This window comes from Delphinapterus leucas, chromosome 2 (assembly GCF_059928025.1).
Source record: "Delphinapterus leucas isolate spDelLeu-1000000601 "Yukka" chromosome 2, BTC_Dleu_Yukka2, whole genome shotgun sequence".
Classification (NCBI taxonomy): domain Eukaryota; kingdom Metazoa; phylum Chordata; class Mammalia; order Artiodactyla; family Monodontidae; genus Delphinapterus; species Delphinapterus leucas.
This window is the reverse complement of record NC_143130.1, coordinates 117,710,455-117,832,350: the sequence shown is the minus strand read 5'-3', so window position 1 is coordinate 117,832,350 and position 121,896 is coordinate 117,710,455. Positions and strand designations below refer to the sequence as shown.

Genomic DNA, 121,896 nt, shown 5'->3' with positions numbered 1-121,896 from the left:
CCGTGTGCCCTGCATTGGCAGGCGGATTCTTAACCTCTGCACCACTAGGGAGGGAAGTCCCAGAATCTCTAATTCTTAATTTTAAGTTTATGGGAGTAAATAAGTAATGACTCAATTTTTGTGGATCAGAATGAATATGGATATAAGGGCACATCCTTGAGGAGGGCCACCATTCTCAGAAAAGGAAAAATGGGTTCCCCAACAAGTGTCTCCTTCACATCACTGTGACTCATGGGAGAGTATTGTACCTCGAAAAAGAGTTGGGTGGAACAATAGTTGAAAACCAGGGAAGGGAGTTCCCTGGCGGTCCAGTGGTTAGGACTCCGCGCTTTCACTGCTATGGGCCTGGGTTCAATCCCTGGTCAGGGAACTAAGATTCCACTAGCCAAAGGGCATGGCCAAAACTCTCTCTCTCTCTCTCTATATATATGCATACATATATATACACTCATACATATATATATATATATATACGCATACATATATATATAAAACTTACTGATCGCCCCGCCACCTCCCCCTCCTCCGCCCCTCCCCTACGCCCCTCCCCCTACGCCCCTCCCCCTACGCCCCTCCTCCTCCCCTCCCCGCCCCTTCTCGCGGCCCCTCCCCCGCTTCCTCCTCCAGCCCCTCGCTTGGAAGATCTGCGCAGGCGCGCAGTGAGGGCGAGAACGTGCGGGCGGAAGTGGTGCTGGAGCGCTTTAGGAAAGTGACTTGCGGAGAAAGCAGGTACTCTGTTGACGCCTGTGGACGGTATCGGAGGGGGCAGGCAGCCATGAACCGCCTCCAAGATGACTATGACCCCTACGCAGTTGAAGAGCCTAGTGACGAGGAGCCGGCTTTGAGCAGGTAGGCCCCTACCCCGCCCCGGTCCCCGAGGCTTCGGGCCGAGGCCAGGCCGAGGCCTCCCCCTCTCGCTGCGCTTGCCGGACCCGTGCGGATCCTCTGTCCAACGGTTCGGACCCCTGTCGCGCCTCGCTGTCGCCTGTGGGAGGCCGAGGGGGGTCTGGTGAGGTCGCGTAGCCACGGGGGAGGCGGGACCGACACTGGCGCGGGTAAGGGGCACATTCTGGAATTAGGCGTAAGATTCAAAAGCCGTGAAATCGAATCCTGCTTCTGCAGCTACTAGCACTGTGACCGAAGGCAAGTCCTTTATCGTCGGTTTCTCATCTATAAAATGGAGGTATAATAAGTATATCACGAGTATGTTGTGAGGCACATGGGAGTTACTGTGAAGTGACCATCATGAGACTAAACTGCAATAAACAGAAATAAGGGGGTATTTAACTTTTTTTTTTTTGAGCACCTATTGTATGCTTGCTGTGGGCTACAAAGGTCAGTCATAAGATTTTTGTCTTTGACAGGTTTAACGGTAAAGTAGGGGACATAAGATAAATATATCTCGGAAGATATATGTCTCGGAAGTAAACGTGTATCTCAGAAGACCACTGTAGAAGAAGATGACCTGGGATAGTCACAGATGAAGTTCTATGGGAATTTCCAGAAGGGAGGGATTAATCCCATCTGGAGGAAAATTGCAGTTATGTTGACAAGAGATTTCCAGGAAAATTTAGCCATTTTTTAAGCTGTCAGCAGATCCTGTTCATAAACTTTAAAACATTCTGTACAGCTAAGCTTTCAGTGGAACTGTCCTTCTTTCAGCCACAATGTTTCCTTATATTATCCTGAGGAGGGATTATAGGCATGGGAGATCACACTGCTCTGAAGATTTCTGTTGTGGGGAATGAGGATGGATTCCAAGATTCCCTTATGAAGAATTTCAATTAATGGGTACAGTTTGTGAAACTGGACCTAGGCCTCAATTAGTAATTCAGTTTGATTGGATTCAGTGTTTCCTGAACTTGAGCTATTCTGCCATTACCATCCCCGTATTCACCCCTCTTATTATTTAGTTAATCTTTTTCTTTAAGTTAATTTACATTTTTGTAGTTAAATGTCTTTTTTTTGGCCTCACGGTTTGCAGGATTTTAGTTCCCCGTCCAGGGATTGAACCTGGGCCCCCAGCAGTGGAAGCACGGAGTCCTAACTACTGGACCACCAGGGAATTCCCATGTAGTTAAATGTCTTTAAAGAGGCTTTATATTCCTGTGACAGTTGCTACTGGTAAGGTAACGGTAAAAATAAATACTTTGAAAACAAAACAGTGTTATTAGGCAGTATTGCCCGCTCAAGGCTCTGAATCGAATGCTCATTTTAAAAAGGGAGATTGTGTTAGAGAGGTGTTTAAGAGGTGTCTCTCAGGATTTGATTTTACCATACCTAGAAGTGAATCTTTTATAGCGTAGTACTGTTTCATGGAAGCTGGCAGAACACATGAGTCTTCTGAGTTGGAGACACCTGACAGCAGAGCATACAGCATGAGCATCATGTTTGTGTTGGTTGCTCTTACTTCCCAACTCCTGTAGGGATTACATGGAGAGGCCCAGATGGGTGCTACACATTCATTGGGTTGGTACCATGGCTGAGGACCACTTGAGCTTGGAGAATCCACCTCTTTTACAGCAGGCAGTAAATATGCCACTAGATGCCAGTACCCCTCCTCCCACCTCCCAGTTGTGATAATCAAAAATATGTCTAGCTATGCCAAATGTTCCCTGGGGGGCAAAATTGCCCCCCAGTTGAAGAGTACTGGGGTAGTTCAAGGGTAGTAGTGAGAGGTAAGGCTGGAAAGATAGGTTGAAACCAGATTGTGGAAGGTTCTTTTGAATGCTGTACTTAGAGTTTTGGTCATGGATGATTTTCTTTTGGATTTGGGTAGTGATGTGATGAGAGTTCTTTAGGAATAACATTCTGGCAGCAGGGTTAAGGGTGGAAAGAAGCAGAAGAGTTTTGAGACCTGGAGATCCTTAGGCCATGGTGGTACAGGCAGAGTTAAGAGGACCTGAGTGAGGGAGGGAGACGCAAGAGGGAAGAGATATGGGAACATATGTATATGTATAACTGATTCACTTTGTTATAAAGCAGAAACTAACACACCATTGTAAAGCAATTATACTCTAATAAAGATGTAAAAAAAAAAAAAAAAGAGGACCTGAGTGAATATAGTGGTAATGGAGAAAGGGAGCATGCTGGTCAGGATGAGGAATGTCAGATGGGGAATTTTCTTGGAAGTAGAATCTGGATAAGTCCTCTATCATTAGCAAAATTGATTGGTGTGAATTGTATTTTTCTTATTTACCTTCTGCTTGAGGCTCACAAGCATTGTTGTAGAAGAGAAAAATAGAGAAGCAAAACCCAGGAATAGTCTGTAACCGCTCATCAGATCATGAATAATTGAACATTATGTGTGTACTATTGATTATAGTAGAAAAGTCTTAGGCATTTCATCTTGATAACATTTCATTCCTTCTGATATCTCATTTAATTCTGTCATACTGCTATTGATGGGGAAACCCAGGCACAAAAGGCCAAGGAAATTGGCAGAAATGCTCAGGAGAATTTGGAATATAACTTAGCCCTCTCTCTCTTTTTAGTTCTCCGTAGCACTATGCCTTTTAAACTGTAATATTTACTTACTGTCTGTTACATTTTGTGTGGATGTATTAGCTATCTATTTGTTACATATATTAAGTTTTATTTAAGTATCCAGAGTTTAAAACAAACTCCCAGTTCTGTGAGGTAAATTTTTCATTGCTGATGGAATTATGAGTTGGTGCAGTACTCTTGGAAAGTAGTGTGATAATTCTAGAAGTCAGGAAGACGTTTGCATCTAATTTTAGACATTTAACCTAAGGAAATCAACAGAAACAAAATTATATATACGGAGATATTCATTGTAGTGTTTAATAGCGAAGAGAAATAACTGTACAGCATCTGCAAGGGGAAATGTTATGCAGACGTTAAAAAATATATTTGGAAATATGCAGAAATGGTTGAACTATCAAGTGAGAAGAGCTGTATGTAATGATAGCTGAATCAAATGTAACCTTATAAAATTTAAATTTGTTGGGCAGTGAGATGATAGGCATTTGAAGTTATTTTAATTCTTTAATATTTATATTCTTTATGATTTAAATGTGTTCTAGTTCTGAAGATGAGGTGGATGTGCTTTTACATGGAACTCCCGAGCAAAAACGAAAACTTATCAGAGAATGTCTTACTGGAGAAAGTGAATCCTCTAGTGAAGATGAATTTGAAAAAGAAATGGAAGCTGAATTAAATTCCACCATAAAAACAATGGAGGACAAGTTATCCTCTCTAGAAACAGGTAAACTTTTAGTTAGATTTTCATATAGATATTTTTCTAAGTTCCATAATGGCAGGGACCCTTATTTGTGCTCTGTTATGGCCCCAGCACTTTCAGTAGGTGCTCAGTAAATACTTATTGAATGAATGAATAAATGTGCTTGGCAACCTGAGCGTAGTTTTCTTTCATTGCTAGTAAAGAAGTTTCCTGTGTTGCTGGAAAGAGACTGTTTAGCATTGTTTACTTGTATGATTTCCTTTTGTAATTTTTACCTCAGGATAAAAGAAAAAAAGACACACTAGCTTATAGAAGTATATTTAAGGTTATATGGCACTGATATAGCAGGTTGAATGATGTGTCACCACAAATTCCTGTCTCATTTTAGTAAGTAATGAAACATACTTCATTTTGATACTTGGTTTCTATGTAAAATATATCTGACTCGAAAACTTGTTTGTGAAGGTAGGACTCCTCAGAATTGGTTTCCATGTTGTTATGCTATATATAACTGTTTAGAATTGAAAGCATATGTAATAATGATAAAAGCAAAAGCAGATGTTAATTAAGACGAAGAATTAGGGATGCAGGCATATGATGGCATAAGTATAGGTGATGTCATGGCACTAGGCACAGCTGAGGAGAGGAAGAATGTGTCCTTGACTCATTCTGCCTGACTCTTTGTAGAGCTCTTATCCTCTTTCTTCTAAAGTTCCTTGAAACAAGATGTTTATTCTGTTCTCCACAGTATACTGCATGGCTGAAAGGTAGAGAGATATATGCCGGCAATGTGAAAATATGGCTATTTTATTTAATTAGATGTGCTTTTATCATTATTTATATATGCTTTCAGTCTCTTTGTGGGAAGGGAGAGAGAATAACTTTCTCATGATTTGGAACAGTTATTCAAGGAGGGGAAGTTCTCTGTAATTGCATAGGGCACAGAAATCCAGTAAGTCATTGATGTGAAAGTATTCTTCCACCCAAATGAAATTGGGAATGAGTTGATATCACTTTGAAGTGATGGAAGAATATATGGAGTTTTTTTCCTTGCCAATCCAGTATGATTCAGTTTTTAAACTTCCCTTATGGCTTGACTAGGGTCTTCCTCAGGAAATGGGAAAGTTGGAACAGCTCCGACAAAGTACTATGATGATATATATTTTGATTCTGATTCTGAGGATGAAGACAAAGCAGGTAAGTAACATGTTTACCAGGTTTAACAGTTATATTTTATGAAGGAAGGTTTACCTAGCAATTATTTGATATTAGGTTTTCCCTTTGAGTTTCATCTTTTAAGAAATTGCAGGCAGTTGATGTGAAAACAAAAGCAGGATTGCGCATAAGAACAGATGGGAACACACCTGAGGACAGGGACTGAGGGTGGTGCTGCAGCGGCATGTCTGGGGAGAGGAAGAGTGTGTCCTGACTCAGTACCTCTTTCCTCAGGGCTCTTGGCCCCCTCTTCCTTCAGGTTCTTTAGCACAGCAACATTTGCTTTCACAACTGCAGATAGTTTCTAGATTTTACTCTCTTGCAGAATTTTCCCTAACTTGTTGCTTTTTTTAAATCAATCAATCTCTCTGTTCTTTGGAATTGATTTTGTATAAATTTGAGCAAAGTTGAACACAATGACAAGAGCTAAAGCTAAATTATATCAGTAATTATGATGGAATACACAAATAACAAATTTATATGGTAAACAATTTTATATTTTTATATGTTGTTACATTAACGTTGACCTGCCCAAGTAGGTCTAGTGTATGTGGATGACCATAGTTTTTTTTTTCCATTCATTTTTGTTCTGATTTCAGTAGCATTTTATGTATGAGAACTTATGGAGAATTTAAGACATCAAAAATAGTTTCTAGGGACTCCCCTGGTGGTCCAGTGGTTGGGACTCTGCACTTCCACTGCCAGGGCCCAGGTTTGATCCCTGGTCACGGAACTAAGATCCCACAAGCCGTGCAGCATGGCCGAAAAAAAAAAGTTTCTATTCTTGACTTACTTTGAGTGGCCTTTTTGAGACTCTGACGTCTCATTATTTGAACTCATTTCTGAACTTTATTTGGAGGAATAGTTTAAAATATTTTTTTAGAAAAATATAACTAGAAAAAATATGTACCTTAGGAAACAGGTTTCTTCATTTTGTATAAAAGAGGTGTGGATTTTAGACATGATACTTAGCCATATCGTTAACATTTTCAAAACTAGCACAGGTGACCAAGAAAAAGAAGAAGAAACAACACAGAATTCCAACAAATGATGAATTACTATATGATCCTGAAAAAGATGACAGAGATCAGGCCTGGGTTGATGCACAGAGAAGAGGGTAAGAACTTAAATTTAAAATTAGAATCTTTAGGAAAAATGATTAAAAGATGATTTTCGCTATATTCACATTTTGAGTGTATGTGTATATGTTTATACAGACATGCGTTAAGTTTGTGAAAAAACTGCTGAATAGTTTATTTTAAAAATGAAAAGCAAATTTCAGTCAGACCATTGGTTTTTTATTTATTTTAAAAATTTATTTACTTATTTATAATTGAAATATAGGTGATTTACAGTGTTGTGCTAATTTCTGCTGTATAGCATAGTGACTCAGTTATACACACACATATTCTTTAGGCCATTGGTTTTTTAAAAATTGTTGTCGCATTCAGACTGTTATAGCTAGTCAGTCTCTCCCTTTAAGAAACAAAACTGACTTTTTTCAAATCAACAATTTAAAATTACTTGGAGATTAAGAGTTTATGTGGGGAATTCCCTGGCGGTCCAGTGGTTAGGACTCCGTGCTTCCATTGCAGGGGGCACGGGTTCAATTCCTGGTTGGGGAACTAAGATCTTGCATGCCGTGGTACTGCCAAAAAAGAGTTTATGTGGATAAACAATGGATGTTATGTTTTCTACTTGAATGCTTGAATTGTTGTTTTTAATTATTTACAAATTTGATTTTTTAAAAAATTTTTTTATAGATCTTTATTAGAGTATAATTGCTTTACAATGTTGTGTTAGGTTCTGCTGTATAACAAAGTGAATCAGCTATATGTATACACATATCCCCATATCCCCTCCCTCTTGCATCTCCCTCCCACCCTCCCTATCCCACCCCTCTAGGTGGTCACAAAGCACCGAGCTGATCTCCCTGTGCTATGCAGCAGCTTCCCACTAGCTATTTTACATTTGGTAGTGTATACATGTCAATGATACTCTCACTTTGCCCCAGCTTCCTCCCGCCATGTCCTCAAGTTCATTCTCTATGTCTACGTCTTTATTCCTGCCCTGCCACTAGGTTCATCAGTACCTTTTTTAAAAATAATTAATTAATTTATGGCTGCGTTGGTTCTTCGTTGCTGCACGCAGGCTTCCTCTAGTTGCGGCGAGCAGGGGCTACTCTTCGTGTGGTGCGCAGGCTTCTCATTGCAGTGGCTTCTCTTGTTGCAGAGCACGGGCTCTAGGTGCATGGGCTTCAGTAGTTGTGGCACGTGGGCTCAGTAGTTGTGACTTGCGGGCTCTAGAGTGCAGGCTCAGTAGTTGTGGCGCATGCGCTTAGCTGCTCTGTGGCATGTGGGATCTTCCCGGACCAGGGCTCGAACCCATGTCCCGTGCATTGGCAGGTGGATTCTTAACCACTGTGCCATCAGGGAAGTCCCCATTTTATTTTTTTTTAGATTCCATATATATGCGTTAGTATACGGTATACAAATTTGATTTTTTAAAGTGGAGGTAAAATTCACATGACATAATGTTAACCATTTTAAAGAAAACAATTTAGTGGTATTTAGTATATTCACAGTGTTGTGCAACCACTGCCTATATTTATTTCAAACCATTTTCATCATCCTAAGAGGAAACTCCGTACTCATTTTCAAATTTGATTTGATAAAGGCTGATTTATCATAAAAGTGAAAGCTGGGCAACTTACAGCTATTTTCCCCTAACCTAGCTGTGCTTCAGAATCACCTGGTTAGAATGAAATGCAAACCCTTGAGTCCTACTCGAGGAGGTTTTGATTCCGCTAGGGTGGGGCCCAGGAATCTGTACATGTCAAGCCCAGAGGGCTTGTGATGTTATGTGGGTCTTTGTGTACCACCCTTTAGCTTCCACCCTCCCACTTTGTCCCTTTTTCCTCTCCTAGTTTCACCCGTGCACCACTTCCTCCAACTGCCCCTTGCATTTATGTGATGAATATTTTTCACACTCACAGTGTGAAATGAACGTTTTAAGTGCTATGAGTGCTATTGAAATAATTAAGGAGCTTACGGTCTAGCTCCTTATTCTGGTAACAGAATTTGTCACGGAAGTAAGATGGAATGTATTTTCATTCTTACATAATCTTGAGAAGAAATAACGTCTTATTGACTTATTCACATTCCTGTGTCAAGCAGTAGTTGCCTTTTAAGACCACAGAAACCAGCTTCAAATAATGAATTCACTACATTTTAAGCACCACAAGGACAGTGATCATACCTGTCTTGTTCAATGTTGTATGCCAAGCATCTTGCACACTGCTGTATGGGCACTTAGCACCTATTGAATGAATGATTAAGTTATTTTCTTGGGGTTTGGGTTTTGAAATTTGCTAAGCATTGGAGGTATTTAACAACAATTATGAAATATATACCACATGGTCTCAGTATTTTTCCTCACAAATATTTAAAGAGTTTAGGAAGTAATGCCAAATGATTTGCATTTTGCTGTTCAATTTTTAGGTGTTTTCCATAAGCCCCTTTTAAGAATATATACTTTTATACTTTAGTGTCTTCATAAGCAGATTCATGCTTTATTCTTTAAATCAGCAAATATCTGTTGAGAATTTACTATATGCCAGACACTGTTCTAGATTCTTGAAATACAACAGGGAACAAAACAGACCAAAATCCTTAGGCACTTAGAGCTTACAACCCTTGCTTTTTTTTTTTAAATAACTTTTATTGAAATATAGTTGATTTACAATGTTGTGGGTTTTTCTTGTTTTTTTGGCTGCATTGGGTCTTTCTGGTGCGCAGGGCCTTCTCATTGTGGTGGCTTCTCTTGTTGCGGAGCACGGGCTCTAGGACCGGCTTCAGTAGTTGTGGCACGCAGGCTCAGTAGTTCTGGCTCGCGGGCTGTAGAGCACAGGCTCAGTAGTGGCTCACGGGCTTAGTTGCTCCGTGGCATGTGGGATCTTGCCCAGCCAGTGCTCGAACACGTGTCCCCAGCTTTGGCAGGCGGATTCTTAACCACTGCACCACCAGGGGAGTCCACAACCCTTTTTATTTTTTTAAATTTTTTTAAATTTTTATTTATTTATTTATTTTGGCTGCGTTGGGTCTTCGTTGCTGCGCACGGGCTTTCTCTAGTTGCGACGAGTGGGGGTTACTCTTCATTGCGGTGCGTGGGCTTCTTACTGCGGTGGCTTCTCTTGTTGCAGAGCACGGGCTCCAGGCAGGCAGGCTTCAGTAGTTGTGGCACATGGGCTCAGTAGTTATGGCTCACGGGCTGTAGAGTGCAGGCTGAGTAGTTGTGGCACACGGGCTTAGTTGTTCCGTGGCATGTGGGATCCTCCTGGACCAGGGCTCGAACCTGTGTCCCCTGCATTGGCAGGTGGATTCTCAACCACTGAGCCACCAGGGAAGCCCAACCCTTGCTTTTTTTTTTTTTTTTTTTTAATATACTTATTTATTTATTTATTGGCTGCATTGGGTCTTCATTGCAGTCTGCGGGCTTCTCATTGCAGTGGCTTCTCTTGTTGTGGAGCACGGGCTCTAGGCGCGCGGGCTTCAGTAGTTGTGGCACACGGGCTCAGTAGTTGTGGCTCACGGGCTTAGTTGCTCCACGGCATGTGGGATCCTCCCTCACCAGGGCTCGAACCCACGTCCCCTGCATCGGCAGGTGGATTCCCAACCGCTGTGCCACCAGGGAAGCCCCAACCCTTGCTTTTTAAACGTAGCTTTATTGGGTTTTTTTTGTTTTTAATTAGTAGACTATTTTTTAGAATAGTGGGTTTTTTTTAGGTTTTTTTTTTTTTTTTTGAGAAAAGCCAGCATAAGGCACTTTCATTGCAATAATGAAACTCATATGTAGTGCTGGGGGTAGCGGTAGGGCTGCGGGAGTAGGCAGCAATTTCTCTCACCAGATCACTACACAGGACAGCAAAGGGGTGAGAGGGGATGAAGGAGAAGCCAGCAAACTGAGATCAGCACGGGGAGCTGAGCATCAAAAAACAGGAGGTGCTGAAGCTGTGATGACCAGCTTCATTTTCTTAAGACAGTACTCAGGGATTTGTTATGATGGCTGGGCTTTCATGGGTGTTGTGTCTACAAACGGCACCTTCAATTTAACTTTCGATTGAAATTCTTAAAATTTAGGAAGTGGAGCTTGGATAGCTATGAGATTACAAAAGTCCTAAATATCCATTAGAAAAACCAGAGGATGGAAAAAGAAAAAAAAAATCCAGGCCATGAATTAGGCTTCAGAGGTCCCTGGCTGGCCCAGGGATAGACACCTGTAGTGTCCAACATCTCAGTGAAAACGATCTGCTTTCAAAAGGCAGAGGGTTAAGGGGAGGGTGGAGGTGGGACAGTGGAGGCAAAGGCTCTCCCCTTCCCACTTTAGTTTTGGGTAGGGCTTTTAATTCAGCCCGAGGACGTCACTTAACTTGGAGAATAATTTGGCCCTCAAAAGCACCTCAAATCTGCTATGGCTTTGCAGTTGCAACAGCAAGAATGTTTAATATATAAAACTTTCATCCAAAAAAAAATATATATAGATTATTGCCCCCCCCACAACAATTCCTATTCTAAAGTTAACCCATTACTTGTGCTGTTAATACTTGAATAATACGTAACTGGAAACCTAGATCCAAAGGACTGAAACCCAGCGTTCACCCCCAAATGAAAACAAACTAAAATGGGTAACTTGAGGTTTATGGCATATAGTTCAGGTCAACACACATACAAGGAGAAAGGGGAAGAGCAAAGCCGGTGACAACACATTCAGTCTGGGAAGATATTTATACAGAGTGTAGTGGAACATCAGGGAAAGCTCCGTATGGACTCGCTGTGCTCATCTGGAGGCACCAGATCCTTCCATGGCACATCCAAGAATGGGGAGCTCAGGGAGGAGGCCATTCCTGACATTCCAGTTTTAGAAGCTCCACGTCAAAGATGAGAGTGGCATTAGGTGGGATGATGCCTAGGTGCCCAGTGGCACCGTAGGCATAGTCTGGGGAGATAGCTTGGCTCTCTGACCCAAGCTCATCTGGTCAGCCCCTTCTTCCCAGCCTCGGATCACTTCCTGCTTGCCCAGCACAAACTTAAAGGGCTTGTTTCTGTCCCAGGAGGAATCCAGCTTCTTTCCATCTTCAGGCATCCCCGTGTAGCGCACCGCGCAGGTCTGGCCGCGCTTTGGGAAGGTGCGCCCCTCTCCGGGGGAGATGGTCTCCGCCTGCACTCCCATGGCGGTGGCAGTGGCAGTGGACGCCGGGCGGGCAGGCGGCGCGACAGGCGGCGTGGACTGGCAGTGGATCTGGCGGCAGTTCCGCTGCTGTGCCAGAATAGTTTTAGGTGCACAGAAAAATTGAGCCGATGATGCAGAGAATTGCCATGGTACTGCCCACACCCCCCGCAACAACAGCAACGCACGAGTCTCCCCTGTTGTTAACGCCATGCGCTAATATGGTATATTTGTCACAGTTAATAATCGATGCATTATTGTTAACTAAAGTTCATACTTGATTCAGATTTCCTTAGGTTTTTTTTCTCTTTTTAAAAAATATCCTGTTTTACCTTTGGGTAGCAGTTGTATTTAAAGCTCAGTCATCTCTGTCACATTATTGATCCTGCACCATCCCAGTGAAGCCCAGTGGGCTTCAAATGACACCCTTTATTTATTTATTTCTCCACCACGTGGCTTGTGGGATCTTAGTTCCCTGACCAGGGATTGAACCCACACCCTCAGCAATGCAAGTGTGGAGTCCTAACCACTGGACCTCTAGGGAATTCCCCCATATTTCCTCAGTTTTTACCTAATACCCATTTCTGTTTCAAGAGCCCATCCGGGATACCATGTTACATTTAGTTGTTATGTCTCCTTAGGCTTTGCTTGGCTGTGACAGTTTCTCAGACTTTCCTTGGTTTTGATGACCTTAACAGTTTTGAGGAGCACTGGTCAGGTATATTGTGGGAGGCTCCTCTATTGGAATTTTTCTTTTTCAGCAGCAGAACTCAAGTTTATTAAAACAGCTATGACAAGTATAACAAAATCTACATCTGCCTGTGCTAGGCCAGCGTAGCTCTGTACAAACAACAAGATAACGCTAGATAATGACAGTTAGCACTTTGAAAGCATAGTATACAAAACAACATATCTTCATCCAAAAAAAAAAAAAAAAAACACTTCATAAAAGTGGGGAAAAAAATTCTCCCCGCACCCGCCAAAGGAGGTCTTCACAGGCTGGCCAGCTCCATCCCAACTCTGAGGTATCAAAGGAGTTCCAAGTGCAAACTGAAGGGATGAACAAGCAACTCCCCCACTCCCACATCCGTTAAACACACAATCCAGCTGATCTTTTGGTAGAGTGCCTTTTCATGGAATGATTCAACAATCATAGATAAAAAAATATGGAATGCTTCGTGAATTTGCGTGTCATCCTTGCACGGGGGCCATGCTAATCTCCTCTGTATCGTTCTAATTTTAGTATATGTGCTGCTGAAGCGAGCACTGGAATTTATCTAATGTTTTTCTCATGATTAGACTGGAATTAGAGGTTTTGGGGAGGAAGACCACAGAGGTAAAGTGCCGTTTTCATCACTTTGTATCAAGGGCACATACTATCAGTGTGATTTATGACTGTTAATGTCGATCTTGTTCACTATAGTGAAGTAGTATTTGTCAGGTTTCTCTACTGTAAAGTTACTCTTTCCACCCCTTTCTGTACCATACTCTTTGGAAGAATGTCACATGTTTAGCCTAGACTTAAGGAGTCTGGAGTTATGCTCCTCCTCCTTGAGGGGAGAGTATCTTCATAAATTATTTGTAATTGTTATGTATGGGAGATGTGTCTATTCTCCCCCATTTATTTATTTATTAAGTCATTTATGTCAGCATGGACTCATGGGTATTTATTTATATTTTGGTTATAATTCAATACTACTTTATTTTGATGCTCTAATTGTTTTGGCTTCAGTCATTGGGAACTCTTTCAGTTGGCTCCTGTGCCCCTTTAACATTCCTGTCTCATTGTGGGTTTTTTGTTTTTTCTTTCTGAGCACTTCCTTTACTTTCTGGCCCTACAGGATGTTCCAGGTCCATCTTGTATGCCCCATTCCTGGAATCAACCATTTCTCTAAGGGGTACTGGTTTCTTTTATTGGGAGAGTGGCATTTGAAAGCAAGATCTGGCTTTAATGTGTTTCCCCTCTTCACCTTCTTTTTCTGTTCTAGCTACCATGGTTTTGGAATACAGCGGCCACGTCAACAACAACAGCCTTTTCCAAATAGTGATGCTGTCTTGAATTGCCCTGCCTGCATGACCACACTGTGTCTTGATTGCCAAAGGTAACGGATAAAGGATAACAACACACACACACACACACACACACACACGAAAAAAAACACTTGGTAGTCCTTGTTTAAATCAGAAATAGACTTTTGAGGTACTTAGGAATTCTGATAAAGTTCTTTCCTCATATATCCCTGGTGCTGCATGACTAATCTTTATACAAATAATTTTTGTTACACATAGTCTGTTATAAATAGGTTTTCTAATAAAGTACTTGCCAGTGCTGACAAGGGTTCAGTAAAACTGCATATTTGTTGTGGAATGACAAAATCTCTCAAATACACTCTTATTTCTTTTTCTGTTGTGATAAAATACATGTAACATAAAATTTACTATTTTAACTGTCTTAAAAATTTTGCTGTAAAAGAGTACTTCATTTGAATATTCAATTTATTGTCAACTAGACCATTTAAAATTTTTTAAAAATTTAATTTAAAAATTAATTTAGTTTTTAATTTTTTAAAAAAATTAAAATTAATTTTTACTTTATTTATTTATTTATTTGATTGTGCGAGGTCTTAGTTGCGGGAGGCTCCTTAGTTGCGACTCTCAGGCTCCTTAGTTGCGGCATGTGAACTCTTAGTTGCGGCATGCATGTGGGACCTAGTTCCCTGAGCAGGGATCGAACTTGGGCCCCCTGAATTGGGAGCATGGAGTCTTAGCCATGTCGCCACCAGGGAAGTTCCTATTTTTAATTTTAAATAAAGCTGTTTTCCCAGCTTTATTGAGATGTAATTGACATACAACATAGTATAAGCTTTAGGTATACAGTGTAATGATTAGATATTCAAATATATTGCAGAATGTTTACCACAATAGGGTTAGTTAACACAGCTGTCACCTCACATAGTTACCTTTTTTTGTGTGTGTGTGGTGAAAACTTCTAAGATTTACTCTCAGCAGTTTTCACGTATGCAGTACATTGAGTATGCAGTATTGAGTACAGTATTGTTAACTGTAGTCATCATGCTGTACCTTACATCTGCTGAACTTATTCATTACAAGTACCTTTTGACCGCCTTCATCCATCTGCCCTTCCCCACCAACCACCAGTTACTTTGTTTCTATGAGTTCAGTTTTTTTTTTAGATTCCACATATAAGTGAGATCATACACTATTTGTCTTTCTCTGTCTGACTTTTTTTACTTAGCATAATGCCTTCAAGGTTCATCCATGTTCTTACAAGTGGCAGGATTTTTTTCTTTTTTTATGGCTGAATAATATTCCATTGTATATACATACCATATTTTCTTTATTCATTCATCTGTTGATGGACATGTCTTGGCTATTGTAAGTAAGGCTGCAGTAGGTTTCTGGGAGGAAGACCACAGCAATAAAGTGCTATTTTCATCACATTATGTCATGGGCACAAACTATCAACATGATTTATGACTTTTTTTTTTGTGGTATGCGGGCCTCTCACTGCTGTGGCCTCTCCCGTTGCGGAGCACAGGCTCCGGATGCACAGGCTCAGCGGCCATGGCTCACGGGCCCAGCTGCTCTACGGCATGTGGGATCCTCCCGGACCAGGGCACGAACCCATGTCCCCTGCATTGGCAGGCGGACTCTCAACCACTGCGCCACCAGGGAAGCCCGATTTATGACTATTAATGTTGACCTTGATCACCTGGCTGAGGCGGGGGCCCAGATATCTCTTTGAGATAGTGATTTCATTTCCTTTGTATACATACCCAGAAGTGGGATTGCTGGATCATATGATTGTTCTATTTTTAACTTTTTGAGGCTCCTCCATACTGTTTTCCATAGTGGCTGTACCAATTTACATTCTCACTGGTAGGGCACAAGGGTTCACTTTTGTTATTTCTTGTCTCTTTGATAATACCTTTTCTAACAGGTATGAGGTGATACCTTATTGTAGTTCGGATATGTGGTTCCCTGATGATTTGTGATATTGAGTACCTTTTTGTGTGCCTGTTGGCCATTTGTATATCTTTTTTGGAGAAATGTCTATTCAAGTCCTTTGCCATTTTTTAATCGGATTTTGCTTGTTTTTTCCTACTGAGTTGTATGAGTTCCTTATATATTTTGGATATTAACCCCTTATCAGATATATGATTTGCAAATATTTTTTACCATTCCATAGGTTGCCTTTTTATTTTGTTGATTGTTTCTTTGCCATGAGAAGCTTTTTAGTTTGATGTAGTCCTACGTGTTTATTTTTGCTTTTGTTTCTTGTGCTTTAGGTGTCAGCTCCAAAACATCATTGCCAAGACCAATGTCAAGGAGCTTTTTCCCTATGTTTTCTTCTATGAGTTTTATAGTTTCAGATCTTACATTTTAGTCTTTAATCTGTTTCAAGTTAATTTTTGTCAGTGGTGTAAGTTAAGGGTCCAGTTTCAGTTTTTTGCGTATGAATATCCAGTTTTCCCAGTACCATTTATTGAAGAGACTGTCTTTTCCCCATTGAATATTCTTGACTCCCTTGTCAAATATTAGTTTATGGTGTATGCATGGGTTTATTTCTGGGCTCTTGATTCTGTTCTGCTGATCAATGACTTTGTTTTTATGCCAATCCCATACTGTTTTGATTACTATAGCTTTGTAGTATAGTTAGAAATCAGGACGTGTGATGCCTCCAGCTTTCTTCTTCTTTCTCAAGATTGCTTTGGCTATTTAGAGTCTTTTGTGGTTCCGTAACAAATTTTAGGATTTTTTTTCTATTTCTATGAAAAATGCCATTGGAATTTTGATAGGGATGACATTGAATCTATGAATGGCTTTGGGTACCATGGACATTGTAGCAATATTAATTATTCCAATCTATGAAAACAGGATATCTTTACACTTATTTGTGTTTTCTTCAATTTCTTTCATCAGTGTTTCATAGTTTTCAGTGTATAGATCTTTCACCTCCTTGGTTATATTTATTCCTAAGTATTTTATTATTTTTGATGAGATTGAATGAGATTGTTTTCTTAATTTCTCAGTTTCTTAGTGAAAATGCAAGAGATTTTTGTTTATTGCTTTTGTATCCTGAATCTTTACTGAATTTGTTTATTTAACATTTTTTTGTGGAGTCTTCAGAGTTTTATATATATAAGATTATGTCATCTGCAAACAGACAATTTTACTTCTTCCTTTTCTATTTGGACACCTTTTCTTTCTTTCTTTCTTTCTTCCTTTCTCCCTCCCTCCCTCCCTCCCTCCCTCCACCCCCCTTCCTTCCTTCCTTCCTTTTTTTTTTTTTTTTTTTACCTGATTGCTTTGGCTAAGATTTCCAGAAATACATTGACTAGGAGTGCTGAGAATGGGCACTCTTATCTTGTTCCCTATTTTAACCATTTTAAGTGTACAATTCAGTGACATGAACTACAGTCACAATTGTACAGCCATCATGACTATCCATTTCCAGAACTTTTTCGTCACACCAGACAGAAACTCTGTACCCATTAGACAATAATTCCCTATTCTCCACCCCTATTCACCCCAGCCTCTGGTAATCTCTATTCTACTTTCCTGTTTGGATTGTTCATTGCTAGTGTATAGAAACACAACAGATTTCCATGTGTTCATTTTGTACTCTGCAACTTTGCTGCATTAGTTTATTAGCTCTAATAGTTTATTTGTGTAATCTTCAGAGTTTTCTACATATAATATGTCATCTGTGAACAAAGTAAATTTTATTTCTTCCTTTCCAATTTGGATGCCTTTTATTTCTTTTTCTTTTTTTTTAAATGAATTTATTTATTTATTTTTGGCTGTGTTGGGTCTTCGTTTCTGTGTGAGGGTTTTCTCTAGTTGTGGTGAGTGGGGGCCACTCTTCATCACGGTGCATGGGCCTCTCACTGTCGCAGCCTTCTCTTGTTGTGGAGCACAGGCTCCAGACGCGCAGGCTCAGTAGCTGTGGTGCGCAGGCTTAGTTGCTCCGTGGCATGTGGGATTTTCCCAGACCAGGGCTCGAACCCGTGTCTCCTGCATTGGCAGGCAGATTCTCAACCACTGTGCCACCAGGGAAGCCCTTATTTCTTTTTCTTACGTAATTGCTCTGATTAGAACTTCCAGTACTTTGTTGAATAGAGGTGGTGAAAGCAGGCGTTTTTGTCTTGTTCCTTGTCTTACAGGAAAAGTTTTCAGTCTTTCATCATTAAGTATGATGTTAGCTATGAATTTTTCATATGTGGTCTTTATTATATTGAGGAGGTTTCCTTCTATTCTTAGTTTATTGGGTGTTTTTATCACGAAAGAGTGTTGAATTTTTCAGATTTTCTTTATGCATCAATTGAGATGATCATGTGTTTTTTTCCCTTATATTCTATTAATCCAAATATACTTTTGCCCTTTTCCTCTCCTTTTCTTTATTTTCTTTTCTCTTTTTCTGGTAGCCTTATAAATGTCTGGCTTAGTCCATGTTCTGAATCAGGTTAACTGAAATTAAATGATGATGTTAGGTGGTGGATTTGTTCTAGTTACTAATGGGAAGCCAGATATAATTTACTCTTACTAGCTAGCTTGAGGTTTCTGATCATCTGCAACAATTAATTTTTGTACTCTCCATATGAGCTGTTAAGCTTTTTTTTTTTTGGTGGTAAGCGGGCCTCTCACTGTTGTGGCCTCTCCCGTTGCGGAGCACAGGCTCCGGACGCGCAGGCTCAGCGGCCATGGCTTACGGGCCCAGCTGCTCTGCGGCATGTGGGATCTTCCCAGACCGGGGCACGAATCCGTGTCCCCTGCATCGGCAGGCGGACTCTCAACCACTGCGCCACCAGGGAAGCCCTGTTAAGCTTTTTGTATATAAATTGACACCTAGAATATGAAATAAAGAAAAAGTAAAATATCTTTGTACTTAAGTTGCTTCTCTTTTAAATTAAACCATGTTACCATGTTACAGGGTTCCTATACCCAAACAAAGTTGCTTCATGATCTAACAGTAGAAATTGGGCTTGGTAAAAATTGTGTTCCATATTAAGATAGGATTCCAGTACGGTGGAGTATAAATGAAATTTTTATGGTTTCGTCTTGAGAAACACCAGCCTGGTAGTGGTGGTGGTGGAAGAGGAGATGAGAAGGCATAACTTGACTTCACTGTTTCTAACCAGATAGATATTTTTGTTGCATGATGTTTAAGGGGGAAAAAAAGGAAAATAATTTACTAAGTCAAGAAAGAAGTAGGAAAATATTAAGTGTATGAGGAGAACAAAGAAAACATTATCTATTCTTTAGACTGTTGGAGTAAAGCTAAGAGTGGACGTTATAAATCAGATGCTCTTTAAGCTTCTAAAACTGTAGATTTTACTAAAATAGTGACCAGAATGGCACTACCTAGTAATGAGAGGAGGGCAGAGTCTCAGGTCACAACAGAAAAAAGACACAGTCAAAGATTTTTTAAACATTACCTCTCAGGTTTCCAATAGCTTTTCCTTGTCTAAGGTGGAAGAGCAAATCAAAACATATTTTTCTGAGATAAAAATTACTTATAGAGCAGTAGAAAAGAGGATATATTCATCAGTATCTGTTAACAGTTCTCTTCCTGTTCTTAAAATAACTCTTAAAAACTCTTTAATTTCCCATTTTGTTCTCATGTTTTTACTTTGGTTGGTATTTCAGTAAGTTTTTGGTATTCTCACATTTTATCTAAATGTGTAACTATTAAAATAGAATGTAAATCCAAATTCTCCATTTCATTTTCCTCTTAGGCATGAATCATACAAAACTCAGTATAGAGCAATGTTTGTAATGAATTGTTCTATCAACAAAGAAGAGATTCTAAGATACAAAACCCCAGAGAACAGGAAGAAAAGGCGAGGCCATAAGAAGATGAGGTCTAACCAAGAAGATGCTGCGGAGCAGGCACAGACAGATGTGGAAGAAATCTATCACCCAGTTATGTGCACTGAATGTTCCACCGAAGTGGCAGTCTATGACAAGGATGAAGTCTTTCATTTTTTCAACGTTTTAGCAAGCCATTCCTAAATAGCTAAGTTGGCATTTAGTTGCCCAGTACTGTATACAAGGCAAATATGGACAGTTATACTCCTCCTGCCTACTCATCTCAAGTGACATTCTGAGTGGTTATTTGAGGAAGCAGTGTTTTGTCTTTATCTTTTTGAAAAAAAATGGTTATCTACCTTCATCCCTCCCCTTCCTTTTAAAAAAAAATGTTTCCCCAGCTCTGATGGGACTTGTTATTCATTCTCTTTTTGATAGATATTTGGAAATGGGCTTTTTATTTATTAAAGCTCTTTAGAATTAAAATGTTCTGGAGTTACAGGTAACTTTTGTTTCAGAGTGTTATTTTTATTTTTTATTTTGCATATACCCTTGGTGTGCTTAATCTAGAAACTGTTTCCTCACTTCTGTCTATATATATTTTTTTTTTCTTTTTTTAAATTGCGGTATAGATGCTTTACAACGTTGTGTTAGTTTCTGTTGTACAACAAACTGAACCAGCTGTATGTATACATATATCCCCTCCCTCTTGGACCTCCCTCCCACCCTTTCTGTCTATATTGTTTTTGCTAAGAAGTATCTTTATTTCCCTTCTAACCCATAGGATGGAGTGAATAGTATTAATAACTGTTACAATTACATGAAGTTAGTATTGGGGTGCCTTGAGTAATTAACATAGGTCTTTCCTTAAAAGGGTGGTACTTAATCAGTATTCTAAACTTAATGAATTAACACAGTAAAATAGAAATTTGTGGTAAGGAAGAGCAAACTCACCCTCCAGCCTTAGACTTAAAAATTTTGTTGCTGTCGCTTGTACTACCATTTATTCCAGAATTTCTCTTGCCAGCAATGAAGGTGTGTTTGTTTTTGCTCTTAATAATAGAAAAATTATTAGTGGCAGCTTGGAGGAAATTGCATTGTAGGCATCTGTACATTTTAGCTTTTTAAAAGAATATGATTGGGGCTTCCCTGGTGGTGCAGTGGTTGAGAGTCCACCTGCCGATGCAGGGGACATGGCTTTGTGCCCCGGTCCGGGAAGATCCCACATGCCGCGGAGCGGCTGGGCCCGTGAGCCACGGCCGCTGAGCCTGCGCGTCCGGAGCCTGTGCTCCGCAACGGGAGAGGCCACAGCAGTGAGAGGCCCGCGTACTGCAAAAAAAAAAAAAAAAAAAAGAATATGATTGGACTGTTTCTAAAAACAACATTAGGAAACTAACAGTCCTCTTGTTATTTTAATAGAGATGTGATAGAGTGGAAAGAAATCAGGAAATAGGTTTTTTTTTTTTTAACATCTTTATTGGAGTATAATTGCTTTACAATGGTGTGTTAGTTTGTGCTTGACAACAAAATGAATCAGTTATATATATACACATGTTCCCATATCTCTTCCCGCTTGCGTCTTCCTCCCTCCCACCCTCCCTATCCCACCCCTCTAGGTGGTTACAAAGCACCGAGCCGATCTCCCTGTGCTATGCGGCTGCTTCCCACTAGCTATCTACCTTACATTTGGTAGTGTATATATGTCCATGCCTCTCTCTCGCTTTGTCACAGCTTGCCCTTCCCCCTCCCCATATCCTCAAGTCCATTCTCTAGTAGGTCTGTGTCTTTATTCCTGTTTTACCCCTAGGTTCTTCATGACATTTTTTTTTTTCTTAAATTCCAAGGAAATAGGTTTTAATTCAGGCTCAGCAACGCTAATCTTTGGCAGGTCTGTTCCTTTGAGTCCCAGTTTTCCACTTATAAAATGAAAAGGTTGGAGGAGAGCAGTGATTCCCCACAGAGGTCAGGGCTCAACAGAGCTTGATGGGGACCTCTGCATACTCCCTCAGAGAATGATACACCTCCAGAAGGGAAAACATATCCTTTCCACCTCCTTGTATTTTGCACTTTCTAAAAGCTACACATAAGGTGAACTGGAACCAGTAATGGTGTGGTGTTGGTAAGAATTAGATGGAGGTAAAAAAAATGATAAAGAATTTGCTTTTAGGAATTTCCAATGTCTTAATAGCATACTTGATAATTTTTATGATATGCTGATACCTGTCCAGTTGGAAGCAATATATATACTTTTAAACATTTCAACATGTTGCCAGATGATAACGTTACAGAATAACACTATTAGTCTGTTTATTTTTTTTATTTTTTATTTTTTTTGCGGTATGCGGGCCTCTCACTGTTGTGGCCTCTCCCGTTGCGGAGCACAGGCTCTGGACGTGCAGGTTCAGTGGCCATGGCTCATGGGCCCAGCCACTCCACGGCATGTGGGATCTTCCCGGACCGGGGCACGAACCCGTGTCCCCTGCATCGGCAGGCGGACTTTCAACTACTGCGCCACCAGGGAAGCCCTAGTCTGTTTATTTTAACCTTGTGTTTGCCTTATTGTAACTTTGCAAGATGTCTTTCTGTCTTACTATCATTGCAAACCCTACTTTCTTCCTAGATTGCTCCACCACCCTCATTGTACCCTTATTTCCACTTGAGTAGGAGTATCTCAGTGGTCTTACACGTAAAGATCACCTGGAGCAGATATTAAAAAGACACATTGTTGGAGGCCCTACTCAGAATGTGACTAAATAATAAACATGAGGCAGGAAATCACAATGTCCAAAGATATAGTTTGTAACAGTAACAACATAAAGGGGAAGGACAGAACTGTATAGAATCAGTTTTGTATACTACTAAAGCTGAATTCAAGCTAGTTTCTTAGAAATGTAAGATGACAGTTGTAATCCAAAGGGTAACCATGAAGATGTTGCAACAAAAAAATATAAAGTGATCCATGAATAGACTATAATACATTTAAGTATTACAAAATATAAAACTATGTACAATTATTCTTTATGTCCCTTTAACTTAAAAAAAATCCTTGAAATATTACTTAAAGGAGATTGGTGGTCAACACTGTTTTGACTTCAAGCAGAGAGGGCTGCAACAATTTTTCTGCCTTTTTTTTTTTTTTTTTTTTTGTCTGTGCCCCTTGGCATGCAGAATCTCAGTTCTTCGACTAGGGATCAAACGCGTGCCCCCTGCAGTGGAAGCATGGAGTCTCTCTTTTTTTTTTAAAAATTAATTATTTTTGGCTGTGTTGGGTCCTTGTTGCTGCATGCAGGCTTTCTCTAGTTGCAGTGAGCGGGGGTTACTCTTCATTGCAGTGTACGGGCTTCTCATTGCGGTGGCTTCTCTTGTTGCGGAGCATGGGCTCTAGGCACGCGGGCTTCAGTAGGCATGAGGGTTCAGTAGTTGTAGCTCATGGGCTTAGTAGTTGTGGCTCGCGGGCTCTAGAGTGCAGGCTCAGTAGTTGCGGCACACAGGCTTAGTTGCTCCGCGGCATCTGGGATCTTCTCAGACCAGGGATCGAACCCGTGTCCCCTGCATTGGCAGGTGGATTCTTAACCACTGCGCCACCAGGGAAGTCCCAGAAGCACAGTCTTAACCACTGGACTGCCAGGGAAGTCCCTAACTCAGTTTTAATGCATACCTTTGAGTATTTTTTCTTTTGTTTTCTTAGGATGCTGTTATTTACAATTTGATTACATTCAGATCATTCAACAATCATAGTGCTTTTCACCATAACCTTCTCACATTTTGTAATTTTAATTGTTTTCCTCTAGTCTGTGTGTTAAACAGCTACACATGAACCTTAAAGGATCACTTGTAGCCTTAATCTGCCCCAATTCCTTTTCTAAGTGAAGCATAAATTATTTAATATTTAAATGAGGCTTAAATAAACATGTGGGCCTAGCTTGGCTCACTGTATTAGTTTTTATTGCTGTGGAACAGATGACCACAAACCTAGTGGCATAAAGTGACATATATTTGTCATCCCATAGTTTTTGTGAGTCAGGAGTCTGGGCATGGTTTAGCAGTGTCCTCTACTGAGGGTCCGAGAAGGTTGTAATCAAGTTATTGGCCAGGTTGGAGTCTTATCTGGAGACTTGACTGGGGAAGATTCCACTAGCTACTCCACTTCCAAGCTACTGCAAGTTGTTGCAATGTTGTAGGACTGAAGTTGCTGTTTTCTTGTTGGATGTAAGCCAGGGGCTGCTCTCTAGAGGTGGCCTCCCGCCTCTAGATGTGGAAATACAGCATTAGATACACTACTTGTTAAATCTGTCACTTATGTTTTAAAGGGTCCAGGATGTATTTAGGCTTATATGTTTTGCATTTCCATGTATATCATACACGACCTGTTTGTGCTTGCTTCTTTTTTTTTTTTTTTGACTGCACCTCACAGCATGCAGGATCTTAGTTCCCCAGCCAGGGATGGAACCTGTGCCCCCTGCAGCGGAAGCACAGTTTCTTAACCACTGGACTGCCAGGGAAGTCCCTGTGTTTGCTTCTTTCCTGAGCTCCTCATCCTCCTAGCCCCCGGAAGTTTTGCCCTCACAACCCCCCAGCCCTCCCTTGCAGGAATCACTGCCCCCGCCTCTCTGAACTATGATTAGTGATTTGGAGCTGAAGGAGACAGGCAGTTAGGGAATGGAGGGAGAAAAGGGAGACCCTACCCCATGTCATCAAATATTAAGATGCACCCATATCCAATGTTGAAAATTTTTCTCAAAAATTTTTTGAATGGATTATTCTTGTTTTTGAAATTATTTGAGTGTGTTGACTCATGATTTGATGTGAGTTTTAGGCAATCGTTGTGCATATGTGAGAATTCCTGAGAAATGCAAAAAGCTAAAGTCCTCATTATTTTCAAATGTAGGGAAATTTGTATGTGTTTTAAAATGAAAAATTAATGAAGTTTATATATAAATTTAATGAAGCATCTCTTAATTTTGTAGTTTTGTTTTCTTATTTAGAACTGGTACCTGCCCTTTTCATGCCCAGATCTCAGACATTTTCTTGTACATTTTCTTTTCTGGAAAAGCTTGTGGGCCCTGGGCACTCTGCCTGCAGTGCCAAATGGATAAATTGGATTTGTTTGAGTCTTCCTATGGATCAGTAAGGGGACAAAAAATTGGCAGTAGTTTATCAACATCCCATATTCAGATAATTAAGCAATTTCAATAATTCTTAATAGCATGACAGATTTTACTATCTCTTAATAGATGTTGGCTTATGAGACCTAGGGAAGCACAGGAAAGTTTCTTTGGCATGAAAGCAACTCTAGGCAGAGTACTTTTTGTTTAGATTGATGTGTTGCTAGGACTGCCATAACAAAATACCACAGACTCGGTGGCTTAAACAACAGAAATTTATTTTCTGCCAGTTCTGGAGGCTGAGACCCCAAGATCAAGGTCAGCAGGTTTGGTTTCTTTTGGGTCTTCTTTCCTTGGCTAGCAGAAGGCTGCCTTCTTGCTGTGTCTTCACATGATCTTTCTCTGTGTGTATGCATGTCTGTCCTCATCTCCTCTTAATAAGGATAGCAGTCATAGTGGATTAGGGCCTACCTATATGACCTCATTTGACCTTAATTACCTCATTACAGATCCTGTCTCCAAGCGCAGTCACATTATGATGCACTGGGGGTTAGGATTTCAACATATGAATTATGAGAGGATACAATTAAGCCCATAACAATTGTCATCCTTTATTTTATGCAATAGCAAAGTTGATGATAAAGCACATTTCAATTAAGGTGAATCTTATTTCCTACCATCTTCCAATGGGAATATACTGCCCTCCCACCCCTCAAAGAAACATATCAATAGGAGAGTAAGACCTTAAGCTAGAAAGTGGAAACAATTTTGAATTCCTCAGTACCCTCCAGAGCCTCTCCCCAAATCTTTTTTTTTTCTTCTTCCAGTTTTACCAAGTCTTTTCTTTATGTTGTCTTTCTTTAGTCCTTCCTCAGGTGATGAGCATACCTTCCAGATACAGAGTTGCTCCATTCCATGTGGTAGATTCTATACCTTGGCTCCCTTTTCCCCTGTTGTCTGAGATCTCAATGAACTTTTTTTAAAAATAATTTTATTTATTTATTTTTGGCTGCGTTGTGTCTGTTGCGGTGCGTGGGCTTCTCATTGCGGTGGCTTCTGTTGTTGCAGAGCACAGGCTCTAGGCACGCGGGCTTCAGTAGTTGCGGCTCGTGGGCTCAGTAGTTGTGGCTCACGGGCTCTAGAGCGCAGGCTCAGTAGTTGTGGTGCAGGGGCTTAGTTGCTCTGTGGCATGTGGGATCTTCCTGGACCAGGGCTCAAACCAATGTCCCCTGCATTGGCAGGCGGATTCTTAACCACTGTGCCACCAGGGAAACCCCCTCAATGAACTTTAAAAAAAAATTAATTTTATTGAAGTATAGTTGTTTTACAATGTATTAATTTCTGCTCTATAGCAAAGTGATTCAGTTATGCATATATAGATATACATTCTTTTCCATTATGGTTTATTACAGGATATCGAATATAGTTCCCTGAGCTATGCAGTAGGACCTTGTTGTTTATCCATTCTCTATATAATAGTTGCATCTGCTCACCCCAACCTCCCAATCCATCCCTCCCCCCTCTCCCCGCCCCCGGCAAACACAAGGCTGTTCTCTATGTCTGTGAGTCTGTCTCGTAGATAAGTTCTCAATGAACTCTTCTTCATCCACCTCACCCATCCCCCTCTTTTTTTTTTTTTTTTTGCGGTACGCGGGCCTCTCACTGTTGTGGCCTCTCCCGTTGCGGGGCACAGGCTCCGGACGCGCAGGCTCGGCGGCCATGGCTCACTGGCCCAGCCGCTCCGCGGCATATGGGATCTTCCCAGACCGGGGCACGAACCCATGTCCCCTGCACCGGCAGGCGGACTCTCAACCACTGCGCCACCAGGGAAGCCCTGGTATATTATTGATTTAATACAAAGTGATTGTTTAAACAGACAGACACATGCACACATAGGCATTCACATAGCTTTCCTCCATGCCTTAAACAGAAGTGCTGATCTCTCAATTTCACTGTATTTCTGTTTCAGCAGACGTTGTGTTCTATAGGAATATGCTTGGAATTTTAAAACATTGTACCAGTTATCAAGACTTAATACAAACATTCACAAGTAGTCTGCTGCTCTTGCCACTACTTCCTGATGCTGCTGGTGGAATCTTTTGACCTCTTGCTTTTAGCTGCGGGGCTGAATATTTGTAATCATTTCCTTATAGGCTCTAAAGTGAGAGAAGCACTTTTTGGTGTGAGTTGATTATTTTAGCTGCTACAGCAGCCCCATCTACTGGTGTCCTCAAAGTATTACATTTTAATTTAGATGGGTTCTTTTTTTTTTTGCGGTACGCGCGGGCCTCTCCCGTTGCGGAGCACAGGCACCGGACGCGCAGGCTCGGCGGCCATGGCTCACTGGCCCAGCCACTCCGCGGCATGTGGGATCTTTTAGGACCGGGGCACGAACCCGCGTCCCCTGCATCGGCAGGCGGACTCCCAACCACTGAGCCACCAGGGAAGCCCTAGGTGGATTCTTTTTTACTGGGGCTTTTCCTTCACTTAAAACAAACTTTCCTTCATTTTTACTTATAGTGAGTTCTTCATTTTCCTCACTCTCACTGAAGTCGGATCACTAATACTGGGTCTAGTGCTTCCTCTCAAAAGAATGTTCCTCCGTTTTACTCAAGCATTAACCATCATGCAAATCATCTTCCGTAATTTCATCCAAATTCAAATAATCACTAATTGTGCTACAATTAGAGAAATGGGAAAGCTTATTCATTGTTTTTGTTTTAGTACTGCCACATTTTTCAATTCCTTTACCCTGAAACCCCTGCACACCAGTGGAGTCTGTTGATGGTTCCTTCACTGGTAGTACGGATGTAACTTCTAAATCTCTCTGGTAGAGCTTGTTGTTTAAGGATGGAGTTTTCACTTGAAGTGGAGCATCTTCAGATTTAAAATTTTGAACTTAGTTTTTGTTTCTAACTCCAGATTATGTTTGGATTTTTTAAGGTACAATTAAACAATATCATTATCATGGTCTCTGTTAGAGCGCCCAAACTTTAGTAAGTGTCTGGCCCAGGTTGCTTTTTCTGGTGCTCCTTGCCAGTGGAGTAAGATAAGAAAAATAAATTAGGGAATTCCCTGGCGGTCCAGTGGTTAGGACTTGGCACTTTCACTGCTGGGGCCCGGGTTCCATCCCTGGTTGGGGAACTAAGATCCCATAAGCCACGAGGCTCGGCCAAAAAAAAAAAAAAAAGAAGTATAAGGATTGGAAAGGAAAAAAGAAATGTCATTGTTCATAGATGATAGAGTTCTCTACCTAAAGAAGCCCAGACAGGTTTTCAGGAGTATGGGAATTTAGCAAGATGACTGAATATAAGATTGATATATAAAAAAACAGGTTGTCTTTAAATGGGTGAGTTGTACGGTATGTAGATTATATCTCTCTACATCTGCTATATTTTAAAAAATCTGGTATTTTCCTTTAGATGGGAAGTGGAGCCATCCCTGCTGTCAGTACAAGCCTGGGAACTGCAGATGCTCAGTTGCAGTGTCCCCACTCACCAAAGCTCACCAACCCTAACTGATTTAAAAAAATACAAGAGCTGTGTTGAGATATAATTCACACAGTATACAATTTTCCCATTTAAAGCCAATTAATTTTTATTATTTATTTATTTATTTGGCTGTGCCTTGTCTTAGTTGCGGCACTCGGATCTTCGTTGTGGTATGCAGGATCTTTAGTTGCAGCATGTGGGCCTCTTAGTTGTGGCATGTGAACTCTTAGTTGCGGACTTCTTAGTTGCAGCGTGCATGTGGGATCTAGTTCCCTGACAAGGGATCGAACCTGGGCCTCCTGCATTGGGGGTGTGGAGTCTTACCCACTGGACCACTAGGGAAGTCCCCCTGACTGCTATCCTTTGAAAAGCCTGCTTACAAGGTTGGCCCTGGCTGGCATCTGCAAACTAAGAATCTGGGGAGGATTTCAACCACCCTAACTGATAGAAATAGCTCACTGTGCCTAAACTGTTTGTATAAACAATGTGGTTTATGCTAAACACCGGCTTTCCTCCTGGGAGTCTAGAATTTTGGTACTGCTAGACCAAGGGTGCCTACGTGACCAGGCCCAAATAAAAACCTTGGGAGCAGGGTCTTTAATGAGCTTCTCTGGTAGAGAACATGTGTTGTCACAACTGGGGGAATTAAGTGTGTCCTGGTGACTCCACTGGGAGAGGACTCTTGGCAGCTTGTGTCTGGTTTTCTGTGGACTTTGCCCATTTGCCTTTTTCCTTTGCTGATTTTGCTTTGTACCCTTTCACTGTAATAAATCATAGCCATGAATGTGACTACACGCTGAGTCCTGTGAGTCCTCCTAATGAATCATTGAAACTGGGGGTGGTCTTGGGAACTTCTCCCCTGACCAAATTATAGGTTTTTTTTTTTTATAGACTGAATTTTTAAAGAGAAGTTTTAGGTTCAAATTATAGTTTTTATATGTCGCTGGAGTTGTTTTGCATATTTTAATGTTTTTATAGCTTTATTAAAGTATAAACATATACAATAAAATGCATATAAAAATGTACAGTTTTATTACTTTTGACATATGTATATACCCATGAAACCATCACCACAGTCAAGATATTGAGCATATCTATCACCCTGATAGTTATCTCATGCCCCTTGGTAATCTATCTCTTCCTCTGCACCCCCTCACCCCAGATAACCACTGATCTATCACTATAATTTGCATTTCCCATAATCTTATATAAATAGCATCATGCAGTATATACTCTTTGCATGACCTCAGTCACTCAGACTACTTATTTGGAGATTCATCCATGTTGTTGCATATTATAGATAGTTGTTCCTTTTTAATGCTGAGTAGTATTCTATTGTATGAACTTCATATGGATTATACTACAATTTATTTATCACCTGTTTATAGACATTTGGGTTGTTTCCAATTATTGGCCATTACGAATAAATGTTCATATACATGTCTTTGTAGGGGCACATGCCTTCATTTCTCTTTGGTAAACATTTTGGAGTAGGATGGTTAGGTTGTGTGGTCGGTATATGTATCACTTTTTGAGAAACTTCCAAACTATTTTCAAAAGTGATGGCAACACTTTGCATTCCTACCAGCAGTGTATTAGAGTTCCAACTGGTGCACATCAGCAACATTTGGTATAGTCTGTCTTTTTATTTTTTAAGTCTGTCTTTTTTTTGGCTGCAGCTCATGGCTTGTGGGATCTTAGTTCCCCCACCAGGACCAGGGATTGAAACTGGGGCCATAGCAGGCAGTGAAAGTGCCGTATCCTAACCACTGGGTCACCAGGGAAGTCCCTAGTCTGTCTTTTTAATTGTAGCCATTCAATTGGGTGTGTAGAGATTTCTCATTATGGTTTCAATTTGCATTTCCCTATTAACTAATTGATGTTGATCACATTTTCTTATGCTTATTTGCCATCTTTGGTGAACTGTCTATTTTAAAATTGGGTCTACTTTGTTGGGTATGTATTTTGCAAATATTTTGTCTCAGTCTGTGGCTTGCCTTTTCATTTTAGTTAACAGAGCAAAAGTTTTACATTTTGATGAGGTCCAACTTATCAATGTTTTCTTTTTGTGCCATATTTAAGAAATCTTTGCAAAACCCAAGGTCACTAAGATTTTCTCCTATTTTCCTCTACAAGTTTTTTTTTTTTTGGCTGCGCTGGGTCTTCGTTGTGGGCTTCTCTCTAGTTGTGCCGTGTGGGCTTCTCTAGTTGTGGTGCACGGGCTCTAGAGTGCACGAACTCAGTAGTTGTGGCTCCAGGCGTGGGTTTAGTTGCGCTACGGCATGTGGGATCTTAGTTCCCCAACCAGGGATCGAGCGGCGTCCCCCGCATTGGAAGGCGAATTCTTAACCACTGGACCACCAGGGAAGTCCCTTTATGTACAAGTTTTATACTTTAGGGACTTCCCTGGTGGTCCAGGGATTAAGACTCTGCTCCTCTACTGCGGGGGGCACAGGTTCGATACCTGGTTGGGAAACTAAGAACCCACGTGCTGTGTGGCATGGCCAAAAATAATAAAAGTACAAGTTTTACACTTTAAGTTCCTACATTCAGGTCTGTGATCCATCTTAAGTCAGTTTTTGTATGTGATGTGGGATAAAGGTTGAGTGTTTTTTTTTTTTTTTTTTTGTATATAGCTACCCAATAGTGTTCCTGCACCTTTTGTTGAAAAGATTATCCTTCCCATTGAATTGCCTTGGGACCTTTGTTGAAAATGAAATAATCATATATGTGTAGGTCTGTTTCTTGACTCTATTCTGTTTCATTGAAATACAGGTCTACATTTATGCTAATACCACATTGTCTTAATTACTATAGCTTTATAATAAGCTTTGAAATCAGGTAGTATAATCCCTCTAGTTTTGTTATTTTTGAAGTTGTTTCGGCTATCCTAGGCCCTTTGTATTTCTATATAAATTTTAGAATCAGATTGTCAATTTTAATTTTTCTACCTAGTTCTCAAGTGATGTTGTCCAGTACTTGTCCTTTCTTAGCTGTTCTTATCTGTTTCTAGGATCAAGGTTATATCCTGTCATAGAACAAGGTGGGGAGAACTCTATTTTTCTGTGCTCTGAAAGATTTTATATAAGATTGTGATGATTTTTTCTTTCAAAATTTGGTTTAACTCACCTGTAGACATGCAAACCTTCAGGTCCCACTCCAGGCCATGGGGGGTGGGACCCAGCCATCTTTTTTTTTTTTCTAAATAATTAATTAACTTATTTTTGGCTGTGTTGGGTCTTTGTTGCTGTGCGTGGTCTTTCTCTAGTTGTGGCGAGCAGGGGCTACTCTTTGTTGCGGTGTGCGGGCTTCTCATTGCAGTGGCCTGTCCTGTTGCAGAGCATGGGCTCCAGGCATGCAGACTTCAGTAGTTGTGGCATGCGGGCTCAGTAGTTGTGGCTCGAGGGCATACTTGCTCCACAGCACATGGGATCCCCCCTGACCAGGGATCAAACCCGTGTCCCCTGCACTGGCAGCTGGACTCCCAGCCAATGTGCCACCAGGGAAGCCCCCAGCCATCTTTTTAACAAACCTTCCAGGTGATTCTGATGTGCTCTGAAGTTTGAGAACCACTATGAAGGACTGTTAATTAATTAATTAATTAATTAATTTATTTATTTGCAGTTCGTGGGCCTCTCACTGCTGTGGCCTCTTCCGTTGCGGGGCACAGGCTCCGGACGCGCAGGCTCAGCGGCCACGGCTCACAGGCCCAGCCGCTCCGCGGCACATGGGATCTTCCCGGACTGGGGCACGAACCCGAGTCCCCTACATTGGCAAGCGGACTCTCAACCACTGCGCCACCAGGGAAGCCCTGTTTATTTATTTTTTAAAATTTAAGTCTTTAAGCCATTTTGAGTTTATTTTTGTGTATGGTGTGAGGCTGTGTAATAACTTCTCTTTTTAAAAAAAATTTATTTATTTGGTTGCACCAGGTCTTACTTGCAGCATGTGGGCTCCTTAGTTGCGGCCAGTGGGCTCCTTATTGTGGCATGCGAACTCTTAGTCGCGGCTTGCACATGGGATCTAGTTCCCTGACCAGGGATTGAACCCGGGTCCCCTGCATTGGGAATGTGGACTCCTCTCCACTGTGCTACCAGGGAAGTCCCTGTTTTTTTTTAAGACAAGGAAAAAACAAGCCAGAGAACATTTGAACATTTATCCTAATAGGTACTTGCTACTATCTTTCCCCTGCTTTTGGTCCCTGTTTTTGGTCAGGTGGGGTGTGTTGCTGTTACTTCTAGGACTGGAACAACCCCAGCCCAAACACACTCATGGTATGGAATTTTGGCTTTGGGCTTATCAGTGCCAGGCATGGCCTGGTTGTGTTTTTCTCTTGATCCTATTTCTCAGCCAGGGCTGAGGGCTAGCTGTATCACAAGGCTGTGGGAGTGGTTTCGGAATTTGAGAATCTGTAGTGTTGCTTCACCTACAGTGGGATTGTGAAGGTCATTGGCAAATACTTACAGATGATTCATCTGTACAGGGGATGGAAATACCTTGAGCTAAGGCCAGGGTTGGTGTTGGGGGCTGGTGGGGGGCAGATTGTAAGGATCACAGATCCAAGGACTGGGGAGGACATTTTAAAGGCCTGAGCTGGGGTGCTTGGGGTCTAGGATCAGGTTCGTTCACAATCATATCTATCAATTTTTATTTTTATTTTTTTACTAGTCCTGCTTTTGGGATTATGCCTAGGACACATTCTCCCTTTTCTCCCCATTTATACATCTTTTATCTGTTTTTTATTTTTCAAGTATCTCATTGGTCCACTTGGAATTTATTTTGGCTTTAAATTGTATTTAATGTGTAAATTTGGAGGACACTAACATTTCATAATACAGTGTTTCCCATCTACTACATCTCTTCATTGTTAAAAATCTTTCGGTTTTGGGGACTTCCCTGGTGGTCCAGTGGCTAAGACTCCACGCTCCCAATGCAGGGGAACCGGGTTCCATCTAGATCCCACATGCCACAACCAAGAGATCACATGCTGCAACTAAGAGATCACATGCCGCGACTAAAGCTCCCACACGCTGCAACTAAGACTTGGCTCAGCCAGATAAATAAATAAATAAATAAATAAATATTAAAAAAAAATCTTTCGGTTTTTGTAACTTTGTAAAATTTACCACACATTTTCAAAGTTTACTCCTAGGTATTTTTGTTTTTACTATTGAAAATTGTATCTTTTGTCCATTATATTTTCTAACAGGTAATAGTTGGAGGAAAGCCATTGTTTGTTGTAAGCAATTGCTGTATTTTATAACTCACTACCGTGCTGAACTTGGAGTTCTGATAGTTTTTCAGGTGACTTTCTTGGGTTTTCCTCCTCTCACCTGCAGGTGGTCCTTCTCCATTGCTGTGCAGGATATTGTACTGCCCTGTTCCTCTGTGAACACGCTCTTTCTTTGTTGCCTTTTTACTTCTTTTCCTCTAGACCTTCTCATTCCCCAAGTTTCAGTCCCTCAACCATTCAGTGCATAGTCTCTTCCTTAGAATGTTCATCCACTTTTTCAAAAGTTTCAGTCTCAGTGTTAATGATTCCCAAGTCTATTTTGAGCCTTGACTCTAATTCTGAATGTCTAGAAGCACACTGGATTTTCCTAGTACCTTGCAAAATCTGCTTATCTAAAACTGAACAGGGACTTCCTTGGCGGTCCAATGGTTAAGACCCCAAGCTTCCACTGCAAGGGGCTCAGGTTTGATCCCTAGTTGGGGTACTAAGATCCTGTATGCCACACAGGACATGGCCAAAGAAAAAAAAAAACCCGAAAACCCCAAAACTGAAAAAATTGTCTACTCTAGGATTCCTTTATGCCTGTTGTGGTATCCACTTCCTAGCTGTGTAGGCTTAAAATTGAAAATTGTTCTTTGTTTCCCACTTCCACTTAGTTATCGAGTCTTTTTTGTTTTTTTTCCATCTTCCTTTCAAATGTCCCCTACTTATCTATCATTTTCCTCTAGTCACACTGAGTCCAGGTCATTTCCATCCCTTTTGGACCATTACAACCACCTGCCAACTGGTTTTCTTGCTGCCAGTCTCCCCTTCATTCATTAGTTCATCAACATTAACTGAGCTCCTCTCTGCCTGGGATTGTGTCAGGTGTTAGGAATTTACAGACAGGGGCCTGCTCTCAACGAATTGAAATGAGTGGCGAAAACAGGTAAACAATCACAATGTTGTGTGGTGTCGGCCATGGCACAAATGTAACACCAGGTGCCACCAGAGTATAGAAAAGGAAGGACTCGGGACAGCTCTGGAGAGGAGGAAATTTTTGAGCTGAGTCTTACACGATTGGTATGAATTGGCCGGGAGTTCAGCCCTCTGAGGTTTTAACTCTTTGTGAGATCAAACTCTTCTTTGGGAAAGTTTTTTCTCTGAATGCAAATTTTCCATATATCTTATTTATTTATTTATTTATTTATTTGTAGTAGACTTTAAGACTCTTTAAGTGCAGTTATCACATTTCAATCTTTGTAATTCAAGCGTGGAATCAAATTTCAAGCTAACAAATGGGTAGATGTACTAAGAAACTAAACCTCAGGTACAAATCCTTCCCTCTGCCACAGCTGTATAGTCATATCCCAAATACTATCTAGATTGTTACTATAGGATTCTGGAAATCAAAAAGACTCTCATAGATTATGATGCTGTCTTGGCCCATCCACAGACCGGTCATGTGACAAAGTCAGGTTTATTAACCCATTACAATGAGGGAGGCTACTCACCAGAGGACCAAACAAAGTATAGAGTTAATACAGGACCTGAGGGACCTCCCTGGTTGTCCAGTGGTTAAGACTCCACGCTCCAAATGCAGGGGGCCGGGGTTCGATCCCTGGTCAGGGAACTAGATTCCGCATATCACAACCAAGACCCCTCGTGCCACAACTAAGACCTGGAGCAGATAAATAAATAAAAAAAATTTAAAAAATACAAGATTTGAGGGAATGGTGGAGATAAAATTTCAAAGAAGCAGTGACAGGCTGAAAGCAAAGCAGGGCTCATGTGGTCAGTGTCAGGCTTAAACTGTTGAACTGAGCTCAGAGTGATGTTTCCTTGGAAAGTAAAAGTTTAGGTGTGGAATGTTGTGTCCACAACTCCTTTTCTGAAGCTTTACACCTGGGTTGTAAATCAAGGCTGCTGCTCTATGTCAAAGTGGCTTGGATTCTCAATCAGGAATGGAATGTTTCATTTTTATGGATATAATTTCAAATAGGAAAGTTTCTGATAATCTATGATTTTAGAGAACAGATGCTTTCAGTGAGTTAGGAAAGCAGGAGTCATGCAAAGAAGGGTGTGATTTTGATACTTTACAGCTGTAATGTGTCACGGGGAGAGAGGTTTTTCTTGTTATTTTGCAGCTGCCTTTAACTGTGTCTGTTATCCTAGCCTGGGTAATGCCAAGGCAGATTTTAAATTTTCTCAGTCCTACCAAATTTTGACTTTTTCAGTGCTCACATCACAGTAAGGCAGGATCTGTCGACAAAAGGCAGAGAGGGGTCTGATAAAGACGGGTGCTCCTCTGTGAAGCCTGTGATTAATAGGCCTCCATGCTCCCGGCCTCAGCTGCTTACCTCTGTAAAAGACTGGTATGTAATCATGTGTTATGAATCTGGGCTGTGAGCTTCTTGAGTACCGGGCCTTTCAAAGATTCCCTTTGTCCTCCCAGTTCTGGCACACAATGTTGAATGGACTCACAGATGAGTCATCAGGGTTGCTCACCCCTAAGTTTTTACTGATCTGCCACTCTTTCAACACATCCAAGGTGGAGGTAGTAAGCACCAGCAGTCACCTAAGCGGTGTGTCCTTAGAGTCCCAAGGACTGTAAAAGTGCTTTTGACTCCCAGTGTTGCTTGATCAGTGAAGGATGGCAGGGGAAGTTATTTGCATATGTGTCAAAATCCGATGACTTCACACAGATGCTTAAGTCATGTTCTGAGCTTCTTGCAGAATCCCTGGCCCAGCCTTTACGAACAAGGCCTCTTCTTTAGCTGTGCAGGTGTAGTACCTAACCTCTCTCCAGGCATAGGCTGTCATGGGAAAGTGAGATGATCCTCTTCTGGAAGATCCTTAAAAAAAAAAATGCAAACAGGTACGCAACAGTCATGGATTTTTCAACTCACAGAGTTTAAAAGGAGCCGTCTCATATTTAAATGAACTCTTAGCCTCAAACTAACTTCATTGGTGTGTAATCCATCTGTGTTGTCATAGGAGTAGCTCACATGAATTTCTTTAAAGGCGTTCAAGTTAAATCACTTTTTCTTGGGTTTTCAGTTGCCCGGTGTTTGACCTGGGATTCCTATGCATGCGCAGAAATGTCAGCTTTTACAGGGTCTCTAGGTGCTAGGGCCACAGTGATTTCCTTTCTCCTTTTACTGTAGTAAGCTGCTTTCTAAAGTAACTTCAGCTTCTGGTTTAGAATTATTTTATTGAGTCAAATATAGCAGTCCCTGCTTATTAACCATCTGTATCCACAATGTAACCATGATATACCAGTTGCCAGGTAGTTTTCCACTATATAAAAATATGATAAATAATTCATAGGGAGAATCATTATCAAAATATAGCTTGTGCCTTCGGTAGCTTTTACCTGGAGATCTCAAGAGAACTCTACACAGATGATCCAGACTAGCACAGAAGGTACCTTTTGCCATGTGTCTTGAATAAAAGAATGGTCTTCGGGGTTCCCTGGTGGCACAGTGGTTGAGAGTCCTCCTGCCGATGTAGGGGACACGGGTTCGTGCCCCGGTCCGGGAGGATCCCACATGCCGCGGACCGGCTAGGCCCGTAGGCCATGGCCGACTGGGCCTGCGCGACCGGAGCCTGTGCTCTGCAACGGGAGAGGCCACAACAGTGAGAGGCCCACTTACCGCAAAAAAAAAAAAAAGAATGGTCTTCATCTTTAGGTAATGCATAAAGCTTTGCTCTTTATCACTGCAAATCTTGGAATTTTTAAATTTTAATCAAGTTATTTTTATATAACTTTTTTTTTTTTTGCGGTACGCGGCATGCCGCGGCATGTCTTGGAATTTTTTAATTTTAATTTTTATCAAGTTATTTTTGTATAACTTTTTTTTTTTTTTTTGCGGTATGCGGCATGCCGCGGCATGTGGGATCTTTCTGAACCGGGGCACGAACCCGTGTCCCCTGCATCGGCAGGCAGACTCTCAACCACTGCGCCACCAGGGAAGCCCTCTACATTGTATTTTTACTGGAGGTATAATTTGCCTTTACTTCCTGTTTCCTGCAGGGTTGGGAGAAAGGGAAAGTCGCTTGGCTTTCTGGGGTGGTGATGACACCTGGTGTCAAACAGCTTCTTTTTTTTTTTTTTTTTTTATAAATTTATTTATTTATTTTTGGCTTCGCGGGGTCTTTATTGCTGTGCGTGGGCTTTCTCTAGTTGCGGCGAGCGGGGGCTACTCTTCCTGGCGGTCCGCAGGCTTCTCACTGTGGTGGCTTCTCTTGTTGTGGAGCATGAGCTCTAGGCGCATGGCTTCAGTCGTTGTGGCACGTGGGCTTCAGTAGTTGTGGCTCGCGGGCTCTAGAGCGCAGGCTCAGTAGTTGCGGCATGTGGGCTCAGTAGTTGTGGCTCGCGGGCTCTAGAGCGCAGGCTCAGTATTTGTGGCACATGGGCTTAGTTGCTCCGCGGCATGTGGGATCTTCCTGGACCAGAGATAGAACCCATGTCCCCTGCACTGGCAGGCGGATTCTTAACCACTGCGCCACCAGGGAAGCCCCCCCAACAGCTTCTTAACCAGCCTTTTAACCAATTCTTTTGTCCCCAGCCTCTCCTGTCACTCCCTCAGCCCTCCAGCAGAACCCAAGATTCCCAGTTCCTGACGTGGCCCCAAATTCTCATCTTTGGCTTTTCCTGTGTACAGGATTCAAAGAGAAATGACTGAACTGAGGAAATCATTGTATTAGAAATATTTCAAGATTTTAAATACTGAATACAGGACTGATTGCTATATCTTATATTGCTATATCCTAGTTCAGAACCTCATCATCTACTACCTGAACTACATTTCACAAGCTATACCCTGTTTAACCCTAGGGTCTTACTGAGTATTAATAGATGTTCTACAACCACCATCACAACAAAGATGCTTTGGTCAGATGAGTTTGGGATACACTGCGTTGTGCAAAGTTAGGTTTTTGCTGCAGGACATCTAAGAGCACCTAATATGCTAATATGCATTATGACTCCCCAGGAAGACTGTCCTCCCCCGCCTTTCTTTTGAGAATACCAGTGTTCCTTGGAACATGTTGGGCAACCCTGAACTTGGTCATTTCAATAACTGCCTAAGGGGTTTTTCCCTGTCTCCAGTCTCTTTCATCCTAAACCCGTGACTTACATTGTTGCCACACTTTTCTTTCTAACTCACAAAGCCAATCTTGGCACTTCAGTTCTCAGAAAGCTTCCCCATTTTCATGAAAAATACAGTCCATCCTCAAGATCCTTCATGTTTCAGCCCCAACAGATTTTCCTACCCACTCTTCCAACCCTTCCTCACGCACCTGCACGTTTCAGCCAAATCAATCAAGAGTTTTACCTCAGGCTCACAGAGTAACTGCAAAGTCCTGTTCCTGCTCTTCCTTCACCCAGAATGTTCTGTCGTTACTTTTTTTTTTTTTTTACTTCTTTATTAGAGTATAATTGCTTTACAATGGTGTGTTAGTTTCTGCTTTATAAAAAAGTGAATCAGTTATACATATACATATGTTCCCATATCTCTTCCCTCTTGCATCTCCCTCCCTCCCACCCTCCCTATCCCACCCCTCCAGGCGGTCACAAAGCACCGAGCTGATCTCCCTGTGCTATGCGGCTGCTTCCCACTAGCTATCTATTTTATGTTTGGTAGTGTATATATGTCCATGCCACTCTCTCACTTCGTCCCAGCTTACCCTTCCCCCTCCCCGTGTCCTCAAGTCCATTCTCTAGTAGGTCTGTGTCTTTATTCCTGTCTTACCTGTCGTTACTTCTCATCGTCCTCCACGAAGGCCTCCCTGATCCACTTCCTTCCCTGGGTGCCACACACATTGGAATGTAAGTCATTCCCTCCCCTGTGCTCCACCGTTTTGTCAGTGATTCTGTTAGACTTAGTGCATTCAGCCTTGTAGCTTGTTGTCTCACTGATGGAATCTAAGACCCCTCAGGACAAGACAATGTCTTTTTCATTTCATAATTCTAGCATGTGTCTTGTACTGGGTAAATATTCAATGAAAGCTTGTTAAAAAAAATAAGAAACAGAAGCACTCTTTGGAGATCTAACCTGAAGCAGCCAGAGATGGCTATATTAATATTATTGAGGAGCTGATTTCTCAATTTCTAGGTTATCTGGCACGTTATCAATTCCCCCCCCCATCTTTTCAGTAGCTTCATCTCTTGAAGATCAGGGTAAAAGGAAACTGACAGTGAGATTACTGCAAGATTTTCTGTATTTATTTAGTAATTAAAAAAATAAATATTTAATTGGAAAAAAGGTTGAACTTGGGGTTTTAGGTTCCATTAATTTTATTCATGTATTCCTACCCCTCACTGGCAAAAGTAATCAAGATCTAATTTCATGTTACTAGATCTTTTGTTTATTAAGCCACTGAAATCCTAGCTCCAGACTCTTTCCCTATGATACTCTAAACTGGGAGAGCATTGTGACACTGAGGCCTAAAATGAAACTGAGATTAGGTAGAGTTTATCTTTTAAAATCTGAGTGTCATAAATGAAAACACCCACAAAATCAAACACTAATTGCTACTCAGATCAACATGGTTAACTCTGAAGTAGAAAATTCGTTAGGAAGAAAGGTTTTATACTAATTCAAAATGAAAAAAACAGTAGTTTGTTTGTCCTATAGGAAGCTTGTGTAGTCAGTCCAGGCTGCTCACTTCCCAGCACTGAGGAGATGTGGGCGGCAAGAGGATGGGCCTCCTGGTCAGTCTTGGAAACTGACTGGCTTCTTCTTGAAAAGCTTTCTTCTGTGACATATCCTTTCCTCATTTTCTGCCTGTGTCTCTGGCCTCCCCTTATTAGTCTTTCAATGGTTTTTCCTCCTCTTCCTGACTTACGTGTTGGAGTTGGAGGCCCCCTGGCTGTGGTCCCAGCCTTTCTTTCTGGGCTCCAGACACATACATTCAATGCACCACCTGGTTTCTCTATCTTGATGTCTCATTGGCACCTCAAACCCACCATGGCCACTCAGCTCCCCTGCTGTCCCCCTCTCACCTCTGCCTACTTTACCTGGATAACTTCTATTATTTTTTTTTGGCTGCACTGCTCAGCATGAGGGATTTTAGTTCCTTGACCAGGGGTCGAAACTGTGCCCCTTGCAGTGGAAGCATGGAGTCTTAACCACTGGAACGCCAGGCAAGTCCCTGAATAACTTCTATTTATCTTTCATGCTTCACTTCTATTTATTCAACAAATACTGACTGAATGTCTGATAGGTGCTTAAATGTCCCATCCTCAGGGAAGCCCTGTCTGATGTCACAGATCAGGTTGAGGAGCTCCTGTTATCAGGTAAACCATGTTCTTCCCATTAGAGCACTTATCACCATGGAAGTTACATAATTAAAAAATATGTCTATCCCACTAAAATTAATATCCATAAGAGCAGAGATAATGTCTAATTATCACTGTGTCCCCAGTGCCTAGAATAGTGCTTGGTATATAGTAGGTGCTCAATAAATGTTTGCAGAGTGCACAGACATAAAAGGATTTAATGGAATTGCTTATAATCTAGTTGAAGAAAGACAACATTTTCACATGCAACAGATGTTTACAAAGCAATGTTAACAAGGAAGTGGTTAGAATATAAGAGTTTTGAAGTCCTGTTCTGTCTGGATACTCTATGATTCTTTTTTTTTTTATTTAAAAATTGATAAAAGTTTACTAAGTCTTTGCGTTACAAAAGATTTCATTGGTATTACAAAAGAATTCATTGAAGCATTTTTTTTTTTTTGAGTATAATTGCTTTAAAATGGTGTGTTAGTTTCTGTTTTACTCTATGATTCTTAACCTCACATTCAAGTTACCATAGAGCACTCTGTACATTTTGGGGTAATGCAAAGCAAGGGCATGTTCAGAGTCGGGTATGGTTAATTTCAGGAATATTTCCTAATCCAAATTTAGTATATGTGCTGCCGAACATTTCCCTAATCCAAATAGATGAATTTAAAGCTCAACTTAAAGCAGAGTTTCTCAGTCTGGGTATACTGTTGACCTTTTGGGGCCAGGTAATTCTTTGTGTTGGGGGCTGTCCTATGCATTATAGGATATTTAGCAGCGTCCCTGGACTCTACCCATTAGATGCCAGTAGCAACTCTTAGGTTTTTTTTGTTTGTTCTTTTGTATTTTAATTAATTTATTTTTTTATACAGCAGGTTCTTATTAGTTATCTATTTTATACATATTATATACATATACATGTATATATGTCAATCCCAATCTCCCAGTTCATCCCTCCCCACACCCCGTTTTCCCCACTTTGTGTTCATATGTTTGTTCTCTACATCTGTGTCTCTATTTCTGCCTTGCAAACCGGTTCATCTGTACCATTTTTCTAGATTCCACATATAGCAACCCTTGGTTCTGAAAACGAAAATGTATCCAGATATTGCCAAATATTCCCTGGGTGGCAAAATCACCCCTAGAGGAGAACCACTGACTGATAGGAAGAGAATACATTGGATTGCCTGAGGGAAAAGATTTCTAGAGGATGGCATTCATGGAGGCTCTAAGTTGGGAATGAACAAATCATGCCTAGGAAAATGCCAAGATTCTCTTGGTTGGAATGGGAAGTACCAGGATAGAAAGTTGGTCAAGTTGAGGAAGAGAGCTGAATTCTGTTCATGAAGGGTTGTTTGGGGGCATCGATGTAAGTTTGAAAAGTGCAAGTTCTGTGGAAGTAATAAGTAATGAAAGTCAAGGGCAGCCTGAGCTCCTTGGGGAATGGGTGGTGTTCCTCACTGGGCTGGGTGCCTCCTGCCTGGGCCTTTTATCAGAGCAGTTACAGTTACATCCAGGGGATGTCTCTCAGACTGGAGTGAGTACTCCTCAGGGTCAGGGCATGGGGTGGGGGTAGCACTCACAGGGCCTGTGCAGCACATTGACGATGTTCATCGAATGAACTTTTTTTTTGTTTTGTTTTTTAATAAATTTATTTATTTATTATTTATTTTTGGCTGTGTTGGGTCTTCATGGCTGCACGCCGGCTTTCTCTAGTTGTGGCGAGCAGGGGCTACTCTTCGTTGCAGTGTGCAGCTTCTCATTGCTGTGGCTTCTCTTGCTGTGGAGCACGGGCTCTAGGCGCTCGGGCTTCAGTAGTTGTGGCACTCGGGCTCAGTAGTTGTGGTGCACGGGCTTAGTTGCTCCGTGGCATGTGGGATCTTCCCAGACCAGGGCTCGAACCCGTGTCCCCTGCATTGGCAGGCGGATTCTTAACCACTGCACCACCAGGGAAGTCCCTCGAATGAACTCTTAGCTGGGCTGACCTGAGAAGGAGGAAGGAAAAAGCCGACAGAGAAGGCAAAAGTCTTCTAGTTTGTTGGTTTGATGTATCTCTTATTAAGTACTTAGAATGATATCAGTACGTCAGACATTTGCTTTTTTTTGCTAGTCATCAAATTTTTATACCTTCTGATTTCTATCTTTACTTCAGGCTGGAACAAGAAGAGGAAGGTGATCATTTCTGTCTTAGTTAGTCATGGCTATTAGGTGTTTAAGTATGACACATTTTAAATATCTTTCAACATCAGGAGATGATATCACTGAAACCTTTGTATTAAAAATAAAATCAAAACATGACTTTCCTCCTGCAACATCCAATGTAATTATAACATGCCACTATATTTTTTAAAATAAATTAATTTATTTTATTTACTTATTTTTGGCTGTGTTGGGTCTTTGTTGCTGTGCACGGGCTTTCTCTAGTTGCAGTGAGCGGGGGCTACTCTTCGTTGGGTGTGTGGGCTTCTCATTGCAGCGGCTTCTCTTGCTGTGGAGCACGGGGTCTAGGCATGCGGGCTTCAGTAGTTGCGGCACATGGGCTCAGTAGTTGTGGCTCATGGGCTCTAGAGCACAGGCTCAGTAGTTGTGGCACATGGGCTTATTTGCTCCACGGCATGTGGGATCCTCCTGGACGAGAGATCGAACCCGTGTCCCCTGCACTGGCAGGCGGATTCTCAACCACTGCGCCACCAGGGAAGCCCCGCCTCTATTTTTTAAAATAATTTTTTTAAACTTTTTTTTTTGGCCATGCCACACCATGCAGCTTGCAGGACCTTAGTTCCCCGACCAGGGATTGAACCCGGGCCCTCGGCAGTGAAAGTGCAGAGTCCAAACCACTGGACCACCAGGGAATTCCCTAAAAATAACTTTTAAAAATTAATTTTATTCTTAATAGCAGTGACTTTGCAAAACTGTGTGCTTATTTTTCTGATGCTTTTGTTGCTAAAATGTTCTCGCAGCTCTTCATTCTTTTATTTATTCTTTTGACAAACATTTGTTGAGAATCTATTTTGTCTCAAGCACTGCTAGAGACATAAAGATGAAGAGGCCTAGGGCTGGTCCTCCAGGAGCTCACTGAATGGTGGGGCGACAGTTACAGTGCAGTGACAGTGACAATGCAGGTAGAAGGTGCTCTAGGGGAGGGGGTGTGAGGTGCTGGGTCCTTATGGGGGGAGGGAGGGAGCGCTGCTGGGGGTCTAAAGGAGACAGTGAGGGCACCTGCAGGAGGAAGCCGTGGAGCTGGTCCTTGAACGGTGAGCTGGAGTTCGCCAGGAGGGGCAGGAGTGGGGACTCAGGTGCTTCCTGGTACAGGGAATAAAAGTTCTCTTATGGGCTTTCCTGGTGGCGCAGTGGTTGAGATTCCGCCTGCCGAGGCAGGGGATGCGGGTTCGTGCCCTGGTCCGGGAGGATCCCACATGCCGCGGAGCAGCTAGGCCCGTGAGCCATGGCCGCTGAGCCTGCGCGTCCGGAGCCTGTGCTCCGCAACGGGAGAGGCCACAGCAGTGAGAGGCCCGCGTACCGCAAAAAAAAAAAAAAAGTTCTTTTATGTAGGCATGGGAGTGAGAAAGAGTGTGCCACAGAGAGAAGGAATAGCTCAGCATGCTTGGGGGAGAGAGGGCAGAGCAGAAGTGTGCAGAACTCTGCCCCCCATGCTGAGGTGATGAAAAGTTGTGGAAAGATTCTTGGCAAGTTGACTCTGGCAGTAGTGAGGAAGGACTGGATTTGGGGGCAAGACAGGAAGATGGGGTATGAGGCTAATACTACTTATCTGCACAAATGGGGGGGGTAACCGAGGGAATATGCACCCTCCTCCCTGCATTCCTAGAGGCACCTGAAGTACTTTTTTTTTTAATTGAAGTATAGTTGATTTACAATGTTGTGTTAGTTTCAGGTGTACAGCACAGTGATTCAGTTCACATATATATATATATATATATATATATATATGTAAAATTCTTTTTCAGATTGTTTTCCATTGTAGGCTATTAGAAGGTATTGAATATAGTTCAATATATTGAACTATATATAATTCAATATATATATTGAACTGTGCTATACAATAGGAGCTTGGTGATCTGTTTTATATATAGTAGTATGTATCTTATACACTTCTATAACTCTCAGAAACGTGATAACTATCCAATTGGTGAACCGTACATGTACATGGTGAAATCTAGCCCACAGTTCCATGTGTTCTCCGGGAACATAACAACTGAACATTTTTCTTCAAGATAGAAAATGACAGCTTGGTTTCCCCCATCCTCCTCCCAATCAAAAAACCTGTCAGTCATGCTGCACGTTTGGTCCATCCAGGTCAGAATCAATGGTTAACCTAAGGTAGGGACTGGGAAGGAAAGGAGGGAGATGGCCAGGACAAGGGAGTCATTCAGTGGTTGGGCAAATGATTACAGATCTTGGCCAGTAATTTAAGGTGAAGGTAGGGGCTAAAGGAGTAGTCTAGGATAATTCCTATATTTCCAGCTTGGTCACTAACTTTTAAAATTGCCTTCTGAGTCCCTTTATGGGTCAAGATCAGTTTCATTACTTTTAAAAAAATTTTTACTGACCGTTTCTCATTTTGTTTTCTGGTTCAGAATCCCCATATTGGAATGCTAGTATGGGGTATGTGCACGTAGTTATAAGGATTCAGGTTCTTAGGACCTTTCTTAGAATTTGACTCATGATTTTTCTTCTATCCTTCTGCTGGCAGTTGCCCTAGGAATACCTGCCATTTAATCTTTTTTTCTTTTTAATATATCTTTACTGGAGTATAATTGCTTCACAATACTGTGTTAGTTTCTGTTGTACACCAAAGTGAATCAGCCATATGCATACATATGTCCCCATATCCCCTCCCTGTTGAGTCTCCCTCCCATCCTCCCTATCCCACCCCTCTAGGTCATCACAAAGCACCGAGCTGATTTCCCTGTGCTATGCAGCTGCTTCTCACTAGCTATTATACATTCATTAGTGTATATACGTCGATGCTACTCACACTTTGGCCCAGCTTCCTCCTCCCACCCCATGCCCTCAAGACCATTCTCTAGGTCTACATCTTTATTACTGCCCTGCAACTAGGTACATCAGTACCATTTTTTTTTAATTCCATATATATGCGTCAGCATAAGGCATTTGTTTTTCTCTTTCTGACACACTTCATTCTGTATGACAGACTCTAATTCCATCCACCTCACTACAAATAACTCAATTTCATTTCTCTTTATGGCTGAGTAATATTCCATTGTATATATGTGCCACATCTTTATCCATTCATCTGTCGATGGACATTTAGGTTGCTTCCATGTCCTGGCTATTGTAAATAGTGCTTCAATGAACACTGTGGTACATGACTCTTTTTGAATTATGGTTTTCTCAAGGTATATGCCCAGGAGTGGGATTGCTGGGTCATATGGTAGTTCTATTTGTAGTTTTTCAAGGAACCTCCATACTGTTCTCCATAGTGGTTGTATCATTTACATTCCCACCAACAGTGCAGGAGGGTTCCCTTTCCACCACACCATTTCCAGAATTTATTGTTTCTAGATTTTTTGATAATGGTCATTCTGACCAGCGTGAGGTGATACCTCATTGTAGTTTTGATTTACATTTCTCTAATAATTAGTGATGTTGAGCATCTCTTCATGTGCCTCTTGGCCATCTGTATGTCTTCCTTGGTGAAATGTCTATTTAGGTCTTCTGCCCATTTTTTAACTGGATTGTTTGTTATTTTGATATTGAACTCCATGAGCCGTTTGTATATTTTGGAGGTTAATCCTTTGTCAGTTATTTCATTTGCAAATATTTTCTCCCATTCTGAGGGTTGTCTTTTTGTCTTGTTTATGGTTTCCTTTGCTGTGCAAAAGCTTTTAAGTTTAATTAAGTCCCATTTGTTTATTTTTGTTTTTATTTCCATTACTGTAGGAGGTGGGTCAAAAAAGATCTAGCTGTGGTTTATGTCAAAGTGTGTTTTGCCTATGTTTTTCTCTAAGAGTTATAGTATCTGGTCTTACATTTAGGTCTTTAATCCATTTGGAGTTTATTTTTGTGTATGGTGTTAGGTAGTGTTCTAATTTCATTCTTTTACATGTAGCTGTCCAGTTTTCCCAGCACCACTTACTGAAGAGACTGTATTTTCTCCAGTGTATGTTCTTGCCTCCTTTGTCATAAATTAGGTGACCATATGTTTATGGGTTTATCTCTGGACATTCTATCCTGTACCATTGATCTATATTTCTGTTTTTGTGCCAGTACCATACTGTCTTGGTTACTGTAGCTTTGTGGTATAGTTTGAAGTCGGGAAGCCTGATTCCTCCAACTCTGTTTTGCTTTCTCAAAATTGCTTTGGCTATTCGGGGTCTTTTGTGTTTCCATACGAATTGTAAAACTTTTTGTTCTAATTCTGTGAAGAATTCCATTGGTAGTTTGATAGGGATTGCATTGAATCTGTAGATTGCTTTGCATAGTATAGTCATTTTCACAATATTGGTTCTTCCAATCCAAGAACATGGTATATGTCTCTACCTGTTTATGTCATCTTTGATTTGTTTCATCAGTGTTTTTTAGTTTTCTGAGTACAAGTCTTTCGCCACCTTAGGCAGGTTCATTCCTAGATATTTTATCCTTTTTGTTGCAGTGGTATGTGGGGATGTTTCTTTAATTGCACTTTCTGATTTTTTGTTGTTGGTGTATAGGAATTTCAGAGATTTCTCTGCATTAATTTTGTATCCTGCAACCTTACCAAATTCATTGCTTAGTTCTAGCAGTTTTCTGGTGGCATCTTTCGGATTTTCTATGTATAGTATCATGTCATCAGCAAACAGTGACAGTTTTACTTCTTTTCCAATTTGTATTCCTTTTTCTTCTTTGATTGCTGTGGCTAGAACTTCCAAAACTATGTTGAATAATAGTGGCGAGAGTGGACATCCTTGTCTTGGTCCTGATCTTAGTGGAAATGCTTTCAGTTTTTCACCATTGAGTATGATGCTTGCTGTGGGTTTGTCATATATGGCCTTTATTATGTTGAGGTAGGTTCCCTCTATGCCCATTCTCTGGAGAGTTTTTATCATAAATGGGTGTTGAATTTTGTCATAAGCTTTTTCTGCATCTATTGAGATGATCATATGCTTTTTATTCCTTAATTTGTTAATGTGGTGTATCACATTGATTGATTTGCATATACTGAAGAATCCTTGCATCCCTGGGATAAATCCCATTTGATCATAATGCATGATCCTTTTAATGTGTTGTTGGATTCTGTTTGCTAGTATTTTGTTGAGGATTTTTGCATCTATGTTCATCAGTGATATTGGTCTATAATTTTCTTTTTTTGTGATATCTTTTTCTGGTTTTGGTATCAGGTTGATGGTGGCTTTGTAGAATGCATTTGGGAGTGTTTCTCCCTCTGCAATTTTTTGGAAGAGTTTCAGAAGGATCGGTGTTAGCTCTTCTCTAAATGTTTGATAGAATTCCCCCGTGAAGCTATCTGGCCCTGGACTTTTGTTTGCTGGAAGATTTTAAAAAATGGTTTCAATTTCATTACCTGTGATAGGTCTGTTTATACTTTCTAATTCTTCCTGGTTCAGTCTTGGAAAATTATACCTTTCCAAGATTTTGTCCATTTCTTTGTGGTTATCCATTTTATTGGCATATAGTTGTTTGTAGTAGTCTCATATAATCCTGTGTATTTCTGCACTGTCAGTTGTGAGTTTTCCTTTTTCATTTCCAATTTTATTGATTTGCATCCTCTCCCTTTTTTTTCTTGATGAGTATGGCTAAGGGTTTATCAGTTTTGTTTATCTTCTCAAAGAACCAGCTTTTAATTTTATTAATCTTTGCTATTGTTTTCTTCATTTCTATTTCATTTATTTCAGCTCTGATCTTTATGATTTCTTTCCTTCTACTGACTTTGGGTTTTCTTTGTTCTTCTTTCTCTAGTTGTTTTAAGTGTAGGGTTAGATTGTTTATTTGAGATTTTTCTTGTTTCTTGAGGTGAGATTGAATGGCTATAAACATCCTTTTTAGAACTGCTTTTGCTGCATCCCATAGGTTTTGGGTCGTAGTGTTTTCATTGTCATTTTTTTCTATGTGTTTTTTTAATTTCTTCTTTGATTTCTTCAGTGATCTCTTGGTTATTTAGTAGCACACTGTTTAGCCTTCATGTATTTGTGTTTTTTACAGGTTTTTTCCTGTAATTGATTTCCAATCTCATAATGTTGTGGTCAGAAAGATGCTTGATACGATTTCAATTTTTTAAAATTTTCCAAGGCTTGATTTGTGACCCAAGATGTGATATATCCTGGAGAATGTTCCATGTGCACTTGAGAAGAAAGTGTATTCTGCCACTTTAGGGTGGAGTGTTCTATAAATATCAATTAGATCTCTCTGGTCTATTGTGTCATTTAAAGCTTGTGTTTTCTTATTTATTTTCTGTTTGGATGATCTGTCCATTGGTGTAAGTGGGGTGTTAAAGTCCCCTACTATTATTGTGTTACTGTCGATTTCTCCTTTCATGGTTGTTAGCATTTGCCTTATGTATTGAGGTCCTCCTGTGTTGGGTGCATAAACATTTACAGTTGTTATATCTTCTTCTTGGATTGATCCTTTGATCATTATGTAATGTTCCTCCTTATCTCTTGTAACAGTCTTTATTTTAAAGTCTGTTTTATCTGATACGAGTATTGCTACCCCAGCTTTCTTTTTTTTTGCAGTACACGGGCCTCTCACTGTTGTGTCCTCTCCCGTTGCAGAGCACAGGCTCCAGACGCACAGGCTCAGCGGCCATGGCTCACGGGCCCAGCCGCTCTGCGGCATGTGGGATCTTCCCGGACCAGGGCAGGAACCTGTGTCCCCTGCATCGGCAGGCGGACTCTCAACCACTGTGCCACCAGGGAAGCCCTCCCCAGCTTTCTTTTGATTTCCATTTGCATGGAATATCTTTTTACATCCCTTCACTTTCAGCCTGTATGTGTCCCTAGGTTTGAAGTGGGTCTCTTGTGGACAGCATATATATGGATCTTGTTTTTGTACCCATTCAGCCAGTCTGTGTCTTTTGGTTGGGGCATTTAATCCATTTACATTAAGGTTGTTAGCGGTATGTATGTTCCTCTTACTATTTTCTTAATTGTTTTGGGTTTGTTTTTGTGGGTCTTTTTCTTCTCTTGTGTTTCCTGCCTAGAGAAGTTTCTTTAGCATTTGTTGTAAAGCTGGTTTGGTGGTGCTGAATTCTCTTAGCTTTTGCTTGTCTGAAAAGCTTTTGATTTCTCCATCGAATCTGAATTAGATTCTTGCTGGGTAGAGGAATCTTGGTTGTAGGTTTTTCTCTTTCATCACTTTAAGTATATCCTGCCACTCCCTTCTGGCCTGAAGAGTTTCTGCTGAAAAATCAGATGATCACCTTATGGGAATTCCTCTGTATGTTAATTTTTGTTTTTCCCTTGCTGCTTTTAATATTTTTCTTTGAATTTAATTTTTGTTAATATGTGTCTTGGTGTGTTTCTGCTTGGATTTATCCTGTATGGGACTGTCTGAGCTTCCTGCACTTGATTATTTCTTTTCCCATGTTAGGGAAGTTTTCAACTATAATCTCTTCAAATATTTTCTCAGACCCTTTCTTTTTCTCTTTTTCTTCTGGGACCCATATTATTCAAATGTTGATGTGTTTAGTGTTGTCCCAGTGGTCTCTGAGATTGTCTTCAATTCTTTTTTCTTTATTCTGTTCCTTGGAAGTTATTTCCACCATTTTGTCTTCCAGTTCACTTATTCGTTCTTCTGCCTCTGTTATTCTGTTTTTGATTTCTTCTAGTGTATTTTTCATTTCAGTTATTGTGGCATTCATCTCTGTTTGTTTGTTCTTTAGTTCTTCTATATCTTTGTTAAACATTTCTTATATTTTCTCAATCCGTGCCTCCATTCTATTTCTGAGATTCTGGAGCATCTTTACTCTCATTACTCTGAAAACTTTTTCAGGTAGATTGCCTATTTTCTGTTCATTTATTTGGTCTTGTAGGTTTTTACCTTGCTCCTTCATCTGTGACATATCTTTTTGCCGTCTTATTTATTTATTTATTTTTATGAGTGGGATTGTTTTCCTGTCTTACTGGTTGTTTGGCCTGAGCCTTCCAACACTGGAGTTTGTAGGCTGTTGGGTAGAGCTGGGTGCTGAGATGAGGACCTCCGTGAGAACTCACTCTGACGAATATTCCTTGGGGTCTGAGGTTCTCTGTTAGTCCAGTGGGTCGGACTTGGCACTCCCACCACAGGAGCTTCAGCCTGACCCCCGGTTCGTGAGCCAAGATCCCACAAGTCACGTGGGGTGGCAAAAAAAAAAAAAAAAGAGAGAGAGAGAGAACAGTAACAAAGTAAAAAATAAAATTAGACTAGGAAACTAACATATATTTAGAAAGAATATAAAAATAAAAATATAGATGAATCAACAACTGGAAGGTACAGCAGTACCACAATAGTAAAAAAGTGGAGGAGCTAAAAGCAAAAACAAAAAAGGGGAAGGAAGGGCCTTGGCTGTGGGGGGTGGGGCCTAAGCAAGGGTGAGGTTTGGGTAGTGGGCAGGGCCAATGCTCAGGACCCACAGGGCTGGAAAAGGCCCTGGGGGTGTGGGGGGTGGTGCTTAGGCTCAACTGAACAGAAGGGGCCCAGGCGTGTCCCCCATCCCTGGTCTCAGAGGGTGGGGTCCTCAGCTGGGAGCCCAGCAGGCTTCCTGGGCTTGAGTGGGTGAGGCAAATTTCCCCCCACCCCACCCCATCCTCCCAGAGGGCCCCTGCTGTCTCCCTGGTTTCCCTCCTATGCCCTCAGGACCCACATGGCCTGGAGGGGGCTTTGGAGGGCAGAGGACCTGCCTGGGAGCTCAGCAGGCTCACTGGGCCCGAGTGGGTGGGGCAATCCCCCCCAACTCCTCTCCAGCTCCTCCGGAGGGCCCCTCCCACCTGCCTTTCCTGACCTTCCCCCAGGCTCAGGGGCACTGATCCTCTCTGGCCTCCACTTCTCCTCCCCACTCAGTTCCCGCATATCCTACTGGTTCACTTGGGGGTTCCTCCTTTCTCCTTGGGCATCAGGGTTCCCCGCCAGTGGCCGGCAGGAGCCCTAGTTACGGGGAGACGCTAACTCAGCGTCTTCCCACACCACCATCTTCCAGTTTCATTACTTTTTTACTCATTCTGCACAGCATGAAAGATAACTCATTTGGTCATCTTCTTTTACTTATTCCATAGAGCATGAACCAGTTTGATAATCCACATGAGTCACTGGGTTATCCTCTGATTGAAACTGACCTCGGGTTATTTACAAAAAGGATTTACTTTCAAAGGGTAAGGTGTACCCTCAGTAAGGATCTGCATGAGAACAAGCCCAAGTTCTGTCCTGTAAAATGTTTTCTTCTTTTATCTAAAATTGGGAAAACATTTCATAATTGGAAAAATTTGGTAAAAACTCCGTCTTTAACAGCATTGGTGTACTTGGTATTCTGAAGAGACTGCAGCCTTTCATGTCCTTAGTGCCTTTGGCTCAGGCAGTTTCCTGTCTGGAAAGTCTCCACATGTCACCCTCCTCCCCATTACTAACTGGGGAATCAGACACACACTTTGAGGCCCAGGTTGAATATCACCTCTTCTGCCTTCCTGACAGCCTCACATCCCAGGCAGGAAAAGCACTGCCTCTTCCAGACTGTCTTCTCCAGTTGACCATGCACTCTTAATGGAGGCCCCACATGCCCATATTTGAGTCACCATCATTCACACATCTGGATTTAGCGTAAGTTTAATTTATTTGGTTAAGCTGTAGAGGATTCAGAAATGTGGTAACGAATGTTCCATCTGCCTGGGAAGGCTGGAACCCAGAGCCCACCATGAGGAGGCTATGTGAGGGTGCCCAGCCTGGGGGCAGAACCTCTTGGCACCTGGCAGTAGCAACAGGTGGGCACCAGGGAGAAGTGAAATGAAAGCAGGATGGGGGTGGGGTTCAGGGCCAGGATTACTGCCTCTGGAAGGCCTGGAGAGGCAAGGACTTGGTATTGATTTTGGGGGAGTGGGAGGAGGAAAGGGGCTACTGGGATGGTTTAGGGAGGGCACTTAAGGACCAGAGTGAAGACATTACCCAAAATGTGAGAAAAAATCATGTGATGGGACTTCCCTGGTGGCACAGTGGTTAAGAATCCACCTGCCAATGCAGGGGACACAGGTTTGAGCCCTGGTCCGGGAAGATCCCACATGCCCCAGAGCAACTAAGCCCGTGCGCCGCAACTACTGAGCCTGCGCTGTAGAGCCTGTGAGCCACAACTACTGAGCCCGTGTGCCGCAACTATTGAAGGCTGTGCGCCTAGAGCCCGTGCTCTGCAACAAGAGAAGCCACTGCAATGAGAAGCCCTCACACCGCAACGAAGAGTAGCCCCCACTCGCCACAACTGGAGAAAGCCCGCGACAGCAAACAAGATCCAACGCAGCCATAAATTAAATAAAAGAAAAAAAAAGTCATGTGATGAGCCCAATGGCTGGCACAGACTGCAGCTGTTACTGCATTTTGAAAGAGCAGGGGATCATTATATTTGCGAAGGAAAACTTAAGCTGGGGCTGGAAAAACATGATTTGGATATTTATAGAGGCCAGTGGGAAAGAAATTCCAGGCATAAAGGTGGGAGCGAGCATGAAGTGTTTGTGAATGGAGAGGCCATTTGTGAGGGTGAGGCCACCAGCAGGTGTGGAGACTACAGTAACCAGGAGGGTGCAGTCCAGCTGTGGAGATTCTGGAAAGCAAGGCAAAGGAGCCAATATCAAATGCAGAAGGAAATAGGGGCCTCCTATGCTTTCTGAGCAGAAAGAAGAGGCCAGCCATGTGTTTAGGAGATGGTGTAAGTTGTTAATTGAAGCCTGCAGATCCTGGAATTCTGGAATTGCCAGACTTTGATAATCAAATCTGAGTTGAAGGTAAGGTGGGAGAGGCCTGTGGCCAGGTTTTCAAACTTGGATCTCAGTTGGTGTGTGTGCTGGGGATACTTGAAGCCACTATAGGTACAATTCCTATCTTCCTGAAACATTGGATTCATTGGGGAGATTTGTGGCGGGGTGGGGGGGGAACAAGTGCAGATATATATTTCTGGAGTAGAATGCCAATTTAGAATGATGTTTCAAATAAATGTTGTGCCTGTTCTGGCTGGTCCCTTCAGCCTGTACCCAGCCCCCAGCCTCAGGGGAAGACTCACTCCCCTGCCTCTTGGGGTACCTCAGTGGTAATGGGTCAAAGGACCAGCTGAGATATTCTCCATGGTGGTGATGGGAGAGTTAAGGAGACTCACGGCCTTTTCATTTCTATCTACTATGGATAAACCACAGTTTGTTTTTCCACTCACCTATCGACAGACATTTGGGTTGTTTGCAGTTTGGGGCTATTACAAATAAAGCACCTGTAAAAGTCTTTGTGTGGACATATGCTTTCATTTCTCTTGGGAAAATACCTAAGAATAAAATGACTGAATCATACGGTAGGTGATTGTTTAACTTTTTAAGACACTGCCAAAATGTTTTCCTAAGTAGTTATATAATTTTACATTTTCATCATCAATGTATGGGGATGGCATTTATATCCTTGCCAACACTTGGTATGGTCAACCTTTTCAATTTTAGTCATTCTAAACGGTGTGTAGTAGTATCTCATTGTGGTTTTAATTTGCATTTCCCTAATGTGTAATGATGTTGAACATCTTTCACTTGCATCTTTTTAGATGAGGGTCTGTTTAGCTCCCATTTTTATTTCTTTTATATAGTTAATTTTTTATTGGAGTATAGTTGATTTACAATGTTGTGTTAGTTTCTGCTGTACAGCAAAGTGAGTCAGTTATACATATACATATATCCACTCTTTTTTAGATTCTATTACCATATAGGTCCTTACAGAGTACTGAATAGAGTTCCCTGTGTTATTCAGTAGGTTCTTATTAGTTATATATTTTATATATAGTAGTGTGTATATGTCAATCACAATCTCCCAATTTATCCCTCCCCCCATTTCCCCCCTTGGTAACCATAAGTTTGTTTTCTACATCTTGACTCCATTTCTGTTTTGTTAATAGGTTCATTTGTACCATTTTTTTAGAGTCCACATATAAGCGTTATCATATGATATTTGTCTTTCTCTGTCTGACTTACTTCACTCAGTATGACTCTAGGTCCATCCATGTCGCTGCAAATGGCATTATTTTGTTCGTTTTATGGCTGAGTAATATTCCATTGTATATATGTACCACATTTTCTTGATCTATTCATCTATCAATGCACATTTAGGTTGCTTTCATGTCCTGGCTATTGTAAATAGTGCTGCAATTAACATTGGGGTGCATGAATCCTTTCAAATTATGGTTTTCTCTGGATATATGCCCAGGAGTGGGATTGCTAGATCATGTGGTGCTCTATTTTTAGTGGGGTTTTTTGGCCACACTGTGGCAGCATGTGGAACTTCCCGTGCCCCCTGCAGTGGAAGTGCAGAGGCTTAACCACTGGACCACCAGGGGGGTCCTATTTTTAGTTTTTTAAGGAATCTCCATACTATGCTCCAGAGTGGCTTCTGAAGCCTTTCTTATTTTTGAATTTTGGGAGAAAGATAGATTGATTGATTTTTTTTTTCTTGTCTTACTCTGCTTATCTAAAGACTTTTTTTTTTTTTTTGCGGTACACGGGCCTCTCACTGTTGTGGCCTCTCCCGTTGCGGAGCACAGGCTCCGGACGCGCAGGCTCAGCGGCCATGGCTCACGGGGTTAGCCGCTCCGCAGCATGTGGGATCTTCCCAGACCGGGGCACGAACCTGTGTCCCCTGCATCGGCAGGCGGACTCTCAACCACTGCGCCACCAGGGAAGCCCTATCTAAAGACTTTGAGAGAATTCTGACAGGTCTTCAGAGTGTGTTGACACTGGTTGAATTTCAGTATTAGTACTGGGCCAGCATAAAGATTTGTTTTAGGAGAGTATCAGAGACACCAATTCCTAGAACTTGTTAAGGCAATGTCATGTAATCAATCCAGCTTTTATTATATATATAATTTATAAAATTATAGTGAGATAATGAGATAACATGTAAGGGCATTCAGGGCAGCTGCTCCTGAATCCCTGGCCTGTGTGATATATGTTCCAGATGGGATTGGAATTCAGCAGTAGGAAGCATAGAGTTCTAGCATTAATGACAGAAAACACTAATTAGTTTTAATGAGTAGATGTGCAATTTAAGCACATAGTTGGAAACCACCTCCACCTTAAGTTTTGGATGAGCTCTTCCAGAACCTTAAGTTGACTTAATTATGTCTAGAATAAATAGCAGAGTTCAAAACTTATTTGGCATAATTTTCAAAGTCATACAAGGGAGGTTATTTTACCTTACCAAATGATTATTTTGTAGAATTCTGCCTCATAGGTGAACTGCTGATCAGTTCAAATATCTCCCTAAAGTAGCCAAATCTCTTGCATATGAATTTTAGACTTGAAAAGTTCAGCACCCTAAAACTGATGATCACCTGCCAGAATGATTCACTTTTCACAGCAAAGTTTGGGGCTTTAAAAAAATATTTATTTATTTTCCATATTGGTTTTTTTGGCTGCGTTGGGTCCCAGTTGGCAGCACACGGGATCTTTGTTGAGGCATGCGGGATCTTTTTCATTACGGTGTGCAGTCTGCTCGGGTTTCTCTCTAGTTGCGGCGTGCAGGTTTTCTCTCTCTAGTTGTGGTGCACAGGCTCCAGGGTGTGTGGGATCTGTAGTTGTGGCCCGCGGGTTCCGGAGTGCGTGGGCTCTGTATTTTGCCGCAGGCAGGCTCTCTTGTTGAGGTGCGCGAGCTCAATAGTTGTGGCACGCAGGTTTAGTTGCCCCGCGGCATGTGGGATCTTAGTTCCCTGACCAGGGATCGAACCTGCGTTCCCTGCATTGGAAGGCGGATTCTTAACCACTGGACCACCAATAGAGTCCCCACAGCAAAGTTTTAAGATAAATTATATTTCTATATTTCTATAGAGGTTATTAAAAAGGCTACAAAGAATGACACCACAGACAAGGCCAGCTATTTATTTGCAACATAAAGGAAACTAAACATGAAATCACTCTTGTATTTGTACTCGGAAAGCAGACTGAGTTAGAGGAAGTAGGAGCTGTTAATGTGAGACTTAAGTGGGGCCTCTAGTTTACATTCATTTGCTAAAGAGACAAGCAGCTTTGCAGCTGTGGGTAGCTGAAAGGGTACCTTTAGCTCTTGCACTTGGATCTACCTGCAGGACCCCACACTTCCAGCCAGACACTGCTCCCTGCCGTCTTCTTCTCCCAGCAGCCTATGTGCCTCTGTCCCCCCAGGCTTCTCTGCTTCCCCAGCCTCCTTGCCCCCTCAGCCTCAGACTTCTCTATGAGCAGTCTCCTCTATGGCTGCTGGTGCAGGAATATCATGAGAACCTAGTGGGCAGGATGAATCCCGTGTTTTCCTTGCCATTAAGTGTGGCTCTCGGTGACCTGCCCTGCCACTCCTACAGCCCCTGGCGAACGAGGCACTCACAGCAGTTTTAAACCTAATTGTAACATTCTTTCCATGGGACACGGGGACATGTTTCTCATTAGACCATAGACTCTTAGGGCAGCGACCATGTTGCATTGGGCTTTCTGTAACCCAGCCTTGGCACAGCTGCCATACTGTGGGTGGTCGGGGAATGGATTGGTGAACTCCTGGGCCATTTTAACTGAAAAGACGATTCAAGTGAAAACTTTCAGGATGCACACAACATGGGATAGTTTCTTGAAAATCTGTCATCCTCTTCTCATAGGCTGCAACTATTTTCAGGATGAAAGTTTTCAAGCAGGAATAGGCAGTGGTAGCTGATAAGCCAAGTTTGGATGACAACAGCCAGCTCATTATCTTGATAAGAGTGAGATGATGGGGACTTCCCTGGTGGCGCACTGGTTAAGAATCCGCCTGCCAATGCAGGGGACAGGGGTTCAAGCCCTGGTCAGGGAGGATCCCACATGCCGCAGAGCAACTAAGCCCGTGCGCCACAACCACTGAGCCTGTGCTCTACAGCCCGCGAGCCACAACTGCTGAGCCCACGTGCCACAACTACTGAAGCCCGTGCGCCTAGAGCTTGTGCTCCTCAACAAGAGAAGCCACCGCAATAAGAAGGCTGAGCACTGCAATGAAGAGTAGCCCCCGCTTGCTGCAACTAGAGAAAACTCGCATGCAGCAATGAAGACCCAATGCAGCCAAAAATAAGTAATAAATAAAATAAATAAATTTAAAAAAAAAACAGAGTGAGATTATGGGCAGATCTTACCAAAGGAGGCAAATCTAAGATACTTGGGAGAATGAATCCATTATCATTTAGGGAGGGAAATCAGGAGTGGGGAGAAGACAAGAGAATTAAAACTGGTACATGGTTTCTGGCCTGGAGTTCAAAGTACTTTTCACCATTAATAGAGATAAGAAAAGTGAGTTTTGGGTGCAAGATTAGTTTGGACTTGAATATGTCTGAACTCCAGTGTCCATAATTATTAAATAGGGATTGTACTTGCTCTCATTTCTGAGGACATGAGATAATGGATGTGAGAGCACTTTGAAATTTGAAAGCTGGGAAGGACAAATTATGTAAAAATAACTTTTATTCTTTTTATTTTTTTTGCAGTACGCGGGCCTCTCACTGTTGTGGCCTCTCCCGTTGCGGACCACAGGCTCCGGACGCGCAGGCTCAGCGGCATGGCTCACGGGCCCAGCCACTCCACGGCATGTGGGATCTTCCCGGACCGGGGCACGAACCCGTGTCCCCTGCATCGGCAGGCGGACTCTCAACCACTGCGCCACCAGGGAAGCCCCCTTTATTCTTATTTTAATTATATTTAGACATATTCTGCCAGCAGTTAGAAAAAAGACTCGAGGTGAAATTTGGAATCCAAAGGGAAGTTTGCATGCATGAGTGGAGAAGGAAGCAGGCATGAGTGGAGAGAGCTAGAGGGGCCAGCCAGTCCTTACGGATGGGGAAGAAAAACGGGTTGAATCAAAGGAGTAGTGAGAACTCCAAGTGAGGGTTGGATAGTGTGGGGTGGTAGAAACCAAGACTATGGAGAATTTTTAGAAGCTGGAAATGTTCAACAGTGTCAAATGCTGCAGAGAGGTTGAGTGAGAAGAGAGATGATTAAACTCCATTGAGTCTGGTAAACTTGAGTAAATGGTTTCAGGAGGGGGTTGAGGTAGAACCCAGACTTCATGTGTTTTGAAGTGGCTGGGACTAGGTGCTAAGGTCCTGGAGGAGAGGAGGTGGCAGCTGTGGGTATCACCACAACTATAGGTGCTTAGTGGCAAAAGGAAGACAGTTTGATAATTTTTTTTATATTTTCATTTCAAAAAGGATTTGAAGGGTAAAGTAGGAGCAGAAAGGTTGGCTGAGAATGTATTGAGGCTGCAGGGAAGTATGGGGGGAGAGAGAGGAGATTCTTGAGGAGCTGGACAAAGGGTGACATTCAGTCTAAGCAGAGGGAGCGGCTTTACAGATTAGAGAGAACCCTTTGGAGGCTGGGGGTAAATGTGAGGGTCTCAGAGTATCGGCAGAGCAGTGTAGGGGCCACTCAGGAGCACAGAGTGAGAGAATCGCAGAGAAGTTGGGCAGTTAGGAAGACGAGCTCTGAAACTCTGCTGGGAAGGAGAGCTAGCTAGTTAGCAAATGTTTCTTGTGGTACAAAACACATACAAAAATTTGCAAATACAGATGTTCATTTGTCACATTCAACTAAGAACTATTCACTTTCATACAAATCTAAATAGATAGGAAGGGACTAGATCTTTAATAAATGCTGGTTGAATTAAGTTACTTTCATTATATGTCAGTCAGGCGTTGATCTTACTCATGAATACAGCTACGTGGTTGTGCATGGATGCGTGTATGTGTGTGTTTCTTGTAAAGATGCTGCAGTGTACATTGTTTTCTTTCACACTTAGACCTAATTGTGCCATTCACTTTTTACCTAGGACTCCTCTTTGCAGAAGCTGGAAGCCCTGAGCTGTTATGTTTCCCCCTCCCCTTCCCCTGTCTGGGCAGGAGCCTGAGGTGGGCAGTTTGCACGGGCTATTGGTCACTTTTATCAACTGCATGACCTGCTACCCCAGGACTGAGCTTTGCTGAGGCCTAAAATGACTTCTTACTAACATGAAATTGAAAGACAGGCTGCGAATGAGCAAAGGCCCTGGCTTGCTGATTGGACTGCAGTCAGTGGTCGCCCCTTAGCCCTGGACACCACTTGGGGCCTGCCGTGTCCACAGTGATGTTTCTGGAAGCCAGATCTGGAGGTCAGCCTAGCCCATGTTGTCATTAGCACTGCCTCCCTAAGGTACCAATGTCCCACCTTCCCATTCTGCTCTGGCATTTCCTTCGTCTAGACACATCCTTGCACCGAGCCCTCCCTGCCGACCCTCTCTTGGGCCAGACTCTCCTTTCCCATATAAACAAAGTCACCTCTACTGTTGACCTCATGGTGGATGCTCTGCATACCCCCTGTCCCCTGAGGAAGGGCCCATCTCCTCCCACCACGGTGCTGTGGGCAAGGCAGGTTGACCTTCTTCTTGTCCCCATTACTGCATCCTAAGCAAGACCACATGCCACCGGGCTTTGCCCCCTCCGTTCCACTTCTCTCTGGAGCTTTCTCAGTGCTACCTGAAGACTTTGACATTTGGTCTGCGGACTTTTCCTCTCAACCCTTAGTCCTGCCACCATCCTAGATAACTTCAACTTTCATGTGGCCAGCCCTGCCAACACCATTGGCAACGACGGTCCCTTACTTCTCCACCCCACTCTGGCTGCCTGTCCCATGGTCACAACCTGTGCCCGTCCTTGTCTTGGACTGGCCCGTCTTTGTGATCTCAAGCTTTGGCAGCATATCCGTGGTTATTCTCCTCCAGGACAGAAGCTCTCCCACTCATGTACTCCTGCAGTTCCCAACCTTGCACAGCTTTTTTTTTTTTTTTTAATTTATTTTTGACTGCGTTGGGTCTTTGTTGCTGCACATGGGCTTTCTCTAGTTGCGGCAAGCGGGGGCTACACTTCATTGTGCTGTGCGGACTTCTCACTGCGGTGGCTTCTCTTGTTGTGAAGCATGGGCTCTAGGTGCACAGGCTTCAGTAGTTGTGGCACGCGGGCTCAGTAGTTGTGGCTCGCGGGCTCTAGAGCACAGGCTCAGTAGTTGTGGCGCACGGGCTTAGTTGCTCCATGGCATGTAGGATCTTCCAGGACCAGGGCTCGAACCCGTGTCCCCTGCATTGGCAGGCGGATTCTTAACCACTGTGCCACCAGGGAAGCCCTTGCACAGCTCTTGACGATTCCATTTTTACTTTTCTGCATTTACTTCCATCTCTGATCCAATTCTCACAGCTGTTATTTCAATGATTCTCTTCCCACCAACCTTCTTGCTTCCTTGTCTCTCCCTTGTGCTCAGCCAGCAAGACTCCACCCTGGAGCAAGCCTCCTAATTCATCCTCTCCAGTTCCATACATGGGTCCTGTGGATTGCTGGTGAAATTGATAAGCTTTTTCTGCCTGATGATCCCTACCCAGCTTTAGGCAGTCTCTCCCACTCCCCCTTTTCCTTTTCCAACTGTCCACGTCAACATCTTGCTCACTCTCAACAGAAGGCCTTACTTCCTTACGGAGACTGAGGCTGTAAAGTAGGGACTGCCTTAACTTACTCTTCCATGCTTGTGTCCATCTGGCTCCCATCTTCTTATCCTTCCCCTCTTAGGAAAAGAGCTACCGATTCCTGTTTATTAAGGCTTTAGATCTGGCCTCCCCATCCCACCATTTGCACCAGTATTTTTACTCTAAGCTCATAAACTTGCTCACACTTTCCCCATCTGAAAATCAAACCAAACAAAAAACTCTTGTTATCATCCCCCTCCCCCCACTTCCTGCAAAGATAAGGCTGATCAGCTCTCTTCTTTTCTTACCTCCCATTTCCCCTCTAATCTGGTTTCTGCCCTTATCACTCCACAGTGAATGAATCATCAGTTGAACCCCATGTGGACAAAACAAACTGGCACTTCCTTTCCTCCTTTCCCTGTCCTCCCCGAGCCATCTGATTTACTGGCTGTCCCTTCCTCCCTTGGCTTTGCCCATTTGTCTAATCCTCCTCGCTGTCAAATCCGTTAGTTCCTTCTGAGTGCCCTTTATTGGCTCCCTTTGGACTCTCGTCCCCTAAATGCAGCGTTGCTGGGTTTATTCTGTGCTCTGCTTTCCCCACGCTGGCTGCTTTCCCTGGCTGACCCCGTCTGCAGTCATGGCTTCAATTACCAATGCTGATTGAAAATTCACATGCCTCTAGCTCCTGTTCAGGCTTCTCTGAAGTTCCAGACCCTCATGCCCAACTGCCCCCTGGACACCTCCACTTAAATGTCCCTCAGGTACCTCAGACTCAGCCTCTTCCTAACAGAATTCATATCTTTTCAGCCAGACTTCTCCTGGATTCTTTGTGAATATTGTCGTTATCCAGGGTCCCGGCCTCTTTTCACCATTCCTAGTCAGTCATCAACTTTAGAGAGATGGAGGGATTTATGTTCACTGGAATCCCAGGGAGGCTGAGGGATGGAGATTGGCTTGGCAGATGCAGTGGATTGGGGGGCTACATACAGCAGGGAGGACTACATGGTAGGAATGGCACTTAGAGAGCTGGCCCAGTGTGGGAAGGGTAGCTATGGGTGATGCTTCCAACCTTGTGTAAACTTCACCGAGCATCACCAAGGGCAGAGGTACTTGGAATTCTTGAAGAGAAAGGAACAAGGGAGCTTGCCTGTGCCCAAACAGATCTGAAGAGAGATAGCTCAAAGAGGATCAGGGACAGAGAGAAGCCCAACACAGTAAGATTCAGAAGTGGGAGGGCTGAGAGTACTTGGATCTCTCAGGGATAAGGAGGCCCCAAGTGAGCGTGGTTTATATATGTCCCATTTACAGTTTCTACCTCTGTAAGGTCTCCAACTGGATCCTCTTTTCCTCCAGGCTATTGCTCACTCCCATGTCTTGTCCAAAAAGCGAATCTTATTAAGACGTTGGCTCTTTTTTTAAAAAATAAATTTATTTATTTCTTTATTTATTTTGGCTGCATTGGGTCTTTGTTGCTGCGCACAGGCTTTCTCTAGTTGCAGTGAGCGGGGGCTACTCTGTTGTGGTGTGTGGTCTTCTCACTGCGGTGCCTTCTCTTGTTGCAGGGCACGGGCTCAAGAGCGCAGGCTCAGTAGTTGTGGCGCACGGGCTTAGTTGCTCTGCGGCATGTGGGCTCTTCCTGGACCATGGCTCGAACCTGTGTCCCCTGCATTGGTAGGCAGATTCTTAACCACTGTGCCACCAGAGAAGTCCAAGCCATTGGCTCTTTTAACTTTTGGACAGTAAGTTAAAAATTCCTTAGCTCCTCACACAAGGTCCTTCAGGATATGGTCCCTGGTTACTATCTAGCCCCATCTCTTGCTGCTGCCTACACATTCTTTTTGCTTTAGCCACATGAAATTCTTCCAGCTCTTTAAAAGCACCAGGCCTTCATATAGGGGTTCCATACTCCTGTGATGTAATATACTCCTGTGATGTAATATACTCCCCACCCTAACCCCATTCATTCTGCCATTTCTGCTTTTCCTTCAATACTCAGCTCAAGCACCATTTCCCAGAAGACTTTTACAACCCTAATCTGATTTTCTCTGGGCTATCAAGGCATCCTACACATAACATAAAAATACCCTTTACCGCATCTCACTATAATCAGTTAACTTGCTTCTCTTCCCTGGTAGACTGGGTACATTATGAAGGAAGATCTCAGTCTATCTGGCTTTCTATCCCCAATGTTTTGCTCATGAACAGTACTTGATATTTCTAAATAAATAAATAGTGATCAACCATCAAAGTTTTAAAGTTTAAGCAGAAGGCTACTTAACCTAGAAACCGTTTAACATTTAAATAGCAGGCCATTAATTGTGTCATTTCACACGCTAATCGTGCATCTTCATTCCTGAAGGTGAGTGCAATGTTGCTGGCCCATTTGCCAGTGGGAAAATCTGGACTTTTAAGAGTGCATCTCCAGGAGGTATCTGTCCCACAGACGGATCTCAAGCAGTCTGTCATCTGCAGAACCGACCAGATCCGCGTCCTTCTCCCGGTCTTGACCTACACGGCACCTTTCGGCCACTAAGAGAGGTGGGCAGATTGACATATTTATGGTAATCTCTCTCTTGTCTTTAGGTTAAGGAGTGCACGGGGTATGTTGGTTTATGTGGGTGTGCTTTTGTGTGTGTGAGCCCGCGTGTGGGTGGGGAAGGAGGAAGAGGGCAGTGTGTGCATCACTTCTTCACAGATGCCTTTCCTGACCTGCTTGACTGGGCGATGCTCGCCTCCCCACCCTCTCCGAGCACCTTACTCTCCCCCTCTGCACCGATCACAGCTTTTCTGGCATTTGTGAATGCCTGTCTCCTCCCCTAGATCGTAAACTGCAAGAGGTAAGGATCCTAATATGCTCCTATTCACCCCGTAATCCCCCAGCCCAGGAGGACGCCTAAGGCGTCACTGGTATTCCACAAATATTTCTTCGACTGGCGTTTCTGGGCCCGACTCGGGGGACCCACCGCGTAAGGGAGCCACGGGCGACCCCCGCGGCAGGACCCCAGCGGGCACTACCGCCCCCCAACCAACTGCCGGGCGAGGCGGGGCCGGGCGGGGCACTCTCGTGGGGACAGTTCTCGGGCTCGCGTGGGCGCAGCCCCGTGAGGGGGAACAGCGGAAAGAGAGCGGGCGCGGCGCGAGGCCGAGGCCTGGCCAATAAACGCCGGCCGGGCGGGGCTCGCGGCCGGCTGCCCGGGAGCGCGCGGGGCTGGGCGTGCTCACGGGTGACGCTCTGGGCCGGGCCGGCCAATCGGCGCGGGGCAGGCGGGCCTGGCGGCCAGGGGCTCTAGGACGCGAACGGGAGGCCTGCCGGACAGACTGACGTTTGGCTGCAACGCGGGAGGCGCGTGGCAGGGATGGCGCTGGCGCGGGCCTGGAAACAGATGTCCTGGTTCTACTACCAGTACCTGCTGGTCACGGCGCTCTACATGCTGGAGCCCTGGGAGCGGACTGTGTTCAGTATCCTGCCCGGGCCGCGGGCGCGGGGTCGGGTCGGGGCGCGGGGGCCCGGGCGGCATCCTCCCGGGCCCAGGGCCTGGCGGGCGCGGGGCGGCGGGAGGGCGGAGAGGCGGCCCCGCGGGAACTGCGCGCGCAGACTCGCCTCTTCGCGGCGGGCATGCGGGACCGAGGTCTCGGGGCCGAGGGTGGCGCTCCCGCGGTTGGGGGGTGGGGGACGAGAACTCTTTTGAGATCTGAGGTCGCCGGTGAGTCACTGGACCGAGGTAGAAGCGCCTTTATTGCTGGAGGAGGTCCCCTAGGGCGATGTCTACCTGGTGTGCCCTCGCCTGCACTTCGGCCGTGCCAGCCTTTGATTCAATCTCCTGTTCCCGTGGGAGGCAGGGACCGTGTAAGTGGAGCAAATCGCTCCCGGCTTGGACGCTTTTGACCTTTAGCTGTCCCTGATTTAGCTGGCTTTGGTCCTAATAAGAATGCTAACCAGTTTATCGGCTTTTAAGTCAGGTTGTGAATGTGTGCTCGTGGCATCCCAATACAGTTTTTGAAAGCAGTTCGTTAATCATCCCTTTTTGGTCTTCAAGATGGTTTAAAAAGTCTGTTCTACTCATTAATTTGATGCTTGCACAGTCCGTAACAGTCGAGCCCGAAAAGGAATATGTGGTTAGTTGTAGATAGTGTTTGAAGCTGTGTTTTCGTAGATGGCTAATAACTACTCGTTAACGACTATAGAGCATTTACTACCAGCCAAGCAACTGTGCTAAGTGCTTTGCCTGTATCTTAACTCATCTAACTTTCATAAGCTCAATAACTCAAGGTTGTGAAGAGAGGCTTCCTGAAGTCTGTCTTCATTTGTCTATGTTGACATCCCTTGATATTATTCTTGCAGAATAAATACTAATGAGAGATAACTTTTTTAAAAAACTTGAGGGCCAATATGAAAGATATTTTATACAGCATGCTTGCTTCATACAGGGCCTCTCGTCTTCAGTGTGGTTTAGTTTGGAGTAGCTTCAGAACAACTTTGCAAATACGTGGTAGAGTGACTGAGGTAATTTCATTCCAAGCCTTAATAAGTGTGTTTATTTGTCTTGAACAAATAGGATTGAACAAATAGCATAGGATTGTACTCAAAGCTGAGTCTTTTGTCTCAACACTTTGAGGCATCTTAGCTGCTTTACAAGGAAATTTAGTTTTATTATTGTTGGCATTTCTTTCCAAACCTGGAGTTTAAGAAGCAGAATGCAGAGTTTGGATTTAAAGTCTGAATGTAAAGTATGCCCTAATTTCCTGCACCATTTACTTGTAGCTGCAGTTTAGTTTCACTCTAAGTTCTATAGGTTGGAGCTCATGAGGTCATCCCTGTAAAATGTATACTAAAATATATACCACCTCTTGACTCAGTTAAAGTTATTAAAAAGTGAATTTAAACATAAACAATGTTGTGCTAAATTGAAACTCTTTAAATCAGAAGTTGAATGTAGTGCCCCAGAGTCCACACTCTAATTTTACTCTTAAAGGTTTTTGTTGGCACATAGATAAATGCTATGGTGTCAGTGGTGTTAAGGTTTTTCTGTATTATATTGCAATAGTAATAGTGTCATAAATACCTCCGTGTTTTTCTTGGGGGGGATGGAGAAATAAATTATGAAATGATATGTAGTACCTCTGTGGGTTTTTGCCTTTGAAGCATTAGACTTCTCATTGGTTTATGGGACCACATGATTTCATTAAAAAAAAACACACACACACACTAGTGAGATTTGTAACCAACCTGAAAGAGACCTGCTGGGACCTGTTGGCATCTACCTCTGGAGGGGAAGTTTTAACATGTTTCGAAAGTCCCCTTTCCCTATTGGCAGCCATCAGTGGGAAAGGAAAAGACCAGGTTTTGTAACCAAGACATGTTTTGTAACCAGTGAGACACTCCCTGTAGTGCCTTACTGGGTAACATTGTAATCATGCTGTTGAGGGGAGCTAGAAAATTAAAAATCTTTGTTAAAATAATTGGAAGCATAAGTAAAAGTTATTTTAGCGTTGTTCTTTTAATTAAGAAAACAAAGGTTTCTTCTGTAATGGCTTCTTATGTTTCCATGACATTTTATATTTGTATTTATTTTAAGCAAAATGCAGGCAGTTTTTTTGGTTTATGTTTAGAATTAGATTCCCCCTGAAAGACAGTCCATGTCTCTTCAAGGAAAGAGTTTTTTTTTTTCAACCACAGTGCTGGGCACACAAATAATGCTTGACAAACATTTTTTTTTTTATGACAAACATTTGTTTATATGTTGATTTGTCATTTCAAAGAAATTGCAGAAGCACTGATTTTAAGCCACTTTTAGAGTAGCTTTGGAACTTGACTGTTCCTGATGAACGACATTCAGTTCTTGTAGAGAATTCAAACTTAAAGAAGTAGAAAAGGCTATAGATTGAAAGAACTCCTTTGATTTATTTTGGAGATGTTAACAAAATTTGCATTGCTCTGTCTACTCATTTATAAAACATGTACATTCGCTGAGTTCTGTATTCCACAAGTATTGTATACTTTCTAATTGCCAGATACTATTCTAGATAGTAGGGATTTACCTGTGAATAAAACAGATAAAAATATTTATTCTAATCCCACTAGATAAATAAGTAAAAAATTAGATTATTAGACTGTTATAGCTGTTATGGGGAAAAATAAAATGGAGAGGAGGATAGGAACTAAGAAAGAGTCCATGTTCTTTGATTTTTAGTTAGAGTGGTCAGGGAGGGGACATTTAGAAAGATTTAAGCAGGGGAAAAATTCCAGAGGATCGAGCATTCCAGGCAGAAGGAACAGTAACTAGGAATGCCCTGAAGCACCAGCGTATCTGGCTTGTTTCTGGGATAGCTGAGTGGCTGGTGTGTCTGCGGTAGAGTTAGTGGGGGTGAGTAGTAGGAAAGGAGGTCATATCTGTTCCCATAGGGCCTCCTAGGCATGGAGTGAGAGTTCTGGAGATGAAGGGAGGTGCTCATACCTTTTGAGTAGAGTCACTCAAATCCAGTAACAGTTTTCTCACTGACATTTAAATACAGTAAGTCCCCTACATACAGACGAGTTCCGAGAGCGCATTCGGTTAAGTCCAATTTGTTCGTTAAGTCCAACAAAGTTAGCCTAGGTACCCAACTAACACAATTGGCTACATAGTACTGTACTGTAATAGAAAACAAATACAAAAAATAAAACATTTTTAATCTTACAATACAGTACCTTGAAAAGTACAGTAGTATAGTACAACAGCTGGCATCCAGGGGCTGGCACTGAGTGAACAGACAAGAAGAATTACTCACTGGAGAAGGGAGAGGAGGTGGGACATGGTAGAACTGAAGGGGACTAACTGTATTTAATAAAGTAGGAAAATAAACCACAGGAATATACATTTTTCCTTTCCCCATGAGACTCAAAGCTCTTTTCATTTTGAATGGGAAAAAAAAATCCTAGGAACAGGGTTTTAAAATTTATTTTAATTAAAAAAATTTTAAACATCCTGAGTTCTGTTCTAAGTTTCCAAGAAGATGGACTTCATTTCTTCAAGGAAATTAGATCCAAGTTCAGGAAAAATTAGAATCGACACATGTTCTCAGGTAGATCCCTGCCCAACCCCTTGTTATTCCGCTGAAAGAGCTGGGCAGTGAGTGCTTTGGGATGCAGGGCAGGAAGAGCATGGTGGACTCAGAGAACTTTCAGGGAGGTATTTGAGTTCTTTGCTTTATTTTCTCCTAGGTGGGGAGAAGGTGTGGACTGGGGTGCAGAGATGTGTTGGGATGGTGAGTACGCCAGGCTGACTTGGCTGGAGCAGGGATTCTTTAAGGCAGAGTGGGTGGGAAGTAAAGTTGAAAAAGCAGGTTGAGACTGTTTTTTAATTGAACAGACACGTCTGTGCGTACCTTGTGCCAGATGCTGGCCTAGATGCTTGTGATGTATCAGTGAGCGCATGAGACAGAGATCCCTGTCCTTGGGAAACTTTGATAATGAGTGAAATATATAGTGGGAATTCCCTGGCAGTCCAGGGGTTAGGACTCTGTGCTTCCACTGCAGGGGGCATGGGTCTGATCCCTGGTCAGGGAACTAAGATCCTGCAGGCAGTGAGGTGTTACCAAAAAAAAAAAAAAAAAAGTGAAATATATAGTATGTTAGGTGGTAAGCATTATGGAAAGCAGAAATGTAGGTCAGGGGGATAAGAAATGTGTGGATAGGATGGAGTTACTGTTTTTAAAGAGGATATCAGGAGAGGCTTCATTGCAAAAGCATATTTGAGTAGAAAGATAAAGGAGGTGAGGGAGTTAGCAGGGTAGAAATCTGAGGGAAGAGCAGAGCTGGCAGAGGGACTAGCCATTGCAAAGTCCCTGAGTCCAGAGCCTGCCTGGCATGGATGAAGGCCGTGGATGAGGCAGGTATGGCTAGTGCAGAGTGAGTGTGCGGGAGAGTCCTAGGCGGTGAGGTCAGACTCTTTGGAGGTCCTGGTAAGGACTTTAATTTTGGTAAAAAAGGGTACTCTTGGGCTTCTCTGGTGGCGCAGTGGTTGGGAACCTGCCTGCCAATGCAGGGGACACAGGTTCGAGCCCTGGTCTGGGAAGATCCCACATGCCGTGGAGCAACTAAGCCCGTGTGCCACAACTACTGAGCCTGCGCTCTAGAACCCACAAGCCACAACTACTGAGCCCGCACACCGCCATGAAGAGTAGCCCCCGCTCACTGCAACTAGAGGAAGCCTGCATGCAGCAACGAAGACCCAATGCAGCCATAAATAAATAAACAAATTTATAAAAATAAAAAAGGTACTCTTGGAAGGTTTGATAGAGGAGTGATCCAATCTGGCTTTTTAAGTTTGAAAAGGTTTACTTTGGTTGCAGGATTTGGAATAAATTAAGGGTGGCTGGAGGAGGCAAGGGTAGAAGCAAAGGTAGATATTTTGGATTGAGATAGGCTTTGAATGATAATGAAAAAAAGCATTCCTTTTTTTAAAATTAAAAATTAAAAAAAATTTATACAACTTTAAAGATTACTTTCCATTTACAGTTGTTACAAAATATTGGCTGTATTCCCTGCATTGTACAATACATCCTTGAGCCTGTCTTACACCCAATAGTTTGTATCTCCCACTCCCCTACCCCTATGTCGCCCCTCCCCCTTCCCAGCGCTACATTTTAAGCTGTATGTTCTTTTCAGTAGCGACTAAGTTATTTTTTCAGATTTTCGCCGTACCCTCAAATGCTTAAAGCTAGAATTGAGAAGGATTTTTCTTCACCTGTCAATATACTAGAGTAATTAACATGTTTGACAGTTTATTTTATTTTATTTATCTTTTATAAGTTTATTTATTTATTTATTTTTGGCTGCATTGTGTCTTTGCGCATAGACGGCGGGGGTGGGGGGCGAGCAGGGGCTACTCTTCATTGCGGTGCGCAGGCTTCTCATTGTGGTGGCTTCTCTTATTGCAGAGCATGGGCTGTAGGTGTGTGGGCTTCAGTAGTTGTGGCACTCGGGCTCAGTAGTTGTGGCTTGCGGGCTCTAGAGGGCAGGCTCAGTAGTTGTGGCGCTCGGGCTTAGTTGCTCCGCGGCATGTGGGATCTTCCCGGAGCAGGGCTTGAACCCGTGTCCCCTGCATTGGCAGGCGGATTCTTAACCACTGCGCCAACAGGGACGCCCTATGCCGTTTCATTTGATCTTCCTTTTGTAGAAATGAATGCAGTTTTCCATTACCAGGGAGGGCTAAATGAGGAAAGCTGAGCTAGGAATAATTGTAACTGATAAATTATTTTATTTTTAATTAAAAAAATTTTTTTTTGTAGCTGAGTTGTGCAGCGTGCGGAATCTTACTTAGTTCCCCAACCAGGAATCAAACCGGAGCCCTGTGCAGTGGAAGCGTGGAGTCGTAACCACTGGACCGCCAGGGAGGTCTCTGTAACTGATAAATTAATACTTCCAACCCTCCAGCCCAGTGGTATTCAGACTTTTCACTTGTGCATTCCCTAAAAGAACAAAAAGCACATACTGTGTATCCTCTCACTCATCTGACATCTGAAATCTTTCATAGTGAATTTAGACAATTACAAAAGATTTAATTTTTTGCTTTTTAAAAATTATTGTTTTTGCTAAAACCTTAAAACTATAATTTTTTTCTTATACAATTCATAGAACACATTCATCACATGACCTGATTGGCAAAGCTAGTCCTCACTATGAAGCCAAATAGGCAAAATCAGTCTTAATTTCTGTCAGAAGAAGCTCAGTGTCATTTTTCTGTTAAAATAATTGTTATATAAACACCTTCAGTCCTGTCTCACTTTTTTGTTGTTGCTGTTTTATAATTTTATTTGACAATCAGTGGTTAGTTCTCATCCACATTGACTATAGGTTTTTCAGAGTGGTGACAGGTACTTAGGTAACCAACGTATAGAGCTTGTTTGGTGAATCTTCAGCTTCATGCTTTCTGGACAACCGCACAACCACATGTGGATACAGTATGGGACATTCCATAACCCTTTGGCCGAGACAGCTTTGTTGAAACTGTTGTCACTGTGCACATCTGGAGTTCCTGTCTCCTTCATGGCAGATTTCTGGATCTCTTTCAGTGCCTGAGGGGCACGCTTCTTGAAACCCACTCCGTGGGTGCGCTTGTGAATGTTGACAGTGGATTCTCTGGTCACTACGTCAGTGATGGCAGAAAGGCCCCTCTCACCATCCTCTTTGCTGGAGGCATTTTGCCGGGCCCAGATTGTAAAGGTGTCTCATTTCCAAATTCACATGATTAGATGGATAGATAGGTGAGGTTTGGAGCTGTGCCAGGAGTCTGTTACCTGAATGAAATAAAGTACAAGGTAAGTTAGTTACTGTTCCTTTGTTTGCTATCCCAGAGGTTATTTTATACCCTGGGGAAATGCGTAATTGTAAGATTCTGGAAGTAAAGTGAGAGAAGTGAAGTTGTAAGGACGGGGGGATGGGAAGGAGAACTAGCAGATCACAGTTCTCAGATCAGCTTGAGGAGAGAGTACACTGGAAGCTGAAGATTTGTAAACTGATTCCCCTTAACCGATTCTAATCCTCTGAAAAGCCTTGTTCCTCCAGGGCTCCTGTGCTTTAGTTTGAAAACAGCTGCTCTAGCCTGTTTGACACTGCCTGGATATTTGGCTGGCTGTGTGAGAATGTCAGACTATCCCTTGTCTGTACTCCTTAGGATATTATAACTTTTACTTTAGCAGGAAAAAGTTCTTTTCTTTCAGGAAAGGTGGAAGAGAAAAACTATGCTACACAAGAACTAGGTGATCTGTACTAGGATGTCAGGGAAAGTCATGGGAGGTTGATGGCAGTGGGGACAAAGCGCATACAGATGATCTACAGTGTTTCTGCATGTGATACCAGTGATTTTTCAGTAGAGCTGAATGTGGATCCTGTCTCCACTGCTTCATATTCTTAAAGACCTTGTGACCTCCTCCGCCCCACACCCCGGCTCAGGGTTTGATTGTTGTAACATTTGTGGTGCTTAGGAGCAAGGATAAGATAAATTCTTTTTTTTTTTTTGGCTACGTTGGGGTTGGGTCATCGTTGATGTGCACAGGCTTTCTCTATTGGCAGAATGCGGGGTTACACTTCGTTGGGGTGTGCAGACTTCTCATCGCGGTGGCCTCTCTTGTTGCGGAGCACGGGCTCTAGGTGCGTGGGCTTCAGTAGTTGTGGTGCGTGGACTCAGTAGTTGTGGCTCTTGGGCTCTAGAGCACAGGCTCAGTAGTTGTGGCGCAGGAGCTTAGTTGCTCTGGGGCATGTGGGATCTACCCGGACCGGGGCTTGAACCCGTGTCCCCTGCATTGGCAGGCGGATTCTTAACTACTGCGCCACCAGGGAAGTTGAAGGTAAATTCTTTAGATTAAAAAAAACCCCAATGCTCAATTTTAATAATTAAAACTCTATGTTCTAAAAGATCTACTTAAGAGAGGATATATACTTTTCATGAATTGGAATGCTTAAAAAACAGTAGTTATGGGGGCTTCTCTCGTGGTGCAGTGGTTGAGAGTCCACCTGCCAGTGCAGGGGACGCAGGTTCAGTCCCTGGTTCGGGAAGATCCCACATGCTGCAGAGCGACTAAGCCTGTGTGCCACAACTGCTGAGCCTGCGCTGTAGAGCCCGCAAGCCACAACTACTGAGCCCAGGTGCCACAACTACTGAAGTCCGTACTCCTAGAGCCTGTGCTCCGCAACAAGAGAAGCCAGCAGAATGAGAAGCCCACTCACCGCAACGAAAAGTAGCCCCTGTTCGCTGCAACCAGAGAAAAGCCTGCGCACAGCAACAAAGACCCAATGCAGCCAGAAACAATAATAATAAAAAAAAACAGTAGTTATGGAATGATAGTATTGTATTTATGATCAATAGTTATGAAAAGTAGAATTACTACTAATACAAGAATTTTGGCTATCATATGTTGTATGCGTTCCTGAAAAATTCTCAAATAAAAGAGTTTATGGGAAAATATCATTAGCCCCTCAAAATCTATGCAACTTCGTAAGCAGGTGCTAATGAAAACAATGATTGGCATCTTGGGGGACAACTTGGATAACCTGGGCAGACAGGCTGGGCGCTGCCCCAGGGGCATTAAAAATGCATGGACAGAGTTGACTGGAACTGCTGAAGTGATGGAGATGGTGTGGGCTGCCGTCGAGGAGATGCAGGAGGCAGTGCAATCCTGCCATTAGTTGGGAGCTGTGCTAGCCTGGAGGTATACCTTTCTGGAGAGGGAGCCCGGGTACAGATGCTAATTTTTAATTTTCTTAAAATAGAGCTAAAAGGACTGCAGCTGCTGAGCTGAGGGATGTTTCTTGCTGAAGATTATAATTCTTTCCTCACTAATCTGGCTCCCCTAATTTACAAAAAATCCCATATGAAACCATGCAGCTCCTGTGCTATCCTAGTCACATATGGGTTAATTGATGTTCCAGAAATGTGTTACATCAGAACAGATTATATTTTAGAGCAGACAGGTCATTTTTTCCCCTTGACCCCGGGACTTCAGATCTTCATGTGATTAATAGAAGCTCTAATTATAAAGACATATAGCGATACATAGCCTTGGTGTCTCTGGGTTCAGAGCTACAAACCATTTCTAGGATTTCAGCTCAGAGTTGAACATGATCATTGCTGGTTCCAGCAGCAGGCTTTTTTGTTTGTTTAGTTTTTAAAGAGTTCATCATCAAGTTGTTCTAAAATCAATTTCCGTACTTAAGTGTGACCAACACTACAGAAAGCTCAGAGAATGGGTTTTGCTTGCCAACAGTAACCTCTGATACTGATGTGATATCCTTTACTATGGCCCAAGAATATCAAATTGGCTGACTTACACAGGACTATAACCATATTATTATCTTCTACTTGCTTTCATTTATGGCAACTAGGAAAGCATCAAAAGTGATATATTTGGTAAAAATAAGCTTTCATTTTTTTTTTTTTTTTTTAATTTTTGGCCGTGCCACGCAGCTTGCGGGATCTTAGTTCCCCAACCAGGGACTGAACCCGTGCCCTCGGCAGTGAAAGCACGGAGTCCTAACCACTGGACCACCAGGGAAGTACCACCAGGAAGTAAGGAAGTCCCTTATTATTGGTGATGGTCTCTAGTTTTTCAAGGTCAAGGGACAAAACCTGCAGTAATAAGAAAGGGTCCTTTTTGGAGCATCATTCAGCAGCTGACACCTGCTTTCCCTTAGAGCTTTGATGGCTTTTCACCAAACAGCCTATGGTAATACTTTGTCAGATACTTTGTTTTCTTTTTTCATTAAGATGGTTTCTTAAAAAAATTAAATTTATCAAAACTTTTGAATATTTCTGAGGATAAAAGTAGCTTTTTAGAGTTAGTTTTACAAAAGGAATTTGACTAATAGAAGATTGGATTGTTTTAGATGACATTTTAGCTTTGTTTTTTAATGTGACCAGGGACATCAGAGACTGAAAACATTGAAATTAGACTAGTGAAGAGGAATAAATCATACCCACTGGAACAAAGGCCCCTGCCCTTTTCCCAATGAGGAGCTACTTTTGGTTTCTCCAAAGTCTTGCGAATAGGTTGCTAAGGTAGGCGGTGATAGTACGGGGTTACTGGTTAGGGCAGGAGATGTTAGTTACCGTGGTCTTACTTCTGATGTACTGTATTTAACTTTAAAGCATTTCCTTTTTTTTTTAAAGTTGCTGGGAAAAGGACTGGGGATGGCCAATCCCTTGTATGGGCAAAAAAATCTTTATTTTATTTTTTTCCTGCCTAACTGGGAACTTATCAGCTCATGATTAGCTGGGGATCCCTGTTAAAGAAAACAGCAAACAGCACACAGATACATGGTTTCACATCTATTTGCTTTTTAATCCATTGGACCCATAAAATATTTATGTTATGTCCAGGTTATAAATAACCTCTGATTGTTCACTCAGGCCTTGAACAAACAATTTTCGGCAGTGCCTGCACAATCCTGGCACATTATCTGCTCAGTTCTTGAATGGTTGATGCAGTGCCTGCTTTGTCTAACAATGCACTACGACTGGAAGCAAAGAGCAGCCGAGGCGTTCACTCTCAAGCACTTAAAATTCAGTGGTAGAGACAGGTACATACACACAAAACAGAAAAGACATATTTTTTAATTTTTGAGGTTTTTGGTTTGTTATAGTCTGGATTTCACTAGCTTTATTCTATATTTCTTGAATCATGGTTCCCCCTCTAAAACATAAACGTGATTAATCTTGGTACAGCTGCTAATACTTATACAAACAGCAGTAAGGGCTTGGTAAATGGAAAGATTACTCTATCACTTTGTGTATTACCTTCCAATATGTGTGTATTATATAACACTGAATATTTACATTTTCTGTGTTTGTGTGTGCGCGCGCGCCTCAGTGTCTCAAAGAGAAGATTACATTAAGGATGATTGAGAACTGGTGCTTAAATCTCCAAGCAAGTGGGATCCTAACATTAGTCCAGGAAGGGATTTCATTTTATGGAGAAGAAACTCAGGTCCAGAGAGGTTGTGATGCCTTAGGATTATACTATAAATAACAAGTTAATAGCAGGGTGACCTTGGGCAATTTCCAAACAGAGGTCTGAGTCATAATGTTAAGTGCCCAAGCCCTCAAGCAATAATTTCAATAAAGATTATATTACCTTTTGTTGCAGAATAGATTTGATTCCAAATATTTATATCAACCCTGAAAGGTAGGTGTTGTGTGTCCCCAAACCATAGATAAGGAGACTAGTGATCAGAGAGTTTTTGACACAACCAGGGATTGGCAGAATTGCAGCTCAAACCTAGGTTCTCTTCCAGTGCCATGGTGATTCCAGTATCCATTTCTTGTACTTCACAGTGTGTCAAGGATACTTTAAACTTTGAGAGGTGTGTTAAAGAACGCAGTGGATTGAGAAATCCACTCAAGTACCCAGATAGCAAATAATAGCTGTTATATTCTAAATGGTGTATGTTTAGGTCTGTTTGTGAGAACATTTCTAAGAAGATGAAGGTCACAAGTTCCCCAACCTTGCAAATGTCACAATAAAACTGCCCTTTGGAATGGTGCCAAGCATAATCTCAGGGAGTATTCAACTCAGTGTATTGGAGCTATTTCAGCTACATGGCTAAAATTGCTTAAATTGCATTTGTAGAAGGTTACTTATTAAAAGGCACTGTTTTGCATGTTTTGCAAGGTGATTATTAAGGTTAGTGGAAATTCCTCATGGTCCCATTGTTTACTTGTTCATTTAATATGAGTTTCACTGTATAGTTAAGTCAGTTTTAAATAGTCTCTTATTTGGGGGGGGAGGGATTAATTGGGAATTTGGGATTAACAGATCAACAACAAGGACCTGTTGTGTAGCACAGGGAACTATAATCAATATCTTGTAATAACCTATAATGGAAAAGAATCTACAAAAGAATATATATATATCTTAATCACTTTGCTGTACACCTGAAACATTGTAGATCAACTATACTTCAGTAAAAATATTCTCTTATGGTTGAGAGCTTTAGGATAATTTGGGGGAATAATTTTGAAATTTAATTGTATAGAAAACTTACTTTTAAAGGCTTATTATTGTGATTCTGGAAATACTTAGGAGAAGTGGGATTAGAATACAGAAACTTTTTTTTGAGGGAAATAGAATTAAAAGTTAAATTTAATAAGTGGCTCTGGGTAAAAGGTTAGGTTTAATGTTATTATTGTCATTATTTTGAGTAGCTAATAATTGGCATTTGCATCTAGGTGCAAGTGACTTTTGGTAATTTTCCGTTTTCTTGGTCAGAATTGAGAGTTGTTTATTCTGTTTCTGAGAGCTAAGATTTTCTGTTTATTTCCTAGTAGCAAATAAGGTCAAGTGATGCCTAACCCAAACTTTGCCAGGGAAAAAGATCCTTCAAATAAAACAGTTTTTAGTCTACTACTATATGCAGTTCCATTTTCCTTTACAGTTCTTACTTATTAAAAAAATAAGTAAGACTTATTAACTATTCAGGCATACAATAAAAAACCCATAGAGAATAATATAATGAAAGTGTGCCCATACCAACTACTGAAGAAAAACATGCATTTGAAGACCCTTTGTGCCCCTTCTCACTTGATCTCCCTTCTTCCTCTTCCCAGTTCACCCCACTAAGTAACCACTATCCTGAATTTAGCATATATAATTGCCATTTATTTGTTATTACTCCACATGTATGTATCACAGCATAATGCTGTAGAAAGTCATGAACTCTAATGTCTAATATTTTAACCAGGCAAAACATCTTTTCAAGTTTTGATAAGTTCTGGGGACTTCCCTGGTGGTCCAGTGGTTAAGAGTCTGCGCTTCCATTTCAGGGGGCACAGATTCGATCCCTGGTGGGGGAACTAGGATCCTACATTCCTTTGGAGTGGCCAAGAAAAAAAAAAGTTTTGATAAGTTCTTGTTTCACTTGGAAAGATGTCCTGATTTTATATGCATATAAAAGATTAAAGGTTTGACAATTTAGTGTTCACAAAATTGAGCCTAAGTTTCAGGTTCCTGTCTTATAGTAGAGCAATCTCTGTTAAGCTAATTTATGCATGTTAACTGATACATTCTCCATACTAAATAGAAGAATTATAGTGCCATAAAGAGTACGTAATATAATCATTCAAATGGCTGTTTTTAGTAATTCTTACTTGAATTTGAGCCAATGACCTGAAGATTATTACTATACCATTTCATTTGCTTTGTGTATACATTCGTAAGTCTTACATAAAAGCTGTTAAAAAACCCAAAAAGCATCTTGAAAATATAGTATTGCTTAGAAACAGATTTTGGTTTTCTTTGCTGTATTGCTTTAGAGTTTGTTGGTCACAGTAATATGTGGAATACGTAGAAAGCACCACAGTGAATCTAGAGTCAAATAATGTTTCTTAAGCAATTCCTTTATTCATCAAATATTTATTAAGCGTGTGTTACGTTAGATGTTGGAGATACAAAAATGATTGGACATTGTTCCTGTGTTCAAGGAGTTGATAATCTGGATGAGATAAATATCAATACATCTACAAATAGGTAATGTCAGGTGATAAGCTCTGTGTGATATGAGTGAAGAACTTGATGAGCATTAGGGAATAGTTAATTCTGCCAGGACGTTGGGGTAAGAATAGAAAAAGTATGAGTGCTAGGGAGAGCCTCATACGAGAGGAGATGACTAGCTGAGCTCTAAGAATGTTTAGGTTTTACTTGGAGGAATAGGACTTTTCGTACATAGGAAGATATTATAGTGTAATGGTTAAGAACACATTTTAGGAGTTTGACTTGGTTTGGAATTGGCTCCATTGCTTACTCTGATTTCGGGATATTACTGTAGGGCTTAACACAGTGCCGTGCGCACACTAGACAAAATGAAAGCTGCCACTGCTGTTATCCTTAGTCGCGTTATTAAGCCGTAATCAAGGGCAGAGCGGTATGAAAATAGAGAACATTGTTTCCGGAGACTCGTGTAATATGGCATGAGTAGGATGTGTGTTTGTTGGGGGTTGACTTGGAGTGTTGGGAGGTATGATGGAAAAGCAGCATGGTACAGCTGACCCTTGAACAAGCAGGGGTTAGGGGTGCTGACCCCTGCATAGTTGAAAATCTGAGTATAACTTTTTACGGTCGGGCCCTCTGTATCTGTGGCTCCACATCTGCAGATTCAACCAACTGTGGATTGTGTAGTGCTGTAATAGGTATTTATTGAAAAGAATCCACGTATAAGTGGACCTGTGCAGTTCAAACCCATGTTGTTCAAGGGTCAACTGTAGATGCTTTTGGTCCCCACCTTGATCCCCTTTGCCAGCTGCTGTACTTCTCCCTCGCTGCTGGGAGTGTTGTCTGCTACTGCCTTCTAGCTTCCCCCTTCTCCAGACTATTGCCCTTGGCCAAGGCAGCTGTCTCGCCCAGGTGGTTTTTCCTCAGCCTATCTACAGCCAGTGATTGACAGATTAAGGGATGCAAAAGATCAGGCCTGTTGCCTCAAAGCAACACCAACATGTGGTACAATTCATGCTCCAGAGCGCCCTGTGGGAGCTGAGCTCCTGAACCTCCTCAGCTTTTCCCCCTGCTCTGTTCTGTTCTCCCCTTCTGATAAAACTCCCTTCAGAATAGCTTATACAAGAATCCCTGTTCCAGCCTCTCAATTCTTGTCTACTTCTTGCACTCCAACCTAAGACCAGGTGCTTGAGCTAGATTGGAAAGGTCCTCAGATGCTTGGCTTAGAATTCCAAGTGCTATCCTAGAGGCCTTGGGAAGCATGCATTTTAAAAGGATAACTCTAGTAAAGAGAGACATGGAAAATAGCCAGAGGCCTAAAGTGGGAGCTTTTAAGTGATTAAGTAAGGAATGATAAGTACCTCAATCATTTATCATTGATAAGGGTAGGGGAACATGAGATAAAAGTCATTTGTTGTGGTTGGAAAGAACCGAGAAGTCTTAAATAATTTGAATTTGGGGAGAAGGAATCAAAGCAATTTCTAGATTGAGTGACTAGGCAAATAGTTAATCTATAGTTATATCAGATAGTGTGTCAACTATTTTCAAATCGTTGGAAAAATAGGACTTATAGGAAGAAGTAGTTTTGGAGAAAGTTAATGAGTTCAGTTTTGGCTCTGTGAATTTAAGCCCGTCATAGGTGGAAATGTCCAGTATCATAGGAAATACTTGTCTGCAGTATAGAAGATGGGGTCAGGTCAACAACATTAAGGTGGCTGTTTAAGTTATAAGTGTGTGTAGGCCCAAGACAAATCATTGGGAACTCCCATTTATCATTTAGAATCCTTTCAACTGCAAGTATGGCAAAGAATATCTAAAGGTGGTTTATGGGTAAAGGGCGTATTTATTGGCTTATGTATCTGAAAATCCAGTGGTAGGGTGGGCCTCAGGTCATTTGATCAGTGTTCTAGCTCCCTTTTTCTGCGATTATTTTTGTTCCACCGCCTTCATCTGTTAACTTTGTTCCGAGTTTTGATTTCCTTATGGAGGCAAAGTGACTCCAGTGATTCCAGGATTCTATCAGCAAACTGCATATTCTGGAAGGAGAATCTGTGTTCCTGGATTCCTGGCAGAACTCCTAAACTTTGAGCTGGTTGATCAGATTTGGGGGGTGGGCATTGTTAAAAAGAGAAGATCTTAACTGGTTCAGACCAGTCAGGGCTTATCCCTGGAGTTGGGATAGGGTTAGGCCCACCCAAAGAGCATGGCTGCTGTACTAGCAGGAGGGCTGGAGTGGATGTTTGGGAGAAAAGCACAAAATTAACTCTACTCATCTTACACATTAGTGGCAGACAGGGAAAAAGAGCCAGTGAACTAGGAAAATGGTGCGAGAGAAGGGAGGAGAGCACCAGAGAAGTACCTCAGCCCAGAGTTGAAGGAGTTTTGAAGAGGAAAGATGAAAATAGTGTCAATTCAGAGAGCCATTGGATTTGATAGGAGGTCGTTGGTGCCCTGAGAGCAGTGTCTATAGCCTGGAGAGGTAGAAGGCAGATGGTTGTGTGGGTGATGAGTAATGATATGGAAGCAGCACATTTGTACTTTTTTTTTTTTTTTTTAAAGAAATTAAGCGGTGAATACAAGGTGGTTGTTTAAGAAAGAACTGGATTAAGGGAGGCTAAAAAGTAAATTAAAAAAATGGTTATAGGGCAGCCCTGGTGGCGCAGTGGTTGAGAGTCTCCCTGCCAATGCAGGGGACACGGGTTCGAGCCCCGGTCCGGGAGGATCCCACATGCCGCGGAGCAGCTAGGCCTGTGAGCCACAACTACTGAGCCTGCCCCTGGAGCCTGCGAGCCACAACTACTGAAGCCCGCACACCTAGAGCCCGTGCTCCGCAACAAGAAGCCCACGCACCATAACAAAGAGTAGCCCCTACTCGCTGCAACTAGAGAAAGCCGGCGCCCAGCAACAAAGACCCAACTCGGCTAAAAAAAAAAAAATGGTAATGGGAGAACTACCCACATCTGACGTCTGCATCTCTACCAGTGCACATCTCCTTCCTGCAGACACCCTCCCTCTTGTGAAGTTCTTCACAGGGAGAGCAGCACCAACCCAGGTACCCCCAACAGGGTCACTGGTTTCGCCGCAGATGTGACACTGGCCTCTGCCGCCATATGCAGTGACCCATTTCCAAAGTCCTGTCCATCTTCTTCATAAATCCCGCTTCAGGATGTCCCTGGGTCCAAATTGTCCCGGTCACTATTCTGGGCACTGTGAGGGACACTGAAGGACTAAGAATGTCCACTGTGGCCGTCTCCCTGCCACCAAGGCCCTTCCTCCTAACCCCCTTACCCATCACCCAGCTGCTCCTCCTACCCCCCAGAAAAATGTAAATCACCAAATAATGGTTGTTAATCAGCAAGCACTTGCCCTCCCCACCTCGGGACCCACACTTGACCAACCTTAGCTTAAGAGCTAAGACTGAATGCAGGCTGACCTCTCCCATGAAGACTGTAAAATCCCACTATAAAATCAATATGATTTTTTTTTTTAAGGCCGTGCTGTGCAGCATGTGGGAATCTTTTTTTTTAAAAAAATTATTTATTTTTTTGGCTGTGCCAGGTCTTTAGTTGTGGCATGTGGGATCTAGTTCCCTGACCAGGGATCGAACCTGTGCCCCCTGCATTGGGAGCGTGGAGTCTTAACCACTGGACCACTAGGGAAGTCCCCAAATCATTATGATTTTAATTTCATTTCAAAAAAAATTATTATGGGAGACTTTTCACCCATGTTTGCCAGATGAGGGGAATGAACTTAGGGTCTGAGTCAGGTTTGAGCTGTGGCTCTAAAGACAGCTTCTTGTGTGACCCTGGACAAGTCCCCTCAGTGTTTTGTCAGTCTCTGATGAGTACTAGTGAATAAACATTTCACAGGAAAACCGTAAAGGTCAAGCAAGATAATACATAAAAAAGGTTTGTCAACTAAACTGTTATACAAATATTAGCTGGTAGTAAGCACATTGTTTATTTAAACCCTATATTCTCATAAAGGTATGTAAGGTATTATAGAACTACTAGTATGTAGAGCTGAAGGTATGTAAGACAGGAGGTGGGGGAGGAGGGGAGAGAGAGAATATGAATGAATGAATGCATAAAACACAGTCCCAGTTCAGAAGTAGTTATTCCCCTTAGCATGACTCTGCAAAGCAAAAAGCCCTCAGGTTTTACATAATTTTTTTCTTTTTTGCGATACGCGGGCTTCTCACTGTTGTGGCCTCTCTCATTGCGGAGCACAGGCTCCGGACGCGCAGGCCCAGCGGCCATGACTCACGGGCCCAGCCGCTCCGCGGCATGTGGGATCTTCCCGGACCGGGGCACGAACCCGTGTCCCCTGCATCGGCAGGCCGACTCTCAACCACTGTGCCACCAGGGAAGCCCTTTACATAATTTTTGTTAGCAGTATTTCGTGTGGCCTAAGAGGAGGGCTCCTTGTTGACTTGCATATATACAGTTTATTTATTTTTTATAAAGTTATTTATTTTTATTTATTTTTGGCTGCGTTGGGTTTTTGTTGCTCTGCGTGGGCTTTCTTTAGTTCTGGGGAGCAGGGCTACTCTTCTTTGCAGTGCAAGGGCTTCTCATTGCTATGGCTTCTCTTGTTGTGAAGCACAGGCTCTAGGCACGCGGGCTTCAGTAGTTGCAGCATGCGGGCTTCAGTAGTTGTGGCTCATGGGCTCTAGAGTGCAGGCTCAGTAGTTGTGGCGCATGGGCTTAGTTGCTGCGCGGCATGTGGGATCTTCCCAGACCAGGGCTCGAACCCATGACCCCTGCATTGGCAGGTGGATTCTTAACCACTGTGCCACCAGGGAAGCCCCCATACAGTTTACATTCCTTTTGGAATGCGGAGAACGGACCATAGTGCAGAATGTTTATGGTTTAGGTTATCAAGGTGACTTTTATTTGATGTTGTTGCAAAGTTTAGTGATAATAATAATAATAATAATAAATGTTTAATAGTAGCAGCTATTATCAGTTTATGTCACTAGTATATGATTGATCTTATCTTTGGCTCTAAAGCCAATATCTTAGCCACATTCTAGTTTAAATAATTCTAAAATTCTTGGATCAGACAAGACTTATTGTTCAAGCTTGTAGACATTTTGCAGTCATTAAATATTGTACAATTTTATTCCTATACATTTCTGTTTCTTAGATTGAACAGAGTCACTTTCTCTGCTTCATTTTAAGCAGCCTGATGTTTTGAAATATAATAGGGAGAATAATAGTACGCACCATGTAAGGTGACGGTGAAGACAAAATGAGCTTAAAAAACAGAATGGTGTCAGGCATAGTTAAGGTTAGTGGCTATAATTATAGTTATTTGTTCTTTATAAATACTTGGTAGGTATGAGAAAGCATTAAATGAATGGGTACTTCCACATAGAACAATTGTTGAAAACATTTGGGGATTTAGTTTTGGATAAACTGAGAAAAAGTAAAGTAAGTGAAGTTTCCTTAACTACAACTCAGATTCCATGCTGGTTTCCATCGTGGGGATGGCACTGTACACAGGATATGTCTTCATGCCTCAGCACATCATGGCGATACTGCACTACTTTGAAATTGTACAGTGACCAAGATGTGACCAAAATCAAGAGGTTCTTTAGGGAAGAGCCACTGTCTGAAGTTGGAACGAGACTTCATCAGATGTCATAAGAAACTCTACTAGATGTCAACATAACCGACCCTCTGAATATAAAGACTAAAATTTACGAGTAGAACAGGAAAACAATCCTGACTCATGTGTTGTGTTCTTTATTTTTAATTTTAAAAGAGGCTCTTGTATAGTAGTTTTTGTCTATTTTAACATTGTAGTCATTTGTACTTTGATATCAGTATTTTCTTAACCTTTGTGACTGTTTCAATATTACCCAGTGAAAGCTTTTCTTAATGTAACTTTGAGTACATTTTAATTGCCTTCTATTTCTAAAACCCAAAGTCATTAGTTGGGCTTTACGGTTCTTGCTATCATATGGCATACATATCTGCCTGGATATATTTCTACTCTTGACCAAAGTTTTGTAAGAAAAAAATTCAAGATTTGGGGCAGGGGGCTGGGGAGGGAGGATATTTTACTGAGCACTGTTTACAAAAGACTCGTCTGTAAGTTTGAACTCAGGAGTACAGTTTTAGCTACCTGGACTCTACTCTTAACAGCTTTCACTTTAAAACTATTAAAGTGTTTCTTAACAATGAAAAAGAAAGATCTTGCTGAAGCTAAAATAAGGAACATTTCACCTTCTAAATATTTAATTTGTGTGTGGACTCATTCCCAGAAAACTTTGGTGATGGTTCTTGTGACAAATGGTGGGGAAGTAGCATTATTATGTAATGCTTATATATAGTAAGAGTTTTTAATAGAAGGTAAATCAGTTTCCTCTGAGGGCCATTAGTAACAATGTACTTCCTTAAATTTAGTGTCATGATTGTGATGGGTGCTGCAAATGCATTTGCACATTGTAATATGATGAGATGAATTGTTAAAAACTATAGCAAAAAGAAATGTAAACTTGGTTAAAATCCTCTCACTCTTTGTATTGCTTTTTTTTTTTAAAAGATTTTTATTCCTTAAATGTAAAATGACTACCTAATTTTTTGATGTAAACTCATTAAATTCAAAGAGAGAAAAATCAGCTGATGTAGCAGTATTTTTTTTTTTTCCCGTTGGTTAAATGTTGATCTAATATTTATACTTCTGGATTGATTGCTGTGGACAGACAAGCAGTAAGTATATCTTAACACGTCTCTCAACATAAAAGTATCGCTAATTTAAAAAATTAGACATTTTTTTAACATACCTCCCAGAATGTTTTACTGTTTAAAAAAAAATGTGTAAGTACTTTTGGCCCCAAATTGTATGCATTAGACTTTTGAAGTGTTTTCTAGTCCAGAGGTACTAAGTAATATATAAAAGTCTGGTAGCTTTAGAGAATCAATTTATATCATTACTATTAGGGAGGGTGAGAATAATTTGTAAGTATTTAGTTTTGAAGTGCTTAAAAGTAGTTGGATATGGTTATGTCTGGTTATGGCATAATTACAGTATGCACACTATCTCAAGCAGAGTAATGAATATGAGGATTTAAGTCTGGAGTTGTTCAATTGATGCTTAAATCTGGCTTTCCTCCATTGACAAGTAGCTTCTAATGTCTGGATCTCTGGTGAGCTGAAGACAGGAAAAGTCAAGAATCACTAGTTTAGATGGGTATCCAGATTATCTATCCTAGCCCTCTACTCAGAAATCTTTAATTCATCCTCACTCTGCTGAAATCCGTTAAATCACTGTAGTATTTAATGGTTGTTACGAAACACTGGCCTGTGAGATAGATAGAAGATAAGTTTAGCCTTACAGAGAATCTTGAGAAGAGTCAGAAAGAGAAATAGGAGCAGGTCCACTGAGAGGTAATCAGGGAAGCATATCCTCACCCACTGATGCAAGGGTCTGGTCTATTTGTCAGTAAACAACAAATGGGGAGATCATTTAACTTTATCTGTTTACAAGTGGGCATTAGACAGTTCTCTATAGGTCGCTTATGTTTCAGTATGTCTTCCGAACAGAGATACTGACTGCCTTTTTTCTGGAATATTTTTCTAGGATGTTTGTATGATAGAGAAGATAGAGAAGAGATAATGTCTCCCTCCAGAACAAAGGGCAGGTTTGCTTAGAGCCTTGGAACATAAAGGTCATCTCCTTCTGAAGCAATGGGCACTATAAAAGATTTGGGTTCCCTGTGCTCAGGGTTCCTCTCCTGTAATGTGACCCTCTGCATGTACAGGTGTCACCTGGCCCTCTTTACATTGTCCTGTGGGAATTGGAGCTTGGAAACCAAAACAAGAAAATAGTACTTTGACTGTTTCTTTTTTTTCTTTTTTAATTAATTAATTAATTTATTTTTGGCTGTGTTGGTTGGGTCTTCGTTGCTGTGCGTGGGCTTTCTCTAGTTGCGGCAAGCGGGGGCTAGTCTTCGTTGCGGTGCGCAGGCTTCTCATCGTGGTGGCTTCTCTTGCTGCGGAGCACAGGCTCTAGGTGTGCGGGCTTCAGTAGTTGTGGGACGTGGGCTTCAGTAGTTGTGGCTCATGGGCTGTAGAGCGCAGGCTCAGTAGTTGTGGCGCATGGGCTTAGTCGCTCCATGGCATATGGGATCTTCCCGGGCTAGGGCTCGAACCTGTGTCCCCTGCATTGGCAGGTGGATTCTTAACCACTGTGCCACCAGGGAAACCCCTACTTTGATTGTTTCTATAAGTAATTAAGTCCTTTGTGTCTGACCCTGGAATCTCATGTCTTCTGCCAGTACCCACAAAACTGTGCCAAACTAACTCGTTAGCTTGCAGACCCTTCACTGTTCTTGACAGTTTTGGTGGTGAGAATGCGACAAAGAAGAGACGTGGTCTCCTAGAAGAGAAAGGATGATGGCCCCACGGGGCAGATTCAGAGATGAGACATACCCTGGTGTCCAGTAGGAAATGCTCTTGCTCAAGTATCGGGTGGGTTAGGGGAACCAGGGTCCTCCGCTCTCCTACTTGTTAATTAATCATTAGAGGCTGAGTGGTGAGAAAGATGATTGAAACAAGCTGCCTACACAGTGCCTTAGTGGTTGGGCATGCTCCTCCGGGCAGGTGGAAGAAGGAATCTTAGGGTAATGGGACGGCTCTAAAGATAATGTAGCTGTGGCTGCTAAGCCAAGGAACCCCCAAAACAGAAATAAATGGTGACAGCAGTGAGGGGCATGTTATTCAGTAGAGACCTTTGGGTGGTCTGAAACACTTCACATTTATTCAGGTGAACTGAATGCAAAACCTTGCTAAGGGGCTCAGAGCTGCTCTCTCCCTCTGTGCCCCCTTCTGTTCTATCCTGGCTTCAGTTTCATTAAGGAGGAAGATGACCAAAGGTGAGACTCAGTGCATCCTGCCTTAGTATGCTGGGGAGCTTCGCAGAGGAGAGAGAGTCAAACTTTCACGGCTCCGTTGGATATAGTTACCCAAGTCATTATCCTACCCATTCCTGTGAGAGGAGGGGCACCAGAATTCAACTAGTGGAGTCTGGGCAATTTTTGCAGTGGAGAACGGAAATTTATGTGACCCTGTTGGGTGCAGCCGTTTGGGCCTATTCAGTGTACTGCTGTAGCTTCCACTGGGGAATGCGTAATGGGTATTGATGTTTACATGTCTGTGCTATCAATGCCTGTCAGCGCTAGAGGTGACACACATGTTCGGGAAGAGATGTATGTAGAGAAATACTAGTACCTTTGGATCCCCACAACCCATTTGACCCCCTTGAGCTACAAGTCTCTATGACTAATGGTCTAACCATTTAGAGTCTGGCAAAAAGAGGCATCTTCCATCTGAGGTGCTCCTTGGATATTTGGACTCCTGGGCCCCCTTGCCCCCTGGTAGTGGCTCTCCTTTTGTAAACAGCTAGGAACTTGCTACTGGGCTGTTCTTGGAACTGACTCATGGAAGCCTTTTGACTCTCCGGCATGATAGTTTCATTTCAGGGTGAATCAGCTGGACTCAAACAGGATGGGGAGGCCAAACCAGCCTCGCTGTCAGAGGGAAATGCTGTATTCCAGCGTGCAGCTGACCGGGCTCCTGTAGCGTCTCAGCTTTACATGAAAAAGGGGCAGCCCTCCCTCTGGGAATACTTTACCTCTTGTTCTGCTGCTTGAAACAAAACTGCTGGTTCAGTGGGGACCTCGGTTCACAGAGATGACCCTGAGTGCTAAGGTCTACTTCACTGGTGGTTTGGCTAAGCTTAAACCTGACGGTATCTGCTGAGCTTCTGCTACTATTCAGCCCCAGTGTCAGCTCTGCAGAACCAAACATGGGCATGCTTGTTCCATTTGCTGTTAAAACTCAAGGCTGTTCTCACAGCCCTGGCCAATACTCCCCTTGATACAACTTATCTTTTTACTGACCCCTGGGCTGTAGCCAGTGGTCTAGCAGTTTGGTCTGTCACTTGGAAAACTACTGATCGGTAGGTTAAAGACATCCTTCTTTGGGGCTGCAAAATGTCATAAATCACAGCTGCTGATCGAAGTGTCTGTGTCACTTATGTAGATGCCCATAATATGGGCCAGTTCTCTGGTACGAAGCTACTGTTCACGTCAAGACTGCGCCACCCGGATTGCCACCATTACTGCCTGGGTCCATTTTTGTACTGGACGTGGCAACACAGCTACCCTCGTAGGCTCTGTGCAAGGTGAAGGACTCCGTTTCTGACGCAGAGGCTACCACCGCAAGCCAGACTTGTGACTCCTGCCAAAAGCATTTTGGTGAGGGGGGTGACGTAGCGTGGGCCCTCACCCCGACGTCGTTGCTCTTGGCCAATTGAATACATCAGAACTTTGACTTCCTCTTGGGGCTGTCTGTTGTGCCTCACGGCTGTTGGCATTTTCTGGGCTTATAATATGGCTGTTCCAGCCTGATCAGCTGATTCCAGCCACACTGTTGTGGCCCTTGAAACTGCTCCGTGTCATGTTTTCATGGCCCATCTGTAGCTTGACAGTGGTGTGCTTTTTTTTTTTTTGTAATCACAAAAGCTACTCAACCGTGCGCTGACAGTCAAGGTATTCGAGGGCCGTTTCATGCTCCCTGCCATTCACAGGTGTCTGATATCATTGAGTATTGGAATGGCCTCCCGAAAAATCAGTTTAAATATATTTTTGACTCTTAATCCCTCATCTCTTCCTGGTGCATATACCTTAATAAGGCAGTTTGGTCACTGTATGTGGCTGTGCTCAGAAAGGGACCATCTCTTCTCATCCACTTTCTGGTTAGTGATTCGGATGATCTTTTATTATTTTACAGTTTGGGATTCCTCCCTGACCATTCCTGGGCATGATGCTTTCCTGTTCACTCATGGCAACCCCAGGCTGGTAGGTTGGCCGCCCAGCCAAAAGGGGGCCTAGGGCTTTCAAACCGGCTCAGTCCCCTGGCTTCTCTTGTTGGACTGATATAGCTCCATATCATAAGGCTAATCGGTACTTGGTTGAGTGCACCACCTTGGGATTCACCCAGTGGTTCATGCAGGCCAAGGTCAGTGGCCTGATGAGTTTCTATAAGTTTTATAAAATGCCTTATCTCTTTTGTACCTGCCTCTTCCAAATGAGAGGTCTGGGTGAGTAGAGACGATTGGAAAAATGGTGAAGTTATAGCTACTGGAATGGGACAGACTGATTTTATGGTGATGCAGAGAAAGAACAACTCCAGTGCTTGAGGAGAGAACACTTTAAACTCCAGGACAGGGAGGAAGGAACTCTAATGATCTTTTGTCTTTCAGAGCCACCCTGGATCCTTCCTCAGGAAGGAAAATGCCCTGATGTGGCTCTCCCAATGGTGCAAGGCCCTTAAATGGAACTGACTGCCGAATCTGCCATCCCCCTCCTGCACCTCCAGATGGCTCTGACCATGATTTTTTTTTCTTTTTTTTTTGCGGTACGTGGGCCTCTCACTGTCGTGGCCTCTCCCGTTGCGGAGCACAGGCTCCGGACGCGCAGGCTCAGCGGCCATGGCTCACGGGTCCAGCCGCTCCGCGGCATGTGGGATCTTCCCAAACTGGGGCACGAACCCGTATCCCCTGCATCGGCAGGCGGACTCTCAACCACTGCGCCACCAGGGAAGCCCTGACCATGATTTTGATTGCCATTCCCTTTGACCTTACCAAGAAGTCTATCAAATAAAGCAGAGGATAGCCCCAGCTTCTTCATCTCCCGTGCAAAACACTGGTTAACACCTCTGGATATGTTCCATTTCCATAGCCATCGCTCAGTCTCCAGGGGGTGAACAAATGCCACCTTCCTGCTGGCACTGGACAGACAGGACAGTTTGGACTGTCGGCCCTCAGGCAATCCCTCCAAAACTGGTGACTAGATTCAACTATTTACACTGAACTGGGAACCCTAACTAAGATATACCAGCTTGCCAGGAGGCCCCTTGGAGGAACTGTCAACCTACGCCCTTTGAATAATGGAGGTCTCACTTGAGGCCAACAATTGTAAAAACATTTTCTTTCCAGGGACACCACATGTGACCTCTGGACTTTATTTCTTGTGTGGAAGTCAGGAGTTAACTTGTCTCCTGAAAAACACCCTCTGGGGCAATCATGAGAGACCTGCAAGTGTTTAGAAATACCCCTGACAGATCATGTGGCCCTCAGATGACTGCAGAGATCTCTCCCACAAGGCTCTCCAGAAAGGTAACTGATTTGTTATTCATGTACACCTTATGGGCAGTGATCCCTATAATAGGAGTCATCCAATTAGAAAAGGTGGTACAGAATTTCATGATTTTAGCTGAAGTGATCCATGGCACTGCCTTGGCCCTAGAAGGATTTCAGGTCAGCTTCAACTCATTAGCCAAAGTTGTTACGGATGAGAGAATTGCCCTAGACTTCCTCCTTATGGGCCAAGGTGGATTTTGTGCAATCTCAAGTACACCTTGCTGTGCCTGGTTTAATGCCTTGGGCCAAGTGGAAAGGTCAATACAGAAACATGGCTTTCTAAATTAGACCCTGATAGTTCTGGGGATTTGTTAAGCTGGGTTGGTTCTAGGATGCTGGGGGCCATGGTTGAGATCAAGGTAGGATGGCCTCATCCTGTTGTCAGAATCCTATTTGATAGTAGCCTTAATTAAATGCTGTGCTAGATAAGTTGATTTGGTTCCAGCCTCTGTTGGTTAGATTAATTAGAGTGGCTGATGGAGCGGCGTAATGATGTATAGAAACTGGGACTTCCCTGGCGGTCCAGTGGTTAAGACTCTACGCTTCCAATGCAGGGGTTGTGAGTTCAATCCCTGGTCAGGGAGCAAAGATCCCATATGCCAAGCAGCGTGGCCAAAAAAAGAGAGATGTATAGAAACTAATGTGTGCGTGGAGTGGATATTGTTGGGAGATAGTTCTCTGTGGGCCTCTCACATTTTCTGCATGTCTTATAACAGTGGTTCTGATTGCCTTTGTTCCCGACTATCTTTCTAAGGATGTTTGTTAAAGGAACAGCTTTGGAAGATGTAGTGTCTCCTTTTAGGGTGAATGGTAGGTTTGCTTAGAACCTTGGAAGATAACAGAGTGTTCGTCTCTGGAGCAAAAGGCAGAGACATGCTTACTGTCCAGTATAAAAAGATTTGGGTTCTCAAAGTTCAGGGGTTCTCGCCTGTAATGAAACCCATTGTATGTATAGATGTTACCTAGGCCCTCTTTATGTCTCTCTGTGAGAATTAGAGCTTGAGGATCCTTAACAAGAAACTCTATCCTCCAGCTACTGCTGTTCCTGAGGGCAATAAAGACCTTTGTCTCTGACCCTGGAGTCTCCTGTCTTTGTCAGCATCCGTCAGACAGTTAATAGGCTAACTTGTGAGCTTTCAAGCAGAATGAAATCTCGGTCCCTTTAAACTTCTTTACTTCATTTACCTTGAGTAATAAAATAGTACCATGGTTTTATTAAAGCATAATATTTTTTCTTGGTATTTGTTTTCTTGATTTGTCAGCTTTCAGTCTTTGCAATATATACAAAGCCTTGATCTTGTTATTTAATTTAATTTAATTTATTTATTTTTAAAAAATTTATTTATTTTTTTATTTTTGGCCGCGTTGGGTCTTCGTTGCTGCATGCAGGCTTTCTCTAGTTGCGGCGCGCGGGCGCTACTCTTCATTGCGGTGCATGGGCTTCTCACTGAGGTGGCTCCTCTTGTCACGGAGCACAGGCTTCAGTAGTTGTGGCACGTGGGCTCAGTAGTTGTGGCTCGCGGGCTCTAGAGCACAGGCTCAGTAGTTGTGGCGCACAGACTTAGTTGCTCCGCGACATGTGGGATCTTCTTGGACCAGGGCTTGAACCTGTGTCCCCTGCTTTGGCAGGCGGATTCTTAACCACTGTCCCACCAGGACAGTCCCTATTTTATTTTATTTTATTTTATAGTTTACATGGAAACTCTAGTTTCTCTGATTCTTAAATATTCACCAGGGTTTTTAAAAGCATATGTCAAATGTCCTTACATGAACATTTTGTACATGTACTAATGGTTGGTCAAGCTATTCATGAGAACCATCTACTTCGCTCCCTCCTCAATGAGGAAAGGCTAGTTTAGTAGTCTAGGTGAGAAAAAGAGGGTAACTTGGACCAAGGTGGTGGCACTGAGGTAGAAGCAAGATATGGTGACAAAGTAGATATAGAGAGTGAGGGGGAGGAGAGAGTCCAGGTTTCTGTCCTGAGCAACTTGGTAAGTGGCGACATTCACTGACATGGGGACTTGGGGGAAACGATCAGGTGTAGGGGTGATCTTGCAGGAGTCAGTGGGTTGTAGATGATAAAGGGCTTTGTAAGCCCTAGAGCAGTGGGAGTCATTGGAGAGTTTTAAACGAGGGCGTGATATCAGATTTGCATTTTTTTTTTTTTTTTTTGGCCACACCGCGTGCCTGTGGGATCTTAGTTCCCTGACCAGGGATTGAACCCGGGCGCTCTGCAGTGAAAGCACGGAGTCCTAACCACTGGACCGCTAGGGAATTCCCCAGATTTGCATTTTAGTAAGATCATTCTGGTTACAACGTTAAACATGGATTGGAGAGGATAAAAACTCTGGTAGGAAAACTATTTAAAAGGCTGTTAGAGGGCTTCCCTGGTGGCGCAGTGGTTGAGGGTCCGCCTGCCGATGCAGGGGACGCGGGTTCGTGCCCCGGTCCGGGAAGATCCCACATGCCGCGGAGCGGCTGGGCCCGTGAGCCATGGCCGCTGAGCCTGTGTGTCCGGAACCTGTGCTCCGCAACGGGAGAGGCCACAACAGTGAGAGGCCCACGTACCGCAAAAAAAAAAAAAAAAAAAAGGCTGTTAGAGTAATTCAGGCAGCGCATGGTGGTCAAACTAAGTTTGTTGCAGTGGAGATGAGAAGTGGATAAAATTGACAGATGTCAAGGGTAGAGGAGATTTGGAAGTCATGGTTGCTGACCAGATTTTTGGCTGACTCAGTTGAGTGGTTATTGAATTTTTAATGAAGTTTTGATTCATTAAAAATTAATATAAAGAGGGGAATGGGTTTGGCATAGGAGGAAATGGTTTACGTTTTTGATGTGTCAAGTTCGATGTTGATGAAATATTTGAGTGGAGCTGTTTAGTAGCGTGATGAATATGGAGAGATAGTAATCAGGAAATGGATTAAGAACCACTGTTATAATATATATTTGAAGCTTTTTGCAATGAACATGAATTAATTAATAATTAAAAAACCTATAATACTATACGATAGATTGGAACATGGCAAAATGGGGAAAAACTGGCAGTATCTATGAAAGTATGTTTACTTTCCTAATCTACAAAAACATTTTGGAAATCAATAAGAAATAGAGTCCCATAACCCCTATTCAAAAACACTTGGGACTATAAATATTTCAGAATTCCGATTTTTGGGGGCTCTAGAAAGGTAAATGGTGTATATTATTTAATATTCCTAGTGAGGCCCAGGGCAATATGCAGTTTATCAAATATATTTTTAGTTCTGCATTGAACTATATGAATATTCACAGTAAATGAGGTAAATAAAACTATAAGTAGTTTTGCATCAGTCCAGAGAACGTTTTGCGGACAAAAGAGTTCATATCAAGCCAGATTACGCTACCAAATGGGTTGTGAACAATTTAAGATTTTCAGAGTCTTTTTGATTTTGGGGATTGCAAATAAGAGATTGTTGATTTGTACCAACATTTCAGTAAAACATTGGGCAAGAGCAGAAACATGTCACAAAAGAAGAAATAGGAAATAACCAGAAAATATATAAAAAGGTATTCAGCTTCACTGATGATCAAAGAATGCCAATAAAAATAAGATATTTCATTACCTGTCAGATGGGCAGAGGTTGATAACCTAGGATTGGCATGCGGAGCTGGGTGGGAAGCTTCATTGTGGGAAGCACCATTCTAAGATGGTCCCATGACCTTTGCCCTCTGGTGTTAAGTCCTCTAGAAGCCCCTCCCCTTGACAGTGGGTAGGACATGTGATTTGCTTCAATGACAGCAGTGATGGGATGTCACTTTCATGATTATGTTACATTTTGAAAGACCCTATCTTGGCAGACTGGAGAGGAGAGATTCTGTGACTGGCCTTGAAGAAGCAAAGTGCCATGCTTTCAACTTACTATGGAGAAGGCCATGTGTCAGGGAACTGTGGGCAGCCTCTAGGTGCTGCGGGCAGCCTCTAGCTGACAGCTGGTAAGAAGCCAGGTTCTCATTCATACAGCTACCAGGTAGAAAATTCTCCTTTAGTTGAGTGTCCAGATGAGAACACAGCTCAGCTGACACCTTGGCTGCAACCTTGTGAAACTCTCAGTGAAGAACACAGGGAAGCTGTACCTACACTCCCCAACCACAGACACTTTTATGCTTTTAAGTTTGTTTATTATGTAGCAATATAATACTAATACATTCATGCAGGTAGAAGTGTATATTGTCTCAAGGTGTATCAATATTTAAAAAACAAAAAACACAACAAGCAAACAGAAATATATATAGGACTCCCCTGGTGGCGCAGTGGTTAAGAATCCACCTGCCAGTGCAGGGGACACGGATTCGAGCCCTGGTCCAGGAATATCCCACATGCTGTGGAGCAACTAAGCCCGTGCGACACAACTACTGAGCCTGTGCTCTAGAGCCTGTGCCACAACTACTGTGCCTGCGCGCCTAGAGCCCGTGCTCCGCAACAAGAGAAGCCACCGCAATGAGAAGCCCACGCACCGCAACGAAGAGTAGCCCCCGCTCCGCAACTAGAGAAAGCCTGCTCGCAGCAACGAAGACCGAATGCAGCTCCCCCCTGCAAAAAAAAATATATATGTCTTTTGACCCAGTAGCTCTACTCTTAGTCTATAGACAGTTAAATTATATGTTCAAGGATATTAACTGAGATGAGGCTTAAACAGTAGAAAAGTGGTAACAAGATGAATGGCTGTTCATTGAGGACTGGTTAACTTATGGTGTATTTATACTTAAAAATGATGTACACAGTTAGTTTATGTTATGGAGAGACAGCAAATAGTAAACGGTATGTACTAGATACCATAATGGGCCAAAATCTCCACCTCTCCCCCTTTTTTACTGTCAAAGGGCATGATATACTTTAGGTCTGTTATTCAAAATGGTTTTGCTCATCTCAAAGCCCAGAATTAGGCAGAATTTCCCTATCAGTCACAGGCAGTGCTGGACCAGGGTGTGGGGGGAAGAGCCAGCCTCTGGAGGAGCAGACAAATTGGTCTCTCAGGGGGTAGCTCATTCCCAAGAAGATAGGTGAATATCTTGCGTTTCCAGTTCTTTCCAAATTTCCAAGCGGGTAAGTCATTTTACGTCCCCAAATGGAGAGGGGCTAGGAATGCACTGAAGGAAAACCTTTCCTCAAGGAAATCAGGAGTGAGAGCAATTCTTCCCTTGATGGCAACACTGGTCTTTGATTTTGCCATCCAGGAAGAAAGTGCTGGAGGTGACCTGTAGGCTTGGCCACAGAGGGGTCAGTGGTGGTGGAGACCTGACTTGAGGGGCATGTCTGAGTCCTCTGCCCTTGCTGTGGTGGCAGCAAGACGCACATTAGGATTGGGAGAGCTGGGCCAGTGTGAGCAGCCCTGAGAATCTTTGGGTATTTCTGGAGGAGCGCCCTGGGAAAGGATGAAGCAATTTAGATGTTCATGGAGATGTGGCCTCACTTTGCAGTTGGAGGAGATGGGGTCTGGGGACGTATTGATGACACATTGCTGGGGCGACCACTCCCAAATTGATAATGCAGTCCAGACCTTGCTTCTGAGTGCCTATTTCCTGCTATGTACTGGACACTCTAATTTCCTCTTCTTGGCCCCTAGGACCTGATCCTGGTTCAGTGCTTGCCATCTCAGTAGATGGTACCCCCAAGCATAGTTATCCAAATCAGAAACCTAGGATTTACCCTTATTGCTTCACTTTTCCTCATTTGCCATTTCCAATCCACCGTCAAGTTTTGTTGATTCCACCTCCTAAATAATTGATGAGAATTGTCTATTTTTCATTTTTACCTATACTGCCATTTTTCCATTAATTCCTACCTCCCCTCAATCCATTCTTAAAGTAAAACTCTTTTTCTGTACTCACAACACTTCTGAAAGCAAATGTATGTTTTTCTTCCCCACACCAAAACCAATTTTCTCACACCAGCTGGGTGTCCTACAATTCAATTAAATTCTGACACTGTCTACCTGGAGTTAGTGTCAGATCCCACAGGCTTAGGGCCCAGTCCCACAAGACTGCCCCTGCTTCAGACACCAATGGAAGGTCCGGACCATTGTATTTCTGACCTACTGGCTATAAATCAGGGGTTCCTATGATCCCCTCCTGGGGTTTGATAATTTGCTAGAACTCAGGAGAACACTTTACTTATTATTACTGGTTTATTATAAAGAATACTTAGAGGGACCTCACGGTGAAATGGTTATCATGCCTGACTCCAAGAATACTCAGGAGCAGACAAATGGAAGAGAGGTATCGGGCAAAGTATGTGGGAAGGGGCAAGGAGCGTCCATGTCCTCTTCAGGTGTACCACCCTCCCAGCACCTTGATGTGTTCACTAACTCAGAAGCTCTCCCAACCCCACTGTTTTATGGTGGTTCCATTATGTGGCATGATGGACTAAATCACTGACCGTTGGTGATTAAACTCTGTCAGTGGACTTTTAGGTTGCTTCCATGTCTTGGCTATTATTGTAAATAGTGCTGCACCGGCGTGCATGTATCTTTTCAAATTATGGTTTTCTCCAAATATATGCCCAGGAGTGGGATTGCTGGATCATATGGTAGCTCTACTTTTAGTTTTTTGAGGAACCTCCATACCGTTCTCTGGAGCGGCTGTACCAATTTACATTACCACCAACAGTGTAGACTGTTTGTAGACTTATTGTTTGTAGACTTTTTGATGAGGGCCATTCTGACTGTGTAGTTTTGATTTGCATTTCTCTAATAATTAGTGATGTTGAGCATCTTTTCATGTGCTTTTTGGCCATCTGGATGTCTTCTTTGGAGAAATGTTTATTTAGATCTTCTGCCCATTTTTTGATTGAGTTGTTTGTTTTTTTGATATTGATCTGCATGAGCTGTTTGTATATTTTGGAAATTAATCCCTTGTCAGTCACATCGTTTGCAAATATTTTCTCCCATTCTGTGGGTGGTCTTTTCGTTTTGTTTCTGGTTTCCTTTGCTATGCAAAAGCTTTTAAGTTTAATTAGGTTACATTTGTTTATTTTTGTTTTTATTTTCATTACTCTAGGAGGTGGATCCAAAAAGATATTGCTGCGATTTTGGTGATTAAACTCAATCTCCAGCCCCTCTCCTCTCCCTGGATGGGTGGGACTGAAAGTTCCCACACTTTAATCACATGGTTTGTTCCCCCAGCCCCACCCTGAAACTATCTAGGGCTCTATCAAGAGTTCCTCATTCAACTCAGGTATGGTTGAAAATGACTTCTTATGAATAACACAAAACACTCCTGTCACCTCTGTCCACTCAGGAAATTGTAAGGGTTTTCGAAGCTCTGTGCCAAGAACCTGGGATGAAGACCAAGTATGTATTTCTTATTATATCACAACATCTCAGTGCTTCACAGAGCACCCAGACTACTCTATGAAAGACTAGGTCATAAGATATCACTTCCACCTAAAACCCACCCATGGCTTTCCATTGTATTTGGGATCAAGTCCCAAATCCTTAACCTTTCCACAGGCCTGGACGATCTGCCCCTCTGTGCTTCACAAGCTTTTTCTTATGATTCTCAACCAACTACTGCTCCCTCTCCCACTCTTCTTTCCACCTCAGGGAGTTTACCCAGGCTCCTTCCTCTGCCTGGTGAGTGTTTCTCTACTCTTCTTCTAGATTTTCTCTTTTCTACCCAGCATAGGTATCTCTTCTTCAGGAAACCTCTGTGACCCTCCAGACCTGGTGAGGGGCCTTGTGACACAGTGTCACTTAGCACAATTCCAGTGATTTCTGTTATAAGTCGTTGCTTTCCTACTACTCCAGAAAGACTTTAAGAGTAGATCTTATGTCTGTCTTGTTCATTTCTATTTCAGTACCTGTAAATATAACTGGGATAAAAAAGTTATGTTTTTAAGAGATGGAAATTATTTTTTTCCCTAGTTCCTATTCCATGAAACTGACCCACATTCCCCCTCCTCTTTAAAATTTTAATAGCAGGTTCTATAATGGTACTTAAAGGCTATGCTGTTGAAAAAGCAAGACCCATTAAAAATAGAAGGAGCTTAATTTTTTCCCCTAAGCATAAAAATAATATGAGCTTATTGTAAAAAGATTCAGAAAAATTGGATGGCACTTATCATCTTGTTAAAATCGTTATCTGATTATTATCATAAGTACTTATTGTTGAGAACTTATTATGTGCAAGTGCTTTACACCCAGAATCCTCAAACTAGCCCTTTGTGGTAGGCATCATCTCTGTCTTACTGATAAGAAAAGCAAGAGTCATAACGACTTTCAAAGTCACATACTAATAAGTGATGGGCCTGTGTGTGTGTGTGTGTGTGTGTGTGTCTGCAGATTTATGCCTTGGGCTATTAGGCTGAACCTCTGTGTGCCTCCTTCTCTTAAGTGGTTCCTAACCAGGAGAATCATCCTTGATGAATCTGATTCAGGAGTTCTGCAATGGAGCCTGGAAACCCCTACTTAGTTGGATATCCTGTTCTGTAATCATAGTTCTACAATACCAGACAGTCTCTTTTTCTCACTTCAGAGAAAAGTACACGCAGGCCTGAATTAATTACTGATTATTTCACTTGGGGGCCAAGTTATTTGTGCCCATGTTATTGACTCCTGCTAGCAAATAAGCACTAGTCGCCCTCCTCTATAGATCTACAGTGAGTCCCCTACATACGAACAAGTTCCGTTCGGAGAGCATGTTCGTTGAGTCCAGTTTGTTCATAAGCCCTACAAAGTTAGCCTAGGTACGCAGCTAACACAATCGGCTATCTAGTAGTACTTGCTAATGCTCTGGGTAAGTGCTTCTGTGGTTAAAATCTCAGTTTGTCTCCAGGGTTCCTTACTTCTCTGTTGCCCACCTTTTGGTCCTGGGGCATCTTGCCTCTGGGATTCTCAGGCTGTTGCAGAGCAAGGAAAGAGAGATCAGAACTAAGCTAAGCAATGTTGGGAGAGAGAAGGAAGAGGAAAGGGAAGGAGGAAAGAGAGGGGAGGGAGAGAGCGAAGAATCTGACAAATAAAGGAGTATTTTGTGATTATAGAGTAATAGGACTCATTTTTCTTACGTGGCTGATAATCCATCTCTGAAGGCAATTTTATTAGAGGAGTCCTAAACATATATTCTAAACATTTAAAATGTCACATAAAAGGAAACAGGACTATAATGCCACTAGAGGAGAAAGTTTGGAATAGTGCCAAGATGTAAGATTTTTTTTTCAGTCTGTGGAATCAAGGTCATCTTTGGCTTTGAGGTCTTTGCTTTTGGCCACCACTCAAGCCAAAGCTTGAAAGCATGAAAGCCCTGAGGCGAAGTATCAAATGCTAACATGTTCAGTCAGAATGAAGGCTGGTGTGGGCACTTTCAAGCAAGGCTCTTTCAAATATTATCTAGCTGCAGGGTAAAGCTGCTAGTGCAGGGCAATGGTAACCCAAGAACACAGGTGTCCCATCTGTTTCAGAGGCACCAGGAGGACCACCAAGCTGATTGTTAGTGCCTACATGTGCAAAAGGAGAACCTGTACTGAATGGAATACTTTGTAATTTCTTGAAATAGTCATTGAATGACCTAACTCTTCAGATATCTTCTTACACATACCTGTCAAAAATGTCCTAAAATTGATAAAACCCAGTGTTAGTAAGTATGTGGAGAAATGGGAATTTTCACTCGTTATTGGTAGGAGTGAGAATTGGTATAAGCATTTGGAAGGTAATTTAGTACTATTCAATGTTTTAATGTTTGTATCATTTGATCCAGTAGTTACACTTCTATAAATTTATCCTTCAGAAATACTTGCTCAAGTTTATAACAATAAATTACAAGAATATACATTCAGTATATATATATATATTTTTTATTTTATTTTATTTTATTTTATTTTTTTTGCGGTATGCGGGCCTCTCACTGTTGTGGCCTCTCCCGTTGCGGAGCACAGGCTCCAGACGCACAGGCTCAGCGGCCATGGCTCACGGGCCCAGCCGGTCCACGGCATGTGTGAGTCTCCCGGACCGGGGCACGAACCCGTGTCCCCTGCATCGGCAGGCAGACTCTCAACCACTGCGCCACCAGGGAAGCCCTACATTCAGTATTTAAAGAAAAAATTTATTTATTTATTTATTTATTTTTGGCTGTGTTGGGTCTTTGTTGCTGTGTGCGAGCTTTCTCTAGTTTCAGTGAGCGGGGGCTACTCTGTTGCGGTGCGTGAGCTTCTCATTGCAGTGGCTTCTCTTGTTGTGGAGCACGGGCTCTAGGCGTGTGGGCTTCAGTAGTTGTGGCATGTGGGCTCAGTAGTTGGCCCCCCCAGGCTCTAGAGTGCAGGCTCAGTAGTTGTGGCGCACAGGCTTAGTTGCTCCGTGGCATGTGGGATCTTCCCGGACCAGGGCTCGAAACTGTGTCCCCTGCATTGGCAGGTGGATTCTTAACCACTGCGCCACCAGGGAAGTCCTTACATTCAGTAATTTAAAAACTTTTTTTGATGAAATAAAGCACATTTGAAAAAGCTCATAAAGTTCATATTATGGTTTAATGAATAATTATGAAGCAAACATTCATGTAACCAACACAGGAAAGATAATAATGCCAGTTCCCCAGAAGTCCCCAGGGTCCTTCCCAATTACAATTTTACTTCTTTCCTATAGGGGTAACTTCTTTCCTGATTTTTATATCTGCTAGAACTGGGTTGTCCAGTATGGTAGCCACCAGCCACACATGGCTAATAAGCACTTGATATGTGACGCGCAGGCTCAGCGGCCATGGCTCACGGGCCCAGCCGCTCCGCGGCACGTGGGATCCTCCCGGACCGGGGCACGAACCCGTGTCCCCTGCATTGACAGGCGGACTCTCAACCACTGCACCACCAGGGAAGCCCCCAATTTCACTATTTTTAAAAAATATTTATTTAGGCTGCATCGGGTCTTAGTTGCGGCATGCGGACTCCTAGTTGTCGCATGTGGACTCTTTTTAAAAAAAAATATATTTATTTTTTTGCTGCATCAGGTCTTAGTTGTGGCTCGCAGGATTCTTTTGTGGTGTGTGGGCTTCTCTCTAGTTGTGCGCGGGCCCGGTTGCCCTGTGGTATGTGGGACCCTAGTTCTCCCACCAGAGATTGAACCCAGGCCCCCTGCATTTGGAACACGGAGTCTTACCCACTGGACCACCAGGGAAGTACCTAATTTCACCTCTTTTTTCCTTTTGTTTAATGTGACTACTAGAAAACGTAACATTACATTTATGGCTTGCTTTCGTGGCTCACATTATATTTATATTGGATAGCACAGCCTCTACAAGTAACCACTATCTTGACTTTTTGCTAATAATGTTTTCCCTTTCTTTAAATTTTTATCGCCTGTGTATGCATCTGTAAAATAATATAGTTTTGCCAATTTTTGAAATTTATATAAATGGAAAATGCTTTAAGTATTCTTTCATGTCTTGCTTCTTTTTTTATGTAATTAATCCTGCTCTTACCTATAACTGTGATTCATTCATTTTCACATATAGTGAATATTCCAGTTTATGAATATATGCTACAATTTGTTTATCCATTCTGCTATGCTAATTTATACCCCTACGAGCAGTGTTTGAGAATTACAGCATTGTTTTTAATATTAAAAAATGGGAAACATCACAAATGTTCATCAGTAGGAATTGATAAATTATAGCACATCTATGCAGTGAAATGCCACACAATTATTGAAAAGAATGAGCTACCTCTCTGAAATGACTTGGAAAGGTGTCCAGAATACATTGCAAAGTAAAAAAAAAAAACAAAGGACACATAAAAAGTTGCAAAATAGATTTATAGAATCATCCCATCTAGGCACACAAATGCAAAAGTCTAGAAGTGCAAAAGAAGTTTTTGCAGCAAAACAATAGGCTGGAGAGCCGTGGATTGTAGGAGAGAGAAGGGTGAAGAGTGAAGTGGTTAGAGGAATGTCCTCAGAGGTTTTGACCTGGAGATGGGGAGACATGTTAGATCAGCTGAGGGGAGCATCGAGGATGGGCGGGCTCTGGGAGACCACCTCCTCTCAGGCTGTGCATTGCCAATTTGGGGCATTGCCACAACGAAGTATACTCAGCAGTGGGCAGCAGAGGGAGGCCTTGAATTTGAGTCCTTAGGAAAACATCTTTTTTTTTTTTTTTTTTTTGCGGTACGCGGGCCTCTCACTGTTGTGGCCTCTCCCGCTGCGGAGCACAGGCTCCGGACGCGCAGGCTCAGCGGCCCTGGCTCACGGGCCCAGCCGCTCCGCGGCACGTGGGATATTCCCAGACCGGGGCACGAACCCATGTCCCCTGCATCAGCAGGCGGACTCCCAACCAGTGCGCCACCAGGGAAGCCCCATCTTCTTTTAATGCCATTGTTTCTATTGGAAAGTCAGATTTAACTTAAGGCAAAACTTTTAGGTAATAACCTGCTGTAGGAATAAGTATTACATGCATGTTTACTTTATTATAATCTACTTTCAATTAATATCAGACTATTTCATGAAGAGTATAAGGACATTACAACAGCACAATTCCATTGACCTACTCTGCCTTTTATGTTCTCATTGCTGTATACACTATAAGCTTCTCAATTTCTTAATTTTTGCTTTAAAAATCGATGGTCTTCTATAGAAATTTGAGAAGAAAATATATAAAATAAAGGTACTAAATTTTTTTAAACATTTACTCAGATAATTTATCCTTTCTTTTGCCCTTTATTTTTTTTCTGCAGTACTAGAGTTCTGTCAGTTTTATTTCCTTTTAGGCTGAAGAACTACCATTCACATTTCTCATAGTAAAACTTGTGGAGACATATTCTCTCAACTTTTATCTTCTAAGAATATCTTTATTTCCTCTTCATTTTTGAAAGATATTTTCACTGAATATGGTATTCTAGGTTGACCTTTATCTTTCTTATATTACTTTACAGAAATTTCTCCATTGTCTTCTGACTTGCAGTATTTCTGGGGAGAAATCAGCCTTTATGTGTGTCCTTTCCTGCTTGTATATAATGTATTTCCCACCCCTCGCTCCTCTGGCTGCTCTTTTTAAGATCTGCTTTTTATTTTTTATTTTTGGAAATTTGATTTTGCTATGACTAGGTCAGTTCTTTGTGTTTATTCTGCTTGGAATTCACTGAGAGTCTTAAATCTTTGGATTGTTGTCTTTTATCAATTTTGGGAAGTTCTTGGCCAGTGTATCTTCAAATATTTCTTCTATTTCACTTTCTCCCTCCTCTGCTTCTGGGACTCCAATTACATTAATGTTAGACCATTTGATATTTTCCCACAGATCTGTTCTGTTATTATTATTTTTTTTTCTCTCTCTCTTTTTCCTCTGTTTCAGTTTGGATACTTATATTGATCTAAACTTGGCTCTGTGATACTATCCTCTACTTTGTCCGATCTGTGGTTATACCCATCCAATGAATTCCTTACTTCTGATATCATATTTTTCATTTCTGGCATTTCCATTAGATTCTTAAAAAAAAAAGTTTCCATGTTTCTGTTGAAAGTCTTCATCTCTTCAAACATATTTTCATCTTTCCCATTAGGTACTTCAGCATTTTTACCATAGTTATCTTAAAGTCCTAGTCTGATAATTTCAACATTTGGGTAAGGCCAGGGTCTGTTTCTATTGATTATTTTCTTTTATGACCATGGGTCCACATTTTCTTGTTTTTTCCATATGTATTTTGATTTTTAATTGCATTCTGGGCATTTAATATAAAAGAATAGAAGAGACTGAAGTAAATATTGTTCACCTTCAGAAGGGTAAATACCAGGCTACTAGAGTGGACGAGTCAATCTGATCTGTCACTGAGCTGAGTGTGCACTTTTACTGCAACTTGTTTTAGTTCATCACTGGCCTCACATGTTTTCAGAGTGGGATCTGGACTTTCTCTCTAGCAAGACCTGTATGTATCTGAGTCCTGGTGAGATTGCAGGGATTTTCTGGGACTTCACAGCTCACCTCTCATCTTGTGGAACCATTGGATATCTCTCCTTGCTTTACAGACCAGCTGCCCAACTTTTGGGTTGCTGGGAATTTGCCTTCCATTCCTGACATCTCCCATACTTAATTCTTTTTAAAAAAGAGTCTTCCTGAAACATCAGTCCTTTAGTTAGGAGCCTGGAAAGAAAAAGCTTTATTATTTACCGTGAAAGTTTAGCTAGCAGAAGAATCTACATTTCCAGGACAATTTTTCCCTTATAGTTACTAATTTGTTTTTGCTAAATCCTCAGCATAAATAATGTAAAAATGTAATTAAATCTAGAAAGCTTTTATACTTCCCCAAATCTTCTAAAACTTATTATAATTAGCAGTGTAACCAAGGTTTTGTTTTATTTTTAATTTGACACAGTAGTGGAGGATCCCAGCATTTTGAAATACAAGATTCTGGTCAAAAATTATACTTAAAACTGAAGGATTACTAGAACAAACATTGTCACTGAGTAATTGCAACTATGTTAGGCTAGTGGGACTCTGAGATGTAGTAGCAGATGATAAATCTAGCATTTCCAGTGGATCATTTTAGGAGATAATAGTGTCCAATGATAGTAATACATGTTTAACCCTTTAAAGTTGTCATACCGGCGAGCGCTGGAGCTTAAGTGACGTGGGAGTGTGAAAATGGCAGCGGCTGAGGAGGAGCCGAAGCCCAAAAAGCTGAAGGTGGAGGCGCCTCGAGCGCTGAGGTGAGCGCTACCTGACATAGGGTGGAGGGTGACGGTGCCTGCCGCTAACCAGGGACCACGTGGGATTGCGCGACCGAGGCGCCCGGCGGTATCTTCACCGCCGGCATGGGGCCCACGCACGGGACCGGTTGCTCGGGTAGCTGCCCGCCTGGCTGCGACGCTTTGTCCAGCGCCCGACCATTTTGGCCGAGTCGCTGCCGGCTCCGGAGACGCTCCGCCGCCCTTGGCCAATCAGAGCGCCGGCCGGGGGTGTAGAGCCGGCTGTGGGCGGGCTACGGGCGCCACGTGGGAGCCCGCCCGCGCACGCCACGTGGGAGCCTGCTCACGCTGGGCTGGTGCGACCTGGGAGCGCCGGACCGGCTCTGAGGAGAGACAGTCGCGGGCACCTCCTCTTCCCTGGGGGATGTCAAGGAGAATGCCCAACGACTGCTCCACCCTGGGGCAAAGGCAGAATTCTTGGGAAATTTTCGTAAAGGTTGCGGAAGGGCGCCTTGACCTTCCTTTTCTTACATATGTCGAACTGAATGATGGTATCTTTGGAGACCCTCTACCAGGGACCAAGACCCTGCCTCTGAGGTTTTGCGGACGTGGCATTTGCCTGAACGGTTAGCAAAGCTTGATTTTTCTTTTTTTCTTTGCACTTTTCGCAGCAGTGGAGATAGTTCTGCACCTAAGATTTGCTTCACGTATGATTTGATGTTGCAGCTTTTACTTACAAAAGGTTATTGGTTAAAGTATTCCTTCCTAATAAGTATAAAGTGCAGTATGCACATTCCTTGATGATTTTGAAATGTTCCTTGGAAGGCAAAGATTTTTCTATCTAAAAATAGACATCAAACTGATTTAAAACTATTGGGACATTGGGCTTCCCTGGTGGCGTAGTGATTGAGAGTCCGCCTGCCGATGCAGGGGACCACGTGCCGCGGAGCGGCTAGGCCCATGAGCCATGGCCGCTGAACCTGCGCGTGCGGAGCCTGTGCTCCGCAACTGGAGAGGCCACAACAGTGAGAGGCCCGCGTATCGAAAAAAGAAAAACAGAAAACTATTGGGACACTCCTGATTATACAAGACAAATCTCATGTCTTCCAACATTACCCTTCTTCACCTCTGAAAGAACGAATCATTCATAATTGAAAAGGAGAGATCACTTAGGGGTTTGGTGGTGTGTTAACACCACTGTTTTGAATGGATGGTGAGCAAATCCTTGCCAGTACCTTTAACGTATTCCTGTTATTTTCAAAGGGTCAGAGGGTTAGTGTGCCTACCTTATATGTGAAGAAAATACATTTTTTTTAAAGTTTAAATTGTCATACCGATGTGTTTCTGAAGCTTCCTGCTTTTATCTCTATGGAAATCTATAGAAAAATTCAGTTTTGATTTAAGCTAAATTTGATTTAGTGTCAAGGATTGTTCAACTAGCTGAAAATTCAGAGACAGCTTTGGATGTACATTTTTCATGTTTCCATTTCTGGGCCTGTAGAATTTATCAGATTCATTCTCATTGCCCATTGTTTTTTTGTTTGTTTTTTAGTTTGGCTAGAAGATTTCTTTATTTACTTATTTTTAAAAAATAGATCTTTATTGGAGTATAATTGCTTCACAATACTGTGTTAGTTTCTGTTGCATAACAAAGAGAATCAGCCATATGCATACATATGTCCCCATATCCCCTCCCTCTTGAGCCTCCCTCCCATCCTCCCTATCCCACCCCTCTAGGTCATCGCAGAGCACCTAGCCAATCTCCCTGTGCTAAGCTCCTGTTTCCCACCAGCCAACTATTTTACATTCAGTAGTGTATATATGTCAATGCTACTCTCACTGCGCCCCAGCTTTGCCCTCCCACTCCATGTCATAAAGTCCATGTTCTATGTCTACCTCTTTATTCCTGCCCAGCAACTAGGTTCATCAGTGCCTTTTATTTTTATTTTTTTAAGATTCCATATATATGTGTTAGCATATGGTATTTGTTTTTCTCTTTCTGACTTACTTCACTCTGTATGACAGACTCTAAGTCCATCCACCTCACTACAAATAACTCAATTTCATTTCTCTTTATGGCTGAGTAATATTCCATTGTATATATGTGCCACATCTTTATCCATTCATCTGTCGATGGACATTTAGGTTGCTTCCATGTCCTGGCTATTGTAAATAGTGCTTCAATGAACACTGTGGTACATGACTCTTTTTGAATTATGGTTTTCTCAAGGTATATGCCCAGGAGTGGGATTGCTGGGTCATATGGTAGTTCTATTTGTAGTTTTTCAAGGAACCTCCATACTGTTCTCCATAGTGGTTGTATTAAATTACATTCCCACCAACAGTGCAGGAGGGTTCCCTTTTCACCACACCCTTTCCAGCATTTATTTCTAGATTTTTTGATAATGGTCATTCTGACCGGTGTGAGGTGATACCTCGTTGTAGTTTTGATTTGCATTTCTCTAATAATTAGTGGTGCCGAGCATCTTTTCATATGCCTCTTGGCCATCTGTATGTCTTCCTTGGTGAAATGTCTATTTAGGTATTCTGCCCATTTTTAAACTGCATTGTTTGTTATTTTGATATTGAGTTCCATGAGCTGTTTGTATATTTTGGAGATTAATCCTTTGTCAGTTGTTTCATTTGCAAATATTTCCTCCCATTCTGAGGGTTGTCTTTTTGTCTTGTTTATGGTTTCCTTTGCTGTGCAAAAGCTTTTAAGTTTAATTAAGTCCCATTTGTTTATTTTTGTTTTTATTTCCATTACTCTAGGAGGTGGGTCAAAAAAGATCTAGCTGTGGTTTATGTCAAAGAATATTTTTCCTACGTTTTCCTCTAAGAGTTTTATAGTATCTGGTCTTACATTTAGGTCTTTAATCCATTTGGAGTTTATTTTTGTGTATGGTGTTAGGTAGTGTTCTAATTTCATTCTTTTACATGTAGCTGTCCAGTTTTCCCAGCAACACTTATTGAAGAGGCTGTCTTTTCTCCATTGTATATCCTTGCCTACATTGTCATAGATTAGTTGACCATAGGTGCGTGGGTTTATCTCTGGGCTTTCTATCCTGTACCATTGATCTATATTTCTGTTTTTGTGCCAGTACCATACTGTCTTGGTTACTGTAGCTTTGTGGTATAGTTTGAAGTCGGGAAGCCTGATTCCTCCAACTCTGTTTTGCTTTCTCAAGATTGCTTTGACTATTCGGGGTCTTTTGTGTTTCCATACGAATTGTAAAACTTTTTGTTCTAATTCTGTGAAGAATTCCATTGGTAGTTTGATAGGGATTGCATTGAATCTGTAGATTGCTTTGCGTAGTATAGTCATTTTCACATTATTGATTCTTCCAATCCAAGAACATGGTATACGTCTCCACCTGTTTATGTCATCTTTGATTTCTTTCATCAGTATTTTACAGTTTTCTGAGTACAGGTCTTTTGCCTCCTTAGGAAGGCTCATTCCTAGGTATTTTATTCTTTTTGTTGCAGTGGTAAGTGGGAGTGTTTCCTTAATTTCTCTTTCTGATTTTTTGTTGTTGGTGTATAGGAATTTCAGAGATTTCTCTGCATTAATTTTGTATCCTGCAACCTTACCAAATTCATTGCTTAGTTCTAGCAGTTTTCTGGTGTTATCTTTCGGATTTTCTATGTATAGTATCATGTCATCAGCAAACAGTGACAGTTTTACTTCTTCTTTTCCAATTTGTATTCCTTTTTCTTCTTTGATTGCTGTGGCTAGGACTTCCAAAACTATGTTGAATAAGAGTGGCGAGAGTGGCCATCCTTGTGTTGGTCCTGATCTTAATGGAAATGCTTTCAGTTTTTCACCATTGAGTATGATGCTTGCTGTGGGTTTGTCATATATGGCCTTTATTATGTTGAGGTAGGTTCCCTCTATGCCCATTCTCTGGAGAGGTTTTATCATAAATGGGTGTTGAATTTTGTCAAAAGCTTTTTCTGCATCTAATGAGATGATCGTATGGTTTCTATTCTTTAATTTTTTGATGTGGTGTATCACATTGATTGATTTTTGTATATTGAAGAATCCTTGCGTCCCTGGGATAAATCCCACTTGATCATGGTAAATCCCACTTGATCATGGTGTATGATCCTTTTAATGTGCTGTTGGATTCTGTTTGCTAGTATTTTGTTCAGGATTTTTGTATCTATGTTCATCAGTGATATTGGTCTATAATTTTTTTTTTGGTGATCTTTTTTTCTGGTTTTGGTATCAGGTTGATGGTGGCTTCGTAGAATGACTTTGGGAGTGTTTCTCCCTCTGCAGTTTTTTGGAAGAATTTGAGAAGGATTGGTGTTAGCTCTTTTGTAAATGTTTGATAGAATTTGCCTGTGAAGCCATCTGGTCCTGGACTTTTGTTTGTTGGAAGATTTTAAATCACAGTTTTAGTTTCATTACTTATGATAGGTTTGTTTATATTTTCTAATTCTTCCTGGTTCAGTCTTGGAAAATTGTACCTTTCCAAGAATTTTTTCATTTCTTCATGGTTATCCATTGTATTGCCATATAGTTGTTTGTACTAGTCTCTTATAGTCCTTTGTATTTCTGCAGTGTCAGTTGTGAGTTCTCCTTTTTCATTTCTAATTTTATTGATTTGTGTCTTCTCCCTTTTTTTTTTTTGATCAGTCTTGCTAAGGGTTTATCAATTTTTTTTGTCTTCTCAAAGAACCAGCTTTTAGTTTTATTGATCTTTGCTATTTTTTTCTTTGTTTCTGTTTCATTTATTTCTGCTCTGATCTTTATGATTTCTTTCCTTCTACTGACTTCGGGTTGCCTTTGTTCTTCTTTCTCTAGTTGTTTTAAGTGTAGGGTTAGATTGTTTATTTGAGATTTTTCTTGTTTCTTGAGGTGAGGTTGAATTGCTATAGACTTCCCTCTTAGAACTGCTTTTGCTGCATCCCATAGGTTTTGGGTCATCTTGTTTTCATTGCCATTTTTTTCTTTTTTTTTTTTTTTTTTAAGCGGTATGCGGGCCTCTCGCTGTGGCGGCCTTCCCCATTGCGGAGCACAGGCTCTGGATGCGCAGGCTCAGTACCCATGGTTCACGGGCCTAGCCGCTCCGTGGCATGTGGGATCTTCCTGGACCGGGGCACGAACCCGTGTCCCCTGCATTGGCAGGTGGACTCTCAACCACTGCGCCACCAGGGAAGCCCTTTTCTATGTATTTTTACAATTTATTCTTTGATTTCTTCAGTGATCTGTTGGTTATTTAGTAGCACACTGTTTAGCCTCCATGTATTTTTGTTTTTTACAGTTTTTTTCCTGTAATTGCTTTCCAATCTCATAGCGTTATGGTCAGAAAAGATGCTTGATACGATTTCAGTTTTCTTTAATTTTCCAAGGCTTGATTTGTGACCCATGATGTGATATATCCTGGAGAATGTTCCATGTGCACTTGAGAAGAAAGTGTATTCTGCCACTTTAGGGTGGAGTGTTCTATAAATATCAATTAGATCTATCTGGTCTATTGTATCATTTAAAGCTTGTGTTTCTTTATTTATTTTCTGTTTGGATGATCTGCCCATTGGTGTAAGTGGGGTGTTAAAGTCCCCTACTATTACTGTGTTACTGTCGATTTCTCCTTTCATGGTTGTTAGCATTTGCCTTATGTATTGATGTACTCCTATGTTGGGTGCTTAAACATTGATAATTGTTATATCTTCTTGGATTGATCCTTTGATCATTATGTAGTGTTCCTCCTTATATCTTGTAACAGTCTTTATTTTAAAGTCTATTTTATCTGATGCGAGTATTGCTACCCCAGCTTTCTTTTGATTTCCGTTTGCATGGAATATCTTTTTTCCATTCCTTCACTTTCAGTCTCTATGTGTCCCTAGGTCTGAAGTGGGTCTCTTGTAGACAGCATATATATGGGTCTGGGGTTTTTATCCATTCAGCCAGTCTGTGTCTTTTGATTGGGGCATTTAATCCGTTTACATTAAGGTTATTATTGATATGTATGTTCCTATTACCATTTTCTTAATTGTTTTGGGTTTGTTTTTGTGGGTCTTTTTCTTCTCTTGTGTTTCCTGCCTAGAGAAGTTTCTTTAGCATTTGTTGTAAAGCTGGTTTGGTGGCGCTCAATTCTCTTAGCTTTTGCTTGTCTGAAAAGCTTTTGATTTCTCCCCAAATCTGAATGAGATCCTTGCTGGGTAGAGTAATCTTGGTTGTAGGTTTTTCTCTTTCATCACTTTAAGTATATCCTGCCACTCCCTTCTGGCCTGCAGAGTTTCTGCAGAAAAATCAGCTGATAAGCTTATGGGGATTCCTTTGTATGTTATTTTTTGTTTTTTCCTTGCTGCTTTTAGTATTTTTCTTTGAATTTATTTTTTGTTCATTTGATTACTATGTGTCTTGGTGTGTGTTTCCTATGGTTTATCCTGTATGGGACTCTCTGTGCTTCCTGGACTTGGGTGACTATTTCCTTTCCCATGTTAGGGAAGTTTTCAACTATAATCTCTTCAGATATTTTCTCACACCCTTTCTTTTTCTCTTCTTCTTCTGGGACCCCTATAGTTCGAATGTTGATGTGTTTAGTGTTGTCCCAGAGGTCTCTGAGATTGTCTTCAATTCTTTTCATTCTTTTTCTTTATTCTGTTTCTTTGCAGTTATTTCCACCATTTTGTCTTCCAGCTCACTTATTCGTTCTTCTGCCTCTGTTTTTCTGTTACTGATTCATTCTAGTGTATTTTTCATTTCAGTTATTGTGTTGTTCATCTGTTTGCTTGTTCTTTAGTTCTTCTAGATCTTTGTTAAACATTTCTTGTATTGTCTCAATCTGTCTCATTCTATTTCTGAGATTCTGGATCATCTTTATTATCATTACTCTGAATTCTTTTTCAGGTAGATTGCCTATTTCCTGTTCATTTATTTGGTCTTGTAGGTTTTTACCTTGCTCCTTCATCTGTGACATTTTTTTGCTGTCTCTTTTTTTAAATTTTTTTAATTAGTGGGATTGTGTTCCTGTCTTACTGGTTGTTTGGCCTGAGGCTTCCAACACTGGAGTTTGTAGGCTGTTCGGTAGAGCTGGGTCTTGGTGCTGAGATGAGGAACTCTGTGAGACCTCACTCCGATGAATATTCCCTGGGGTCTGAGGTTCTCTGTTAGTCCAGTGGTTCCAACTTGGAGCTCCCACCGCAAAAGCTTCAGCATTACCCCAGGCTCATGAACCAAGATCCTGCAAGCCATGTGGGGTGGCAAGGAAAAGAAAAGAAAAAAAAGAACAATAACAAAGTAAAAAATAAAATTAGACTAGGAAACTAACAGATATGTTAGGATGAATATAAAAATAAAAATATAGATGAATCAATGACCGGAAGGTACATCAGTACCACGGTAGTAAAAAAGAGGAGGAGCTAAAAGAAAAAACAAAAAGGGGGGAGGAAGGGCCTTGGCTGTGGGGGGTGGGGCCTAAGCAAGGGTGAGGTTTGGGTAGTGGGCGGGGCCAATGCTCAGGACCCACAGGGCTGAAAAAGGCCCTGGGGGCTGTGGAGGGTGGGGCTTAGGCTCAAGGAACAGAAGGGTCCCAGGCGTGCCCTCACCCCTGGTCTCAGAGGGCAGGGGACCTCATCATGGAGCTCAGCAGGCTCCCCGTGTCTGAGTGGGCGGGGCAATCGCCCTCCACTCCTCTGCTGCTCCTCCTGGAGGGCACCTCCCGCCTGCCTCTCCTGATCTCCCTGGCCACCCTCCTATGCCCCCAGGACCCACGCAGCCTGGATGGGGCTCTGAAGAGGGGTACCAGCTTGGGAGCTCAGCAGGCTCCCTGGCCTGAGTGGGCCAGGCAATTGCCCTCTGCTCGTCTCTCACTCTTCCTGGAGAGTCCCTCCCAGAGAGTCCCTCCCTCCTGAGTCTCCTGATCTCCCCAGCCTCAGGGGTGCAGATCCGGTCTGGCCTCCACTTCCCCTCCCCCCTCAGTCCCCCTACGTCCTACCAGTTCATTGTGGGGTTCCTTCCATCTCCTTGGGGGTCAGAGTCCCCCACCAGCGGCCAGCAGGCACCCCAGTTGTGGGGAGAGGCTAACTTGTTGTCTTCCCACACCACCGTCTTGACTCCACCTCTAGACCTGCTCACTGTTTTTAAGGACAATCTCTAACTTCTGACATTTCTAAACAAGACTCATTTGAAAAATACCTGTCATTTCTCATGGACTTAATGAAACTTTGTGCTTTTTTTTTTTTTGCTGTACACGGGCCTCTCACTGTTGTGGCCTCTCCCGTTGCAGAGCACAGGCTCCAGATGCGCGGGCTCAGCGGCCATGGCTCACGGGCCCAGCCGCTCCGTGGCATGTGGGATCTTCCCGGACCGGGGCACGAACATGTGTCCCCTGCATTGGCAGGCGGACTCTCAACCACTGCGCCACCAGGAAAGCCCAACTTTATGCTTTTATATCTGTCATTTCTCATGGGCTTAATAAAACTTTATGCTTTTTCAGCTGTGTAAAAGTTTAGAAAATTGATTCATTTTTTTCTTGCTTGATTCAACTATGTTAAAGACAGTCATTGGAGATGATGTTAATTTTTGCCTTTGTGTCTTATCTTCTTCAGTGTTTTTTAAACTTGCCAAACAAGGAACTTCCCTGGTGGTCCAGTGGTAAAGAATCTGCCTTCCAGCACAGGGGACGTGGGTTCAATCCCTGGTCAGGGAACTAAGATCCCGCATGCAGTGTGTCAACTAAGCTCTTGCACCTCACTGAGAGGGCCTGCATGCTGCAACGAAAGATCCCACATGCCTCAGCGAAGACCCTGCATGCCGCAACTAAGACCCGATGCAGCCGAAAAATAACCCCCCAAAAAACTTGCCATGGGACACAGGTAGGTTCACTTATTGAATATTTGTTATGAACAGTATGAAAATGCTTATTTATAAATATTTCTGTTTGGTACAATTCTAGGTTTAAAAGTAAAAAGATGTAAGAAAGGCAAAAGTAAAAAGCTATATAAAAAACAGAAAAACAAGGAGCACATAAAATTATTTTTAGAATTAAATCACAGCTGCTTTTACTTTAGTACCAACTATGACAAGATTTTTTCAACTTTTAAATTGGAATATTTTCAGTAATTCAGAAGTCTTGGAAGAATGGTGTAAGTAACAGCATATATTAATAGCTTTTACCTCAGTTTACTGATTGTTAAATATTGTTAATATTTTCTAACAATCTAAAAAGTTACATCTTTTATTTGGGTAGTTGAGAATTATATCTTGTTTCTGTTTTTTTTTTGGTAGTTTGCTTCTTGGTGATTAGGTACAGAGACAAAAAGACCCTGTGATAGAATCATCCCCTCACTTTCATCAGTGCCTACCTCGTGGTATCTGCTACTTGTGAGCCATTCATTTAGGGCATGGGTTCTCTTGGATCATAGCAAGGGGTGAAGAGGGGAAATAAGCGAATATTCTCTCTATAAGGTGTCTCCCTCCCCTCCCCCTCCCCTTTTTGATAAGTACTTGCTGGTCTGAAGAATTAACCATGCGCATCAAAGCAGGGTGAATTCAATTTTCTTTTCTTCTTATCAAGTGAAGAAAGGTCAGTCTTTCTAGGTTTTTCTGGTGTAGTGTATCATCCATCAGAAAGTTTGCTATGATTTTGGATTCTGTTACATTTCCCACAAACCTGTCTTCAGAGTTAATAGTTTATAGCACTCTCGTTCAGATAAGAAGGATTGGCGCTGGAGGATTTATGATATCTAACCTAATTTTCCATCACCATACTTTGACCTTGGCTTTATAAGTTGTAGCCCATACAAAGCAATCGATTGCTACCCGATAGAGGCAAATGACCCTCTTTAACTCTAGGGCAATAGCTAATAAGGTCTTGATAATTGTGATTTATCCACTGTCAGCGGTGATTGCATGTGCCTCTCTGAAGCTGCCCTGAATTGATGGATGCAACCTGTATGACAGGAAGCCAGTTCCAGAGGCTTTCTCCTTTTATCCTTAGCATTGCCAGGGCTCCTAGAACGGGACTGATGAAGTCATTTTTCTTTCATTGTGGTTTTTTATAATGAAATATGGTAAAAATTCATCTTCTCTTGAGCATGCCATTTTTCCCTTGTCAGATCTACAGTCTTTCCTTGACTGAACCGATTTGTTATCTACAAAAGCAGTGGCCTTGCACTTCCCTTTTAATTCAAGGAGCTCTGGGTTGGCCAAGAGGTGTTTTCTTCTATAAATTTAGTAGTAGGTCAGCTCTTTCCTTAGCCAAGACATTTGGTTTCCCTTTTAATGAATTTGAGAGAAAAAGAAATATCTGTTATTGGTGACCCTCTGGAATACTTCAAACTGTCTCATCCTTCAGGCATCATTGACCAACACCCTAGGCAGTAGCAAAACCCTGTGTTAGGAGAAGCCAAAACTAATTTTTCTGTATGTCCCAGGATTGAAAGATACCTTAGTCATTAGTAAAAATGAGGATGTGATAATCTGGATCCCTCTTGTTTAAAGACGTCATCACATACGAATTTGAGGAACACTCAGAGTCAAGCTCTTTGTGCTTCTGGCTTGTCTGAAGTGAAAGCCTGTTGGCATGTTCTTTAAAACATTGAATCATGGGTAATACTGGATTTACTATTATCAGTAAAACAAGAAAGTAGCTGGGGCAAGAAGAGAAGATCTTATATACTGATGTTCAGCCCTGCCACAATGATACATTTTATATATTTTTTCCAATGGCTTTTGCTGGGTAGTATTTGATTTCAGTTCAGTTTGCATCTGAACTCCTATTTGCTTTTGTGTTTGTCCAGATTTATTAAATAAAATTATGTTAAGCATTTCTTGGGCACAGGAAAATGAAGACTCCTTCAGGCTTTCTCAGGCCCTTTCTTCAGTATACCTCACCTTCCACATTATTATAATTGTCTGTTATGACACAGACCACTAGTTCCCCTCAATATCCATTTTCTCTTTCTTCTGTACAGATAGAATTCCTTTTTTTTCTTTTTTTAAAATTAGTTATCTATTTTATACATATTAGTGTATATATGTCAATTCCAGTCTCCCAATTCATCCCACCCCCCCGCTTTCACACCTTGGCGTCCATATGTTTGTTCTCTACATCTGTGTCTCTATTTCTGCCTTGCAATCCGGTTCAAGTACAGACAGAATTTCTAGTTTTTAGCTGGGTGCATGGTTGCCCTGAGAATAAAGGCTACATTTCCCTGTACCCTTTGCAGCTAGTTGTGGCCATATGACTCTATTCTGGTCATTTGGGATGTGAGGGAAAGTAATGTGTATAGCTTCCAGAAAGAAGGGCATGCCCTTTCTTTTTCTCTTCTTTTACTGTGCTGAGTAGAATGTAAACATGACAGCAGGTCATCTTAGAGCTTGTGGACAATGGCAACCCTCAAAGGATGGTAGTGCAACAAGGTAGAAAGAGCCTTGGTCCCTGGACAACCCCATGGAATAGAGCAGATCTGTCAGCCCTACACCTTTATCTGGGCTGTTTCACGAGAGAGAGATAAATCTTATTTAACTCACTGCAATTTTGGGTCTCTGCTTCATGCATCCAAACCTGTATTCTAATTAAAAACCTATTGTCTGGGGACTTCCCTGGTGGTCCATTGGGTAAGAAGACTCTGTGCTCCCAATGCTGGGGGCCCGGGTTCGATCCCTAGTCAGGGAATTAGATCCTGCATGCCGCAACTAAGAGTCTGCATGCTGCAACTAAGACCCGGCGCAGCCTAAATAAATAAATAAGTAAGTAAGTAAGTAAATATTTTTTTAAAAATGCTAAAAGATTTCTCAAAAAAAAAAAAGAAGCCCCCCCCCCCCGCAAACCTATTGTCACCTTTCCCAGTGGACTGAAGCTCCTTGGGGATAGGCACTATGTTCTGGTCACCATTTGTGTTCAGCTGGTTCAGGACTAATTGGTTGGCTCTGGAGGTGGAACTGGAAACAGATGAGTTTTTTTCCTCCAAATGAAAGGACCTTTTTAATGAGACACAATTACGTAGGGTACAAGTAAAACACAAGTAAACTTTTCTGCTGCCTCTTGCCTTCCTAGACTCAGTGGGGAGGGTCCCTAGGCAGAAGGGCAGGATAAGAAATAACCGGGCTTTGTCTAGTATCCATGGTCCACTAGGGTGTCGCCACCCTCCCCTCTCTACTGTTGGTATGGTTGGAACCCTATATGCACCCTTGGCCTTCTGCCTAGGGGCTCTCCCCTTTCTTCCCCACAGAGTCTAGGAAGGCAAGAGGCAGGTGCATGTCCCATTGCCTTAGGCTATTCCACTGGGCTCTCCTTGAATGGGGCCTGCTCTGGGGTTCAGACTCTGGAAAGAACTTGTGCTGGTAGCCTAGGCAGCCTAAGTACTATATCAAGGTAGACAGGCATTTAGGGGTTGGGTTACAGACTCACATTAAGGGCCAGATACTTAGGGGCTGGGACCCCCCCCTCCAGGCAGAAATGACTCATTGATCCTATAAAACATATGGATCCAAGCCAATTCTATGCTTACATTAAAAGCACCTTGTACCGTCATTGTCAAGTCATAAACCATAACAATTGTTTGGACAAAGAGAATTTCATATATACACTGTTAACTAGATATAAAGTTGTTAACTAAGTAAGCGAAAAGGCAAGAAAAGAGCACCAACGCATCACAGAGACAGCAACTGCAGGAAGCAACTACCACTCACAGGGTTTGGGCAGCAAAGACTAGCATTACTAAAATTTAGACACTGGGAGGAGGGGCCTGTGGGTGGAGCTCAGGCCTCAGGGGCAGCCACAGCTCTACTGGGACCAGCATCTCTGAGCTTGGAGAAGGATCCCTGTGGGCTTGAGAACCGGACCACTAGGAAGGAGACATCAGCTGGGATGAGGCTAGTGTTACACGTGTTGGAAAAACTGCAAACTGGATTTAAATACTTCCATGGGGGTGGAGGCAGACACATTGCTGGTGTGACGCTCACAGTACTTGTGAGCAGACAGGAGTCCCTTCTCTCTCTCCAACCTCCCAGTCTCCCTTGATCAGAGTGGAACCTGACAGGGAGACTGCTGGCCAGGCAGAAATGTGGTTTGCAGATGCCTAGTTCCAGCACCACAAGGCACAGCATAGAAAGATGGGTTTGGAGCTGAGAGACTAGAGCTTAGTAACTGGCACACACCTCAATGGTGTCTAAATTCAGACTGTTGCAAGTTGTGTCAACTAGCATGATAGGTAAGGCCTACAGACTTCAGCGACTTAAGGGACAATCTGGTGACTTAAAGGGAGAAAGATTTGTTCCAGGGAGATGAGGCAGATAAAACATCACAGGGCTGGTGATAGGAAATAAGTCTCAAAGAATGCAAAGGATTTCCATAGGCAAACCAGTGTAAGAAGGATGCTCCAGTGAGAAAGAACAATAGACTCAAAGACCCAAAGGCGGGTCCAAACGCTTAAAAAGACTGAGTTACAGGGACTTCCCTGGTGGCGCGGTGGTTAAGAATCCACCTGCCAATGCAGGGGACATGGGTTCGAGCCCTGGTCCGGGAAGATGCCACATGCCGTGGAGCAACTAAGCCCATGCACCACAACTACTGAGCCTGCGCTCTAGAGCCCGTGTGCCACAACTACTGAGCCCACGTGCCACAACTACTGAAGCCCCCACGCCTAGAGTCCGTGCTCCACAACAAGAGAAGCCACCACAATGAGAAGCCCACGCACCACAACGAAGAGTATCCCTCAGGACAAAGCCTGAGCTACTCAAGCCTTTGGGCTTCCCTAGGATAAGGCAGGAGTTGGGGCATGACTGGGGAAGCCCAGGACCAGCGACCTCCTAGGAATCTCACCCTCAGAGTAGGTAGGATTTTCTATCAATTCTTCCTCTCTAAGGGTGATGTTTTATGCTGGGCTGACTTGGACAAATTACTTAAAATTTCTCCTTAGGGAAGATTATTCCCACTTGATAAATAAGGAGACTGAGGCTCTACAAAGTTAAGTAACATGTCCATGATCACAGAAGCAGTGACTCAGATCACCTGATTTCCTACTGGACATCATTGCCTTCATATCCCCGTGGATTCTCCAGCTGAGCATGGCCAGCATGAATGCCTTCCCTTCGTTCACACCTAGTGCCAGACCTTCTTTCTGGACCTCTGAAGTCAGTTGGTGACTATATGGTTTGCGTTCCTTCCTTCTTTCTACCTCCATGCCCCTACCTTACCCCAGTCAATCATGAAGTCTTATAGATTTCACCTGCTAAATATACATTCTCTACTCTCTGTCACTGCTAGCTTGTCTTTATTCAAGTACTCACTTGATTGCTGCTAAAGCTTTCCATAGGTCTCCCTGTTTCCAGCTTTGTCCTTCTCCAATCCAGGCACCATTCTGAGGCCAGGGAAAGCTTTCAAAAACACAAAAATGTCATTCTTCTTAAAAAGGCTTTCAATGGCTCCCATGGCTTCCTGGAGAAAATCCAAGATCCTTTATATTTCACAGTGAGGCCACCATAACATGGTCCCTATGAACTCCTCCAGCTTTGCTGGCCTTTGTCTCCCTATCTTGGGGTGGGGCAGGGGGACACCTGTGGCCAGGAAAACAGGGTCGAGGTTCACCTTGCTCCCTCCACTGACTAAGCTATGGGCAAGAAATCACAGTGATGCCACGTGGTGTTCTGTGTACCCCAGCAGGTCGCCTGCTTCTGATTTAGTGGCTGTGCTGCTCCAGCCTTTGCTCACTGCGGTGCAGCAGTGATGCAGACCCTGCGGGCTTCCGTTTTCTGTGCTGAAATGAGTGTGTGAGGGTGCCTCTGGGTATTGCTTCTGTGCTCTCTCGTCTAGTCCTCTTCCTCTTTTTCTTTCTTTCTTCCTTTTTTAAAAAGTATAGTTAGCCTTTTGTCTCATTGCACCTGAGAAAACAAGATGGGTCACGGGCAGCTCTCCTGGAGCCATATGAGAAAATTCAGCCAGGGTTCTCCTCTTGCAGTGGCTGCTCAAGCCAGCTGATCTGAACCGAAAATGCCGCCTCCATAAGTGCTGCCAGTGTTTCTGATAGTACCCCAAGGATATCGGCTTCATTAAGTGGGACTAAGTGAACTTCGTGGAATGAGTCACCCAACATATCTACCTTACCCCAGAAACAATGCTAGATCTTTGTACATAAAACAAACAAAAAGCGAAAACAAAACAAAAAAAGAAAAGAAAAAACAAAGCAAAACAAAAACAACTTCAAAAGATAGTATATTTATATTAGACAGGAATCTTTTAATGCAAAGGGTAGAAACTCAATTCAAATTAGCTTAAGCCTAAAAGAGAATTTATTAACTTATTTAACTGGTAAATCTAGGGGTAGAGCTGGATCCAGGGATACAAATGTTATTATTATCATTATTATTTTTCTCTCTTTCTGTTCTGCTACTGTCTGTGTTGGCCACATTCTCTCCTATTTCAAGATGTGTTCCCTGTGTGCAGGAGGTGAAGGGTGGCATGGCTGCAGCCACCCCAGAAGACCGAGAGCTTCTCTCTCTCAACATCTCTCTGTAAACTCCTGAGGAAAGGCTCTGATTCATTCTGCTCTACTCATTTGTCCTACCTGCTCTCCCCCTTCCCTGCTCCCCTCAATCCAGGAGGAAGGGGAACACCACTTACTACAAAGGCCTAAGATCAGAAGCCCATTGCTATGGTCGAGGGGTGGAGAACTCTGATTGAGACTTCATCCAGAACTGCATAGAACTCGGGGGGCAGTTACCCAAAGAAATGGGGCTGTTGGTTTTAGAACATGGAGGAAAGGCATGTTGGGTAGACAAAAAAAAAAAAAAAGACAACCAAAGAGATATCTCTACTATTATCACCTCCACTACAAACACCATCACTGTTATTGGAAACTACCGTGTTCTAGGCATAGAGCAGGTCCTTTATTACACAGCCTCTGTCGTAACATTACATATGACACTCCCCATTTTATAAGAGGAAGCTGACGCTTAGAAAATTTAGCACACTGGCTCAGAGTCATGGAGCTAGTCTATCTGAGGCCAGGCCCGTGCACTTTGTACTGCACTAACCTTCTCCTGGTTGGGGAGTCCTCTGTCTTGACATTGTATGTTAATTATGGCTCACAGATGGCCCTATGAAGGAGCAACCGGAAGAGGACATGACTTTTAAAATTGACATTTAGTCACATTGGCCAACTCATGTTTTTCTAATGTTGAAGGTGCATTTTTTTTTAAGGGAATTCCTTTATTTTCATTATTTATTTATTTATTTATTTATTCATTTATGGCTGTGTTGGGTCTTCATTTCTGCGCAAGGGCTTTCTCTAGTTGCGGCAAGCGGGGGCCACTCTTCATTGCGGTGCGCGGCCCTCTCACTATCGCGGCCTCTCTTGTTGCGGAGCACAGTCTCCAGACGCGCAGGCTCAGTAGTTGTGGCTCACGGGCCCAGTTGCTCCGTGGCATGTGGGATCCTCCCAGACCAGCGCTCGAACCCGTGTCCCCTGCATTGGCAGGCAGATTCCCAACCACTGCGCCACCAGGGAATCCCTGAAGGTGCATTTTTATGATCCAATCTGTGGAATGAGGTTAAAGAACCAGTACTTTTCTCTCATGGGCTGAATGTGACTGCTGAGGTGAAGATGAGGAGGATGAGTTATTATTATTATAATATTTTTATGTGAAAGGGGCATCCCACAGTATCTTGTGCTCAGCAAATGTGACTTTCCTCCTCTTCTCAAGAAACAAACCAACAAACTGGGAAAAAACCTCTCTCTTGATTTTCCAAAATAATCCCAGCTTCACTATGCTTCCCAGTTCTAATAGATTAGGGCTGAGTTATTTAACTGGAACAGGGCTGCATAAGCTCATGCCAGGGACATGAAAGCCCACCTAGAGACATTTTAAATTCAGTGTTGCCAATAAGCATTTGTAAAAACAGAAGCCTACAAAGCAGTTTT

At 42.5% G+C, this 121,896-nt stretch overlaps 2 protein-coding genes, 1 non-coding gene and 3 pseudogenes across 4 annotated transcripts; 3 read left to right on the top strand and 3 right to left on the bottom strand.

Annotated features, from left to right (window-relative positions):
• Window positions 1-627: 627 nt before the first annotated feature.
• Window positions 628-59,460, top strand: EAPP (E2F associated phosphoprotein). 2 transcript variants are annotated; one of them, XM_089906057.1, is made up of 6 exons: window positions 628-849; window positions 4,047-4,228; window positions 5,306-5,401; window positions 6,419-6,536; window positions 13,633-13,746; window positions 58,221-59,460. In XM_089906057.1, exons 1-6 carry the CDS (start codon window positions 776-778, stop codon window positions 58,423-58,425), a joined length of 789 nt encoding a protein of 262 aa, XP_089762183.1. In that variant the 5' UTR covers window positions 628-775; the 3' UTR covers window positions 58,426-59,460. The 2 variants fall into 2 exon arrangements, with proteins under 2 accessions (XP_089762183.1, XP_022426444.1); XM_022570736.3 differs by lacking the exon at window positions 58,221-59,460 and adding an exon at window positions 19,405-19,983 and having other exon boundaries at window positions 635-849.
• LOC149750267 (peptidyl-prolyl cis-trans isomerase FKBP1A-like) lies at window positions 10,502-13,783 on the bottom strand (annotated as a pseudogene).
• On the bottom strand, window positions 12,805-12,911 carry LOC115803668 (U6 spliceosomal RNA). The gene has a single exon (XR_004024440.1). It is a non-coding gene; the product is annotated as a U6 spliceosomal RNA (small nuclear RNA).
• Window positions 59,461-64,494: 5,034 nt separating the features above from the next.
• SPTSSA (serine palmitoyltransferase small subunit A) lies at window positions 64,495-84,806 on the top strand. The gene is made up of 2 exons (XM_022570739.3): window positions 64,495-64,675; window positions 83,644-84,806. The coding sequence occupies exons 1-2, from the start codon at window positions 64,573-64,575 to the stop codon at window positions 83,745-83,747; spliced, it is 207 nt and encodes a 68-aa protein (XP_022426447.1). The 5' UTR covers window positions 64,495-64,572; the 3' UTR covers window positions 83,748-84,806.
• On the bottom strand, window positions 71,026-81,288 carry LOC149750266 (large ribosomal subunit protein eL31 pseudogene; annotated as a pseudogene).
• Window positions 84,807-113,853: 29,047 nt separating the features above from the next.
• The window catches only part of LOC149750265 (small ribosomal subunit protein uS14 pseudogene), a 9,671-nt pseudogene continuing 1,628 nt past the window's right edge, over window positions 113,854-121,896 (top strand).

Bases quoted from the DNA above. Each gene is read 5' to 3' on its own strand.
- SPTSSA (XM_022570739.3), top strand. From the start codon at position 64,573: ATGGCGCTGGCGCGGGCCTGGAAACAGATGTCCTGGTTCTACTACCAG. The intron at 64,676-83,643 runs GTATCCTGCCCG...ACTACAACTCAG, and splicing joins CTGGGAGCGGACTGTGTTCA to ATTCCATGCTGGTTTCCATC.
- EAPP (XM_022570736.3), top strand. From the start codon at position 776: ATGAACCGCCTCCAAGATGACTATGACCCCTACGCAGTTGAAGAGCCT. The intron at 5,402-6,418 runs GTAAGTAACATG...TTTCAAAACTAG, and splicing joins TGAGGATGAAGACAAAGCAG to CACAGGTGACCAAGAAAAAG. The intron at 6,537-13,632 runs GTAAGAACTTAA...TTTCTGTTCTAG, and splicing joins GTTGATGCACAGAGAAGAGG to CTACCATGGTTTTGGAATAC.